The sequence below is a fragment of the Copadichromis virginalis genome, linkage group LG4, assembly GCF_057382275.1.
Source record: "Copadichromis virginalis isolate Kocher_CV1m ecotype Utaka linkage group LG4, C_Virginalis_male_GT1.1, whole genome shotgun sequence".
In the NCBI taxonomy this organism is placed as follows: Eukaryota; Metazoa; Chordata; class Actinopteri; order Cichliformes; family Cichlidae; genus Copadichromis; species Copadichromis virginalis.
The window spans coordinates 36,774,713-36,918,891 of NC_140621.1; the positions used below are offsets into that span (position 1 = coordinate 36,774,713).

Consider the following 144,179-nt stretch of genomic DNA (forward strand, 5'->3'; position numbering starts at 1 on the left):
TGAAAATAGTTGTGTATGATTACTATACCTTTCTAATGTGACATTGTTGTCCCAGCTCTCTCTCTCCCTCCTGGTCTGTTCCTGTGCTACCCCCCCTCTGCCCAGCATAAAGCACAAGGCTCGTGTGCGGAGTGAAGTGTGAAAAAAGTGCGAGAGAGAGCGAGAAAGAAAAAAAAAACCCCCACGGCTCGCGATAAGGAGCCGGCTCGCGTCATTCACGCCAAAGAGCCGGCTCTAAGAGCCATTTCGTTCGTGAACCACACATCACTAGTTTCAACGTATTCACATGACAAACCCTGTTTTTTTTGCCGCCGATCTGGGCCCTATTTCAGGAAGCCGGTTTAGAAAACTCAGAGTGAAAAACGATACTCAGGGTTGAGTAACCCCGAACTGTCCAACTCGGAATATTCGGTTTCCTGATGATTTTCTGTGTGAACGTTACCGTTTCTCAGCACAATCTCTAAGTTATTTGGATAACATCCTCAGGCCATATATTACGCATGTGACACATCGCGGACATCCTCTCAGTTCATTGCATATTATTTGTATTGCACTTCGGTTTTTTGCAAACGGGAGCTTTCTGTACAATATTGGTGATGCTGAGCACGTTTCCAAGGCTACCGTCTGTCGGGCAGTCAGGAATGTTACAGTTGCACTGAAACGTCTCCTGTACTGGTTTGTGGTGTTCCCCGGTCATAGACCCACAAGATTTATCAAAGAGGGATGCCACAAAATTGCAGGTATCAGGATGACCAAAACTTAATTCATGATGTGGTGATACTTGGACTACTACTTAAATTTTACATTTATTCTCACGGTTCCCAGGCGTGATTGGCTGTACAGATGGCACTCACATTCCAATCATTGCTCCTTCAGTAAATGAAGGAGACTATGTGAACAGGAAGTCTTTCCACAGCATTAATGTACAGGTACATAGTTCCCTGTAGCATTTCAAACTAACAAATTATTTCATTATAGTAATGGATGCTAATTTGTGTTCTCTGCACTGTGAAGATCATATGTGATGCTGCCAACATTATCACAAATGTGGAAGCCAAGTGGCCAGGCTCTGTCCATGACTCACAAATATTCCGTGAATGTACACTGAGCACAAAATTTGGACATGGTGAGTTGAGAATACTTTAAAATATATAAAGACCAATTGCTTCAGGGACATTTGAACTGAAGTGTATCCTTCTGTCTTAGGAGAGTTCACTGGCTACTTGCTTGGTGATAGGGGGTATCCATGTTTACCCTATTTGCTTACCCCTTACCCTGACCCTGAACCGGGCCCACAGCAGCGATATAATCTGGTAATTGCAGGACAAGAGCCAGAATTGAAATGACTATCGGAATGCTTAAGGCCCGGTTCCAGTGCCTGCAAAGACTCAGGGTCACCCCAGAAAGGGCATGTGACATTATTGTGGCATGTGTGATTCTTCACAACATTGCCACAATTAGAGGAGAACACTGTCCTTCTGAACCAAACATCAGCAGTGATCCAAACCATGAACATCCTGACCCTCCCACGGACATACAAGATGGAAGCGCAGTCAGAGACACCATATGTCACAATCATTTCTTTTGACCCATCACCTCAACATGTTGAAAGAAGAATAAACAGATTTTTTGTTCAACTGGCTTTATTGGTCGCCTGTGTTTCCTGTACACAAAGTATTAAAAGATGTAAACCTCATAAAGTGTCTCTGTTGCTTCCTCCTCTGTAACAGCTGTCAATGTTTCTTCATTATTTTCCTGTAGTAAAGAAATTAACAACATTGCTGTTCTACTGTAAACTCATATAATCTGTGGAGTATTACTCACAACTGCATGTTGGTCTGGCTCAACAGGAGGCTGCACCAGATGCAGTACACCATCACCATCAACTGATAGAATATGAGGTTTATACAGGTCACTTATAACTTACAAGGGACCAAATGGCAATTAACAAACATACCAATCACCTTACACTTCATTGTCATTATGCTCTCAAAGACAACCAAGACTGAGGGAAGGCAAAATCAGTCGGAAAATAACTTCACTACAAAATAATTCATTATGGTAAAGAGTTTATCAAATGAATGAGTAGCACTGCAAAGGTGACTGTGAAGAAAGGATGTATGCACATCATGTATTATTTTGAATTTACCCCTTATGTAGGCACTTGTGTCTTGCGGGGTTATTGCCACAGAGGATGTCCCCGCAGAGATGCCTTCGGCCACAGGGCGCCCACTGTTTTGGCTGAGGGCCAACTGCTCAGCCTCTGTGAGTGGTGGTGGTGGAGGACCCCCACCTGTTTTTCGGGCCTCCGCTTTTTTTCTGTTGGCTATAACGGGCCACATTTGAGCATACAGAGTAAGCAAATATGTACTTGTAATGTGCTCAGATAATTTCAATAAGTGCTTACAGAAAGAAAATTAATGTAGCCTCTAACTGCAATTGATTTACATGGGACAAACAGACCAAGCACTATGGCTCATAATACAATTACACCTTACCTGTTTGGACTATATTTTTATATTTCATTTTTACTTGCTGCCAGGAACGTTTGGGGCCTGTTGGGTTGCACCTGCGCTCACATCACAGCACAAAATAAAATGTATAAAATAACAAATAAAATAAAATATAATAAAATAACGTGTTAAATGGGTGGAAATCCCTAGATCAATGTTTAAATTAACACTCACGCATTGACTCTGTCGGCTATGTTTTGCCATGCATGCTCCCTTTCTTTTGCAGCTGAGCCTGTGTTACTTTTTTCCGCGGAATTTGCATGTTATCGGCATATGCTGCCATCAGAATTTCGGCCTCAAGCGCTGTGAAATACATTGACCGCGCCTTCTTTCCCTCCGTCTCCATGGTGACTCGCTTAATCTGTGCTCCGCTTATCAGGGCTTTATGTATCCTCGTGCGCGCGCTTAACTTGGGGTTAAAGCAACTCCGCGTTGACTGAACTAATTGTTATCAGCCTTTCTGAAACCGAATATTCCGAGTTGGACAGTTCGGGGTTACTCAACCCTGCGTATCGTTTTTCACTCTGAGTTTTCTAAACCGGCTTCCTGAAATAGGGCCCGGGTCGTTGTGTCCTTGGGCAAGACACTTTACCCTACTTGCCTACTGGTGTTGGCCAGAGGGGCCGATGGCGCGATATGGCAGCCTCGCTTCTGTCGGTCTGCCCCAGGGCAGCTGTGGCTACAACTGTAGCTTGCCTCCACCAGTGTGTGAATGTGAGAGTGAATGAATAGTGGAATTGTAAAGCGCTTTGAGGTTCTCGAAAAGCGCTATATAAATGCAATCCATTATTATTATTATTATTATTATTATTATTAACCCCAAGTTAAGCGCGCGCACGAGGATACATAAAGCCCTGATTAGTGGAGCACAGATTAAGCGAGTCACCATGGAGACGGAGGGAAAGAAGGCGCGGTCAATGTATTTCACAGCGCTTGAGGCCGAAATTCTGATGGCAGCATATGCCGATAACATGCAAATTCCGCGGAAAAAAGTAACACAGGCTCAGCTGCAAAAGAAAGTGAGCATGCATGGCAAAACATAGCCGACAGAGTCAATGCGTGAGTGTTAATTTAAACATTGATCTAGGGATTTCCACCCATTTAACACGTTATTTTATCATATGTTATTTTTTATTTCATACATTTTATTTTGTGATGTGATGTGAGCTCAGGTGCAACCCAACAGGCCCCAAACGTTCCTGGCAGCAAGTAAAAATGAAATATAAAAATATAGTCCAAACAGGTAAGGTGTAATTGTATTATGAGCCATAGTGCTTGGTCTGTTTGTCCCATGTAAATCAATTGCAGTTAGAGGCTACATTAATTTTCTTTCTGTAAGCACTTATTGAAATTATCTGAGCACATTACAAGTACATATTTGCTTACTCTGTATGCTCAAATGTGACCCGTTATAGCCAACAGAAAAAAAGCGGAGGCCCGAAAAACAGGTGGGGGTCCTCCACCACCACCACTCACAGAGGCTGAGCAGTTGGCTTCCACATTTGTGATAATGTTGGCAGCATCACATATGATCTTCACAGTGCAGAGAACACAAATTAGCATCCATTACTATAATGAAATAATTTGTTAGTTTGAAATGCTACAGGGAACTATGTACCTGTACATTAATGCTGTGGAAAGACTTCCTGTTCACATAGTCTCCTTCATTTACTGAAGGAGCAATGATTGGAATGTGAGTGCCATCTATACAGCCAATCACGCCTGGGAACCGTGAGAATAAATGTAAAATTTAAGTAGTAGTTCAAATATCACCACATCATGAATTAAGTTTCGTTCATCCTGATACCTGCAATTTTGTGGCATCCCTCTTTGATAAATCTTGTGGGTCTGTGACCGGGGAACACCACAGACGAGTACAGGAGACGTTTCAGTGCAACTGTAACATTCCTGACTGCCCGACAGACGGTAGCCTTGGAAACGTGCTCAGCGTCATCAATATTATACAGAAAGCTCCCGTTTGCAAAAAACCGAAGTGCGATACAAATAATATGCACAGAACTGAGAGCATGTCCGCGATGTGTCACATGAGCAATATTAGGCCTGAGGATGTTATTCAAATAAATTATAGATTGTGCTGAAAAACGGTAACGTTCACACAGGAAATCATCAGGAAATGATAAAATGTCCAAACGCGCTCTGATCACTCTCTCCCGGCGGAGAGCTCTGCGGAGAATTTGGGCTTCAACATCTACTGGCTCTTCAAGGAAGGAGCACGCCATGTCTGACACTTCCTACAGTCAGGTTTCTGACAAAGAGGCGGAGAAGGTCAGGGTTAGTTGAAGTAAACCTGCTAGGGGGCAGGTTAGCTTCACGGAGTGTGTCGTCATAGTGACTCACTCAGAATTAATCGCTGTGTGAAACCGAAAACCCAGAGTTTTCGTTAACTCAGGGTGTACTTACTCAGAGTTTGCACTGAAGCGGCTTCCTGAAATAGGGCCCTGTGGACCTGCCGGGCAGGGCAGGGACTCCACAGCCAGAGAAACCCCGATCAAAGAACAGACATAGCCATCGCCAGAAAAACAAAGAGCGGGGGAGCTTTCTTGGTTTCACCTGGACACCACCGGCCCTCGCTCACCTTTTCCGTCTCTTGGGGGTGGGAATCCCGAAGGTTGTGCACTCAGATAAGGAGGAAGAAGTTTTTTTGCAGCTGTCCCAGCCGCTCCCGACTGAAATGTTTAACAGTGAATCCCGATCATAACCACCAAACAAATCAGCTGACTGCGAGCGGTCCCAGGTCTCAGGCTTCCATCTCCTCTGGGGTCCGTTCTTCGTACCTCGCTTACTACATCCAAGATCAAATCATCGCGCTAACTTTGAGCTCGCTATTCCGGTTCTTCGAACATACCTGTTGTTGACGATTAGTACAGCTGGATGAAGTAATGTGAGATCACTGGGTGGCTTAACAGGGGCTACGCATCGATAGTAGAAACATTGATCGGCAACCCTCTGATTGGTCGGCGAAAATGTCGAAGGAGCGCGCTCGGTATTTTTCGGCAGCAGAGCAAGAACTCTTGATTGAGGGATTTCAGGAGTTTCAGAGTTTAATTAAAACGCAAGGGAACACTGCAAAGGCTGCAAAAGCAAGGAGAGAGGGCTGGCAGGAAGTTGCTGACAAATTAAACTCGTAAGTGATTTAATAATAACAATAATAATGGAGTGGATTTATATAGCGCTTTTCAAGGCACCCAAAGCGCTTTACAATGCCACTATTCATTCACTCTCACATTCACACACTGGTGGAGGCAGCTACGGTTGTAGCCACAGCTGCCCTGGGGCAGACTGACAGAAGCCAGGCTGCCATATCGCGCCATCGGCCCCTCTGACCATCACCAGTAGGCGGTAGGGTAAATCTATTATATTATATTACATTATATCATATTATATTATATTACATTATATCCCCTTTCACATTAGAGCCACAACAGGACCCACTAGAACATGGGAACAAGTAAAAGTGAAATATAAGAATATGCTACAGAATGGTAATATTTATCACTTATATTGCTTTTAGTCTCTTGGAAAGAGACCCTGAAATAATCTGTTTGTTTGTTCATAACAGCAACCAAGAAAAGGGCAGAGCAAAAAAAGACAGGTGGTGGTCCTGCACCCCCTCGTCAACAAGTTGGTTAAGTGAATAATACCCTCACGGGAATATCGATATCTCTCTATGAGCACACTGTCGCGCTGAGCTAAAGGATCCTGTCTATCCCGCAATATACGCTGAATTCTGAGGACTCTCCTTATCAATCTTGCACCTTCTGCAATGGGCTGCTCGCGTAAACGGACAGGACATGGCTGCGACAGGCTTCCCAAATCCACCTTCGCTTTTATAGCCGTGGTCTCTCATCTTGATTACACGAAGTAATTTACAATTACTACTCTGAAATATGAATTACATCTGAAATAATCACATACATGTAATAGAATGATTAATAGTACATTTCCCTTTTTTTAGGAAATGACCTGTATGTATCTGTGTGAAATCAATAAAAGAATCAAATACTGCATTATCTTCAGTTACATTGATAATATGTATTTATGGTAAAACAGTGGTAAAATATCGCTGTTGCTTTCGTATACATGAAGCGGACATACCTGCGTGGCCGCGATCTAATCCTGTTTACATAAAGTAAGCCTGCTCCCGACCAGGTTTACGCTTACGGATCTGTTGCTATGACAGCAAGTCCCGGATGAGCTTCGGAGAACCGAACGATCCAAGATCACGCGAAAACGTCAACAATCAAATCCAGCCGACTTACTTAGCGAGGTACGAAGAACAGGCCCCTGCTGATGGAGACACACTGATGGTTACCTGCTGTAGCTCAGTATCCGTCCAACAGAGGGCAGCAGAGGCACTTCGCCAGCCTTCAGTTGGTGTTGAAGCAGCAGGAGAGAAACCATCTGCTCTTCTGATCAATAATCAATCACACACTGTGTGTGTGTGTGTGTGTGTGTGTGTGTGTGTGTGTGTGTGTGTGTGTGTGTGTGTACTCATGAAGGCCCTTCCTGCCACAGATGCCGTCTGACTGGTTGTCACAATGATTTTGTTTATTTGCGCATTAAATAGAAAAAACACAAATTAACAGTAAACATAAGGATGAAAGCCTCTAATAATAATAATAATAGCAATAATAATAAGAACAAGACCTGGAAAAGGAGTCCAGAACGACAGAGAGGAGATCTGTTTACAGAAGGATAAAAACGGGATCTTTGTTAGTTCCATATCTTAGATGATGAGTCTTAACATCGATTTTGGCTTTAGCCATGAGCTAAACTGTTGCAGTGAGACGACCTTCGATTGCTAAACAGAGGAAGTGTGACACGATGGGAGCTGGGAGATTCATAATTCAGTATTACTCAATAATATTCCTTTTTTGAAACACGCTCTGAGGCAATGTTTAACCATGAATGTGTCAGAAACCATCAAAGAAAGAAGCCTGAAGCTTTCACTGGTCGTTCTCACCCTCAGAATGAATCATTTGGGACACACACATCCAAATATGTCCTAAATCTGAGCAGTGACAATATCTAAGTGGTAACAGTGACGGACCAAAGCACTCTGGAACTTTTAACTCTCACACTTGTTCGAGTAAACGCGGCAAAAACACAAATGTAACCCAACAGAAATGTGGAGCTGTAATTATTCCTGACAAAATCATTTTGTTAATATGAGCACATCTTTGTATTTCCATCACCTGAGTCAGTCTGCCTTAAGCTGTCAAACTTTTATGGACCATAAAACATTTCAGCCAATAAGAAGGAATGAGCCAATAACGTCCATGAACACTGACACAATCATCTATATTTTTGAGTTTGTCTCCTGTTAACGTCGCCGTGCTGTGAGAGACTTTTGGACCTTCGTCATCGCAGCTTCAGTCACGGGGCTGTTAGCTGCTGACGAGCTGCAGCCCAGCTGAATCCAGCTCGTACGTCTTAGCAGGTGGAAGTCTGAGGTCAACATATCTTTGCTGTCATGCTGCTCTGCATTCTGCTACCTGGGACGCATGCACAGGTGACACGCATGCAATCTGCATGGATGTGTCCATGAAATAGGCGTGGCCTCCACATGGAGCCGAAGAGCTCACGCCTGTGGTCCATCGCCTCATCCCTCGCCTCCTCCTGCGTCCTTCATCAGATCCATCAGTGATGACGTCACACACGTGTGAACGTCCTGCTGGCCGAGCCCGCTGTAAGCAGTGCCGACAGCGAGAAGACGAGGAGGAAGAGGCACGTCAGAGTAATGGGACGGATTCATGAAGCTAACATTAATCTGACAGAGAGACTGTGTGTTCCCTGCAGCTGAAATGCAGACTTATCACTGCAGAACCAGCACAACCCGACTGTGTGTGTGTGTATTGTATCCTTATTAAAGCTTATTAAATCAGCCCACATCCTCTCAAAGCACACACACACACACAGATACACACACTCACACAGGAGGGTGGGTGATGCCTCAGTGTGCTTTGGATCAGTTTACCCAGAATGCACTGGAACATGAGTGTGGTTTTAAGGGGGGGGCAGTACGGGGAAGGAAACCCCAACAATCCACTGAGCAGCGCTTGGTGGCAGCAGGAAAAGGCCTCCAGCAGATCCAGGATCAGGGAGGAGCAGCCCTCTGCACAGGTCAGCTGGAGGTCAACCTTACCTGAGCTCAGGTGTGGTGGCTCAGCAGGTGTTTCATGTGTCCCTGGTCGGCCAAATGAACAATGAAGTTTTGTTTCCCGAGACGATCCAAACACATTGCCTGCTGTCCCAGCAGCGCTCCGTTTACTCACCAGCAGTGACTCACCGGCTCAGTCTATTTACTGTGCGCCGGCTGGGTTTATTTCCTAACTCTGACAGGTATTTCTTTAGTGACTCAGCTCTGTCCGAGCCTCCGGCTGTGTTTTCTTGCTGCACAGAGAGCCACAGCAGACTCACGGAGATGACAGGTGAGCCTCTGCCTCACAGTTACAGCAGGCCCTGCTGACAGGATGTTCAGCTGAAAGTGCGGCAGCGACCTCTTTCAGCTGTAATGACTTCTGACAACCGATCTGCTTGTTAGCTCGAGGCTAATCTCTGAGCTGACTGAGCTGCTCGTTAAGATTAATAAACAGTGAGGGTGGGTGTTATTTTCTGCAGGTGAGCATAATCAGAGGTGACACTTGAGTAGAAAAAGAGCAGAACTCACCAGCAGCAGGAAGAAGAGTCAGAGGACCTACAAAATAAAACCCTAACATCACAGCAGCTCTGCAGCCCATGCAGATTTAGAAGCAACATGAGCTGCTGATTGGTCAGTTCTCCAGCTTCCTTCTGTAGACATTGGAGCAGGGCGATATGACCAAAAATATTTATCACGATATGCATTTGAAAATTTGAAATAACGATATAACTGACGATATAACTGACACGAGACAAAATACTTTACAACTCCACAACTTTATTAGTGCAAAAACATCATTGTATTTTCACTTAAACAAGCAGCTGTTTTTTTATGTGCATTAAAGTTATATAGAAATGTAACAGTGCAAATGCAAATTCTTTGCTGACAGTTTAACCAAAAGCCATTTCCAGTAGAAACTGGCTGACATATCCTCAGCATAACCATGTATAATATCCACAAAACTTAAAAAGAGGTTATACACACACAATACAGTAATATTATGTTGAAGCACAGTACGTCTGTGAAGGTTCTCAGTCATCCAAGTCATCGTAGTCAAAGGAGCTTGCAAAGAAATCCACTGTCAGGGGATACAGAGCAGACTTCATTCTGCAGAGAGCACAAAATCACCTTTAAAGTGAAAGGATAAGACAGGTCCATTTCACTATAGATGTCCTCCAGATCAAGCTCAGCCAGACTCTGCAGGAACTGGAAACCCGTCTACCCTCTCCAATCTTAGAAGAGGTTTACAAGTTTGTGGACAAGGCTCAGCAGGCCCAACACTCTAAAGGAAAAGAAAGACAACGCAGGAAATTTCACATCTTGCTTTCAAAGACACACACTCCTCATTCTGAACCTACACAACCCAGAGAAGAAAACACACCTGAAGACAGTCAGCAGAAATGGGTTAAGAACTTTTCAGACCAGAACCTCACTGAACCTGAAAAGAGAGAGTTAGCCAAAGGACTCAATTTTGCCATTTCTCCACAACAGTTGCCCATAGTGGACCTCATCACAGCCACAGAATCTGCCATACGGATTAATAAATTATCACAGACAGAAGCAGAGCAAATCAGGATGGAAGTCTCAGCCTCCAGTGCCAAAGTCCCTCCATCCAACCTCACAATACAGGAAAAGAAGGCCGTCGCTTCCCTGAGCAAAGACCACAACATCACTGTTTTACCAGCTGATAAGGGAAGATGCACCGTGGTCCTAAACACTACAGATTACCATACAAAGATCACTACTCTCCTCAGTGACAACAATACCTACGAAGCCTTAAAGCGAGACCCCACAAGCAGCTACAAAAAGAAAGTTATAGCTTGTCTTCAAGACTTAGAAAAGGACAAAATCATTGACCGCCTTATATATCACAGCTTTACCCAGGGGATGCCATACCCTGCATTTACGGACTTCCTAAAATCCACAAGGAAGCTGTCCCACTCAGACCCATAGTCAGTAGCATAAACTCAGCCACTTATAACATTGCTAAACACCTTGCTACCATCCTTGCTCCTCTCGTGGGGAACACCCCACACCACATCAAGAACTCCACCGACTTCACCGACAAGGTCCAGAAACTTCCCCTGGATCCAGATGAAACCATGGTGTCCTTTGATGTAGTCTCTCTCTTCACTTGCATACCCACCACGGAGGCCGTGGAGACTGTCAGAAAACGACTACAAGAAGACAGCTCCTTGGAGGACAGGACCAACTTCAACCCCGATCAGATCTGCACACTGTTAGACCTCTGCCTCACCACACATATTTAAATACAACGAAGGCTTTTACTGACAAAAACATGGCTGTGCCATGGGCTCCCCGTGTCACCTATTGTAGCCAACCTTTACATGGAGGAAGTGGAAAGGAAGGCGCTTGGCTCTTTCAAAGGAAGAGTACCCAGCCACTGGTACAGATATGTGGACGACACCTGGGTCAAAATCAAGACACAAGAAGTGGAATCCTTCACTGCGCACATTAACGCTGTGGATAAAAACATCAAGTTCACCAGGGAAGACACAAAGGATGACTGTTTGCCTTTCCTGGACTGCGCCGTGCACATTGAAGAGAACGGCAACCTCAACATCGAAGTTTACCGGAAGCCCACACACACGGACCAGTACCTCCTGTTTGACTCCCATCACCCTCTGGAACACAAACTTGGAGTAATCAGGACCCTACACCACCGGGCAGAACATGTTCCCTCTAAGCCTGAAGGGAAAAAGAAGGAACACACACATGTAAAGGAAGCACTCAAAACGTGCGGCTATCCTAAATGGGCGTTCTTAAAGTCAGCAAAGAGGCACAGAAAAGAAGACCAGACACCAGCGAGGGAGGATAAGAAGGACAGACGCAACAACATTGTCATCCCCTATGTAGCCGGTGTATCAGAGAAACTCAGGAGAGTTTTCTCCAAGCACAACATCCCAGTGTATTTCAGACCCAGCAACACGCTCAGACAGAAACTGGTTCACCCGAAAGACAAAACGCCAAAACACAAACTTAACAATGTGGTGTATGCTGTACAGTGCAGCGAGGAATGCTCAGACCTCTACATTGGAGAGACCAAACAGCCACTTCACAAGCGCATGGCACAACACAGAAGAGCCACCTCCACAGGACAAGACTCAGCAGTCCATCTGCATCTTAAGGTCAAAGGTCACTCTTTCGAGGATGCCAATGTTCACATTTTGGACAGAGAGGACAGATGGTTTGAAAGAGGAGTGAAAGAAGCATCTATGTCCACTGTGAGCGACCATCTTTGAACAGAGGCGGGGCTTACCACACCAACTCCCTGCCATCTATAATCCAGTTTTGAGATCCCTCCCCAGACGCCTTAACGCCCACTCACATCCTGGGCCATCTGACCTCAGGAAATCACATGATAGGGTGGGGCCAGGTTTCACAATGAGCTCATTTAAAATGTCTCACTTTTAATAAATAATTATCTGAATCTTACAACAAACGTATTCATCTGATGTAAAATGTATAGAAATCCATTATTGTACATAGTAATTTTTTTTAGGGTCCCATCATAATTTCGTCAGAAGTAGCTAATTACTGTATATGATGCCAGTATTTCCCACATTTTCTAGATTCTGCACCAGTGCTGTGTGTAAAATGCCATCAAAAAGTCAAGTGAGTTTTATTCTTTCTCACCTGTCTTTCTGTCTCCTTTCACTTTTTAAAGGTTGCCATGTGAGAAAAAATATTTTGCCCTGCCGTGCTGTTTATTGATGTGGCAAATGAATGGTTTATGAAAATATATCTAAATCTGTCATCAGTAATCAGTAATGATCATGTCTCACCTCTTCTCTGTCTTAATTTCAGGTTTTCACCATGTGTTGTAGATAGTTCAGGAGGTTAACTCGACCAAGCAGTCTGCTTCCAGGTACTGTTTAGAATACCAGAATAGGGAGGATGGTGTAGGTTTAAGTTTATTAGACTGATACATATATACCAACAACACAGTGTACATCACTGTGACAACAGCGTTTGTTTTCATTCAAAGGCTTTATGGTTTTTCCTATAATACCTGGTGGGCCGGTCTCTGTCAAAATGCCCGGGCCGATTTTTTTGTCCCAGTCCAGCCGTGATCGGCACTCGGCCGCCAGCTCACCACGATCAGCTCAGAGAGAAGCGATCGATCAATAATCCATCACAATGAAAAGGTTTCATCCGGTTTCAGTTGTTTTCTATCTCACACACACCTGACAAAACACACACACACAGACCCACTGGTGGTTGTTCTCTTTGATTAATCGATTTTTGATCTCTATGTTTGATGGTTTCTTAACCGCCCCCCCCCCCCCCCCCCCATCTCTCCCTCTCGCACTATCCTCTGATTGGCTGGAGCTCTACAGCAGCCTCCTTACTGCCAGCACGCGCTCCTCAGTCGGTCAGTGTGGATGAGAGCACCTTGGAGCGGACCGGGACAGAGCCGTGCTAACCCGGACTCCTGGCCCGGCTCGGCTCGGACTGACATGTTCTGGGATCTAAACCGGACCGGAGCGCGCGGGGCACCAATGTGAGCTGCAGGAAGGCGCATGCCAGAGCGCGCGCGTCCGAGTGGATGAATGAGTGACGGAGATGGACCGGAAACTACTGAGTCAGGTAGGGGGCCGTGTGCGTGTGCACAGTTCCGTGCTGCGCGTGCACCCTCTCAACTTTAAAGTGTGTGCCGTATTGTGAACGAACGGCCATAATTCAGAGGGGTTTCAAAATAAAGGTTTCCCCCATTAACGATGTTTTTTTTTAAATTAATTGTGGCTTTCATTTTGAAATTCTGACTATAATTTAGTAGCAGGATATCTTTGGAGCATGCTCAGTGTTAATTCACTGCCTGCAGGAGGTGAGCTGATCCTCCTCACAGCTGTCCAGCTGGAAACATCTGGAAAGTTGGGTGACATCAGATTTACTGATGTCTTTTTGTTTTCATCAAGTTTGAAGTTTTTTTTCCTAAACTCAGAACAAAGTTTATTGAAAGGAGGAATAATCTTTGTCGTGTCTCACACTTGTGTGATGCAAAGGTCAGAAGTAGGTTAAGTCTATGCACCTCCCAAACCCAGCAGCACACATGCGTTTCTGTCTGAGAAACACTGTGACGCTGCTGCAGGAAGTGATGTCAATGATCTGACATCAAGAGCGCAAAGCACTCTGATAGATGAACGCTCCATGTTGTGACTGAAGCTTCTGTGAAACACTGGAATGTGCAGCTCTACTCAAACTTTGGATGAAAACCAAACAGCAATTCAGGTTCCTGATGGGCGGGAACCAGCTGCGTCTGAAAGCGGATCAAACCGCGGCCCAGAGATGAGCCTCAGCGTCACGTCCTCACAGACCGAGTCAGATATTAGGAGTACTCTCACTGGTTGTTGCTTTAGTCAGTCTCATCTTTAATTATGTTGTTTTTGCTCCGCCCACTTCCTCGCTGATTTTCCTTCATATTTAAGAATCGACTTAAACATTTCCAACGATCAGGAGCTTTATTTATGTTTTCAATTTAATAAAACTACAATAATTCAGATAGAGCCAGAACAGTATGCATTTAAATAAAGAACACACAACCACACACACACAACTGAGAGTTGTAAGGACTCTGTGTATAGATGGAGGTGTGGCTTCTCTTCAGTGTACAGCCAGCTGTTTTTGTGTGTGTGACACAGTGTGTGTGTGAGTGTGTGTGTGTGTGTGTGTGAGAGAGAGAGTGTGTATATGAGTGTGTGTGTGACACACACTGTGACACACACACTCACACTGTGTGTCACAGTGTGTGTGTGTTTGTGTCACAGTGTGAGTGTGTGTGTGTATGTGTGTGTGTGTTTGTGTCACAGTGTGTGTGTGTTTGTGTCACAGTGTGAGTGTGTGTGTGTGTGTGTGTGTGTGTGTGTGTGTGTGTGTGTGTGTGAGAGAGAGAGAGTGTGTATATGAGTGTGTGTGTGACACACACTGTGACACACACACTCACACTGTGTGTCACAGTGTGTGTGTGTTTGTGTCACAGTGTGAGTGTGTGTGTGTATGTGTGTGTGTGTTTGTGTCACAGTGTGTGTGTGTGTTCAAAGCAGCAGTAATGACAGTGAAGAGAGAGAGGATGTAGTGAGGGGGCGAGCGTCATGCATCACCTCCTGTCTCCATCTGTGTGCTCCGTCCATCATGCTCCACGCTGAAGGCGGAGGTCAAAGGTCAGATATCAGGTGACAACATGAAAAGTATAGGAAGTAGTTCCAGGCCACAAAGCTGATTTTCTGTCAACCACTGGCGAATGAAGGGTTAAACTTCCCACAGCTGCACTGTGATTGGTCGGCAGCCTGCTCCTTCACAATAAAAGCCTCCTGCTGTGTGTCCACAGTGAAATTTGAAGCTGTGACAGGAGGTGGTGGGCTGGAGGTGATAATCATCACTCCTCCACAGGGACATGAAGGAGGAGAGCGCCGATTAAAGGAGCAGTCTGCTGCTTAATGATGATGAAGGACGCTGAAGCTCTAAGTGGTTAAAGCTCCGTGTGTGTGAACCGTTATCATCACAAAGTCATCATCGGGCCCTCAGCTCAGCTCAGACGGCCGATCCTCAGGCATAGCAGGGAGGAAAACCAGCAGTGACACACAGCAGGACGTTCCAGGGAAAATGTTGTGAGCCCAGATGTGAGGCCGTCCTGTGTAAGAGCTCGGCTCTGTGTGACATTCAGATTCGAAGATGCTGAACTCTGAAATAAACAGATTAACTCACAGCTGGCTACAATGGCGGTCAGACGAGGGGGTCAGGTCTTTGAGCCTAGTGGCTGGCGCCATGCTGTGGGTGCATGTCAGCCTGACATGATTGCTGGGTTTTTCACATTTGTCAGCATTTCCATGTTCTCCATGGAGGAGGTTCAAGTACTGGCAGAGCAAACTGAGACGGCAAGGTGCATGCTGGGAGTCGTGTGACGCAGAGCGAGAGACCAGTGTCATTGTGCATTATTGTGCATTACTGTGGTCTGTTAGTGTGTGCTGGTGTGGTCCAGGTTGCTTTATTTACACCTGCAGTTAAATTTGTTTTACAGAGAAATGATGGCGTTTGTCGTCACAAAACACACCTATGTGAACCTGACACACACATGTTTGGTCATCAGACACGATGAGTCTAATACAACAGTTCTTATTAAGTTGAGTGAGAGGAACAAAGCTGTTTCTATAACGCCTCATCCTGCATCCTGTGTGTTGGTGTGGTGAGTTAGTGTGTTGTGTTGGTGTGTTAGTGTGTTTGGTGTGTTGGTGTGGTGAGTTAGTGTGTCTGTGTGTTAGTGTGTTAGTGTCCAGCCCTCTTCTGGCGTCGGGATTCCAAACCAGTTCAGACCATTTAAACTGATTCTAGGAGCGTGGCTCAGTTTTTTCAAAATAAAAGTCTTTCAGGTCAATAGCACAGTGCTGTGTGCGTGGCAGCCTCGGATTGTTCAGCCTCTGCTTTGTTGAGGCTCAGACCTGCAGCAGGAAGTGCTTCCACTGGCTTTTGTGTAAAGGTTGTGCTGTTGTGTGAGTGGGTGGCAGCTTTCCTTTGTGTTTGCCGAGCTCATTACGATCCTCTGATTCTTTTTATGCTGCTCAGTCACGAGGCTCCGTGTCCTCCACACATAATTCATGTCAGAGTGCAGAGAGCGGGATCAAGACTCCAATCAAAGGAGTTTGATCAGACTCACACTCGGCAGAGGAAGCTCGTTACAGACTCATTATTGTCCTGAATGAGTCTCATTTACAGCGGCTTCATTTCTTCTGAAAACTCTGACATGCTCTGACATCTGTTTGATTTTAATCTGTTTTTGTGGCTCATCATTGATCAGTGAGGAGCTGCTATGTTGCCTTCACTGCCTTCTGTTCCTCTGAGCCTCCACAGTTTCAAGTCTCTCAGCTGTTGGCCAGTCTGCTGCTGTCTGTTGTGGACTGACGGAGCTTTGATGTATTTCAGGTTTCAGGTTTTGCAGTAAATTCTGTAAAATTAGAAATATCCTCAGAGTGACGCTGAAAAACTAGTTCATGCATTCTTCCAGGCTGGACGACTGTAATTCATTATTATCAGGAAGTCCTAAAAACTCCCTGAAAATCCTTCAGTGAATCCAAAATGCTGCAGCAAGAGTCCTGACAGGGACTAGAAAGAGAGAGCAGATTTCTCCTGTATTGGCTTCCCTTCACTGGCTTCCTGTTAAATCCAGAATGGAACTTAAAATTTCCTGAAACTCTGAAGTTGTGCCAGTCATAGGGAAGAGCACCGATCCTGCTCCACATCCAGAGGAGCTAGCTAAGGTGGTTCAGGATCCTGAGGAGCTGCAGGTCTGATCAAGTTTCTGGTGAATGATGAATTCAAGTGTGCAGGTTAGACAAGACACAGAGGCTCCATACCAGGAGACATATGGACCAGCAGCACCTCTCAACCAATCAGATCGCACACACACAGTGCACCCCTGTGTGTGTGTGTTCCAACTGATCCGATTTGCGGTGTCGCTTGGGCTGGACGAGCCTCCGGAGGCAGAGCGGGCTCAGATAATGAGGATGGTTTCTGCAGCAGCTGCAGGACGCTGACGTAACTCCTCCCACTGAGCTGCTGAACGCGCTGCCAAGATCCAAACATTCATGGCAAGAAGACGGAGAGTGTGCTGCACTCAGCTAGCGATCTAATTTTAGCTCAGAGACACAACAGTAGATCTCTGCGGCCGACACATTTACTGTGTGTGTACGTGTGTGTGCATGTGTTTGTGGGTATACCTGTTTAGGTTGCTCTGTTGGGACCTAAACTTGAATGTTACCATTCTTGTGGGGACCAACTGCCTGTCCTCAGAGTTTGCAGACATGTTTGAATCTCAAATGTGGTTTTCGTGTCAGGGTTACAGTTAGGCTGAGGGTTAGGGTAAGCATAGATGTCCTTACTAAGATATCAAAACGAGAATGTGTGTGTGTGAGACACACTGCCAGCTGAATATCAAACTGTGAAGTCATGCTGTGTGAATCATGGCGACATTAGTGAGGAATTAACAGAAGACTCCACCTTTTCGCAGACTGAGCAGCTGATTGATGATCAATCACTGAGCTGATTGATCAGTGATCACTGGAGCTGTAGAGGCAGAGATGAACGACAGGCAGGTGAGAGCTGAATATTTGCTCAGACTGAACGCCCTCTGAGGAAACACCATCTGATCTCACACTCAGATATGAAGGAGTCGGCACATGCACTATTACTGCTGTCCAAACAAACAGAGCACCTCAGAGAAGGTCCTGAGACAGAACATGACCCAGCACATAGCTCCGATGAGAGCGCCACCTTGGTACCAATGTAGCAGGTCCACTGATTTAAACAGGCCTCGCCAATCGCAGTGCATTCTGGGTAGTTGCTGTCATGTTATTGTTCATCCAGAACCAAAACAAAGATGGACACCAACAGGAAATAAGAGGAAAACTCATGTGAATGATCAGCAGTTGATCAGATTCAGAGAGAAACAGCGAGGCGGTCCGATGTTCAGCCCGTCTGTGGTGTTTGTGGGCGTGGGCGAGTCACAGCTCTGTGATACACGTTTCTGCATCTCTGACTCTGCAGACAAACACTTTAGTTTCACTAAACTGTGAATCTGAAAAATGAAAGTCATTCATTGAAGCAGGCTTATGTCTCTTATTTTGGTGCAGTCTTCATTACTTCACTTCCTGTTCTGGTGCTGAAGGTGATCTGCCTCCTTCTTCCAGCTGATACCCAGCCACTTGTCATTGGATGGCTGACCTCAGCTGGTTGTTGCTGTGACCAATCACAGCTCAGCGACCTGACTCGCTGCTGTAATGGACGTCCGCTCCAGGCGTGCATTGCAGCAGCGTTGCATTCCTCCTCTGTGTTCCATTATCGCCGTAGAGGCGATGCAGTGCATTCTGGGACTGCAGCTGCATCATTAACAGGAGGATCCTGAGCTCCGTATCATATAAATGAGACATTATTAGTCAGTTAGAACAAAAACACAGAAAACACGCTGACGAACACTGCGCCGCTCAGCTGGATCATCGCCGACCGCTGGTCATGTGATCGATTTGAACCGAAACTCTGCTTTCAGGTGGTCTTCGTGTGCGTGGCGCTGAGCGGGCCAGTCTCCCCGGCTGAGTTAACCTGCGAAACTTTGATCCTGCTGTCGACCAACTTCACAGGTAACTTCCTGTTTGGGATTTCCTTTGACGTGCTCAGTGAAACCGGAGCGCCAACACCTTCTCTGTGTTCTGCCTCTCAGCAAGGACCTTAGTCCTGCTCAACCAGACATTTACCGTCAGCAACTCCTCAGGTCTGTATCACACACTCACCTTTGACTTTTGACAAGCATCAGCACCAGGATCACCATGAGGTACTCTGCTTTTCGCCATGGCTGTACTCTCAAGGTGTACCTGTGCAGTACTGTTTAAGACTCCAACAGGAAAATTAAGAGGTGCTTCCTGTTTGAGTCATTCTCTAACTTTCATTGTAGACTTCAATAATATTTACCAAAGGTGAGTCTCATGAAGTAAAGTTCCCTACAGGTCCTCCTGCCTCTCACCTATCGCTCTCTCTTTGCAGGTGTGTACTGTGACCTGTCGGTGGATGGGATAGGAACCTGTTGGCCTCGGAGTGCAGCAGGTGAGCTGGTCTCCAGACCGTGTCCTGAGCAGTTCAACGGGATCCACTACAACACCACCAGTAAGTGACACCTGCTCAGATGTAGAGACTATCATGCTAACACGTTCACAGACAGTTTCTGATGTGTGAATGTGACGACAGCTACACACTTTCTCTCAGACACAGGCAGAGTTTTTTCTCTCATAAATTTAGATTTTTGTTTATTTTTTTACCTTTAGGGGCAACGACGAGCTGTTGACCGTTCTCTCCTAGAGGGGGCATGTTTTTCACAGTATATACTCTGTCTCCATTGTCTTCAACTGATCTTTATCCACAGCCAATCAGAGGCTGCCAATTAAGTGTCAGCCAATCACAGTTTCACACTCTGTGTTCTCAGTGACGTCCAACACCCACTCCGTACCAGGAGGAGCTGACTTCTTCTGTGCCAACTGTCTTCATTATATCCACTGTGTGTGTGGGTGGCATAAATGTCCTGTTTAATTAAAGGTTTAGGTTGCCAATCGAACTTAATAGCATGAGTCATCTGTGTGTGTGTGTGTGTGTGTGTGTGTGTGTGTGTGTGTGTGTGTGTGTGTGTGTGTGTGTGTGTGTGAGTGAGTGAGAGAGAGACCAGCTGGAGCTCATGTTTCACTGGACCTTCATAATTTCTTCACACACAGAAAAAATCTTGCCTCTGATGTAATTTGGCATCTGATCGGGTAACATGTTAATAAAGCGTCTGTCTGTGGGCACTGATGTATTGATCTGATCAGACTGATGTAAATCAAACACAGCGTGCACTGATGAGGTGGGTGATCAGGGGCGTAAGGCCCTGATGACAGCTCAGTAGTTGCCATGGTTACACTGGAGTTGAGTTGGGTTGTGTTGTCTTCAGATTCTGATCAGTTCTCTCTAATAATGATTGATTGAGATATCGATGGATGATGAGGTCCAGTTCTGTTTGTGAGCTGTGAGTCTGAGGACCCAGAACCAGATCCAGAACCTGAGCTGGTTTATCGATGTCAGGGAGCAGACATGTCAGAGGGAATAACTGTGGATGAAATGCTGTTCCTAATTTAAATAAATTCAGATCAAACTGAGGTTATTGTACTTGGCCCTGAAAATCTTAGAAATATGGTATCTAAGCAGATTCTTACTCTGGATGGCATTACCTTGGCCTCCAGTGACGCTGTGAGGAACCTTGGAGTCATTTTTGACCAGGACATGTCCTTCAACGCACATATTAAACAAATATGTAAGACTGCGTTCTTCCATTTGTGCAACATCTCTAAAGTTAGAAATATCCTGTCTCAGAGTGACGCTGAAAAACTAGTTCATGCATTTATTACTTCCAGGCTGGACGACTGTAATTCATTATTATCAGGAAGTCCTAAAAACTCCCTGAAAAGTCTTCAGTTAATCCAAAATGCTGCAGCAAGAGTCCTGACAGGGACTAGAAAAAGAGAGCAGATTTCTCCTGTATTGGCTTCCTGTTAAATCCAGAATTCAAAATCCTGCTCCTCACATACAAGGTCTTAAATAATCAGGCCCCATCTTATCTTAATGACCTTGTAGGACCATATCGCCTCTGTCAGTGCGCCCCAGGGTGGCTGTGGCTACAGTGTAGCTTGACATCACCAGTGTGTGAATGTGTGTGTGAATGGGTGAATGCGTAAAGCGCTTTGGAGTCCTTAGGGACTAGTAAAGCGCTATACAAATACAGGCCATTTACCATTTTATATCACCGTATTAGAGCACTGCTGGTTTACTTGTCTAACTAGGGTATTTCACTAGCTGAGACCACATCCTCATTTAGATCTGACAACAGATGCTGAAGAATTGTGAACTGATGCTGCAGTTTGGGGAAGGCCTCATAGTGGACTGACAGCAGCTACTCGGCGGATCCCCAAAGAAGGAAACCCCCTAAAAGTAGTAATGAAGTGCCTTGAGGCAATAGAATTGAACTGAATTGAACTTTACAAAGGTCTTGGAGATTCTTGCAAATATACAATTGGTAGGTTTGTAATGACCGGCCAATTACAAGCCTACCCATGGTCAGAGATTCCTTTGCTAGAAGCGGGTGTTGCTGCACTGATGCAGAAGGAATGGCCAGAGAAAAGATTAGGAGAAACTCCAGACAATGAGAGAACTTGATGAAAGTGTGAAAGAAACCAGGATCTGGTAGAAACGTGGATAAACACAATGATAAACAGTTTTTGAAGGTGAGGTGTGCTGGAATTTTCTAAGGTTGAGGTAATTGGTCAGCGGACCATGGGGGCTTAGACATGAGCTGATTTTGAAGAGAACCACCTTCTGCCATAATAACCACCAATGCAGATAGATGAAGGAGCAACATCTGTTTAGAGCTGAATGTGGTCAGGGTGGGACAACTGATCATCAAAACGAAAGTGATGCCATTCCTGTGAGCGAGACGTTGCCAGAGCGATTATGGCAAGGACTGATGGTTTAGATGCCGCAAGTGGTAGCAATTATGCACAGAGCAAAGTTTAGGTGTCCAACAGGAAGAGCAGCAGTCCTTTAGCACAAGAGGGAACAAGGAGAAAGTTTTGAAGGACGAGATTGATACAATTAATGTGACATTAATACTTCTCTGAACAAAGAAGCCTGGAACTAAATGTTGTCAAGGGTTACGCCAAAAAAAACCTCCTGTTTCTCTTCTGACAATGGAACGCCAAGTTCAGTGAAAATTGACTTCAGGGTGGATACCTCAAGAGCTGGAGAGGTGATATGACCAGGAAATCGTTGAGAAGATGGACCAGATATGGAACTTTATGGTTGTTAGAGACATTCCAAAGTAAGTCTCCAAATGTTGATTCTGTTCATCTGGACGTAGCGTTTTGTGGGAGAAACGTTTCATCACTCATCCAGGTGACTTCTTCAGTCTCAGCTGACTGCAGGTTTCAATCTTATAAACAGTACGTTTGCATAATGACTGAAACCAGCCCACTCAAGGAACAATGGGCTGGGAGGTCAGTTCCAGGATCTAAATCAAGGATTTATACATCGCGGAAAACTAAACAACCAAACAGAAGAGCCACCTCGTCAGGCCAGGGCCCTGCAGTCTACGCTGGTTTGAGGGCAGAGTCAAGGAGGCCATTTACATGAAATGGGAAAGACCATCTCTGAATCGAGGAGGGGGCCCAAGGGTACATCTGTCACGATCGTACAATGCTGTGATTGCAGCCATTCTCCACCTCTCTGTGAATGGGTTAGCAGCAGCTTTCCTCTGGTTCACCTGATGCTCCACCTCACGAGGCACGTGATCAATAGTGGGACAGGACAAGGACAAGTCCCAATAGGGGTTAATATCTGGGTCTCTCCACTGGCTGGTACTAGAACTGAAGAAGTTTCTCGGATGAAATGTCTCCAAGAAACTTAAAGAGGTCCAGACGCTTTTCTTTCCGAGCTCCTTACACCGTCTCACTGCATTCAATCATTACTTATTATTAACCTTTTCATGCATGAATTATAACAACCTCAATCAGGTTTTTTGTTCATCTTTAGGCATGAAAAAAAGATGAAAAAAAGATTTTTCAACTTCATTTTTTATTAAACACAATATTTACATTACTGCAAAGCAGAATACCAGGAACCTAAGGCTGGAGGGTTGTCTGCTCACTCATCCAGGTAAGGAATCCCAAAAGTTAATTCTGTTCGTCTGGGAGAAACTTTTCATCATCATCAGGTGGCTTCTCCAGTCTCAGGTGAACAGAAGCAACCTTTTGGGACTAAGTAGGGTTAATTCAAAAATTACTATTACTTCTATTACTAATTGGTTTTGTCTCGTGGGAGTGTCTTTATTTCCACAGTATTAACTCCAGTTTTCGGGCCCTGTTACATACATTTCAGGGTAATATTACTCAACTGTTAACATATTTGCTACTTCTATAGCACATTTGATTACAACAGCAACGATGACCAAAGTGCTGTACAAAAATGCAAAAATGCAAAACAACTAGTACCAAATAACTTTGGTACTAGTACTAATTTGATAGTAAATTACAAAATACCACAGTATTACGTTCTTGTTTAGCCCTCGTTAGCCTGCTATTACCACTTTATTACGAGCTGTAATGGAAAAAAGAAAACTTTGTTTATGACTTTACAGCTGAATAAAGTCATCATTTGTTTGACATCAGGACGTGTTGTTTTAGTTAAGCGCTTCATAAGAGAGCAGCTGGATTCTGTGGTTCACATCTGTCAGAAAACTGTTTAACTCGACTGAAGGCTTCACGGCTCAGGTCATTACTTGGACAGGCTGACAGAAAAAACAGACTTTGTGAGCACGGGTGGGATCAGCTTTTTTAACCTGTAGCTCTGTGACTCACGTGTCATGTGACTCGTATTTTACCTGTACTGACAGTAACGCGTTGATGTTTGTGTTCAGATCGGGTCTACAGAGAGTGTCAGGTGAACGGCAGCTGGGCGGCTCGAGGAAACTACAGCCAGTGCACCGAGATCATCGTCCTGGTGAGAAGCACCAACGCCAATCACTGATCAATATGCTCTGACCGTGTTTCTATTACTGATGAGCTCGTAAACCCGAACAGAGCCTTAACTAACACGATGTTTGGTAGTAATGCACAAGTCCTTTTAAAGGAGGAAATCATGATCAGTGTGTGGCAGTTTAAAAGGAGTTAGTGCAGGTTTCACTCGTATGTTTGTTATTGGGCCCAAAATGAGGGTAACGATGTGACATCACTAAAGCTCCGCCCACCCTCTGTCATTACTCTGACAGACCAAGGACGACTACGTCCCCAGATGATACATGGGACAGGAAAACACTTTCAGTGTGTGTGTGTCTTTGTGTGTGTTCACACGTCTGCTGGGTGATAATGGTCTTCTCTGATATTCTCATCAATATTGGATTTAGATTCACTCTGAGTGTTGTCTGATGACATCAGAATGCTCATACCACCCGCCCGTCTGTCTGTCTGCCTCAGGCTTATATACTGGTGTCATCAGAGCATGACACACATACCTACACACACACACACACACACACACACACACACACACACACACACATATATATGTTGGGTCTGTGTTTCCACATGCCCCGCTAGTTTAGAGACTTATTCCTCATGAAGAACGGAAAACAAGACAGAACATCTTCAACCGGCTTTTTACCTGCTAACAAGGGAAGTTTGGTCAGAACCAGCTCCTCACCTGTCTCTAGCCCAAATCCTTCAAAGAGTAGCTTCCCTCGCAGCTATTTATTCCCATGATAGTTACAGTACACAATACAACACAACACAAGTACCTCCCACCGTAAAACCCCCCAATGGTTACAAAGACAAGGCACTGTGTGTGTGTGTGTGTGCACGTGTATGCATGTGCAAGAATGTGTGTGTGTGTGTGTGTGTGTGTGTGTGTGTCTGTGTGCGTGACTTCCTGATCACAACATCCTTGGTCATAAAGGGGGTAATCTCCCCCACACCCAATATATGGTTCAATTCCTGTATTGGTTCTAGGGCTGCCACGATTAGCTTAACTAGTCACGATTACGTCGACTATCAAAATCGTCGACGACTAATTTAATAGTCGACGCGTCGTTTAAAGCTTTGTAAGAACACAAAAGACGCAGGAATAATAGCAGGATTTAAGAGTGTAATAACGGACTGAAACAGAAGATGGCAGCACTGCATGTACAAGGATGCCAGCTGCCGTTAAACCCCGAAGAAGAAGAAGAAGCTGTGTCCCAGAATTCATAGCGCGGCCCAGCTCAGTTTCCAAAAATGGCGGGAGCTAGTTAGTTTTAATGTTACTCTTATTATTCTTTCTGGGTCACAAAATAAACGTTTAACATATTTTCAGGCTGGAATGTAGCTGTGTAAACCTCAAATATCTGCTCAGTTTATCAAGACACCGCATATTTTCAAAAGCGCTCCGACGTTTTCGGAGACGTCTGTTACCCACTAGCTTGATAGCTAGCCGGGGGCTAGGCTCACTAGCGCCGTGAGAACAGCGGACTCCCGGCAAATCGTTTTCAAACCCACCGCCGTCTTTCGCTACTCAGGTTAAACATGATATATTTTTTTAGTATTTTATTTGTTCTTGAGTAAATCAGTTTGGCTGAGATTAAAGTTATAGTTTTTACACAGCTGAATAAACATCAAGCAGACAGCTGATTATCAGAAGTGTGAGATGCTCCAGAATTTACTCCAGTGTCCTGTTATATTTTAGATAGCAAGGAGTTTATTAAACTTCACCGAAACAATCTGCAAATTTCATTCAAATTTACTAAACTATCATCTTGTCTTTATTGTTAGTTAGCACCTTAAACACTTAAAGATGTAAGCTAATGATAGTTATATAAGAGCAGATGCTGCTGGTGCAATAAGCTGTACGTTTTACGTCCAACGGATGCATGATCTGATTAGTCGACTAACCGCAAAAATAATTGGTGAGTAGTTGACTATCAAAATAATTGTTTGTGGCAGCCCTAATTGGTTCACCATATGCACAACACAGTGAAACCATAAAAAGGGCAGGAAGGTTAGCAAACATCAAACAGAATCTTCACATGGGATGAGCTTGTGATAAAACACTGCAGCCTCCCCCCAGAACCTCGAGAGGCTGGGGGGGAGGGCCTTTGAACACAGAGTTTGAAACAATGTAGAGGTGGTAAGCATAAAACATTTAACAATTCACTTTAACAATATATATATAGGTACATATTTAAGAGAAACAGGAAAAAGTTTGGAAACACCTTCTCATTTAGTGGTTTAAACTGGATCTGCTGGGATCAGTATAACCGGTTTCTGCATCACCCCGCTGCAACAGTTCGGCCCAAACCAACTCCTCGACTCTGCTTTGTGTTTTTAAGAAGACAAGGAGTCTCTGATCGATCGTTGCCACTTTATTTCCTGAATGGAAACAACGGTGTTTTATCAGTGCAAAAGCTCGCCACACACCACTCCGCACAGCACACTCTCGTATGGCTACGGCAGACTGGCAGCGATTACTGCAGCCAGCCTCACCTAACCAGCCACACTGAGGGGGGGGGGGGGCTGTTTCCCCATTACACTGACATTTGTGGCAAGTGGAATAATACCACATAAACACTGTTACATCAGCACCTCACTGTGAAACTGGCTGCTGGATTTCCTGACAGGAAGACAGCAGACAGTACGGGTCAGCAGCATCACCTCCAGCACAATAACACTGAGTACATGGGCTCCCCAATGATGTGTGCTGAGCCCCCTGCTCTTTACTCTGCTGACCCATGCCTGCACACCATCACACAGCTCCAACCGTTTCATCAAGTTTGCAGACGACACAACTGTGGTAGGTCACATCAGCAACAACGATAGGGCCTGCTACAGGAGTGAAGTTAAACATCTGGCTGAGTGGTGCAGCAACAACAACCTGTCCCTGAATGTGGAGAAGACCAAGGAGATCATCACAGAAATCAGGAGAGCTCACACCCTGCACACCCCACTAACCATCAATGGTGCTCCTGTGAGGGTAAGCAGCACCAAGTTCCTGGCTGTGCACATCTCAGAAGATCTCTCCTGGTCAAGAACACAGCATCACTGGTCAGCGAAGCCCAACAGCTACTCTACTTCCTCTGCAAACTGAGGACAACGAGAGATTCAACCCCCATTATGAGCACCTTCTACAGAGGCGCCGTGGAGAGCATCCTCACCGCTGCATCACTGTGTGGTATGACTCCTGCACTGGGCCCTGCTGGAAAAGTTACAACAGGTAGTGAAAGCAACAGAGAGGATTGTGGGTACCTCTCTTCCCTCCCTCCAGGACATCTGCTGCACCCGCCTCATCTGGAAAAGCCTCTGCATCACAGTGACTCCACCCATCTGTCCAACAGCTTCTTCAGTTTGCTGCCACCAGGAAGGCGACTGAAGAGCCTCGGGGCCAGAACCAGCAGACTGAGAGACAGCTTCATCCAATTTTTATTTTTATAAAATTGGATCGTTGCACCCCTAGTATTTATGTATATGTATTAGAGGTGCAACGATACACAAAATTCACGGTTCGGTTTGGTTCGATACTTTGGTGTCACGGTTCGATATTTTTTCGATACAAAAAAATGTTCATGCCTTTTTAATTTGTCATTTATTAAAATTATAAATATATATTTTAACTCAAGTACAGTTTTTAAATTTAATGTTGCTGAAACAACAAAATAATAATAATAATAAAAAAATCTATCTGATGGAGAAATCCCTCATCTTTGGAAAAGAAAGTTTATTACAGAGAAATGGCTCTTTCAAAATAAAAGCTATACTATACGCTTCTTCTGGGCTATATTCTCAGCAGCATATTAAACATATCAGGTCCCCATAAGGAGAATCACGTGCTAACGGCTGTCTAAATGACTCGGGTAAAGCATGCGTGCTTGTTGTTTTTGTCTGCTTCCACTTGTCTTTGCACGAGGATGATGTCGGCGTAAATGTGCAGTCATATTCGTTGTGTTCCCACTAGTGCTGTCAGCGTTAATCTCATTAATATGACATTAACGCCATAACCAGTGATGGGAATAACGCCGTTACAAGTAACGTTTTTTTGGCCTGTCCCATTTGGTTCTTTAGCCGTCAGAATTGTTGTCTGAAGACCAACAAGGATACCCAATGGATTTACTTTGCCAAGTGGATCATCACGGCCTTGCCGTATTGGTATTTGATCGACCTCTGTTGTTATTGTTTATAATATTTTATTTTCAGTTGTTACAGATGGGACAGACATGACTAGAGGATAGGAAAGGGAGAAAGAAAGATGAAGGAAAAGAAAAACAGAAAGGAAGAGGGACAGTGAGAAAGGGCACTAAAAAGAGAAAGAAGAGAAAAAAATCTCCTGGATCACCTGTTGAGAGAAAAAGAAGAGAAAACAAGCAAAAAAAACCAGAGCAACATACTAAACACAACACCATCACGTTACTCTAGCTACGTGTAAACTGCAGTAAATACTAAATATTGAATGTTGTTGTGCAGCAAGCAGGACCGACAGCGCACAATGTGCTTTGAGGTAGCAGCCAAGAAAGGTGTAGTTTATGTCTATGAACAGTGAACACCTGTGTGCACACCTGTGTGGATCAGCGCGCTTGTATTCAAAAGGTTTCCCCATGTAATCGTCTGCAAGAGGGTGTAGAGAGCCATAGCCCCGCCCCCAGGGCATGAAGCTGGCATGGAGGAGATCCAGACATGTAGAGGCCCCAGAGTGCGAGAGCCCAAGGAGGAGCACCAGGGGGGCATCCGTGCCACCCTCCTGGGAAGAGCTGAGGAGAGCCCCAGACAAGGGGTCACCCAGTAGCCACGGAGCAGAAACCAGAGGGGGCTGCACTGGCGTGCCCGCCAGCTGTGCCAGAGTGAGCCGAGCCGCAGGCCCAGAGGCCGGAGGCCCGAGGGCCCCCTTTGCCCCGGAAGAGGCACCAGGACCCGCCAAGTAGCCACCGGGAGTGTGCTGGTACATACCAACGCACCGACCCCTGAGGGCATCAGTTACCGGCAGGGAGTAAGGTGTTACTAACGGCGTTACTTTTTTCAGTAACGAGTAATCTAACTAATTACTATTCCTGTCGTTACAACGCCGTTACAGTTACTAACAAGTAAATGCGGTCCATTACTATTTTTCAACAAACAGACGGTTGAAGCTCTGTTCAGCTTACCACATCTTATATCAGTTGAACGGATTAGCTGACTACGTAAGTAATCTGGACGCTACAGCTGTTAAGAGATATACTCTAAAGCACTTCTTCAGTAGAGACTCAGAGAAGAGAAACACACAGAACTTCTTGCTAGCAAGGGCAGTCTCCAGAACTGGGACTCGCACTGAGAAACTGCCCCGGTCTTTATTTATACTTCAGTGGGTGCTTGTGTGTGTGTGTGTGTGTGTGTGTGTGTGTGTGTGTGTGTGTGTGTGTGTGAGACCCCATAAACGACTTCATCTAAACAAAAAGCACTTAGACTAGAACAGATATAGCTACGTTAATCCTACCGTAAAACAATAAGACAAGGTACGACCTCTCCCATACTCCTAGGATGTGGGGGTGAAGCCAGAACACCCTGGAATGTCACAGACCTCCTAGGATGAGACATTCTTTCAATATGCCACCAACTATATACTTCTAAACACAAATGATTACATGCAGTATTCTACCATATGCAAACTTACACCATTAAAAGATTATACTGACTACTAAGTACAATTTTCCTATTGACAACAGCCCACTCACATCCTGGGTCATTTCACCTGAGGAAATCACATGATAGGGTGGGGCAAGGTCTCACAACCTCGGCTGGTAGTGACCCACACCTGTTTTCACACCTTGGCTCATGTGATTAGATAGATTCATTCATTTATTTGTTCATTTCAGGCACAACAGAAATACATATATTGAACATAAAGTGCACAAAACAAAAACAAAAATTACCTGAAAAGGAGTGGGACGAAGAAAACTTATTAAATCCCACCCCTATACTCACTGATCAATAGTGGGTCAGTGACCCCCTTAGTGACTCTGCATCATTTGCTCTTAGAACTGAAGAAGCTTCTTGGATGAAACACCTTCAAGAAACTTAAAGTCCAGACCTTTTTTTACCAAGCTCCTCATATCACCATGAACCTTCAGCAGACCTACTGATCTCTAATCTAGCACATGACCTATACCAGCTTTAGTTACCATGGAGATGAGAACCGATGAGTTAAGCTGGAATGTACTCTGCTTAATACAGAGGTCAGGTGTTTGCAGGTGGCAGGAAGTCACTGAAGCATGATTTCTGCCCTCTCAGCCACACAGCATCGATTTGTAACCTTTGTTTGATTTTAACAAGTTTTCTGCATTCTCCTGATCCACACACCCTCTCACACACACAGAATAAACTGAAACAGTCAGTGACAAGTGTGAGAACATGAGTGATCAAACGTCAGTGTGAATGAGTCCTCAGAGAGCGAGAACCATCTGGAGCCTCTGTGTGTGTGAGCACTAAGGGGGCAGATCCCTTTGAGGTCCAGGTGGGAAGCTGGTCCATTTGCTGTGGGCAGCGTTTCCCTGGGGTCCTCACAAAGGCACAAAGAACAACGTGTGTGTGTCTATAAGTCCATATGTAATGTCATGTGGTCTGCTTTGTGTGTGTGTGTGTGTGTGTGTGTGTGTGATAGAGAAAGAGAGAGAGAGAGAGGAGAGAGCATCTCCCACTGAGACAATCTGTCACCCATTTCCTGCTCTCCTGTGATTGGCCAGAAGAGCTGGCTGCTGGTCAATCACAGACCGTAATTAACAAGCAAGGTGTGCGTGTGTGTTTACAGTGCAACGAGGCTGAGCATGAAAGGAAAGTTGCATAACTGTTCATTATTATTACGGCACAAACACATAGTTGTTTTGATTACACGTTTGGCATAATTTTTAATCATCTAAATGAAAACAACATGTTGCTATGGAAACATGCACACAGAGAAAGGATGTGATTGTAAACTGATTATTGGATAGATTTTGTAAAGGGCATGACCCCCGTTACACCTCAGCATCTCATGTGAAAGCTGCGACTCTGAACAGAAACATAACCTAAACTAACCTCGTATTGTGGCGATACGGTCTCTCAATCACACCACCACACAGTACTGACCCACACATACAGTTCTTACACACACACTGGACTTTCTGGACTTTGGTTTTGCACAACACTGGTCACTATATTCTTCATTTCCGGTTAATACTTGTACAGCTGCTGTTATTGTGTATATATTTATTTATATTTAGATTTCTTCATACATTCTTATATAGTTCTATATTGTGTATTTTGTTGTACAGTTATTTTATTTTCAACTTTAATTTATATATTTTATCTTATTCTTCCCAGTTAAATTTACCCTTCATTCTAATTTGTGTTGTACAGTTATTTCATTTTTAACCTTAATTTCTATTTTATTCCTTCCTAGTTAAATTTACCCTTTTTAATTTTTCATATTTATTTCCTATCTTATTCATAGCCTTTTCCTTTTTTGTTTTCTTTAGGTCACGAGCAGTTGTCCAAGCATTTCACTACATATCGTACTGTGTATGACTGTGTACGTGACAAATAAAAATTTGAATTTGAATTGGGTTATCTCAATTGTTCAGTTGTTCTCCTGACTGAAGTTTGGTCCGTGTACAGCGTCCTGCCATGCAATTGCATTTGTTCCTAACCCATCCAAACTTCAGTAACCCTACAAACGTCACTGCTGTTTAGTTTTCTGTCTTCATTTCATCTTAAATCCCTCACTCAGAACATGGTATTGTATATTATTTAATCTTAAAAAAATTTTTGGAGACCTCCCACATACCACTAGAGGGAGCCCACATACCACCAGTGGTATGCATACCACAGTTTGAGAACTACTGCTACAGAGGTCTTAGAGAACATGAGCTCCTTCACCAGCTCCAGATAAAAACCTTCACCAACCAGGTGGGAATTATTTTTTTATAGGTCAAGACTATAGGATCCAAGGAGAGATCAAAGGTCAAAGACATGACCTCAGATATGCTGTGGTCGAGTCTCAGGGAGCTGTTTATGAAGAATGTTTACTAGTTGATGGATTGGCTGATTGATTTCATTCCAGCACATATTGAAGAAATATCCCATTTACACATATTAGAACATGATACTTGTGCTGGTGGATTATGGGAGGGTGGGGCCTTTGCTGGGTCACCTGACTGTGGGTGGGACTTCTTTGAAGCTCTTTCCTCCTTTGTTTCACTGATTAAGATAAACCTTCAGCTTTGTACCTTCATCTAGAGGAGCAGGAAAAATGTGAGCTCAGTGGGCGGGGCCTTTTCTCCATGACCTTTGAACCTGTTCTAGTTTTACTCTTTCAGACATTTTCATGATGGGGGGAGACTGAGCTCAGAATTTTATAATAAAGATGAAAACATGAAACTGTTGAACTGCTTGGTTGTTTCTGGAGTCATGGGTCAGATCTGACAGGTTGTCCTTTCTCGCTCTACTTCCTGTTTCAGAGGAAGAGTAAAGTTCACTATCAGGTGGCTGTCATCATCAACTATTTGGGCCACTGCATCTCTCTGGGAGCGCTGCTGCTTGCCTTCACGCTTTTCATGAGGCTCAGGTAATGCACCTGTTTGTCTGTGTGTACACCTGTCTGAAGACATGTCGCACGCTTGCTGTGAGGACAGCTGAAGGGTTAAGCTTCAGTTCCTGGTTCAGGTTAAAGGATCAGTTATGCGCATCCTCACAAAGAAAGGAGCACAGGTCCAGCCCCCTTGTGGACGGTGAGGGTAATGCAGGTGACTGTACCATGAAGAAGATTAAACAAACCCATGATATCCTTCCATCATCTGGACTCACCTTTACAATGGCGCTCACACAAAGCTAGTTATCAACTCACTAATCCTGCACATTCACATGGAGGGCATCTGACCAATCACAAAGGGGCATTTCGTGGGTCACATGACTCTTCTTCCACAGAAAATAATCTCTGTGAGCGCAACCTGATGTTACAACATGGTGATAAAAAAAATCTCTAAAGAACAGCGAAGTATGCAAATAAAATGCAACATTGTAGTAAAAAGGGTGAGATACGTGCCACAGAAAATTCTTAATCAATTTAGTGCACGCAAACATTTGAATTCCAGGTGATAGTTTATTACTGAGCACGCTCAGTGCTGCTGTTTGTTTCCAAGGTGATGGCTGGAACCACTGAAACATTGTAGCTTCCTGTCCCACAGCCCGATGAAGGAGGCGTGGAAATCAGATCAGAGTGAATGAATATGATTGGCCGATCAGGTGTTCAGGTGTGTGTTCCATGTTTCCAGCAGAGTGGCGAGACTCAGCATCATGTCTGAATGAAGCAGAACACCACATGCACATCCTGTGACAACACCATTATCGACCATAAATCGACAGTGCGTCTTAAGTATGAATTCTGGTTGTGCTTACTGACCTCAAACCAATTTTATGTGGTACACGGCGCTCAAAAATCTGTCAAGAAATGTTTTAATATGACTTTGGTAAGCTACAAAGCCGCACCGCTTGATGGATTGTCGGAGCATCACGGCTACCATAGTCAGGAGCCTCGTGGAGTGATACGTACTGTGCTTCAACGTAATATTATGGTGTGTGTATAAGGACCTGGCACACCTGGAACACCTAGCTGTTAGGATGCTACATGCTTATGAAGTAGATTTCAGACTTAAGGCTATCAGTCACTTTTTGTTTCGCTTAATGCACCTTATGTATGAAAATAGATCCGTTCATTGATACTGCACCTTATAGTCTGAAAAATATGGAAACTGAGAACATTACCTGCTCTGGACACTTTGAGTTTTTATTGCTGCTGTTCAAGGTTTGAAGCTAGATGTGATGACTGAATTCAGACCTCAGGTCAGCAGGTACAGTGCACTGGTCCTGTTTAAGGATAGGATATTAGAGAGAAAAAAACTGTTGTAAATTTGTTTGCTGACAACAGACAAAAACCTATAGAATAAAAATCAATATGTTTATTATTTACTGATCATCAGGGAAGCACAAAGACAGTGCACTGTAATGAGGGGTTTTCCAGGAATGATGATGCTATTTTCTGGCGATCTGATTGGTCTATAGGTGGCGATGTCATACCAATTGATCTGTAATCTGGAACCTAAGCAGGTCTAGAGAAGGTTGGAGTCACAGCACATGTTACCATGGCAGTTTTTCCCAGTAAGTAATAAACTACCTACAGAAAGCCCAGGTTAACCCTGAAGTTATCTGGATAAGCCAAAACCCAGCTTATCTGTATCTATATATCTATATCTGTAATACAGACCTCTGAAGCTGTGATCCAGTAATTAATTACTAAGTAAAACAAGATCAGAATTAATCTGTGCGAACGAAGATGTATAAATCCTGGCAATCCCTCCTGCACTTAACAGCGTACACTATGTTACTCTGTGTCGGGGGACCCGATCCTTTGGGTGGTCTAATGTTTTGGCGCAGCGTGTTTTGGGGTTTAAAAGCCACAGAGACCCAGTGTTTAGAGAAAATGTGTCTCAGCTGCTCCGATACTCCTGACACGTACGGGATCACTACAGGTTTTCGATTAGGCAGCGGTTGTCCTTCTCTCCTGGAGCTTTCTTTAGGAGCCTTCCCAGCTTTGACAAAAATCCAGCTGGGATAACCACATTTACTCAGGGCCTTCTTGATGTGCTGTCCTTCTGCTTCCCTGGCCGCTGTGTCTGTGGGGATGGTGTTCGCTCTGCGTTAGGCGATATGTAAACCGGCAATCGTCAGTCCAATAATTGTCGATGTAATGTAATAATAATGTGTATGTTTTAGTCCCCATAGGGAAATAGTTCCTCTGCATTTAACCCATTCACCCAGTGAAGCAGTGGGCAGCCACTAATGCAGCGCCCGGGGAGCAGTGTGTAGGGACGGTACCTTGCTCAGGGGTACCTCAGGGTAGCCGTTCAGTGGAGTCGAACCCCCGACCTTCCGATCATGGGGCCACCACTCTACCTACTGAGCTATCCCTGCCCCATCCCTGTGGTGACTTTTTGATGGGCGGAGCAATGTAATCATACATGTTTACAACACAGAAGTTCAAACATGGACGAACTAATTTCCCCCAAGAAATTAGGGCTGTCAGCGTTAATGCGGTCATCACGATTAACGCGATTAAAATTTGTAACGCTCTCAACCCATCTGAAGCGCAGAATGAACAAACTTTGGACAAACTGCCTGGAATACGTTGGCAGAGACATTTCAGGGATTGTAGCTCAGTCCGGTCCTGATAGGTTAGTTGTTAATCGTCTTTGTCATAATGACGGCGCGTTAACGCTGACAGCACTAAAAGAATATTCACATTCACTAACCACTCCCTTGGTAACGATGAGCAATGAGGGATGAGGAAGTGTGATTAGTGCTGCGGTTTGGGGAAGGCCTTGAAGGGGGACTGGCGATGGCTCTCGGGCCGGGCTGAACCCCCTGTACTAACGAGAAATAAAGGGAGGCAAGGAAGAGAGGAGAGGACAGGAGAAGAGAGAAAAAAAGGGGGGGCAGGGTGGGGCATGAAAATGAGATCAGCGTTTCTTCTCTTCACATTGGAGAAGGGAGGCTTTTATAGGCTGAGGCCAGAGGGGGCGTGAAGGAGGAGTGGTCCCGCTCATGAAATTCAGATGATATCTCCACTAAAGTCGCTTATTTTGGATGAAAGAGGTAAACCTAAGGATGTAACCAAAGCAGTGTGCCACTTGTGCAGACGTATAGTGCGAGCAAAGTTCTCAAAGGCGGCTAACTGGCATGAGCATGTACGTGTTCACCATCCGGCTGAGTATCAGCAGCTTCTGCAGCTCTGTCAACAAGCGTTTGGGCGCTCTCTGAGGAGGGGGCTGTTACAACAGCGCTATCATTGTTTTTTCTGTTGACTGGATCTATTATCGCCATCATTCTTAGCAAACGTACTCATGGGCAAATAAACAAATGAATCGCTGATGGGCTCAGCCTTTTGACGATAGTTGATATAGTCATCCTATCGCCCAACCCTACTCTGCATTGTAGCGTCCTGGTGACACCCAGTTTGTGCTCCAGTAGATGATTATTAATAACAAAGTGATTCTGTTCCCATTCAGACCGCGCAATATCACCCAACAGTTTTTCATCACGTTCGTTTCATCTCCCCGTCATATGCTACTACTCTCTTTTATTCATTGGCACAATACTATGCCACTTTTAGAATCACCTGCACTGATAGCTAAGCTGTTTATTTTTCAGGATATAGTTATATTGTTACTTCATTAGAGTTATTTAATATTATATTTGCACTACCCTACAGTATATTACTGTATACTAGTATTGTATATATTGTATATCTTATTCCTCCGTTCCTCTGTCTCTCTTGCTGCATTGAGCATGTGTATGACATAAAAATTTCCCTCGGGATAAAGAAAGTTCTTCTTATATTATGATGAGAGTCAAACCTTAAATACTGATCTGTATGTGCAGGTTTACGGTACACATCAGCTTTTAGATGTCCCCCATTACTGATGGAGATCTCACAGTCTAAGAAGGCTAACCTGCCACTTTGATGTGTCGGTCCACTGAGTGAATGTGATCCGTGAAATGCGAAACGTCCTGAGATTTGATTTTCACCCAGGTGTCATCCATATACCTGAACCAATGACTTGTTCCAGAGTAGGATAGCAAAGCCCTCTTTTCCACTTCTTCCATGTACTAGTTGGCCACTTTTGATAGTCCAGGGTCTATCGAGCAGTTTCAGTAGAATGAGCTTGTGAAATGAATGGACCCCACGCAGCCTCAGGTGACAGTTTTGTCATGTTTTGTTTGCACAACACGTCCTTTCTTTTTCCTTAGGTTGGGAAGTTGGCTTTTCAGCTGCTTCTCCACTCCACACTCAGCTCCTCTCTCGAGCCCCAGCATCACTGAAATAGTCTGATTACTGAGTGGCAGCAGCTGTCCTGCCAGCCACCCTGGCACTGCCCCTCCACTGCATCGGAGCCAGATACCACAGCCCTGCCACAGAGCTCTGCAAAAGCCAGGCTGGAAGATAGAGGCACATTATAAGACAGTTGTAAATAACTAGTTTCCTCCACCTGTGTTTGGTGTGCAGCACACCTGCACCGTCGTGTATGCTCCCAGCGTCATGTAGCTTTGACATGATTCAGGTCCTCGCAGACGGGAGAGTTTTTCAACGTTAGAAATGACACCCTCAGGATGTGATTGATGTTCAGACCCTGATCTTCAGCCTGACCTATTAAACTGAACCATTTCAGCCGTTTTCCTTCTCAGCCTCTGATTGGCAAGCTCAGTTTACCTGATGGTCTTTCAGACTTCAGTTTGAACCCCCTGTGGCGAACCTGAACAATGAGCCGAAGCTTGCTGTTCTCGGCCATCGCCCTTCCTCCACTATGTCTACACTTCACGTTGGTGCTTCAGACCCTTCTTCGTCTTCTCTTCTGCATCACACAGGTTGGTTTTGTTTTCATGGGTCCACCGTTCCAGAGCTTGCTGCCTGGTCTACTTTGTCAAGTTTGATTTTTCTGTTCCTGAGCCTGATTGATGCTTTGAAGCTTCTGGATTTTCTCTGTGATTCTTAACTTGGTGAACAGCTGGGAAACACGGCATCTTCCTCCAGGAGAGTCTTCCTCACTTGACTGAATGTTGTCCTTGACAAACTGCTCAGCATTCTCGCTGATATGCTCGTTTCTTCAGCCCAATGATGACCTCCTTCACACAGCTCCTCTCCTCTTTGAAGCCGGTCACGATTTCTGATGAACGAAATGCTAATTTAACACTTGACTCTAAATTAGTCCTGAGAGTAATGAGAAAGCAGGCTGACTTGGACTCGCAAGTGCTTATTGGCTGATAGTCCTTTATTTATCAAAATGATGTGAATGAAAACAAGCTTTAAAACAAACTGAAAGCTCTCCAATTAAAACATGAGAGGGTGATGCAGGGATGGTGATTGCTGTTAAATATTCCGTCATAATGTTTAAATAAAACAAATTGAAGCCTGTTAAAATGTAATGTACTAAAACCACCAGAAGGTGGCAGCAATGATCTGAAAGGTGTTTCCTGATGCTGCTCTGAAAAAGTCTGATGTTGTGAGATTAGCTGCTCACAAACAGGACAAATGCACAAACACAAAGGTGACCAAAAAGGCGAACATGATGAAATCCAGTTTAAACGACTGAGCGCAGCAGGAACAAGCTGCGGAAAGTTCAGTCCTGAAAAGCTCACCTGACTGTATAGTGTGGAGGTGTTTAAGGAGGAGGCAATCAGTTCAAGTCTGTGTGTTTCAGGAGCATTCGCTGTTTGAGAAACATCATCCACTGGAACCTGATCTCCGCCTTCATCCTGAGGAACGCCACCTGGTTCATCGTCCAGCTAACAATGAATCCCGCTGTTACCGAGAAAAACCAGGTGCTCACGCACTCACACGCACAGACACATACTGACAAACACACTGATGCTGACCGTGACGCTGACTCTGGCCTCTGCAGGTGTGGTGCAGGCTGGTGACGGCAGGTTATAACTACTTCCATGTGACCAACTTCTTCTGGATGTTTGGTGAAGGCTGTTACCTCCACACTGCCGTCGTTCTCACCTACTCAACCGATAAACTCAGGAAGTGGATGTTCATCTGCATCGGGTGGGGTCAGTCCATCTGTCCCCCTTTCTGTCTGTCTACCTGTCCTTCTGTCCCTCTCTCTGCTCACCCGTCTCTCTCTCTGTCTGTCTGCAGGTATTCCATTCCCCATCATCGTGGCGTGGGCTTTTGGGAAGCTGTACTACGACAATGAGAAGTAGGTCATGTGACCAGATAAGACTTCTGCTAAATATAATGTGTTGCAATATTGAACGTGAGGAGTCATGTGACTGTGTTTTGATTGACAGGTGCTGGTTTGGAAAGAGGGCGGGAGTTTATACAGACTACATTTACCAAGGCCCCATGATCCTGGTCCTGCTGGTAGGAGCACAGCCAGTCCACCTTAAAAACACTACAGTCCTCCTTAAACACAGCCAGTCCATCTTAAATTCTGTCAGAGACTGATGCTGATGTTTTGGAGATTCCTTTGACCAGCAAGTGGTGCCGAAGCCTCCATCAGACAGTAGAAACCAGTAAAATCCCATAAAGTCTATAAATATCAGATTTGTTACAGACAGCTGAGAGGATGATTTATCGAGAGAGGAAGAGGAGTGAGATGGTCTGGTTTAACGTGAGAAGACACGTCAGCTGACAAGCTGTCATGTGATGTGGTCTCTGAAACCTGCTAACCTGATCAGACTCAGAGATGTACACACACTGTGAAGTCACATGTGTGTGAGAAACACCTGCACAGGTAACTTGGCTCATAGTCCAGCTGTGTATAAACCTGGAAGTCTTCTTCTCCTCAGATTAACTTCGTCTTCCTGTTCAACATCGTCCGGATCCTGATGACCAAACTCAGGGCATCAACAACCTCAGAAACCATTCAATACAGGTAGAAACACACCTGTAAATAGGAAGAGCATGACAGCTGAGCTGGGTTTGTGATTGATTGATCAGAAATAAGTCATTGGTTTGGTCTTACAGACAGATGAGAGCAGGTGTGATGTACAGGTGATAGTTAGCTGTCGCCTCACCTTTGCATGTCTCTTTGGAGGTCATCAAACACTCACACTGGCCGTGTCTTTACGGTCTGTCTTCACTGATGTTTATGCAGCTCCTCACATAAACCAGCTTATTTTCCCCTCTTGCTGCATGAGCCTGTTTGCTGAAGGTAAAGAATGCCTGTGTGGGTTAATGTGCTTCTCTGGTGCTGCAGGAAGGCGGTGAAGGCGACGCTGGTGCTGCTGCCTCTGTTAGGAATCACCTACATGCTTTTCTTTGTGAACCCCGGAGGAGAGGACGAGGTCGCTCGGATCGTCTTCATCTACTTCAACTCCATCCTTGAGTCCTTCCAGGTTCAGACTGCCACCCACACCAGAGGGAGCCTAACACAGTTTAATCGATTATCAGAGAGCCTCGGTGTGGTCACTGAGCACTAATACATGAGCTGTTGCTGTCAGACCAGGTTCAGCTTACTAAATCCAGTTTACTATGCTGGTCTCAGTCCAAGACTAAATTGGCCGAGCTTTCTTAGCTCAGTTTACACAGACTGATCTAAAAAGAATCATAAACCTTTAGCTTAGCTATTAGCCAGAACGTTGATGGACACATCCTTTGATGATGTCACTTCTAGGCTGGACTCTTGTAGCTCCTCCGCCCATCAGTCGCTGTTGGCTAACTTGTCGACTCTCTGTGTCCCTGCAGGGCTTTTTCGTCTCTGTGTTTTACTGCTTCCTGAATAGCGAGGTTTGTCATGTTAATCAGGATTCCTCTTGGTTTCACATCATGTATGAATCGTATTTACATGACCGTTCTGATGTCTCTGTTTACCCGTTTACATATCTAGGTGCGCTCCGCGGTCAGGAAGCGTTGGATTCGTTGGCAGGACCGTCACTCCATCCGGAGCCGTGTCATACGTGCCACGTCACTGCCCACCTCACCGAGCAGAGTGTCCTTCCACAGCATCAAACAGTCCTCAAACCTCTGACAGACCTGAACTCACCCAATGGCGGTCTGAGATGTGATTCTCGTTGGCCAATCTGAGCTCTTATGATTCATGAGGACCAGACAGTTAGGGGGGGGGGGCCCTCTGTGTGGCCCCGCCTCTCTTCACCCTCACTAGACTCTCTGTCTCTGGACTCAACCAATCAGCTGCTTCATATGTTGCACTGAGCAGTAGGGATGGGTATTGATAAGATTTTCACGATTCCGATTCCATTTTCGATTCTGTTTAACGATTCGATTCTTTATCGATTCTTTTTAAAAAAGGAGAACACTAAGGTCAACTAGCTTAGAACTTTGTTTTATATCTTCTCTTTGAACAAGATAGAAATTTAGGAGTAACATGGCCTTACAAACCCAACAGTGAGATCTTAGATCCAGCCTACGGCTCTTCAATGGGGTGTCACAGGGTCCCCAGGAAAAAAATTGTAAATGTAAAATAATAAAATAAATATTCTTCTGTAGCAATAACAAAGTGTAACATAAATTATTCTGTAGCAATTACACAAGAATATCCAGTAATGTCCCTGCCTACAATTAAACACATTCACTTACCGAAAATCATCTGCTGTGGCAAACGGCTGCAAGCCTTTGACCACAAACTGAGTCACTGCTCGGTGACATTCGTCTATCCTGGCCTGAAAGGAGACGCTGCCGCTAGACTGCAGCGAGAGCTGCCAGCATCTGAGCCAGACTCTGTCTCTCTCATCATGGTCACTAAATGCACAGTAATGGCAGGTTTTGTAATAAGGCAGATCGCGCTAACATAATATGCACTGTTAGTTGATTATTTACCTGCCGCATTAACGGGAGAGGACGTGCAAACGTTACCGCTGCTGCTGGGTTGAGATTCACGAGTCCGGAGCGGAATTAAAAACACGACATTCATTTAAGGTCATCGTGTGTTTTGTGAGCAAATGCTTTTGCATGTTCGTAGTGTTTCATCCCTTAAATGAAATATCTACTTTGCAAATATTGCAAGTTGCCCTGTTGTCATCCGTTCTCGTAAAGTATAATCAAACTTTTGAGCGTTTAAGCTGCCGTGTTTCCTGCCAGGTAAATGACGCTCCGCAACGTGGTGACGTCATTCGGGGCAACTGGAATCAATAAGGGAATCGTTTGCAAAAATGGCAAACAATTCCAAGGAACTGAAACAGGGGGAACCGGTTCTCAACAAGAACCGGGTTTCGATACCCATCCCTACTGAGCAGCCAGACTGCATTTTATAATCGGTTTAGTGGTTTATTGATCAGTGTTTTATTTATCAGCTATTACTGTATGTATTACTGATCACCAGCTTTCTGCTCTTCACACACACGCACACTGATCATCACAGATTCAGAGGTGTGTGGTGAGAAACCTAACCCTAACTTAGACTGTCTGATAACCCTGACCCAGTACTCACTCTTTACTGCCTGGACGTCAGCTTCCTGCTCTACTTCCTCTGGTGAACATTTATTCAGATTAAATCTTCGGGCAAGTGGATTAAGGATTTGTACCATTTCCACCAGTGGCAGGAAAGTAAAGCTGGATTATCAGCAGGTTTTATTTTGCATCAGATGGAGTCTTTATAGCCACAAGAACGTCTGCTTGATGTTTGGTGTGAGTGCTCCGCCACAGAGACACTGCTGAAGACACACAGCAGCAGATCCAGGAGTGTGTGTGTGTGTGCACGTGTGTGTACGTGTGTTTGTGCATGCAGTTTAATAAATTAACCCAAGCTTAACTTGCTGTGAAAGGGGCGGAGTTTACATCATGTGACCAATCAGAAACATGGACAGATCAGCAAACTGATCTCTGTTTATTTCCTTCATGAACAAATGGAAAATAGGCCGTTTATACAATGATTTCCACCTGCAATCCCTGGCCAGGTAAAAATACGTGACACACACAAGTTGACACACAAGCCACCACGGCGAGTGGACTATGGAACGCCAGGACTGCCATAATGAATTAATTAAATACACCATTAAATAATTAATTAAATGTGTCAATAATTAATTAAAATTGGAATTAATTAATTAAATAAATAGTTATGACACATGTAATTAATTAATTATTGACAAGGAGTAACAAGGAGTAACACTAGGCCCAGGCTCTTCCAGCAGCCACTAGGCCCAGGATCCTCCTGCTCCACCAGGCCCAGGATCCTCCAGCAGCCACTGGGCCCAGGCTCCTCTAGCAAGGCACCAAGAAGTAAATCAACAGTGATTTCAACGGGCCATCACAAGGAAATACCAATCTCATCATTTTCAAAATGCCGCCTAAAAAAGCAAACCCAGCAGTTGAAGAGGAGTTGGAGGAGATTAGGAAATCGCTTAATTTCATGTCTGATGAACTGAGCAAAGTGGCTAAACAACAAGGTATGCTACATGACCTAATGGATGAAATAAAACAACTAAAAAACCTCATAAAGGACAAGGACAAGAAAATAGACGACTTGGAATGGCGAATCGAGGACCTTGAACAATACACAAGAATGGATGATTTAGTCATAAGTGGACTGGAGACGCAACACCAAACCTACGCCAGAGTAACAGCTGGTGGAGGTAAAGACGGTGAAGATGCCCCGGTAGAGGAGCTGCAAACGCTTGAACAGCAAGTGATAAAATTCCTTCAAACGAAGAATGTAAGCAGAGACATCATATTGCAGCATGCCACACGCTCCCCAGAAAAGACAGTAAAACAAATCCATTAATCATTCTTCGGTTTGTGAGTCGCAAAACAAAGATTGAGTTACTGAAACAGGGTAAGAAGCTAAAAGGGACTGGTGTGTATTTAAATGAACATTTAACGAAAAAGACTGCTGAAATTGCAAGACAGGCACGCAGCCTGAGAAAACAAAATAAGATACAAGCGACATGGACGATGAACTGCAACGTAATGATAAGACTAAATGGCAATCCCAAAGAAGCGAAAGTTGTGATGATAAGAGAACTCAAAGACTTAGAGCAATATAAATAATCAGGAATCTGCTATGGAATCTATTGGAAAAGTGACGATTGGATAATGAACAATGGGTATGGAAAGTGTTTCTGGCCTTACGGCTCAAAAACAATGGAAACAACAACAACAAAAACAAAAACACATAAATGACAAGTTTGGACACAGATTATAGGTTTCCATTCAGAGATATTGAAGAGAAAGAATTTGATTATGAAAAGGACTGTCAAGGTGGTTAATTTGCCACACTCTGAGAAAACGAACTTCAAAACGTTTAACTATGCAGAGCACAACATGCATGACCCTGAAAGTAACATTGACCCAGATACCCACTTCTACAATAACACCAATAATACTTGTGAGTACTATACGGGCGTTAAGAAGGTGGTCGTCCAGGTGAGATCCTCGGAGATGTGGACTCCCAGGAACTTGAAGCTGCTCACACGCTCCACAGCCGTCCCCTTAATGTGGGCTAAGCTAAAGCTAACACCACACCGGCTGCCTTTACCCAGTATTTTTCTCGCCAATGTCCGTTCTCTGGCAAACAAAATGGATGAGATACGGCTCTCCATCACTAACAACAGACGGATTATGGACTCAAATGTCATGTTTTTCACCGAAACATGGCTGAACAACAGCTGCCCGGACAATGCTATCGAGTTAGCAGGACGCCACACACACCGAGCCGACAGGCTAGCAGATGACTCCGGCAAGACCAGAGGTGGAGGTTTGTGCATTTATATTAACAATGCTTGGTGCATGAACTCCACTACTACTGAGAGTCACTGCTCACCTAATGCGGAGTTTTTAATGGTCAAATGCAGACCTTATTATCTCCCCAGAGAATTCACTTCGATCATACTCACTGCCGTGTATATACCCCCCGACGCTAATGCTAGGTTGGCCATGAAAGAACTTTCTGCAGCCATTAACAAACACCAGAATAAACACCCCGAGGCTGCTTTTATTGTTGCTGGCGACTTCAACCACACCAACTTAAAGACAGTCCTCCCCAGATTCCACCAACATGTCTCCTGCCACACCAGAGGAGACAAGACTTTAGACCATGTGTATTCCAACCTGGCTGGAGCCTACAAAGCCACACCCCTCCCCCACATTGGACAATCGGACCATCTCTCCCTGTTCCTCACACCTCGGTATTCACCACTCATCCAACGTGTGAAACCTGCTGTGAGGACAATTAAAGTGTGGCCAGAGGGGACAGACGCAGTGCTCCAGGACAGATTTAAAAACACAGACTGGAATATGTTCACCCACACAGACCTGGACCAGTACGCCTCATCTGTACTGGATTACATCTCCAAAACCACAGACAGTGTCACCACCCAGAAACGGATCACCATGTACCCCAACCAGAAGCCTTGGATGAACCGGGATGTTCGTCTCCTCCTGAAGGCCCGCAACACTGCCTTTAGGTCAGGAGATGCACACGCCTACAGTACAGCCAGGGCTAATCTAAAGAAGGGCATCAAAAAAGCCAAACACCATTACAAAAAGAAGGTAGAAGAACACTTCTCCAACTCCAACCCCCGACGCATGTGGCAAGGACTCCAGACCATCACAGACTACAGGACCACCAAACCCTCCCCCGCATCCTCTGATGTCTCCTTCCTCAACGAGCTCAACAACTTTTATGCTCGTTTTGAGCGAGGGAACCCCACAACCACAACCAAAGCAGACATGACGCCAGACCACCAACCTATGACTCTCTCCCCCACCGATGTAGGAGCGGTGCTGAGCAGGATCAATGTCCACAAGGCTGCAGGCCCTGATGGCATCCCCGGGCGTGTTCTCAGAGCGTGTTCTGGGGAGCTTGCAGGAGTGCTCACAGACATATTCAATCTGTCCTTGGCCCACGCTGTGGTACCGGCCTGCTTCAAATCCACCTCCATCGTCCCGATACCCAAAAACTCCAACCCATCTTGCCTCAATGATTACCGCCCAGTAGCACTCACCCCCATCATCACTAAGTGCTGGTCAAGAAGCTGGTCAAGAAGGCTCACCAGCGCCTCTTCTTCTTGAGGACTCTGAGGAAGAACCACCTGTCCTCAGACATCCTGGTGAACTTCTATCGCTGCACCATCGAGAGCATCCTGACCAACTGTATAACAGTCTGGTACGGGAACTGCTCTGCCTCGGACCGGAAGGCGTTGCAGAGGGTCGTGAAAACTGCCCAGCGCATCGCCGGAGCACCACTTCCTGCCATAAAAGACATCTACAGGAAGCGGTGTCTGAAAAGGGCTGGGAAAATCATCAAAGACCCCAGTCACCCATCACATGGACTCTTCACCCTCCTGCCCTCTGGGAGGCGCTACAGGAGCCTCCGGACTAAGACCACCAGGTACCGGAACAGCTTCTTCCCCACAGCTGTCAGACTCCTGAACTCTGCCTCCTGACATCTGACCCACGTTAAACTCATGGACTGAACATACACACACCCACAATGGACAACTGTACCCTCAAACACAATAATAACATGGAGTGAACCACCACTCACAACCACTAGCACTTTATATAGCCTCTGTAGAAACTATCTACACCCTCACTTATCTTAACTGCACTACTGTATAGCTCCGTGTAAATAATCATTCTGTACATTCAATAATCTTTAATCCTACAACTGTTTACAACTTGCATAGTTCCCATTTCTGTATAGCTGTATATCCCAGATTCTGTAAAGTTATTTATTTCATATTCTGTATAGTTTTTCATATTTATATCCTGTTCATATCCTGTACATAGCTTGTACTCACTACAGCCTGTACATACTTATAGTTATAGAATATTCACAACATACTTCATACCGTGTACATTATAACATACCATAATAGACCCATTTCTGTAATATACTCACATATCTATATTATTGCTAATATATATTGTAATATATCTATATCACTAAAGCACTTCTGGATGGATGCAAACTGCATTTCGTTGCCCTGTACCTGTGCATGTGCAATGACAATAAAGTTGAATTCTATTCTATTCTATTCTATTCTATTCTATACAGATGACCAATTCAATGTGAATATTAAAATGGCAAATGCATTGTCGGTCATACATTTCAATAGTAGAAGCCTGTATAAAAATTTTCTAAAATTACAGAATGTTTAAGTAAGTTAAAAAAGTTTAATATAATTGCAATATCAGAAACATGGCTCGATAATGAGAAAGTTAGTGAAATGGGACTGGAAGGATATGAATTATTTACAATGAACAGGGTGAATAAAAAAGGAGGTGGTGTTGCTTTATATGTAGATAAAGTTTTGAAATGTAGTCTGATTGAATGTATGTCAAGCACCATAGATAACATATTGGAATGTGTCACTATTGAAATCCATGTTGAAAAAGCTAACAATATAATTATAAGTTGCATCTATAGGACACCAGGTTCATGCCTTGAGATATTCAATGAAAAACTTGCTGCTATGTTTAGCAACCTAAATGATAAAAAAGTGCAAATAATTTGTGGTGATTTTAATATAGATTTGCTAAACCCAAATGGACATCAGAAAACAACAGATTTCATCAATACAATGTATAGTAACTCCCTTTCCCCTGTAATTATAAAACCAAGTAGAATAACAATTGATACAGCTACATTGATAGATAATATATTCACAAATAAAATTGACCATGAAATAGTAGGTGGACTTCTTATAACTGATATAAGCGATCATCTTCCTGTTTTTGCAATTTTTCAAAATTATTTTGGGATTAAAACTAAACAAAAGAATCAAATATTTGATATGATACGACATAGAACAACAAGAGCCATTGCTGCCCTCCAGGTGGACTTAAAGGAACACAATTGGAATGAGGATTTTGCAAATGAAGATTCAAATAGTGCATATGATGCATTCTTATCAACAGTAATTTCACTATATGAAAAACATTGTCCTTTAATGAAAATCACTAGAAAGCATCACAGATCCAATAAGCCATGGATCACAAAGGGGATAGAAGATGCATGTAAAAAGAAAAATAATCTATATAAGAGATTCATAAAACAGAGGACAAAAGATGCTGAAATAAAGTACAAGTTATATAAAAATAGATTAGTAAATATTATAAGAACAAGTAAGAAAGAATATTACCACAAATTATTGGAGCAAAGTAGAAGTAACACACAAGAAACATGGAGGATATTAAACAGTCTAATCAAAAAGGGCTCAAAAAATAAGAATTATCCAGATTATTTTAAAAAAGATAAAGATATTGTGCTTGATAAAACTAAAGACATTGCAAATGAATTTAATGATTTCTTTGTAAATGTTGGCTTTAATTTAGCAAAAGAAATTCCAGAGTCAAGAAATAATAACAACCTAAATAAACATATTACTCAGAATGTGTCCTCCATGTTTATTGGTGCTGCAACTCATAGAGAAATAATTAACATTGTGAAGACATTTAAAAATAAAAAGTCCACTGACTGTTTTGGTATTGACATGATATTAGTTAAAAGTATTATAGAATATATAGTGCAACCTTTCGCATACATTTGTAATCTGTCCTTTCAAACTGGTGTGTTTCCCTCACAAATGAAAATAGCAAAAGTTATTCCAATCCATAAAAACGGAGAGAGATGTCAGTTTACCAATTATAGGCCAATATCACTGCTCCCACAGTTCTCAAAAATTTTAGAGAAGTTATTTGTTAATAGACTTGATAAATATATTGAGAAGCATAATCTCCTAAGTGATAACCAATATGGCTTTAGAGTGAAAAGGTCCACTTCGATGGCAGTGATGGAACTTGTTGAAGGGATATCTAATGCTATAGATAATAAGGAATATACTGTTGGTATTTTTATAGACTTAAAAAAGGCATTTGATACAATTGATCATTCTATATTAATGAATAAACTAGAGAGATATGGCATAAGAGGGATAGCATACAAGTGGATGAAAAGTTACCTGGATGAAAGATATCAATATGTCGAATTCAATAATATATATATATATATATATATATACACATACATATACATATATATATATATATATACACATACATATATATATATATATATACACATACATATATATATATATATATATACACATACATATATATATATATATATACACATATATATATATATATATATATATATATATATATATATATATATATATATATTTAACTTTGCATTGCTCACAGCTCATAGCTCACAGCTCTAAACTGAGGCATTTTTCAATCATATGCCTAATCACTATGTGTCACTGTGATTCTCAAGTATTGTCACAAGTTCGTTTAAATTCGTTTCCAAAACCAACAAAATAATCAAACAAAAACAAAAAACATAAACGTGTCAGGACACAAAAGAAAAAAGAAAAATGCTGCCACCCGAACAAGGCAGAAGTCTGCATATGTTGGCTTGTAATAGCATGCAGCTTGTAACATGGTAGACTAATGTGCCTGTGTTAATTCAGCTCCATATTATTGTGTGAAGTTGCACTGGGTTGGGAGTGGTTTTGTGTGTGTCACATTTTTGGTAAGCCAATGGCTGGAATGAGGTTGGACTAATTAGAGGCAGGTGTACTTGATTGCACTGATACACTGGTCTACTTATAGCCCACACTACAACCACTGCTGTTTTGTTTTGTCTCTCTGTGCAGGTATGTAATGTGATGAAATCAGATATGATTGGGATGGATTGGTTTTGCGCTATGAATTTTATATTAAGTGTGTCGTTTTGTCTCTCTGTGCAGTCCAGGGCCTATTATATGCCACAGCCTAAAGGCAGCTGGGTTGCAGAGGCTTGAGTGACCACTGACTATATGCTTGCAGGGTGGTGGGTCTCCAAGGACAACTTCTAACCCTGTTAAAGGCAACATGTGGGGTGCAACTTGGCCGTGTGGCATAGCTGGCTCTGGCCTTGGGACTGTGTGTTTTTATACAATTCTTAAGTGGGACACTGGACTGTTTTATCTTTTATCTCTTGATATATTTTTCGTCAATAAATTATCTTTTAGAATTTTATTGACTGTCATCTTTTTGCCCACGACTGAGACGGTTGGTCAGACCTAGAGTCTTTCTTTGGGTGTGTTACAGCAGCTTCTGCTCTAAAAGAAACAAAAAAGAAAAAGAAAAGAGAATGTGTAACATGCTCATCAGCTTAGCAGTGTCTACATATTTAATTCAGCTTCTCAATCCTGTAGTTTTAGCTGTTGTCTACAGGGTTTTGCTTATTGGTTGTTATTATAGGTGTGCTCTATATCTCAGCAATGTGTCATTCTAGGATGATAGGTTTCAAGCTGGTCAAGTGCCTCTATGCACTTCATTAGTTTAGTTATTCTCTGTATTGTCTTCATCTCACATGTCATTACACTGAGTTTCAGCAAACCTTAAGCTTGATGCAGACTACTGCTTAACAATTATTCACCTCACATCATAACCGATTAAGGTGCCTCTTCATATTAATATTATGTCATTGTTAATATTATCCTCTTTGTCTTATATGACAGCAATAGCATATTATAATATTTTATCAGTGTGTACCACTATACTACTACTGAGCCAATTTGATAGTTAGGATCATCTTATTCAGCAAACAGATAATTTAGAATTCATCCAATCTGCGGTCACATTTGTTCTCTCTGTTGCATGGCGGACCAGGCAGTTCTATTATAATATATTATTTATATTTTATTTTGTATCCATCAAGGGCTTCAGATGACCTGCAGAATCATCCTTTTCCCAGGGTGGAGACAGTTACCTTTTCACACACTGTCCTTGGCTGAACAGTGACACAGCCTTAATATACTTTATTTATGTTATTAAAATATTTTCGTGTGAATTATTTGCTTTATATTCATTTTATACATTGTGGGCATGGTCATCATGCCAACTGTGTTTCATTGATAATATCACTTTACAGGTTGTTATCCTTGCTATTATTAATTTCAAATACTCTAAAGATAATTTCTACTGTAATTTTCCCTTTGTTTATCTTTATTTCGTACTTTTTATATTTATATCAACTCAGTGGGGTCTGTTTTCAACCCTTTTAAACTGCCTCAAACTACTTTGATCTCTAGTTTTCACTTAATAAGGGATTATTATGTTCTTCCTGATATGGGTGTTGCTGCACATGCGGCTGCAGGAATGAGTGATGGTTTACTAAAAGGATTGTGGACACTGCACAGTGTCTCGTCTTCTGGTTTTACTAAACTGGCAGTTGAGTTCTGTTCTTCTGACTGTTTATATTTTGTTTTCTTAAATCTCTCTCTGTTTTTGTCCGGCGTCTGGACTTTTCTTTTCTCACCACTGCTCGTCAGCAGGAATGAGTTTTAATTTCACTTGCTTGATTACCCATCTTATTTATGTATTTACTTATTTTTGTTTATTAAGTAATATATACACGATACAGCTGCTATCACCTTCGCTGGTATTAGAGACGAGAGTGGTTGCTCACACGCCCTTCTACTTTCGGACTATTTCCAAAAGCGGTGTGAACTTTACGAGACGGAACTCGACCGTTCTCTCAACTCACCAGCACGTCAGTGAATAGCAGTAAAAGAAAAACACATTAGGAGCAGCTCAGTCTCTTATTGGACCGTGAAAAGTCAGCTTGCTCCGTTAATTAAAACAATACACACACACATTCACATTCACAGCTTCGACGCGCGTGCGACCGGAACCCTTATAATAAGGGGAGCTCCCAGAGCTACTTACTCCCTAGACCCAGTCTAGACCCAGCTGGGGGAGCTACCCAGAGCTCCAAAGCTACCAGTCGACGAGCTCCCAGAGCTACCAGTCGACGAGCTACGCTACCAGTCGACGAGCTCCCAGAGCTACCAGTCGACGAGCTACTTCCGCTATTTTAAATTCCCTGAATTCAAAATGCGCTTTTACGCAAGATTGTGTCAGTGTGTCTGTATCTACCTGGTCAGTGTCGCCGGGTCTGGTCCACCTCGATCGGGCCCCACCACCGTGGGTCGCTTTCTAAGACGTTGGCCAAGACCCGAATTTAAACGCTCTTGGACTTTTATCACACACCTGGTGTGTGAGCTGTTGACAGACGAACAACGTGGACTGGTCACGGAGATGGGACACGATGGAGGCGCTCCGGCTCCGAAGGACCAAGAAATGTTGGGGGAAAACTCTGTAAAAGACCCAGGAGAAATAAAGACACAATGAGACAAAGTTACTTTCTTTATTTAACGTGTACACGGGTGAGCTGCTAAGAACAACTCACCCCATGCACAGTGGCTTGGTAATTTTTATAGGCACAGAGCACAGAGACAGTGAGAACAGGATAACAAATAATAAACAGATAAAATAAAACAACTCCATATATGGTGCTAGTCTCGTCAGCAGAGAGCTAGGGAAGATAAAACAATCTAAAACAATATGTCCCAGAAAGTCTGCTGGGAAAGTCTAAAAAGATAATTCTAAACTAATCTAACCATAGGCAAAGGGCAGACAAAAGGCATCTTTGTACATTTAAAAGAAGGTAAAGAAACATAGAATCATTTTTCCTGTAACACAAGATGAGGACAAATATAAAGCAGAGATGTGTTTCTGTTAGAGGATTTAACCTGTGGAATAGTTATGACAGTGATTTAAAAAGATGTGGTTCATTTTCCTTGTTTAAAAATATGTTTAAAAATAGAGTATTAGAAAAATATATAAATCAAGAATGAAAAGAGCAAAAAACAAAACAAAAAACCTCTTGATTCTTTTGCTTTGATGTAGTTACTTATCTAAGGTGGAAAGTTTTTTTTTCTTGTTTGTTTGTTTTGCTTTGTTTTATTATTTGCTTCGAGCCCTGTGTACAGGAGCTGCATGCAAAAATATCTTTTATTAAAGGGTTGGCGTAATAAGCAAATGCTTCAGCCAATACCTTTTGATTAGCCTTGTCTCATGCTTTCTTGCTTTGTGGTAGATCTTTGTTCTGTTTTCACTGAGATATTTTAATGCTAATCAATAAAAATCAAATCAAATCAAAAACATCATCTATAATTGACTGAGACAGGACTCTCTTCCAGACACTAAACCAAGGCACAATGTACATTTCAATTCCTTTCATTTTAACCCTTGTATGGTGTTCGGGTCTGTGAGACCCGTGTTCAGTTTTTTTCAAAAGAAAAATTAAACAATTAATTATTTTTTCACGTGTAAATGTGTTGTGTCTTTCCACTCACTCCACTTGATTATAACTGATTTATTTATAACATGTTATATAAAAGAAAAACGAGAAGCACATTAATTCATAAATGTGATCTAACAAAGGTAAAGGGAAAAAATTAACCATGTTTGCTGTTCATATGTCTTGTAATTGGGATGAAGTAAACATCTGTTGAGTAATTTAACATAAAATTGTTTGATAGTGTTAATTTGGAAAGCCAAAACTCTAGCGGGTCCACCAGACCCATGAACACTGGCTGAGTAACAAAAATACGAACACCACACAAGGGTTAAATATGTTTATATTGTCCATCCTGTAAAATAGTCAGATGTCTGTTCATATTAATGTACAGAATTCACCTGCTTGCTGCTACTACTGCACATTCACCCAGTGTGTGTGTGTGTGTGTGTGTGTGTGTGTGTGTGTGTGTGTGTGTGTGTGTGTGTGTGTGTGTGAGAGACGCGCGGCGGACACTAAAGCGGTGGCGCCAGAATGTCACGCTAAAAAGAAAGATTCTTTAAAATACAAGGGGGAGCAAGCGAGTCAGATACCACGGGCACAGAGAGGGAGCAGGTCTGATCAGAAACAGTTTATTACTGGGCCAGGGAGCACAAATAAAAACACCCTTAAAATGTACGTAATAAAATGTTTGCTCTCTACTAAAAACAATTCTAAAACCCGTAAAACTACCATTTTCTACATTCACTAAACCCCCCCCCCCCCTGCTATAATTAGGCCACATGTTCATTATGGGTCCATCAGCAGGCCAGGAATTCCTTCTTTAGAGCAGAGTCCACGCCAGCCCCGTCTTCGGCAGACAAGAAAGAGCCACCCATCTTCTTGTCCTTCCGCTGGCCCATCACTTCCCAGTCCGGCTTGCGTTCTGCACCCGAATCCATGATGCGACCACCGCCACAGCTCCCCTTGTGTCGGTGTCCTGTAACATAACAAATAGGGGCCAGAACAATGGTCCCAGAAGCGGCCCTGGCTCATGGCCATGGTGACCCTCTCCCAATCCAGCTGCACCCAGTAAACAACAGTAGAGACCCTACTCACAAATGCAGGCAGAGGTAAACCTCTGCCCTGCTGCCAATCACACGCGTTGTCTCTTACTGTTGCCGTTCCATGAGGTCAGGACTTGGTCGCCGCATCACACTGGCCATCTTGCATTAACCTTCCAGTCTGGGGCCTCTCTCTTCAGTGCTCAGCTAGCCTGTTTTTAAAAGGTCTTTACACAGCTGATAGGCCACCTCTGGACACACCCCTGCCTCAGCAGGTGGTCCCTATCAGCTAATTTGTCCCATGTGCAGCCAGTCCACAGTGGATAAAAACCATGTCACATAAAACACTAAAAACCATGCAATAGAAACAGAATAAAACCATGCAAATAAAACAACACTCATAAATAAACACTAAAAATCTGAATAAAAACAATATACAAGATAAATACAAATTTCCACTGTGTGACATGTGTATGTATGTATGTATGTATGTATGTATGTACGTACGTATGTACACACATATATACATATACATACACACACATATATACACACATATACACACACACACACACACACACACACACACACATACATATACATATATACACACACACACATACATATATACACACACACATACATATACATATACATATATACACACACACATACATATACATATATACACACACACACATCCAATAAAAAAGGTTTATCATTGATTGAAATTCATTCAGAAATGTTTAACGAATGAGCTGTCACAACTTTCAAGTACAAAGTTGTTATGAAGTCTGTCACATTCCCCCCTTTTTCTTTTTTATCCTTTATTTATTTATCCTTCTTATTTCATTGTACTGTATATTGTTACTCTTATTTGCCTTGTATGTCTACTGTACAAACTGAACTGGAATGACTGACTGTTCGCTTTATCATTTCAATAAAGTTTGGGAAAAAAAACCTCTTCGGCCGCTCGCTTTTGCCGTATTTTGCGGCAAAATTATCCACATCCACCGCCGCGCTATGAATTGCGGGATATATGGGACCACGAAGCGTGCACCGGACCACGCTTGATATTTGGGGAAATCGACGGCGCATTTGGAGTATGCATTTGAATCACACTTAGAATTGGGACAGCCGTCGTCGCGTGGCGGTGACGTAACCGCACTTAAAATGCGTACTTCAAGCGTGCAGACTCTTAATTGGGACACAGCCTGTGTGTCTCTGTGTCCCAGGCAATCACATATCAGGTGATGTTGTTTTATTCTCACCTGTGTGTAGCTGCAGTTCCGGTTCAGATTACTGTGACCCCTCTCACACCTGTGAGAATTTCACTCTGTGGAGCAGAATCGCGTTATTTAAGCTGGTTTAATGTCTATAAAGAGAGCCGGAACTTCATCGCCGTCATCGCGTGCGACCTGAGACGAGAACGCGACACTTTCTCTCCTCCGTCTGGATGCAACGGATTGCCATGGTAACGGCAGCTTCCTCCCGGCATGCAGCAGCCTGCGCCCCCCTCCCTCCCTGTTAGAGCGGCGCAGGGTGGAGCAGCAGACGGACCGACAGCAGCAGCAGCAGCAGCAGGAGGTAAGAGCCGGACAACGCCCGTCCTCCTTCTCTTCACCCTCTTCATCCTCCTCCTCGGAGATTCTCGGAGCAGCTGCGGCGGGTTTGCGGTGACCGGATCAGTCCGCAGGCTGCTGTTAGGCCCGGAGCTAACACGGAGGAGGAGGAAGAGCGGGCTCGGGTGTAGCTGCGCTGACACATTCAGACTTTTATGATTGTATTTCTGCATTATCATCATCATCATGGTGATTCACCGTGCCTGAGCATGCTCACTGACTCCTCTTCATCACCTCTCCTCTCTGTGTCCTCCCCTCCTCAGTAGGAGTGAAGATGGATGGAGACTCCGCCCCCCTCACAGATGGCCCCGCCTATGAAACGCAGAAGATGGAAGGTTGGTAACAATAATTACTGACATTTGATCGATAACTAAAGGTGTTACGAGAAACTGATCACTTGACTGAGCTTTAATCCTAACCCTACTCCCAACTTATTTTGCTCCACCCCTCCACTCTGATTGGATGGCTGTTAACTGGAGCCGGAGAAGAAAGCGACTCTTGCTCCACATAAGATGAACATGAAAAAAACCTGACAAGCAGCAACTTTTACCAAAGTCAGAGAGTCAGCGATCGACGAACTCTGGCTGTTCTTTGATTATTAGTCCACATTAAGATATTTTTTTAATCCTCCCACAGAAAAAGCCGCTGTGAAGGCAACTTCTGAAGAATCAATGAAGGTAAATCTGTACACTTACTGATCGGAATCAATAATCAGCTGTTCCCAGAGGCTGGCGCCATGCACGAGGCCAACACGATGATGGGAAATGTTCACGAACTGGAAGATTTTTCCCAAATTCACAGCTTTCAGACCTCGCTCCTTTTCACCATGGTAACCGACATTGTGTTTCAGGCCTCCAGGACAGCAGGAGGCGCCAGAGCAGCCAAGATGATCTCAGCCAAGAGCACAGGTACACTGACCCAGTATAACCAGTCACACCAGTTTAACCCATCAGAGCCACTAACCCGTGTCTGTCTGTCTGTCAGAGTCCGTGGACGGCGTCAGCAGTCCAGGAAGTCGTTCTCCCGCCAGCCGATCGTCCACGCCTAACAGAGAGGTGAAGAAGGTGAGAACACCTGCAGGGCTCGCAAAATCGCTAGCCCGACGTCCCGGGGCTAGCGATTTTTCCAGTCAGGCTACCAAAATCTATCTCAGCCCTGCCCGTCGGGCTATCATAGGAAGGAAAAAATATATGTCAATGCTTTTGCATTCTTTCGGAAATGTAGCTGGGTAATTATGTCATTGGCATCGGTGAGCCACTGTCAATATGTGACATATTGAAATCGCGTTTGAATTTGCGCTTGTTTTTTGCTTTCACTTTGCAAATGTCCAGGTGCCTTCTTTTGGCGCACCAAGTCACTCGGGTCAGAACATGGGGTGCCACCATCATCCCACTTCTGACACCAATGTGGCGAGCTCAGACAACGAGGAGACGGAGGTGTCGTTTGGTCTTGCTTCCCGTGAGCTAGCCAGGGAGCACAGCCGTTTATTGACATCTGCAGAAGAACACTGCCGCTAGCTAACTGCTCAGCGCGGCAACCGCACAGCAACAGCAACAACAACAACAACAACAACACACAGGGCGCCCTCTGACCCCGGAAGGACACACCGTCGCAGCGAGAGGGCGTCACCCGTCACTATGGCAACATAAACAAAACATAACTGTACAAACAGAACCCCGAACAGCCCTGACCCGCTACAATATGCTGCTGAGAATATAGCCCAGAAGAAGCGTATAGTATAGCTTTTATTTTGGAAAGAGCCATTTCTCTGTAATAAACTCTCTTTTCCAAAGATGAGTGATTCCTCAATCAGATACGCAAACGCGCGTTGCAACTTCTTATCTGGTGCGAGTCTTTTATTTTGACAGCGAATGCGCACATGCGGACCACTTATGTGCACCCGTGTAAATAACATAATGTTCTGCCGGGTGTATGGTTGGTTTTCTCTCGATTTCTGAGTCGACAAGCGCCTTTGTTACTGGGACCAGTCATTTTAAGAAAGGCCCCCATTAGAACCATGAGAAATGCAAGAAATGCATTATTGCTCAGTCTGCAATATCTTTCCCAGAACAAACACCAATTGCAAATAACATACTAAAAATAAACCTGAAAATCTGTTTAGAACAGCGTACTATGTTGCAAAGAGTGAACTACCACTGGCAAAATTTAGCAGTCTTTGCAAACTTCAAAAAGCAAATGGCCTCGATCTTGGTTCCACTGTCTCTTACCCGTGACTTCAGCGGAAATTTCAAATTCAGGATCTGACACAGACTGATTCATGTCCTACACAGTTCTTACAAGTTCATAGAAATTTCTGTTCAATTAGAACCAAGTATTTGAGTTGATGATTGTAATTTTTATACAATGTTGTAATTTGTTTTTCAACAATTTTTTGATTAATGTTTTGTTTCCTTTACAATATTATACTTTAATGTATAATATTGTAAAGGAAACAAAACAGGAAACAAAACATCAATCAAAAAATTGCTCTCTTTTTTATTCGGGCTACTTACATTTATTTTTGGCTACCAAAAACTGAAGAGTCCCTGCCCGAAGGGCTACCAGGGATTTTGAAATTTTGAGAGCCCTGACCTGAGATAGGTGCTGAAGTATTCATACGCTTTACTGCAGTCAAACCAGCAGTACAGCAGTGTATAGATACTCTGACAGAGGGTTACTGGTTCAGCAGGGTCGTTCTGTCTGCAGTCACTATGTTGTTCCAGAGCACGCATGTTACTGAAATGATCCGTACACAGTGTTGGGGTGTACATGTACCGCCGTTACGTATTTAAAATACAAAATATGAGTAACTGTATTCCGTTACAGTTACCGTTTAAAAAGGTGGTATTTAGAGTACAGTTACTTTGTTGAAATAAATTGATTACACGGCGGTACTTTCCTGTTTCATATTGTGGCGGGTCGGGACTGTTTCGGTTTTGTTGGACAGCTACGTTCTGTTGTTCCAGGCGGCAGCGTTACGGTTGCCATGGTTACAGGGTGACGCGCTCTCTTTGTGACTGTGTTTCCTGGGTGAGAGAGCGCCTTTTTTTGTTGTTGTTGTTGTGCTAAGCTAAAAGGTAGAGTGTTACAGACATAGCCCTAAAGAATGTAGCCTCATGGGCAGTGTAGTCCGTGCTGCAGGGAGAATGGACTGCCATACACGTTATGTGTCTGTGAGCGCGAGGAGGGAGAAAAAGGAGAGTCGAAAAGCAGGAGTTATCGTCAAGCAGAAACGGGAGCTGGAAGCATGTAAATATAATAATAACCACTGCAGCCAAGAAGAGTGCCTGACAAGCCCAGTTGTAAGTAAGCTATTAAGACTCGACTGTACGCTGTGTTCGTGTTTTCATCCGAAACAATAAGTTCTGTTGGAGCAGCCTTTCAACGCCTCTCTCTGTCTCTCTGTCTCTCGCAAGCAAAGTTGACCCAGACAACAAAGTAAAGCTAGTTTTCAGCTACGAGCCCAACAGGGAACCTGACGTATTAGCCAGAGGTCCCTTTACTACGGTTCAGACCCGCGGAACTTCAGTAATAGTAATAAATCACATTCATGTAGTTGTAAAAGCATGATAATATATTAAGTAATCCGAAGTATTCAGAATACGTTACTCTCATTGAGTAACGTAACGGAATACGTTACAAAATACATTTTGGGGCATGTATTCTGTAATCTGTAGTGGAATACATTTTAAAAGTAACCTTCCCAACACTGTCCGTACATAATGTGTGTAGTTCTGTGTGATTTACACAGCATTAAGTAAAACTGCAGGTCTTCATTTTCACTGATGAGCGCATCACCTCACAATTAATGTAACGACTGTTTGGACTGCCTGTGCGCGATGCATCCTATCACTGCAGTGTCATCTGCAAACTTTAGAATAGAATAGAATTCAATACAATAATACATACAGAGAAAAACCCAACAATCATATGACCCCCTATGAGCAGCACTTTGGCGACAGTGGGAAGGAAAAACTCCCTTTGAACAGGAAGAAACCTCCGGCAGAACCAGGCTCAGGGAGGGGCGGGGCCAGGATGATATGGTACCACAAGGTCATTAAGATAAGATGGGGCCTGATTATTTAAGACCTTGTATGTGAGGAGCAGGATTTTAAGAGCCAATAACAGAAGGACTGGTTCTGACAGTGTCTGTAACTGGTACCGGTGGTTAAAATGGTTCTGCCATTCTGCAGGTGGCGGTGGTCCGAACCCCCCCCAGGTCTCCTGGCTGTGCTCGTGGACGGACGCCCCCCCTCCCCTCTCATCCAATGCCCGACCTCAGCAATGTGAAGTCAAAGGTTGGGTCCACGGAGAACCTGAAACACTCACCTGGAGGGGGCAAGGTAACGTACATCCGTCCACCTGCTGTGCAGAGCTGACTCTCAGGTAGAACCTGACACTCACCTGTCTGTCTGTAGGTTCAGATCATCAACAAGAAGCTGGATCTCAGTAATGTGACGTCAAAGTGCGGCTCCAAAGACAACATCCACCACAAACCAGGTAACGTTCCACACCACAATCACATATCTCGAGATTAAGTGGAGAGCTGATCAATAAAAAGTAGCACAGACGAGTAGTACCGGCTGATCTCTTCGCTCTACTCCTCAGGTGGAGGGAAGGTGGAGATCAAGTCAGAGAAGGTGGAGTTTAAGACCGTTCAGTCCAAAGTCGGCTCTCTGGAGAACGTCACTCATGTGCCGGGAGGAGGGAAGAAGAAGGTACGCACTAACATCCACCTCCTCATGGGGGTCGGAGGAGCAGAGTCAGCACTCCCGACTCCTCTGTTACACCTCTGTCATAGAAACTTCAAACAACGTCCTGCACGCAGAAGACCTGCTGTCTCCTCCGTAAATGGAGACGTCTTCGGCCCTGCTCACGCAGGTCACCGGTGTCACGTGACCTAATTTGTCCTTTGCTGTAAACTCTGTCCGCTTACAGTGGAAGCATAATTTCTTTTGTCCTTTTATTTGGCGCTTTACACACCCAGCTCAGGAGCAGCACATTTTTGTCATGTGACCTGATTCCCAGTCATGTGACACCTGCGTGTGTGTTTGCAGATCGAGACTCAGAAGCTGAGCTTCAGAGAGAGCGCCAAAGCTCGAACCGACCACGGTGCTGAAATCATCATCCAGGCTGACTCCTCCCCTTGTCATCTTAGCAACACTTCCTCCCATGGAAGTCTTAATGCAACTGAAACTCCACCCCTCGACACCCTGGCCGATGAGGTAAGAAGTCCGGGGAAGAAAAAAAAAAAAAAAAAAAAAAAAAAATCACAAAGTAAAAACATAACATATGCTAACACACCACTTCCTCTTTCCGTAAGGTGTCCGCCTCTCTCGCCAAACAAGGCCTGTGATTGGACAAACCCTGTGCCTACAGACCCTGCCCCCCTGCTGTCACCAAGGAAACGGCCTAATGGAAGAAAAAAAAAAATCATCATACATGTTACACAAAGCTACCGAGGATTGGAGAGATTTTATGAATCAGAAATCACCCAGAGTTCACCCAGGGTCACATGATCAGCCTCACATGATCAGCCTCACTTATATTTGTTATCTCCACTGCGAATCAACTTTAAGCTGAGCAGTGACAAATGAATGAATAAATATGACTTTCAGCAGATAAATGTTTAACCTTAAGAGTTCCTGTGGTAAGCTGATCAGCTCAGCGTTTAAAAACCTGATCAAAGACCCAACGGCGTTAAATGCGATTAAACACACACACACTCCACAAACCTGTGATGCGTAAATGCCCACAGCGCCCCCCCCATACCCGGAGCCCGCTCTTTAATCTGACCTTTGAAGAAAATTTGAGCTCGTTTTGAATTTGGCGACAGACGCACGGCCGTGAACGTGTCCCAGTTAGTCCGCCGCACGATATCCTCGTGTCGGTGTTGTTCCCACATCATCATAATAAATGTTGTTCCAGGTTCAACATTGCAAGTGACCAATCACATTGTTGTGACGTCATACTTTTGCGACTTCGGAAAAAAACACCTTAAAAATATAATCTACTTGTGAGAAACCGCCTTTGTCCGACAATACAGCAATTTGAATTCTTTGCATTTCAGGATACTGTTTTTAATGAACTGTAAGCATTATACAGATTGTCCTTGCAACATTGTAATTTCATAAATTAATAAATCGCTTGGCTTGCAAAAGTATGACGTCACAACAATGTGATTGGTCACTTGCAATGTTGAACCTGGAACAACATTTATTATGATGATGTGGGAACAACACCGACACGAGGATATCAGATCATCCTTAGTCCGCCTGCGCTGTGCAGAAGTTTCGTTTTGAGCACTGAGTCGATGAAAAAGCATCTGAAGCTTGAACTCGCCATTATTTTAACATCTGTCTTGAGCACTTCCTGGAGGAAACAGGAAGTGTGAGAACGGTGGGAAAAAGTGAAACATTAAGTCATGTGACTCTGGAAACAGGAAGAGTGTTATTAGCGTTGTTCATAAAATGTGTCCAATCATCGAGCCTCTCTCTCTCTGATGTCATCTTTCTACCAATCATATCTCTTCTGTGTTTTTGCTGACGTGCTGTACCAACCCCTCACCACCACCATCATTAAAAAAAAAATACCCAGAATGCCGTTTGATACCAGGTGCCAAAACATTTGTGTCTCTCTGCCTGTTGGCTGTTCAAGTGCTTTGTACCAATAAAGTTTCTCTTGAATCTGACGAGTTTTTCATCACTGCAGAGAAACGCCATGACACCAGCCTCATAACCGCTGTCAACAACATAAAAAGGAAGCAGTTTTATCAGATTTATGTGCTTCTTCCACTTATCCGGGGACGGGTCGCCTAAACAGAGAAGTCCAGACCTCCCTCTCCCCAGTCACCTTGTCGTTCCCAGGGTTAGAAAGATATCGTCTCTCCAGCGTGTCCTGGGTCTTCCCCGGGGACTTCTCCCAGTGGGACATGCCTGGAACACCTCACCCAGGAGGCATCCTTGTCAGATGCCCAAACCACCCCAACTGGCTCCTTTCGAGCAGGCTAAGCTCCTCACCTGATCTCTAAGGGAGGCCAGCCCCCTTTCAGAGGAAGCGCATTGTATCCGCTCACTCTACACCATGAAGGACAGGTACAGCATCCAGATCACTAATCCGTCTGCCGATCTCCCCTAAGCAAGACCCAGTGATGAAACCAAACCAGAAAAACGCCATTCTGAATACTACATCAGGCGCAATGGTTAGCACTGTTGTGAGGTTCCTAGTTTGTATCCCAGCTTGAGCATGTTCTCTGGGTTCCTCTCACAGTCCAAACACCTGCTTGTCTGTTAGACCTGTGACAGACAGGAGTACAGCTGGGATAGGCTCCACCCCCCCATGCCCTTTGTCTGGATGGACAGATGATGTAAACAGTTCATGGTAGGCCAGAGTGAGGTTTTTAGGTTGACTATTATGAGATATGCACAATCGCGGCAAAATCAGTTTAAAATTTTAGCTTGGAGCCGCAGTTAGCAGCTACATGCAGCCTTTTATTGCCTCGCCCCCTATCACAGCTGGAATAGGCTCCAGCACCCCCGCAACCCTGAAAAGGATAAGCAGAAGCGAATGGATGGATGTTATGGGATGTCTTTCAATATGAAACTGGCTGCAATTAGTCCACATCAGCTCAAAACCACAAGAATCATCACCTGTACAAACCAGTGTCACGGCAAAACATGTAATAGCCTTGCCAGTCCACTGTGTGCAGTTCACACTTTGGTTCTCCAAAACTTGAAACGGACACGCCTGCAGAAGTAGCATTACCAGATAGAAAATATAGTTAAATCCATGAAGACAGTGGCAAAACAATAACCAAAAACGCACATACCGGTAAGTCCACGGTCCTTAAATGCTGGAAACGATCTAGCTGTATTTTCATGTAAATGCGTTAATGTCTATTTAAACACACACTCGTGATTAGCTTCATTTTGGCCTGAAATTAAAATCTCCCTCTGCTGCACGCATGTCCTCAGGCAAAGCATGAAACGTGATATCATGTTCCCATCGAACACCTGTTCATGTTACCTGTGGTGACTCACCTGAGCCCTAATCCAGGAAGCAGATTCATTAAAACAGAGTTTAAAAACAAACTCTGCTGGTCTCAGTTCAGCAACCAGAGTCGTAGGTTCACCCTGAGTGACAGACCGCCATCATCAGTGGAGCTCAGATACCAGGATACTGTTGTGATCGCAGAATGAATAAGTTTGATTCAAATCCGTCTATGGTCACCTTCAAGATCAGATGAAGCTGAATCCTGACCTTTGACCTTAAATCTAACAATCTGATCAGGTCATTGACGGCAACAGACTCAACATCTGTTCAAGACAGCTGAACAGCCTCGTGGCAAATGCTACGCTAATGTTTCTACTGTCATCTAATGCCAGCTTCACTCACAGAGCAGTTAAAGGTCAGAGGTCAGCCACAGTTTCACATCGATAAACCTATAGTGTGAAGAGAAATGTTTTTGGTTACAAACGTGAAGAAGAGTTCACCGATCTGAGTCATTACCTGTTACCATGGTAATATTAGCAAACTCAGTTTTAGCTGAACTTGCTTCCTATAAAAGGACTCTGGGCTCTGACTGGCTACAGAGGAAGCAGACAACAGTGGGCGGGGTTTAAATGTTTATTGATTATTACCATCAGGATGGAAAACAAAACAAAAGAAAAATATTAAAAACAAAACAAAAAAAACCCAGCTGTGATGACATGACAGGAAGGAAGTGTCAGGGGGCGGGGTTTCAGGGCACCAGCAGTCCGTTTCAGCCAACAGGAGGATGGGGAGAGAGGCGGAGCTAAACTGAAGGTCTGTCATTGCCTAGGAACAGTACGCCTCTGGCCAATCAAAACAGGGGAGGGACTGGCTCAAGCCAGGGTTGGGGCGGAGCCAAAGGGCGTGGTTAAAGAACGTCATCACTCTCGGCCGTGTGGAGCTGCGTGTCGTCGGCGTCCGTCATGATGCTGCTGTCCTGACTGTCGTCCACCTCGGCTGCTGGAGGGAGACAGGTTAGACCTTTTTTTTTTTTTTTTTACAAATAAACTCGGAATAAGCTGACAACAGAATTCAATAAGTAACGTTTCCAGAAGAACGTGAAAGATCAAAATGAATCTGGATAATGTGTGTGTGCTAAAATAATGAACGGTTAGAAAGACATCAGCACATTTCAAACTAGTGACTGCAGAAGCAGAAGGCTTCCGCTCCTGCTGCTCTGCTCTCACTTGGCTGCGTTCAGCCACGCTTCCCTCGTTGCTCATCAGTTCCCGGCTCACTCACACGCTCTGCTCAACATCCCATCTTGAGCCGTGCAGTAGTTACTCATCTCTTATATTTATTTATCAATCACAGCTAGCTTGGTGTGGCTTGTGTTACAGTTCATTGTCAAATGCTTCATGTCAAAATGTGTGTAAACAATCGTGTTGCTAGGCACCCGTCGGGCCGCAGCAGCAGTTTTTCATTTCTGTGGGGTGGAAATGACGTCCTCGATGTTTTCTTTCGCGTTTGATCCACACACTCCAAAATTCAGTATTTGTCAGAAAGCCCTGAAATATTTTATTTTAACAGAGATACAGAATCTTTAACCCTTGACGGACACACCGGTGTGTCCGCGTCACATGGCAACGCAGCCTCACCAAGTCTCCGTTTCCACTTGTGTTGAAAATTCAAACTGTAAACCTGACTTGGTGTTGATTGGCCGAGTAAAACCAGAGTTACGGGGAAAAACAAGATTTTCTAAGGACAATACTCGGACATGGGCCCAGGTGGACAACAGGAGGAGGGATACACCTGCAGGTGTCAGGGCTGTGACCTGCCCTGCTGCCCTGTAATGGACAGGAACGACTTTTTGGCACAAATCAGTTGTGTGGCGTCCTATTGTGACAGCTTCTGTAACGGGTTTAAATACATGCGTGGCCAAGGCCCTTGCTGCGTTTTTACATCAAGTTTATTGTTTGCAAGATTTCTACACACATTTTAAATTTACGTTTGTAATTCTGGAAATGATGTTAAACACGTTTACAGTTTTCTGCTGTGAAAACATGTTTGTTCTGTGAAGTGGTGCCGAACACAGTGATTCTACAGAAGAATCAAACCCAGGACCACAGACGGTAAAACGCCATCAACTAAACATGAGTGTGGACTACTTCCTCTCTGCATATGACATCACCAAACAGTGGCAACAGTGCGTACCTTCGTCCTCAGGCAGGTATCTCTTGTCGATGGCTTCCTTGATCTGGTTGTTGGCTCCTTTAGGGTCCAGGTCCATCGCCCAGCTGAAGTTCATCAGAGCCAGGTGAGTCTGCCCCAGCTTCTTATACACCTGAGGCACAGGTGTAACAGTCATCAGAACATTTATTCATCACTCAGGAAATTACGGGCTTACAGTTGCTCCAAGGATTGCTCTGACTAGCTGCTTAATTTCTCTGCACACCTGAACAGCTTTCAGTGATGACAGCGTTTCTGATGACAAAAAGAGGTCAAAGGTCACACTTACCTTTCCAATGAGGAAGTAAACCAGCGACTCTTTAGGAACAATCTGCTTCAGCTCCTCCAATTCCTGCAGAGCCGCCTGCACGCATGCACGCACCCACACACACACACACACACACACACACACACAGATCAGAGAGGCAGACAGCACAACAGTACAAGCGTCTAACAGCAGGGGGCGCTGTCTAAGTGGCGTGTGGCCTCCTGCTGTTGTCTGAGGTTTTCATGCTCCTTTTTTCCCTGCTCGTTTACATTGCAGTGAATGCTGCTGTCGCTCCCTTTCTGATGCCGTCAACCAATGAGAACTCAGCGTGCAGTCCACGCATCATGCATAGAAGAAGCCACATGTGACCACGATGGAGAAACATCAAAGCTCCTTTAAAATTAATCTGAGGTCAGACGCATGCGAACGTGGATGCTGCCTGCGAACGTGGATGCTGCCTGCGAACGTGGATGCTGCCTGCGAACGTGGATGCTAAACCGCAGACTGCATCTGTCTCAGCCGCACGGTCGCTGAACCGGCCCGCCTGCAGTCCAGACCTCTGGCCAGCTGACAACATCTGGAGCATCATGTAAGCAACAACAGGACGAAGCAGAGCCAGGACTGCTGAACAGCTGGAATCCTCCATCACAGGATGGAGGATTCCTCTCCAACATCACAGACTGATGTTAGAGAGGAAACACGGAGCTGTCCTACCTGCCCAGAGCATCCTTGTCAGATGCCCGAACCACCTCAGCTGGCTCCTTTTGATGTGGAGGAGCAGCGGTTCCCTCCCGGATGGCTGAACTTCTCATCCCATCTCTAAATGAGAGTCCAGCCACCCTTCAGAGGAAGCTCATTTCCACCGCTTGTATCCACGATCTCGTTCTTTCCATCATGACCTACAGCTTTTGACCATAGGTGAGGATAAGGACGTAGATACACTCAGCTCTCTGTTCACCACGACAGACCGGTATAGCGTCCGCGTCACTGCAGTACTAATCCATCTGTGGTTCTCCCGCTCCCTTCTATCAAACCCCAAGAGCCTGAGATACTTAAACTCCCCCACCTGGAGCAGGAGCTGTCCCTGAGTGGGCGCTGCACCCTTTCCTGGCTGAGGACCGTGCTGATTCTCATTCACGAGCTCATCAATTTATTAAAAGGATTCATTTTCTCAGTTTTAAGATTTGAAATGTTTTTATGTTTCTGTATGAATAACATGACTTCACACAGACAAAGGTCAAAGGTCATGCTTTATGTAATCTGATTACAGAACAGGGTTAGAACAGAAGAGTATTGATCAGGGAGTCACTGGCTCTGGGTTTTAATCCACAGAGCACTTTATGATGTCACACAGTTTCCTTCCGGTCAGCTTTCAGACCCTCAGTGTGTTTTCACACCAGCCGATTACATTCATCACAGTCAGTTCTGACAAGTATTGATTACCTTGTACTTGTCGTTGGCGAACAGGATGGAGGCTCTGTGGAACTTGCAGAGTGGGTTTTTGGGGTCGATACCGATCGCTCGGTTCAATGTTTCTAAGGCTGCATCAGACTTCTTCAGAGCATGCTGCACCTGCGTACACACACACACACACACACACACACACACACACACACACCAGAGGGTCAGTGCTACGAGCTAACAGCTCATCTGTTGCAGTCATTGCACTTCATTAGTCTCACTGGTCAGAAACCGGTTGATGTTTATTTGTTTGTCTCCTATGCGGAGAAGCAGCAGGTGGAAGTAAGGCTCTCACGAGATGACTGCTCGCTTCATGCCCCAAACCAAAATGGAGGATGCTGTAAAGCGGCTCATGGTGTCGTGACATCCCTTTCACACAGAAATCTTGTAAACATCTAAAAAATTGGAACTGTAACGGTTCATTCTGCACGTGCTCAGGTGCGCCTCCAGTGGGCGTGTGAAAACTTACCACTCCAATGTGGCAGAGCAGCACGGAGCTCTGAGGGTTGATGCTCAGGGCTTTCTTAAAGTGGATCTCAGCCAAGTTAAACTTCTCCTGTTTGTAGTAAATCATTCCCAGACCATACCTGCGCGCGCACACACACACACAATGAAGAAGATTAAAAACGATCATTACGGGTTAAAAAAAAAAAAAAAAAAAATTGGTGTCAGTGTCTATGAGTGTGGAGCAGGAGTGCGGCCCACAGACAGCTCACTATGGTGTTCAAGAAATATCTGCGTTTTTTTTAAATGATGAAGAAAAAGCTGCTGTGACAATAAAAACACGTTGTGTTACCTCACTGAGTAAGACTGTCGTTTAACTGTAGTCGTAAGAAAAAGAAAAATATCTGCGTGTGTTTGTGGTGAGCAGCAGGTCAAAGTTCATGTTCAGGCCTGTGGACCTGTGCGCACACAAAAACTTTGTATACAGTTGATTTTATGTAACAGTCAACACTGAACTGTAACTTTACTCTTTTACTCTGTGTTTTCATAACTTCTAACACGAGGTTTAAGTTTGAGACCTTTTGTGCTCCACTCTGGAAAACGACGACGGTGTAGGTTCTGCTCTCAGCAGTAAAGCTGCTCACATTCTCACTGGTTTATTCCCACATCTCTCTCTGCGTACCTTGTCTGTACCACTACACTTGCTGTCTCAGCATCTGCTTGTTTCTAAAGAGGCTACACCTATCAGGGAGAGCAGGGCCCCGTGGTGGAACCTTTATACATGTACTGTCAGTGGGCGTGGTCAATGTGGAGGCGGTATCAGTGTACCAGGCATTGTAGTGTCTGTTGTTGACTCTTATGGCGTTCCTGAAGCAGGCGAGCGCTCGGTCCAGCTCCTCTGTCAGAACGAACTCGTGACCCAGCAGAGTGTACGCATACGCGAAGCCCGGGTCCACCTGAGACGGGTACAGAGAGGGAGGGGCATCAGCTGACTCAGAACACAAAACCATTTCTGTACAGGTGAGGTGGCCCCAGCTGACCAGAGACCTTCTTCCCAGAATCAGTGCTTGTAACCGTGGCATACCTGGATGGCTCTCTGGAAGAACTTGATGGCGATGTCGTGCTCTCTCTGCAGGCTGAAACAGTTTCCTGCTACACACCAGGCCTGTAGACACACAGTACATGTGTCTCAGTGTCACACAATCAGTGGGTTTCTGACCTGGACAGGTGAGCTCCTTACCTCGGGACAGTTCTTGTCCATGTCGGTCAGATCTTTGGACAGCGCCGACAGGGCGACGTCTTTCTGCAGGTGCCACAGCGTGGTCGAGTAAATCTCCATCCCCTCCACTCTGTACGACTCGATCCTGCGCACCTCGCTGAACATACGCTCCGCCTACAAACACACATTGTCATGACAACGGACAAGCACCAGCAGTATCCAAATGAGGCTTCACCTGGACTGGAGGCAGTCTGCAGGTGCGCCATGAGATGACCACAAAGACACCGCCCCCTTCCTTATTTTTTCCCTCCCCATGTCTGTGACACAGATACGTTTCAGATAAAACTGAGTCCAGTGCCAGCGGTGCTAGTACAACCAATCTGAACACACCTGCGCTGTGTGCAAAGGTAACCGCCCCTGCTGTTAAATCACGATGAGACCACGTCAGCACGTCACACCACCATCTAAAGACAAAGTGAGGTGGTCTGAAAAATTGACGGAGACATTTCTACAGTCAGACGTGGTGGTGTGACGGTCTGGGGCTGCTGCAGCACCTGGACCACTCTCTGCCAGAATGTCCAGCCATCAGTTCACACCCTGAAGCTCAAGAGCACTTGGGCAGCAGGATGGTGATCTGAAACACACCAGCAACTCCACCTCTGATTGGCTCTCCAAAGAATCTGAACTCAAACAATCGGTCACTGACAGTCATCAGGTCAGGGAAGTTACTTTTGCACAGCACTGTGTATAGGTGAGTCGCAACCAATGTTCCCTCTGATGTTTCATGTGTCTGAACACACAAACTCCCTGAGCGGACACTTGGACCACAGTGAGCAACAGCAGACGTGTTACATGGTTTATTAAAATAATCAAATTACAGCATTTACATTTATATTAGACTACTTTTAATTAACTGCTTTAGCCCACTTACAATGAAAATTAAAAAAAAACAAATCTTGTTCATGACCTGTAGCATGTTAACACTATTGGAAGTAAAAAATAACTCCAATTTTGAAAACACAACTTTCCTTTTCTTTTTTTTTTTTTTATAAAGCTCTGACTTGTATTGTGAGTCTGTGGTCTGGGAGAGAGTCTGTAACTCTGTCTGCAAAATACAGTAAATAATGACCAATGTTGGGCAATTAATTATGTAGTTACTTCTTCAAAAAAGTAACTGAGTTATACAAACAACGAAGTTTTTTGCAGCTGTTTACCTGAAAATACAGCCAAGGCGTTTTTTCAACAAACATTTCAAACTATTTACAGAACAATCAGCTGTTCTGCATCAAATCTGATGCCACACAAATTATTTGTGCCGCTCCAAAAATAATTTCTGTCCACTATGAGATGAAGGAGAACAACAGCCTGATACCTGCAGGCCTGTGTGCGTTACCTGTGTGTACTCGGCCAGCTCGAAGTAGCCCTTGCCGATGTGCGTGAGGACCCAGCCGGTGTTGTAGTGCTGGGGGGGCAGCGAGGTCAGGATGTTTATGGCTTCTCTACAATTGTACGAGCACAGCGCCAGGTAGCCCCGTCCCAGTTCCCGTAGCAACGCCATTATGCTGTCTGAAAACATAACAGGTGCGTCACATAAACTGTACTTACTGCATTGATTACAGCAGCCCTGGAGGAGGCGGAGCCTGGAGGCCGAGCCTGGAGGCGTACCTGCGGCGGCCCTCTGGTACTGTGGGATCTTTGTCTCAGGTAGACTCAGGCTGGGATCCAGTCTCAGGATGTCCAGGCTCTCGTTCAGGTTGGTGCTGTTGGACGTCTTCGCCGATTTACACTTCGTCTTCCTGTTCGGGATCTTTGTCGGGAACTTCATCTTCAGCTTCTTACTGTTCTCCTGCAGAGAGGAGAAGGACAGTCAGGAGGAAGGCTGGAGGCACCAAACAGGTGCTACTACAGCATGTAGTGGTTAGATTTAACTTACTACTACAGTGAGTACTACAGTGAGTACCTTGGCAGTAGAGCTGGCGCTTGTAAACAATCTGGAGCTTCTTCTGGGCTGAACATTTGGCGGCCCCGACATGCTGGGACTGAGGACCTGAGGAGAGCCACTGAGACACAGACAGGTGATCAGAGGTGGACACACTGGTACCTGCAAGTCCATCAGAGGTGGTAAAGTGAAATTACGAGTCATCATATACAATTTTCAGCTTCTCATCTTCCTCCTGAAGATCACCTAAAGAAGATCAAAGCAGCTGAAGGGCCGACACGTTTGGATCATCGGGCAGTCGGAACTGATCCCTGCTGTGCAGCAGGTCCTGTGATTGGCTGCCATAGTTACCTGCTGTGAGGTGCAGAGGTCTGCGATTGGTTGAAGGGGATGGGGAGAACGTCTCTGCTGTTACCGCTCTGACTGAAGACAGACTTGGACTGACTGATCCTGGAAACAGCCTGAGATGGAGAGACAGGTACAGGTGAGCAGAGGAAGAGGGGTGGATATCATCCTACGGCTAGGGACGGTTTGTGTTTCTCAAAGGGAATGATGTAACTTCCTGTGAGGTGAACAGGAAGTGTTTAACCTGTACTAGCCTTGTTGTGAACATTACTGGGGTCAAGAAGAAAAACTGAAACATGTCATTGTTGTCATTTATTTCAGAACCACTGAGTTAGGATTAAGGTCAAAGGTGTTGACAGGAAGTCCCTTATTTTGAAATGCAGTGTTAAGTGCGAGCCATTTGATGATGTTATGAAGGTTACGTGTGAAGTATGACAGTAATGTGCTTCTTGTTTGTCACATCTCTGTTATTATTCAAAGCTTCGACATAGCTGACTGGTGACCAGCAGGGGGCGACTCCTGTCTGTTACATGAGCAAACATCTTCCTGATTGGCTCTTTTCAGCTCCAGAACTCAAAGGTGAAATCACAGACACTCCTGTCTGTTTGTGTGTGTCTGTGCTGTTACCTTCTTGCTGGGGGCTGTAGTTTGTGTTTCCATAGTGGATGAATAGTTCTGTAGATATGTGGGGTCTCCTGGGCTGGGATCCAAGGGCAGGATGCCAAAGCTACACATACACACACACACACAGTTTGTAAACACACTTCCAGCTGCAAAGGTAAGACTCCAACTCACCTGTGCAGGTGTTGTACTCACCTTGGCGTTAGTGGGCTGAGGGCTGCAGGACCTCCAAGTAAACTCCGCCCACTCTTGGGCTTGTTCTGTTTAGCTAAAAGTGAGCCAGCTGACGCCATAGAAACCGTGTTCCCCAATAAGGAGCCGGTGTCTGGAGAGATGAGGGAGGAGTCGATGTAGGAGACGGACAAATCAGACGCCAGCTTTCCGTTTGACGATTCCAGATTCAGACGATTCAACTCCTAAAAAACAAAAACGCTGTCAGCTGCTCATGGGTCAAAGCTCAAACAGCCGCACTGCAGGTGCATTTGTGTTGCTCACCAGCGTGTCCTGTGGCGTCTCCATGAGGGCGGTGTCTAATCTATGGGAGGAGTTCTGGGCAGGGCTTACAGATGGTGGAGGTGGGGCAATGGAGCAGTTCTGTAGCGAGGACAACCTGAACACCTGATCTGGGTCTGGTTTCTCTCCTAAAACACAAAGCATCAAGTGTAATTGAAGTCACGTGGAGCCTGACAGTGCTCATGACTCCACAGGAGGATGTGTGCGTTACCTAGGTGACAGAGGTTCTGGAAAGGCGACCAGAGGAACGGGTTGAGAGTTAGACTCCTCTGAAAACACTCGGCACCTTTGGCAACACGATCTGTCTTACTGCTCACAGAGAGAGAGAGAGAGAGAGAGAGAGACAGGTGAGTCAGCAGAGCATCCTCACCTGTGGAGCGCAGGTGAGTTTGGTTCTTACCAGTAAATGTGCCCCAGTAAAGATAGCGTGAAAGAGGCGGAGTCTCCAAACTCTGTGATGATGTCATCCTGACTCTTCTGTTTGTTCAGCACACCACCAATCAGAACCTGCTCTCCTTCCGCCAGCCTGAGAGACAAAGAGGCGGGGTCAGAGAGGCGGGGTCCGAATGGACTCTATTTCCTGAAGTTTATCATTTCTGACTACTTTTACATTTACCTCTGTGTGTGTGTGTGTGTGTGTGTGTGTGTGTGTGTGGCCATGTGTTCTTACTTGCTGAGCTCCACGCAGCACTTTGCCAGCAGGAATCGAACCTGTGGCGTGGAGCAACTGTGAGCCTTCAGCAGCCGGTAGGCTTTGTAGGGCTTCCCCGAGCGATAATAACATGTGGCCAACAGATAAAGCGCCTCCTCTGACCTCACTGACACACACAGGTGAGACACACGGGTGAAAAACAGGTACTGACAGGAGTGTATGTGGACACACAGACAGGTGTTACCTTCAGCGTAGAGCCTCTCTGCGAGGAAAACAGCGTCCAGGTAGGCGTAGTGGTTCAGAGCCTGCCACACTGCAGCCTGACAGAGACAGATAAGTGAGGCGCAGCTGGGAGGGGCAAGTCATCTTACAACAGGTCACATGATAAACTGTCGGGGTCCACAGCAATGCGCTGGCCTCAGGTGTGCCCGACATTCATTTGACTCTTTATGAGCTCATTGGTACCAGAGGCACTGAATCGAAGAGTCACGTCATCACTGCCACGGTGGATCACGGAGCTCGCTGAAGTTAGCTTCCTGAAGTTAGCCACGTATGCTAGATGAGCATACCACATAACATTAACTTGTCGGCCACGCTGGACATGTAATAATCCTGAAACAGTGAAAAACCTGCTAAACATGTAGATGTAGCTAGGGCTGGGTGATATGGCTTAAAATCCATATCGCGGTATAATTTGAAGCATATGCGGTAACAATACATGTTGCATATATTCTTTTCTTCTGTATAACGTATTTTACACACTATAAGGCACAATTAAAATCCTTTCTCAAAAATTGACAGTGCGCCTTTTCTATGAATTCTGGCTGTGCTTACTGACCTTGAACCGAATTTATGTGGTACACGCTTTAAAATCTGTCAAAAATGTTTCAGTCCAACTTTGGTAAGCTACGAAGCCGCACGGCTTGAGGGATTGTCGGAGCATTACGGCTGCCGTAGTCAGGTCCCAAAGTCACACAAATACTGCGGCATCACTGAGAGTTAAAAACTGTCTAAATTCTTCCATCTTTAATAAAATGATCAGCGTTGCTGCTTTACCAGGTGTAACAATTAAGTTCAACATCCAGGCATCCATGAAAACAGAATTTATTACATTTAACGGAGTTAGAAGTTAGCTCGCTAGTTTCCACCTAAGCATGATATAGCATGTTCTGACTGAGAGATTAATAAAAAAAATTCAAACGTACAGCTCTGCTGTCACTTCCAACATAAAGTAAGACAGAAAATTAAACAGCAGTGATGTTTGTAGGTTTACTGAAGTTGGGCTAGCTGGTATATAATGATGTGCTACGTGATCGCTAGCAAAACAGTTAGGTTAGCATAACATAAACAGAGTGAAGCTGGAGGATGACCGCTAACTTTTTTCCATTCGATAAAATTTAGCGTGAGGGTTCCTGCTGGTCAGGAACAAATGCAATCGCATGGCAGGATGCTGTAAACGGACCAGAACAACTGAGATAATCCATCCACAATACGAGGTTAGTCATTAATATACTGCAACAACATGGGAACAGAGCAGCTGCAGAGAATTCGGCATTAATGAATCAATGGTATGGAAGTGGAGGAAGCGCAGTATAATTTGCAGATGATGTTGTTTGCAGACGCTGCAATGCTTTCGACCAAAACAGGCGCAGCTCGATGACACCATCAACATACGCTATCGCGTATATAGTCAAACTCTCTACCGTTGGCCAAATTTATATGGTTTCTACCGTATACGTTTATACCGCCCACGCCTAGATGTAGCTAAAGTAAATAAACAAGTGTAAATAGGCTGTCGCAACAAGCATCTTGCTCACTATGTGGAGCAAGACTTTGTTCAGTGATGCTGTGGAGTGTATCCCTGCCCGACTTCATGTCACACAATTTTCACCACGTTACCGACAAACCCTCAAATGACAGTGGACGAGATATGAATTTTCATGCTTATCAGTCTTTTGTGTCACGATAACAAACCTCAGTTACCGGGTCAAGTGTCCACGCTCATTGCTCAGGTACTTATTTACCTGATTGTATGTTTTTATTTCAAGAAGTTAACTAGGGTTGGAAAAAAAAAAAGATTTCCTGATTCAAATCGATTTTAACTTGAATAACGCACTATCGAAGAATTAAATCCTGACATCGATTTTTAAATATAAATGTGTTTGAAACTCCAGAATCAGCTTAAAGCTCACAAAAGAAAGACCAGGTCAACGATTCCACTAAAACGTGGAAACACGTTCACCTGACGGCACGGACACGGCGCTGAAAGCCGACGCCTCACAGGTTTCGTCTACGACCAAGATAGCCTCCCGTGTCCCCCAGCTCTGTGGAGTGTTTTATACAGGCCTGTATCAGGGTCAAATTCAAGCACCTTTTAAGGTTCATTTTCAAGGACATTACCAAAAAAAAAAATAGATGTTTCACGTCACATCACCTCAGTAAGACCATGTGAAATTTAAAGCAAAACACCCTCGGCTTAAACACCTTTGTTAAAAAGCAACTCAAAACACACATTTAGCTTAAAATTAAGATGTGGAAATACGAACAAATTAACTTGTTAGAGATATTCATCTCCTGTTGGAAACAACAACCCAACAAAACAAGAGACCTGTACCAAACACCACAAAATAACACACAGTCAGGCCAGATGAAAAAGTCTTCTTTACTGTGTGACACTCAACATAAAAATGTAAGATGTTTAACTACACTGCTGTGTGTATTATTGTTGAAGTCCTAAATGATCACCTTGAAAGTGTTTGTGCTAATAACATCATGTATAGTAAACAGGCAGGGAGAAAAGCTCAGGCAGGGAGAAAAGCTCTGACTGGGAGGGGCTGTGGACACATGACTCACTCAGTTCATTCGACATAGGAGACTTTAAGAATGCACGAGCATCGAAAACCTGTTCATTTAATCTATCATCTGTAATATTAATATGTACAGCCATCATGTATCATCTCCCTTAAATAAGCAGGCAGCCTTAAAGTATGAAACATATGTGTCTCCTGATAGTGCCCAAAGGCCTCAGTGTGAGCTTGTTTCATGTGTAGGTGCTCACAATAAACACGTTTTGAATGAAGGCCGGGGAACTTCGGGAGCACAAAAACGTGTCAACTCTGTGCACGTATGAATCGTATTACCATTGTTTCCCCCTGAGGTGTTGCCAAAGACACAGAGTTACATAAATCACCATAACTAACTGTGTAGCGCTGCTGTATTGCATCACACTCAGTGAACTTCAATCATTTGTCCAGTGAGTTTAATAGTTAGCAAAAAAATAATAATAACTTTAAAAATTAGCATGCGTAATGTAATACTCAAACACTCATTAAAACGGCAACCTGGAGTAATGTTAGTGCACCCACCCATGTTGGGGGGGGGGGGGGGGGGGGGGGGGGCAAACTGACATGCAGAGGTGCAAGCAGCCCCAGGCGGACAAACTTGCGACTGATTTTATGTCTCTATGTGATAAGAAAAGTATTCAGACAGTTATTTGTGCTGAATGAAAAACAGTTTGCAGCTGTTTTAAGCACCACAACCGAAATCTTTAAACCTTGAAAAGACATTAAAGTCCACGAATTTTCAAGGGTTTCAAGCACCTGCATGAACTCTGTTCGTAAACTGTTGATGATGAGTCTGCACATTCAGTGAGAAACTGAGATTACCCATAATGCATCACTGAACGACACAGGAAATCTTTTCTGCCTGTGGATATAACTGAACTCCCTCCACCTAACACACAGCTCACAGTGCAGCAGCAACAGCCTTTTGCAGTAAAATAACAAAGTTTCCAGGTTAGAGTAAAATCTTGATCGTGTATATTTCACCTCTGTAATATTTATAACTGAGCTATTTCTTATATTTTGTAAACTTTATAAAATATTGTCATTTGTCTGTTACTGTTATTGTCCTGAAGCGACTGTAAACTAGGGTTGGGCGATTGGAAGAATCTATCGATTATCAGCCTATTGCCCATCGTTTTGATTTATTTGCCCATGAGTAAGTTTGCCAATAATGATGGCGCTAATAGATCCTATCAACAGAAAAAACAGCCCCCTCCTCAGAGAGCGCCAAATCCTTGTTGACAGAGCTGCAGAAGCTGCTGATAGCCTAGCATTCTCAGCCAGATGGTGAACACGCACATGCTCATGCCAGTTAGTCTTTGTCTTTTATCCTGTCTTCCTTCTCTCACCCCAACCAGTCTCTGTATCTATGAAGCGCCTTGAGGCGACTTTTGTTGTGATTTGGCGCTATATAAATAAAATTGAATTGAATTGAAAGTAGAGCTGGGCGATATAAGATTTTTTCATATCACGATATGTTTTTTTCATTTCAGGCGATAACGATATCTATCACGATATATTCAAATTCAAATTCAAATTTTATTTGTCACACACACACAACCATACACAGTATGACATGGGGGTGAAATGCTTGTAGCTGTACAATGCCCGACCATTAAATGACAGAAGAAAAGTTCTACAATATTTACAATTTACTACAAAAATTTACAAATTAACTTAGGAATTTACAGTAAAGAATGTGCAAATAGCAGAAGACATTATAAAGATAAGGATTATAAATTATAGGAATTATAGGATTATAGGAAATGTGTGGTGGTGCGTGTGGTGACGTGTGTGAGAGTCCAGTCTTATAGTGACGTGTTTGGGAGAGTCCAGTCCTACACCTGGTTCAGGGCCCGAATAGCCTGGGGGAAGAAGCTCCTCTTCATTCTCTCTGTTTTGGCCTTAAGGGAGCGGAAGCGCTTCCCAGACCTCAACAGTGAGAAGAGTCCATTGTTGGGATGGGAGAGGTCCATCATAATCTTCCTAGCTTTGGACTTGCACCGCTTGGTGTAGATGGACAGCAGGTCAGGGAGCTCTGATTGAATGATGCGTTCTGCCGAGCGCACCACCCTTTGCAGATCTCGTCTGTCCTGCTTGGTGCTGTTCCCAAACCAGGTGCAGATGTTTGACGTCAGGACGCTCTCGATGGTGCAGGAGTAGAAGTTCTTGAGCACCTTCAGTGGCAGATGGAAGTCTCTAAGTCTTCTGAGGAAGAAGAGACGCTGACGGGCTTTCTTAACCAGGGTGTTGATGTGGCAGGACCATGACAGGTCCTGAGTGATGTGGACACCCAGGTATCGGAAACTGTCCACTCTCTCCACTGGCGTGCCACTGATGATGAGGGGTTTGTAATTCCTCGCCTGCTTTGTAGTGAAGTCCACGATCAGCTCCTTAGTCTTGCTGATGTTTAGGAGGAGGTTATTCTCCTGGCACCAGGTCTCCAGGTTCCTAATCTCCTCCAGGTAGGCCGTCTCGATGTTGTCGGAGATCAGGCCCACAACAGCAGTGTCGTCAGCAAACTTGACAATGGAGGTGGTGTCGGATGTGGCTACACAGTCATAAGTGTACAGTGAGTACAGCAGGGGGCTTAAAACACAGCCCTGAGGCACTCCAGTGCTGAGTGAGATGGAGGGGGAGACTTGTTTCCCACCCTCACTGTTGGGGTCTGTCTGTGAGGAAGTTGAGGATCCACTGACACAGTGATGAGCTGAGTCCTAGATCCGTCAACTTGGTGAAAAGCTTAGAGGGAATTATTGTGTTGAATGCTGAACTGTAGTCCACGAACAGCATCCTAACATAATTCCCTCTGCCAGTGTCCAGGTGACTCAGGGATGTGTGGAGCAGGTGAGATATGGCATCGTCTGTGGAACGATTAGTCCGGTAAGCAAACTGAAGTGAGTCGATGGTGGGAGGAAGTGAAGAAGTGATGTGATCTCTCATCAGTCTTTCAAAACACTTCATCACAATTGAAGTCAGTGCTACTGGACGGTAGTCATTGTGGCAAGCGGGCTGTTGTTTCTTTGGAACAGGGACAATAATGGACCGTTTGAAGCACGTGGGAACCACAGCTTGGGCCAGGGAGAGGTTGAAGATCTCCGTGAACACCGGTGCTAGTTGATCAGCGCAGGCTCTAAGGACCCGGCCAGGGATTGCATCTGGTCCTGCTGCCTTCCTGGTGTTCACCCTCCTGAAGGTGTTCCTCACGGCATGCTCTGTGATGACGAATGCATTTTCTTCACTGGTGCACTCCGAGCGCGCGCAGCCGTTTGTTGTTTTAATTGCTGCGGCGTCGAAGCGAGCATAAAACGTGTTCAGCTCATCAGCCAGTGAAGCATCGGCATTCATCATTGAAGAAGCTGGTCGTTTATAGTCCGTTATAGTCCGCAGTCCTTTCCACAGGCTCCTAGAGTCGCACTGTCGTAGCTGTGACTCTAGTTTTTCCCCGTAGCTCCGCTTTGCCTTTCGGACCACGCTGCGCACGTTGTAGGACGCAGCCTTGTATAGGTCCATATTACCGGAGACAAGCCCTTCATTGTAGGCAGCGGTGCGTGATCTCAGAGCGTCGCGGATGTTTTTATCCACCCACGGCTTCTGGTTGGGAAACGTTCGGATGATAGTTCTTTCTGCTGTGTCGTCCGCTAGTTTCCCGATAAATCCCACAACCGCTTCCGTAAACATGTTGATGTCATCAGAGCTGCGCCGAAACATGTCCCAGTCTGCGTCATCCAGTGCGTCCTGCAGCGCGGCCACCGATTGGTCCGTCCAGCGAGCGACCTCCCTCCTGATTGGTGGTTGCTGCTTTAGCCTTTGTTTGTAAGCAGGTATGAGGAAGATGGCGGAATGGTCCGATTTTCCAAATGCCGGCAGGGGTTGAGCCTTGTAACAGTTCTTGAACGGGGTGTAGCAGTGGTCTAATGTCCTCGTGCCCCGGGTGGGGCAGTTGATGTGCTGGTGAAGGTTGTGAAATGTCCGTTTGAGATTCACTCTGTTAAAATCTCCCATAACAATGAGTGCGGCATCTCGGTGAAGTGTTTGTTGATGTGTGAGAGCCTCATGTAGCTCACATAAGGCAGTGTCCGAGTCCGCGTGAGGCGGAATGTAAACAGTTCAGGCAATGACCGCAGTGAATTCCCGAGGGAGATAGAAAGGGCGACACTTAACGATCAAAAGCTCCAGATTGGGCGAGCAAGAGCGTGTGAGTGGGGAGATGTTTGTGCTGTCGCACCATCTGTTGTTCACCATCAAACACACTCCACCACCTCTTTTCTTCCCCGACTCCATTGTCCTGTCCATGCGGTAAACCGAAAAGAACCCCGTCGGCTGCACGGCATGGTCTGGTATCGCTGGGTTCAGCCAAATAACTATATTTGTAAGATTTAAATGTGTCGTTGCTCACAAGTAATTTCCCATAATAAGTTCAACAGGGTAGATGTACTTAAGGAACATGAGACTTTTTCAGATAAATAAAGGCAAATATTGCAAACTACACAAAAGGCAGCCGCTAAAGCGTTTAAGTTTCAAAATAGAACAAATGAAACAGACTAAATTGTCAATTCCACTTAGAACCAAAATATTAATTCTAAAAATAAATCTTAGTTTGTTTTACAGAAGAACAGACAAAACTGACTAACTTTTGTCAATATCAAATAAACTGAGAACTAAAAGGAAATTCTCAATCTCTCCTTGTTGTATAGCTGAGCTTTTCAAACAGTTTTAACAGTTACTTTAGTCTGACAAAAGCCGAATGACGAATTAGCGCTTCCAGTCAGAGACTGAGGCTACGTCCACACGTACACGGGTATTTTTGAAAACGGAGATTTTCCGTTTTCATTTTAAAAAATAATCCCGTCCACACATAAAGGCAGAAATGAAGGAAAACGCTGCTATGAACATGCCAAAGCAGCAGGTGGAGCTAGATTCCTAACCGTGCAGAAATGTTGGCCAATCAGAAGTCTAGAAGCCTCGGTGGGAAAAAGTAAACAAAGCTGGGGCATAGAAGCAGAACCGAGCCGTATGTGTGGAGGGACAGTAACTGTGTGTATATGTAAGCATTTAAACACTGCAGAGAGTAGAATTAACAGTAACAGTATTGTAGAAATTCATTTCACCGAAACAATAACGTGGCGCACAGTGTGACGTCAAAAAATGCGCACACCTTTGACGTTGCGTTTTCTCCGTTTTTCTAGTCCACACGTAAATGCAAAAACGGAGTTTTAGAAAATATCCACCCTGGCCGGAGTTTTTAAAAATCTTCGTTTTCAGTGACCAAAAACGCCGTTTACGTGTGGACTAAAGGTGCAAACGCATAGAAAAATCTGCGTTTTCAAGAATGCCCGGGTACGTGTGGACGTAGCGCATGCACCAGTTTATTGTATTTCCAGACTTGCTTTCGGCACATTTACAGTGCACGCTACTCTGTTTTTTGTCAGACTTGAAATAGCCGAAATACCTTCACACTACGGAACTTCTATGGCTCTTCCGTTCGACAATCTCTCCGGCGTTGGAACCATCATCTGTTTTCTCTTCGGTAACGCTCGGTTGATTTTTCTAGTCTGCACACTCATTTCCTCCATTACCCGGGCGGTACGGTGGCTGGCTGCTTCCCAAACAAATACACATGTGGCTTGGCACTTGTGCTGTACGTAACAAGTCACGTGACATGACGCTGCGGCTGTGATTGGTTCGGCTCTGCGCTACTTAATTTGGATTGGCTGTTCTTTTTTTTTTTTTCAAAGAGGAGAAGAGCGGCGAGGTCTATTGCGATAGTTTAATTTTTCTATCGAGAAAAAGTTATATCGCGATACATATCGTTATCGTTCTATCGCCCAGCTCTAATTGAAAGTTAGCCGCGTTTGAGAGCTTTGCTTGCACTAGGGCTGGGCCATATTATACCGTTCACGGTAATACCGGTATAATGTTAGGCAACGATAGGAAAATGAAATATCGCGATAGAATGGGAGTAAAACACGCATGCGCAGTGCCTTTGTTTTCATACGCACATGGCCGATTGTTGAGTGAAACAGATGAACCAGAATTCGTTTGTAAAAATGGTGCAACTTCAGTGATGTGGAACTGGTTTGGTGTTTGTCCGTCAGATACACGACAAAGCACATTTTTTTGCAGAACATGCAAGCAGCCGTCGTTATTGTCGTATTTGTCGGACTAAGATGCTCTTAAATCTGGGAGTAATCTGGGTCCTAAACTCCATATATTTCAGGTCAAACGAACACTGCAGCATCACTGAGAGTTAAAAACTGTCTAAATTCTTTCATCTTTAATACGATCAGCATTGCTGCTTAACCAGGTGTAACTATGAAGTTTAACTTCCAGGCATCCATGAAAACAAAATTTATTACATTTAACGGAGTTAGGAGCTAGCAGGAAGCTAGCGGAAGTTAGCTCGCTAGTTTCGCTAGTTACCTAAGCATGATATAGCATGTTCTGACTGAGAGATTTCTGAAAAAATTCAAACGTACAGCTCTGCTATCACGTCCAACATAAATGAAGACAGGAAACTAAACAGCAGTGACGTTTGTAGGGTTACTGAAGTTGGGCTAGCTGGTATATAATGATGTGCTACGTGATCGCTAGTGACACAGCTATGTTAGCATAACATAAACAGTGAATCTGGAGGACGAACACTAACACTTTTCCACTTATAAAAGTTAACGTTAAGGTTCCTGATAATTAGAGACAAATGCAATCGCATGGCAGGATACTGTAAACGGACCAAACTTCAGTCAGGAGAACTGAGATAATCCATCCACAATACAAGGTTAGTCATTAATATACTGCAACAACATGGGAATAGAGCAGCTGCCAGAGAATTCAACATTAATGAATCAATGGTACAGAAGTGGAGGAAGCAAGAAGAATGAGTTTAATAAAGTTTGATTTATCTGACTGCTTTGTTTCGCTTAATGTGCCTTATAATCCCGTGCACCTTATGGTCCGAAAAATACGTACTGCACACTGCAGTTTAATGTTGCAAAGCACCTCTTTTTAACTTCAGTGGATATTATACATGGTTATGCTCAGGATATGTCAGACCATTTCTACTGGAAATGCCTTTTGGTTAAACTTTAAGCAAGGAATTTGCCGTCCTCGGCTACATCTGCTTCGCTGCTTCTTACCCTCTCTACGCTCTTTATGGACCTTGGCATTGTATTTTTTTATCCTTTTAGTTGTATGCGCATCTAATGGCTGTGCACTGATTACATACGACAGGCAAACACTTTTAAATCTAAGACTCTCTCATTCCTCTCGGCCTGATCCTTGCTGGAACCTGAGTGACGCCACCGCGCCCCAACCGGACCCTCCGACCGGCTTCCTCCACCTACCTATTCCGAATCTACACAAGAAACGCTATAGGAAACGCGGTAGAAGGAGCGGCCGTCGCGTTCGCTTCAGGCTCTACTTTAAAGCCAGAGCCACAGGCTACCCACATGCCAGCCTGGATATTTTATCTTCTTTCCCTCCTTCCCAGGAGCGCTCTGATGCTAAGTTGCTCACCCACCGTTGGATCTGCTTGGCCGACCACGAAGTCTACCCTGCGATTCCTGTGGCATGTTCTCCTGCTCGGGTTTGGATAACATCGCTCCGACGCGGCGTTTGCCGAAGCAACCTAAGTGTCCTACGACGCACCACCCGTGGCGACTTAGCCCCTAGGATACGGATGGCATTGCTTAATGTCAGGTCGCTGGTCAATAAGACCTTTCTTTTAAATGACTTCATCTCCACTAATGGGATTGATGCCTTATTCCTGACTGAAACCTGGATTCGTCCTGGTGAGTTCATCCCTTTTACTGAACTTCTTCCGTCGGACTGTGTTGCTTTTAGCTCACCAAGGCTTACTGGTAGGGGTGGCGGCGTAGCCTCGGTTTTTAAGAATTCGTATGCAGTTCGGCAGCTACCCTCACCTACCTACTCTAGCTTCGAAGTCCAATTATTGGAGATGACTGCATCCACGACCACACTCTGCGTGGTGGTTTATCGACCGCCTAAATATAGCAAATATTTTATCACGGACTTTGCTGATCTCCTAGGCTCCGTTCTTTTTAAGTATGGTTGTGTTCTCATTGTCGGTGATTTTAACATACACACTTGCTGTAAGGATGACTCATTTGCTAAAGACTTCCTTGCCTTAACGGACTCTTTTAACCTGGCTCAGTGGGTTAATGACCCAACGCATGTTAAAGGACATACTTTGGACTTGGTTTTCTCATATGGTCTGGACATTTGTATCAAGGATATAAGTGACGCTGGGATCTCGGATCATTTCCCAGTTATATTTGATACTGGCTTATGCACTAATGAACTACATCCTGCGGCTCCCCTTCGCCCGCTACGTGTAATTAATGCTGAAGCGATGTCAAACTTCTCTATGTCTTTCTTGGATTCTGCATCTGTCACTCTCGACTGTTGTTCTTTTCACTCGGTTGATGACTGTGCTAATTCCTTCCTATCGCTGATTTCTTCAATCCTTGATACTGTTGCCCCCATTAAGATGAAGCGCCCTAGAACCTACTCTCAGTGTTGGCTTAGTGACACTACGCGCGCCTTACGTCGCGTGTGTCGGCGCGCTGAGAGAAGGTGGAAAAAAGATAAACTTCAGGTTTCCCATGACATGCTACGGACTAGCCGCTTAAAATTCCAAAGTGCTGCTAAAACGGCCAAAGCGTCCTTCTTGTCCAAAATCATCCTGGCCAATGACCATAACCCCCGTACCTTATTTAAAATTTTTAACTCTGTGGTTAACCCTTCCCCGGACATGCCTTTAATTCATTCTCAGGGTCTTTGTGAGCGATTTCAAACTCACTTTTTAAAAAAGGTCTCATCTCTTAAGTCCTCCCTTCCCCCTGCTTTATATCCTCTCCCCATTCCTGAGTGCATTTCAACTTTCCACCAGTTTGAGCCTGTGTCACTTTTGACTCTTAAGCGGCTAGTTGCTCAAATGAATAACACCAATACTGTGCTTGACATTCTTCCATCTTGTTTAGCTAAGGACTGTTTTGATGTAATCGGACCTAGTATCCTATTTCTTATGAACTTTTCCTTGCTCTCAGGCTGTGTTCCTTTGTCCTTTAAGCATGCTGTAGTCCACCCGATTCTTAAAAAAAGAAATTCTGACTGTTATGACCTTTCAAACTATAGACCGATCTCTAAGCTTTCGTTCTTGTCCAAGATCCTGGAGAGACTAGTTCTCTCCCAACTCCAGGCGTACTTGGACACGAACAATATTGCTGAGAAATTTCAATCTGCCTTTAAGCCATTGCATAGCACTGAAACAGCGTTGGTTAGAGTTCTTAATGATATTCTTGTAATCACTGATACTGGACGCTCTATGGTCCTAGTTTTACTGGACCTCTCTTCGGCCTTTGATATGGTAGACCATAACATTTTATTACTAAGACTTGAGCACACTGTGGGTATTAGAGGCACTGCCCTCGACTGGTTTAAATCATACCTCGCTGATAGATCCTTATCAGTTCACTTAGGCACCTTCTCCTCTTCCTCCGCTCCGGTCTGTTGTGGTGTGCCTCAAGGATCAGTTTTAGGCCCTATTCTCTTCTCATTGTATTTGCTCCCTCTAGGCACAATCTTTGAAAAATACAATATCGCCTTCCACTGTTATGCCGATGACATACAGATCTATTTTGAACTTACTGACGACCTTGCTGTGTCCCTGCACTACTTTCAAGAATGCATGCGGGAGGTCAAAGAATGGTTCCTGAGTAATTCCCTCGTTTTAAATGATAAGAAGACTGAGATTGTGGTGTTCAACAGTAAAATCCCTCGTGCCCAACTCTGTGCTGCCCTGGGTTCCTTTACTAGTTTTTCTTGTGACTATGTCAGTAACTTGGGTGTACTGCTGGATAGCTCGCTCAAACTCGATAAGCAAGTGTCTGCTGTAGTGAGATCTAGCTTCCACCAACTGCGCCTTATCTCTAAGGCTAGGCATTATATTCCGCATGAGGACCTGGAGAAGCTTATTCATGCTTTTGTGACCTCCAGGTTGGATTATTGTAACTCCTTGTACTATGGTCTTCCCTCTTCTCTTCTTCTTAAACTGCAAACAGTCCAAAATGCAGCAGCCCGCCTTTTGACTGGTACCAGGAAATTTTGCCATATTACCCCTGTCCTAGCTAGCCTGCATTGGCTGCCCATAAAGTACCGTATTCAATTTAAAATATTACTCCTTACTTTCAAAACTATTAATAAATTAGCGCCAAGTTATCTTAGTGAACTTCTCAAACCACATACTCCTGCTAGAACACTCAGATCTGCCACTCAACTACTTCTGACCCAACCCAGATCTCGACTGAAGTCCCGGGGTGACCGTGCGTTTGCTCTGGCTGCCCCGGTACTGTGGAATACCCTTCCTCTCGACCTCCGCGCATCTGACTCCATTGCACTGTTCAAATCACGATTAAAAACCCACTTATTCAATCTTGCCTTTCCCTCTAGTTAATATTTCTTTTATGATTTTATATCATGCACTTCTATGCTCATTTAAATTCTTGTTTGCTCTGTACCTGTTGCTTTCCTATGTATTAGTGACAGTTATCTGTTTGCATATTTAGTACTTGCTTTGGTCCTATTTCTATTATCCTCCTCCTATACTCTATTTTACTTGTTAAGCACCTTGGCATACCCTTGGTTTTTAAGTGTGCTTTATAAATAAAGTTTATTATTATTATTATTATTTGCACTGTTACATTTTTATAAAGCTTCAATGTACATAAAAACCAGCTTCTTGTTTAAGTGAAAATAAATGGAAGGTTGTCTTTTTGCGCTAGTAATGTTGTGGAGTTGTATTTTGTCTCGCATCAATTATATCGTTATCGCAAATTTTCAAATATATATCGTGATAAATATTTTTGGCCATATCGCCCTGCTCTAGCTTGCACTATACGTCTGCACAAGCAGCACACCGCTTTGGTTACATCCTTAGGTTTACGTCTTTCATCCCAAATAAGCGACATTATGACAAAGACGATTAACAACTAACCTATCAGGACCGGACTGAGCTACAATCCCTGAAATGTCTCTGTCAACGTATTCCAGGCAGTTTGTCCAAAGTTTGTTCATTCTGCGCTTCAGATGGGTTGAGAGCGTTACAAATTTTAGTCGCGTCAACACCGGATTAACGTGTTAACGCTGACAGACCAAATTTTTTGGGAAATTAGTTTGTCCATGTTTGGTCTTCACATCAGTCCGTGCATGATTACGTTGCTCCGCCCATCTTAATGACTGCGCATCCAAGAAATATGATCATCATCATCATCATGACATTTGTGACTGAGTCCCAAACCGAATCTGAGTCGGGACCTTTGAATCAGTTGTCGAAATCAGTGATGATCCCAGACCTGAGTCGACGTAGCTCAGTTGTGATTGATGACAGCGACTCTGAGGTGAACTGCCGAGTACAGCGCTGCTGTAAGTTTCTCTTCTCCTCACGGCCATATATGAGACTTCTTTTAAAGTGGATCTATCTCAGTGGCACTTAGGAAAATAAACTCTCGTGATGTGAGAACGTAATCAAACTGTTGATCAGAGGGAAATTAGTTTAAAGACACTACAGTCTAATGTTATCTGGCATGAGCTCGAGTCTGTCTTGCTTTGTTCACAGAAATAGGTTTCTAAACCAGCGGGGCCTGCGAAGCGCAGACCCAACAGACATCATGCTGTTGTTCAGCCATGTCTCAAACGCTCGCATGTCTGATCTGCCGACCGTAACTCAATGCGACAATGTTGAGATTAAATACATTCCTGTAGGATTTCTTATGTTAGAGCCCCAACTACAGTCCAGGAGTGAGGCTTAAGGTGAGGAGGAAGATCAGAGTTCAGAATCCAGAGCTCAAGGGCTCCAATAGGCATGACCCTCCAACTGCCCACCCTACCAAAGCCAGGTCAGGATAGGCTGAGCCACAGAGCGTGGAAGGACCACACCTGTCCTAACAGTAGGAGCCTGAGTGAGAAAAAGGAAATGATGTCAGAAAACATCAATGAAAAGTCAAGACAAGCCGAGGCTCTGAAGATGAGGACGCCGCTGAAAAGGAGGTGGGAGGAGTTAGAGTGTGGAGATTTGGGCCGTTTGAAGTTGGAAAAAGAAGCAAAGCCGCTCATTTCCATAGAGACAGCAGCGTTCTCACCACTTACGACACAACGGCACGCAGTGACATCATAAATGTATTTGCCCACTTCACTGTAACAACGCAACGACAGCAAGCAGAACAGAAAACATCCAACTTCAGTCACCGGCCCTCGTTACCAGACACACAGCTGCATAGATGTGTCTCACATCACCTCCACATGTGGAGACACGGACGAGCTTCTGTAAGCCTACTGTTTCCACACACACGTTGGTGTATCTGTGCAGCTTCTCAGATTGATTTTGCATTAAATCTGCATTATTTAGCCAGAACTCCTGGCTCAGTTTGCTGTGAGAAACAGATCTCCTCCCACACTCAGCTATAATCAGTGTATTTCAACAGTAAACACAAAGTTATTGATCAAACGCTGGTATTGTTCATTAGAAAGCTGAACGACTACCAGCAGTACAGGTTTACCTGACTGTAAACAGTTTTTGACTCCAGGTTAAAATAAAGGCTGTGTCACCTGTACCTGCTCACAGCGAGCCATACATAATCAATAGCCAATACCGTAGTTAGATCAACACTCTGTGTGCTGCCATTGGTCAGCACTCCAAACACACACCTGAGAGCATCATGTGAGACAGGACGTGTTTATGCCAGACTGTTATCGATGGGTCAAACTCAGGAAAGTTATTGATCAATACGCTGATCGATCACTGCAGCAGTTCCGTTACTGACGTCACTTCACTTTAACTCTGCAGTCACAGTTTACCCGAGTGAGATCACAAACACACCTGTGAGGAGACATTACCCATCAGTCCGCGGCTGACATGGCAGCTAACAGCTAACGGCGGTTCATGTTACCGGGCAGTTAGCTGCCATTAGCCTGTGTTAGCTGTGAGAGTCTAACGGCCGCGGGATACCTTCATCTGTTCTCTGATCTGCGATCAGACTCTGACATTAACAGACCCCGAAGGAACGGATTTGATCGTTTTATGAACTTTAAAGCAGAGTTCCTCCTCACTGAAGCTCCATTGAGTGCTAGCAACTGCGTTAGCTGCTAACCGAGTCATGCTAACACAGAACTCCATATGAAATCCAACAGTTTCTCTCGGCACTCTCACCTGCACACATCTTAAACTCCGTGATATACTTAAGAACATCGGGTCCTGTTCTATGACAAATACTGCTCACAGTCAGTGATCCACCCACAGTTGGTTCCGGTGAAATACTGACTTTAAAGAGTGTCTGTTCGCTCTCCGCGGGTCATTTCCCCTCAGCCGGACTCAGGCCTCTTCAGATGGACCTGCTCGGATTCCGGATTTATTTTAAAATTAGACAGTGTTCGTTTTTTGGATCTGAGCCCAAAAGATGTGCGGAACAAAACGAATCATGAAATATCAAATAAACTGACCAATTTCCCCTTTAATTAGATCGGAAATACCTGGAATCTTAATCTGACAAATCTTTAAAAGGTGTCTGGCATGACATATCTCAGCTGTACCGGGTGTAAATTAACAGCTCTGCGTGACCCGAACGGGCCGTGACAGAAGGTACTAACGACCACCAATAATCGCAGAAAACTCTCTCTGTGCCGTCAGCGGGCCTCTGTAGGGCCTGCGGCCGAGGAACAGCGCTCTCACCACGGATTGCACCCGCCGCTAAGGCCGGGCGCAGAGACAGGCACAAACTTCATACATGCTCCGCTCCCCACGCGTGACAACGAGCCAAAGATGTGTTTTCATACCTGGACAGGTTCCTGCAGCACCGTCATCCCGCTCTGAGACTCCTTCTGTCCGGTCCGGGGGTCTCTTTTCTCTCCGCTCTTTCTTCACTTGAGACTCAGGAGGAGCTGCAGCCGAACATTTGAACATACCGACCGTTAGCAACCGAGTACCGCCGAAGATACCCGAGGAGGGAAAATGCCGCGACGGACATGAGCGACTGTCAAACGGAGAAAGCCGATGTATCTCCTGCGCCCTCTGGTGGTAAAACGTATTACAGCGGTGTTCAGTGTTCTGTCGCTTCCTGGTGCTCAGACTTGTTAGTAGCAACAGCAGACTGGCTGACATGAAGTCGTGAGCCATTTACAATGGCGGTTTTAAATAACTGGCGGTTGTGGTCTTGGGCAGATTGACTATCTTTGGGGAAGATCCTGAACCCAGAGTTTCTCCTAATACATCCATCAATGTCTCCAAAAGTTGATTCTGTTCATCTGGACGTAGCGTTTTGTGGGAGAAACGTTTCGTCACTCATCCACAAAACTTTTTCAGTCTCAGCTGACTGCAGGTTTCAATCTTATAAACAGTACATTTGCATAATGACTGAAACCAGCACCAGTGAATGAAATTCACAGAGATTTGGGGAATGGCTGCAATCACAGCATTGTAAGATGGTGACAGATGTACCCTTAGGCCCCCTCCTCAATTCAGAGATTCTCTTTCCCTTTTTACGTAAATGGCCTCCTTGACTCCTGACTTGCAGTCAGCTGAGACTGAAGAAGTCACTTGGATAAGTGACGAAACGTTTCTCCCACAAAACGCTACGTTCAGATGAACAGAACACACACACTCTCCACCCTGCTGCCAACAAGAAAGAGGTATCGGAGCATCCAGGCCTCGCTGCAAAACTGCAGAACAGTTCCTCCCCCAAGCTGTCAGACTCCTGAACACACACACACACACACACACACACACACACACACACACACACACACACTTTCAACTTTCAGACACCAGGTTACTATTTGCACATTTTGCACATTTCCATTGCACTGCCTTGTGTTATATGTCATGTGTAGCACCAGAGTGAGAGGAACGATGTTTCCTTTCACTCTGTGCTGTACCACTGTACATGGCTGAAATGACAATAAAAGCCACTTGATTTGACTTTGAATTAGACTCGCAGTAGAAAGGTGTTGTATTATTACTGCTCCCCTCTCATCTGATAGCAGAATACCTCACTGCCAAGGCTGAATAGATGTTCCTGCATCTAGTGATGGGCAGATGAAGCCCCATGAAGCACTGAAGCTTTTCATCCAATTGGTTCACCCCAACGCGAAGCTTCCTGAAGCTTCATTTGCTCTAGCAGGACACCTACTGGACGTAAAAATAATAGCTGGCATGAATTTGAAGAGTGTGGCATTTTGCACACAGCCTGTAAATGTCAACAACAAAAGGAGTGTGTAAAACATGTATATTGTAGTGATGGCAGTATACTGTGTATATTTATAGTGGCAGTATGGGAAATGATTATTTGGAAATGCTTGAAATGTAAATGATCATTTACTGTGAGGTGAGGTGTGGTTGGGGTGTGGACAGTAGTTGTGCTTTTGTAACGTTGAGGTATGGACAGCTACACACTGAGGCTTTGAGCCTCAGTCCTGCCTGTTCACATTTTATTCTGTAAAAACTAAATTTTCACTGCATTTATGACCTTTTTAGTGGGGAGAACATAGCTAGGATTTAATGATTTAACAAATCTTTTGAATCCTTTGTCCTCCACAATGCTAAATAGCTGGGAGTCCTCAATCACCATGCTGACCAGGTCTTCATCTATTTGAGATTGTTCTCCTGAGGAAAGACAATAAAGATAAAGCACAAATATAAATATCACACACGTAACTTATAACAGTTGTATAATATTGTTATATCATTTAGTAACATTACTGCATCCTATATTATCATTGCATTTGATGGCTCACCTGGTCTTGCTCCACAATCGGTGTCCCCCTTATTCTCATGCAAAGCTCTGTAGTGCCTAAGCATGGATGAGGTGTTGTTGTTGTCATATCCCAGCTCCCTGGCACATAGCAAACACTTCACCTTGTACAAAAGTCAAGACAGCTCAACATAAATTGTATTGCACCATCAGTATCATGAAAATACATCTTCTGTAGAAATTTACATACCTTGTTGGGAGGAATAAGATCAAAATGTTCCCACACAGGGGAGGACATCCTCCTCTTCTTAGCTGGCTCCATTCTCTCCTGACTTTCCTCACTCTCATAAACCTCCAAACGGTCTCCAAACTCTCACTAACCGCAACTCTCCATCAAACACCCACATTTTTGAATGAAGTCTGAGGGGTTTATATCGCTGTCATATCTCGCGGCAAAGTTCGAACCACTTCATGAACCAGTCACGTGGTACAGCCGGGCAGCGAGGCTTCGGACGTCATCATTTTCAGCTCCTCCCATAAATGAAGCAAGCCTCGATACGCGCTTCGCGGAAACGCCCCCTCCATTACTCGACACACGCTCCGAAGCCTCGATACAGAACGTCCCATCACTACCTGCATCAGCCACAGAATGGTGAGGATGGCCCACCTGTTTCCAACTCAGATCTCCACAGAGAGGGTGAAGGGAGACATGATTTATATTGGTCACTTCGTGGGTGGGTGTTACATGTGTTTTTGGTTTGATGTCTGAAATCAGGTCTGTGTTTAACACCAGTTTAGAGTTATTATTTTAAATCCTTCCTGGCAGCTTCAGAATTTCTACTCCTGCACCATCGAGGGCGTCCTGACGGCAAACATCTGCACCTGGTTTGGGAACAGCACCAAGCAGGACAGACGAGATCTGCAAAGAGTGGTGCGCTCGGCAGAACGCATCATTCAATCAGAGCTCCCTGACCTGCTGTCCATCTACACCAAGCGGTGCAAGTCCAAAGCTAGGAAGATTATGATGGACTTCTCCCATCCCAACAATGGACTCTTCTCACTGTTGAGGTCTGGGAAGCGTTTCCGCTCCCTTAAGGCCAAAACAGAGAGAATGAGGAGGAGCTTCTTCCCCCAGGCTATTCGGGCCCTGAACCCAAACACGTCACTATAAGACTGGACTCTCCCACACGCACCACCACACATTTCCTATAATTCCTATAATTTATAATCTTTATAATCTTTATAATCTCTTCTGCTATTTGCACATTTTTTTACTGTAAATTCCTAAATTAATTTGTAAATTTTGTTGTAACCTGTAAATTGTAAATACTGTAAAACTTTTTTTCTGTCATTTAATGGTCGGGCATTGTACAGCTACAAGCATTTCACCCCCATGTCATACTGTGTATGGTTGTGTGTGTGTGACAAATAAAATTTGAATTTGAAAGAATTATGATCTGAATGCACCATGGTGCCAAACACATTTTGCTTTTCCAAGATCAGCTCTAAAAACTCTCTATAGGCTCTTCCTGTTCAGATGTTTCTTTAATCTGATTATTTCTTCATTTCTATTCTTGTTTTTACAGTTCTTCCATTATGTGTAGTATACAGTATGACAACGCCTGAGGACAACAAGGGAAGATGGAACAAAAGGATAGAGTACAAATAGAAATGCAATGTAATGTAACTGCTGCACCTGTAAGAAAAACAAACATACGACACCTGGAACACAAAAATTGACCATGTCCTGCAGGGGCCGAGGTGTCCAACATAAAACACGTCAGTAAAAAAACACTGTGAATGCCGAAGCTTCGCAACCAAAAGGCCCGGCAAGAAGGTTGTGGGCTCGAATCCAGGATGTGCCCGAGGCCTGTGTGCAGTTTGCATATTCTCCTCGTGTCTGCGTGGGTTTCTCTGGGTCCAAACACAGGCAGTTATTGTGTGAATGTGAGTACGAACCATTGTCCATCTTGTGACAGGCTGGCGACCTTTCCACAGTGTACCCCGTCTCCTGCCCTATGAAACCCCCTTGTGATCAGTAAGAGTACAGACATCACACCTAAAGCCAGATGGTGCTGAAGTCATGTGACTGTCATGTCCAAGCTGGTGCACAAGCGGTGGAGTTTATTAGAAGAACTGTTGGCATTAATTAGACCTGTTCATGTATCGGTTGGTTAAACTGTCAGCTAATGTGCTAACGTAAACATCAGAAAAATAAAAGAAAGTTTCCATCACAAATTATTTTTTGTGGATTCATATCTAATATTTTATAATCCATAAATGTATAAATGAGACAAACTGATTACAAAGTTTTGTTCATCTTTTCCTATTGATAAGACTCCCCTAAATAATTAAATGATGTTTTTTTCCACCGTCTGCCACAGCGATACCTTGTTGTGGGTGTTTGGTTTTTTACACTGATTTCACCTTAAAAATTGACATGCTGGAGAACTTTTTCTGCAATGTCACTTTTTTATCAGGTAGTTCCACTGGTCCATCTCACCTAAGCATGTTCTTTTTCTCTGTATGTATTATTGTGTGAATGTGTGTGTGAATGGGTGAATGACTGAATGTAGTGTGAAGCGCTTTAGGGTCCTTAGGGACTAGAAAAGCGCTATACAAATGCAGGCAATTTTTACCATTGTAGGGTCTACCTTACAATGTAAAGCGCCTTGAGCCGACTGTTGTTGCGATTTGGCGCTGTGTAAATAAAATTGAATTGAACTGAACTAAGACCAAAGTGAGGGTCACCCATCAGTCTGGGGTGATGGGATGAAGACAGGACAAAGAGCCAGTGATAATAATAACTAATGATTCAGTGCAGAGAGGCGTAAAAACACATAGTGAGTGAAGAAGAAACACCCAGTGCATCATGGGAATCCCCCAGCAGCCTAGGTGTGTGGCCATGAGCCTGACACAGACACTATACCTCAAGTCAATATTCAATTCAATTGTATATATGCAGCACCAAATCACAACAACAGTCGCCTCAAGGTGCTTCATATTGTAAGGCAGAGGCTAGAATAACAGAGTCTTATATGGTTACTATGTGCACAGACAACACGGCAGAAAGGTAAAATTCTGGCTTCATTTTTGTACAGTGGGATGAAGTGCAGCCAGGTCGGCCATCTTTTCTACAGTCACTGCTCTGTAGTTACTCTTGTCTGTCGTTTCTCAGTTACACTGTTTTCAAGAAACAGCAGACATAAACTGAAACAAGCTTCTTTTGCTCAGCAATGCGCACACAGAAAGCAACCTCTCTGCTGAATCTGCAAAAAATAAAACTGTTAACGTGTTAGATTAATGCCTAAAAGTAAAAATGCATGTGGCACAGTAACATAGTAACTGGGACGGCTTGTGATCTGATGGTAAATAATAATAATGGATTGCATTTATATAGCGCTTTTCGAGACCCTCAAAGCGCTTTACAATTCCACTATTCATTCACTCTCACATTCACACACTGGTGGAGGCAGCTACAGGTGTAGCCACAGCTGCCCTGGGGCAGACTGACAGAAGCGAGGCTGCCATATCACACCATCGGCCCCTCTGGCCATCACCAGTAGGCGGTAGGTGAAGTGTCTTGCCCAAGGACACAACGACTGAGACTGTCCGAGCCGGCGCTCAAACCGGAAACCTTCTGATTACAAGACGAACTGCCAGGTCTTGAGCCATGATCGCCCCAATGTTTAGTGTTCTTCTGGACATTGTACAAATCAGCTGTCCACACAGATGTTAGGTTTGTAGTTATGCAGCTTTCCTCTGGAGAAATCCTGAGCTCTAATCAGAACTCTTTGCACGGTGCTCAGTGATTTCTATCAGAAGAGTTATTTCTTAAATCAAAAGCATATTGATTCTCCATCAACCTGCTCTGATTGATCTGACTTGCCGTGCTGTTTTCAGAGATAAACGTGAAACCTGTGCTCACACTGGACTTCAGAGCTGTCAGGGTCCTGGGCCAGTGACCCAGTGTTTTGAGTTTTGCATTGATTATGAACAATGCTGGGCATCCTCTGCACACGGCCATTAACAACCAGAAGAGTCTGTTCAGTGACAGGTTGCTTCTCCCCAAGACAAGAACTAACAGACTTAAAAACTCCTTTGTCCCACACGCCATCAAACTGTTTAACTCCTCTCTGGAGGGGAGAGGGAGGGGAAACAGGAGGACAAAGGAGGGGGGAACAACTAAGCTGTAGTGCCTCTTCACCTCACTGCACAATACCTTGTGCAATACTTTTTGTAAACAGTCAATGGTGCAATAGACCTCAATACTTGAAATGTGCAATTCACTTGTATTTTTATTCCTATTTATTCTATTTATCCCCTTCGTATATTTTATTTATATTTGTCTCTGTATTTATATATGTGTGTGTGTATATATATATACAGTGGGGCAAAAAAGTATTTAGTCAGCCACCGATTGTGCAAGTTCCCCCACCTAAAATGATGACAGAGGTCAGTAATTTGCACCAGAGGTACACTTCAACTGTGAGAGACAGAATGTGAAAAAAAAAAAAATCCATGAATCCACATGGTAGGATTTGTAAAGAATTTATTCGTAAATCAGGGTGGAAAATAAGTATTTGGTCAATAACAAAAGTACAACTCAATACTTTGTAACATAACCTTTGTTGGCAATAACAGAGGTCAAACGTTTACTATAGGTCTTTACCAGGTTTGCACACACAGTAGCTGGTATTTTGGCCCATTCCTCCATGCAGATCTTCTCGAGAGCAGTGATATTTTGGGGCTGTCGCCGAGCAACACGGACTTTCAACTCCCGCCACAGATTTTCTATGGGGTTGAGGTCTGGAGACTGGCTAGGCCACTCCAGGACTTTCAAATGCTTCTTACGGAGCCACTCCTTTGTTGCCCGGGCAGTGTGTTTTGGATCATTGTCATGTTGGAAGACCCAGCCTCGTTTCATCTTCAAAGTTCTCACTGATGGAAGGAGGTTTTGGCTCAAAATCTCACGATACATGGCCCCATTCATTCTGTCCTTAACACGGATCAGTCGTCCTGTCCCCTTGGCGAAAAACAGCCCCATAGCATGATGTTTCCACCCCCATGCTTCACAGTAGGTATGGTGTTCTTGGGATGCAACTCTGTATTCTTCTTCCTCCAAACACAACGAGTTGAGTTTATACCAAAAAGTTCTACTTTGGTTTCATCTGACCACATGACATTCTCCCAATCCTCTGCTGTATCATCCATGTGCTCTCTGGCAAACTTCAGACGGGCCTGGACATGCACTGGCTTCAGCAGCGGAACACGTCTGGCACTGCGGGATTTGATTCCCTGCCGTTGTAGTGTGTTACTGATGGTGACCTTTGTTACTTTGGTCCCAGCTCTCTGCAGGTCATTCACCAGGTCCCCCCCGTGTGGTTCTGTAGTTTTCTCTGGTCCCCTCCCCAATCAGACCAGGAGTGACATGTTTAGCTGCATGTTCTCCTTAAATTGCTGGCTGTCTGAGTGGTGTCCCAGAAACGATGTGGGCTTCATAGATAATTGGCAAACCTTCTGGAGGAAACCTGGTCTTGTTAGGAGAGACGGCATCCATCCCACTTTGGATGGAGCAGCTCTCATTTCTAGAAATATGGACAAATTTATTAAACCCCCAAAATATGACTATCCAGAGTTGGGACCAGGAAGCAGAGTTGCAGTCTTACACGCCTCTCTGCAGCTTCTCTCCTCCTGCTACCCCCCCAAAAACCCATCTCCATAGAGACTGTGTCAGCTCCCAAACAGACAAAAAACAAACTAAAAACCAGCAACAAACAACTTAAACATAAACAATTACAAAGAAAGAACGAACAATAAAGTATCCACATCTGAACCAAAGAGTAAAACAGTGAAATGTGGATTATTAAATATTAGGTCTCTCTCCTCCAAGTCTCTGTTAGTACATGACTTAATAATTGATCAACAAATTGATTTACTCTGCCTTACAGAAACCTGGTTGCAGCAGGATGATTATGTTAGTTTAAATGAATCAACACCCCCGAGTCATTCTAACTACCAGAAACCTCGAAGCACAGGCCGAGGGGGCGGTGTGGCAGCAATTTTTCACACCAGCCTGTTAATCAACCAAAGACCCAGACAGACTTTTAATTCATTTGAAAGCCTGATGCTTAACATTCTCCACCCCAGCTGTAAACTCAGAAACCAGTCTTACTTGTTATCATCTATCGTCCACCTGGGCCTTACACAGAGTTTCTGTCTGATTTCTCAGACTTTATATCTAATTTAGTTCTGAGCTCAGATAAAATAATTATTGTGGGTGATTTTAACATCCATGTAGATGCTAAAAATGACAGCCTCAACATGGCATTTAGTCTGTTATTAGACTCAATTGGCTTCTCTCAAAATGTAAAAGAACCCACCCACCACTTTAATCACACTCTAGATCTTGTTTTAACATATGGCATAGAAACTGAACATTTAACAGTGTTTCCTAAAAACCCTCTCCTGTCTGATCATTTCCTGATAACATTTACATTTACAATAATTGATTACACAGCGGTGGAGAGTAGACTTTATCACAGTAGATGTCTTTCTGAAAGCGCTGTAACTAAGTTTAAGAATATAATCCACCCACTGTTATCATCTTCAATGCCCTGTACCAACATAGAGCAGAGCAGCTATCTGAACGCTGCTCCAACAGAGGTCGATTATCTTGTTAATAATTTCACCTCCTCACTACGTACGACTCTGGATGCTGTAGCTCCTGTGAAAACTAAGGTCTCTAATCAGAAGTACCTGACTCCGTGGTATAATTCTCAAACACGTAGCCTAAAGCAGATGACTCGTAATCTGGAGAGGAAATGGCGTGTCACAAATTTAGAGGATCATCATTTAGCCTGGAGAAATAGTTTGCTGCTTTATAAGAAAGCCCTCCGCAAAGCCAGAACATCTTACTATTCATCACTGATTGAAGAAAATAAGAACAACCCCAGGTTTCTCTTCAGCTCTGTAGCCAGGCTGACAAAAAGTCAGAGCTCTTTTGAGCCAACCATCCCTTTAACGTTAACTAGTAATGACTTCATGAACTTCTTCACAAATAAAATTTTTATCATTAGAGAAAAAATTACCAGTAATCATCCCACAGATGTAATATTATCTACAGCTACTCTTAGTACCATTGATGTTAAGTTAGACTCTTTTTCTCCAATTGATCTTTCTGAGTTAACTTCAATAATTACTTCCTCCAAACCTTCAACGTGTCTTTTAGACCCCATTCCTACAAAACTGCTCAAAGAAGTCCTGCCATTAATTAATTCTTCGATCTTAAATATGATCAACCTATCTCTAATAATCGGCTATGTACCACAGGCCTTCAAGCTGGCTGTAGTTAAACCTTTACTCAAAAAGCCATCTCTAGACCCAGCAGTCTTAGCTAATTATAGGCCAATCTCCAACCTTCCTTTCATATCAAAAATCCTTGAAAGAGTAGTTGTCAAACAGCTAACAGATCATCTGCAGAGGAATGGTTTATTTGAAGAGTTTCAGTCAGGTTTCAGAGCTCATCACAGCACAGAAACAGCTTTAGTGAAGGTTACAAATGATCTTCTTATGGCCTCTGACAGTGGACTCATCTCTGTGCTTGTCCTGCTAGACCTCAGTGCAGCGTTCGATACTGTTGACCATAATATCCTAATAGAGCGATTAGAACATGCTGTAGGTATTACAGGTACTGCACTGCAGTGGTTTGTATCATATCTATCTAATAGACTCCAGTTTGTGCATGTAAATGGAGAGTCCTCTTCACACACTGAGGTTAATTATGGAGTTCCACAGGGTTCAGTGCTAGGACCAATTCTGTTTACATTATACATGCTTCCCTTAGGCAGCATCATTAGAAGACATAGCATACATTTACACTGCTATGCAGATGACACCCAGCTCTATCTGTCCATGAAGCCAGATAGCACACACCAATTAGTTAGACTGCAGGAATGTCTTAAAGACATAAAGACCTGGATGGCCGCTAACTTTCTGCTTCTTAATTCAGATCAAACTGAGGTTATTGTACTCGGCCCTGAAAATCTTAGAAATATGGTATCTAAGCAGATTCTTACTCTGGATGGCATTACCTTGGCCTCCAGTAACACTGTGAGGAACCTTGGAGTCATTTTTGACCAGGACATGTCCTTCAATGCACATATTAAACAAATATGTAAGACTGCTTTCTTCCATTTGCGCAACATCTCTAAAATTAGAAATATCCTGTCTCAGAGTGACGCTGAAAAACTAGTTCATGCATTTAATACTTCCAGGCTGGACTACTGTAACTCATTATTATCAGGATGTCCAAAAAACTCGCTGAAAAGCCTTCAGTTAATCCAAAATGCTGCAGCAAGAGTGCTGACAGGGACTAGAAAGAGAGAGCATATTTCTCCTGTTTTGGCTTCCCTTCATTGGCTTCCTGTTAAATCCAGAATTGAATTCAAAATCCTGCTCTTCACATACAAGGTCTTAAATAATCAGGCCCCATCTTATCTTAATGACCTTGTAGTACCATATCACCCTATTAGAGCACTTCGCTCTCGCTCTGCAGGCCTACTTGTTGTTCCTAGAGTATTTAAAAGTAGAATGGGAGGGAGAGCCTTCAGTTTTCAGGCCCCTCTTCTGTGGAACCAGCTTCCAGTTTGGATTCAGGAGACAGACAATATCTCTACTTTCTTTTTTTTTTTTTTTTTTTTAAGATAAGATAAGATAGAACTTTATTAATCCCTCGGGTGGGTTCCTCTGGGAAATTCGACTTCCAAAAAGCAAAGCAACGACCAAAGTTACAGTTACAGAATTGTTATATATATATATATATATATATATATATATATATATATATATATATATATATATATATATATATATATATATATATATATATATATATATATATATATATATATATATCCATAGAGGCTGGGGTCTATCACACCAGGCAAGACCCCAGGTGCAGGCTGTGCACATACCCCTGCACGGTATGTACCACCGGCAGATAGAGGAGGTGGCTGATATCCAGAAATCCTACCAGTGGCTGGACAAAGCTGGACTGAAAGACAGCACAGAGGCACTAATCATGGCAGCACAAGAACAAGCTCTGAGTACAAGATCCATAGAGGCTGGGGTCTATCACACCAGGCAAGACCCCAGGTGCAGGCTGTGTAAAGATGCCCCAGAGACAATCCAGCACATAACAGCAGGGTGCAAGATGCTAGCAGGCAAGGCATACATGGAACGCCATAACCAAGTGGCCGGCATAGTGTACAGGAACATCTGTGCCGAGTATAACCTAGAAGTCCCGAGGTCAAAATGGGAGATGCCCCCAAGGGTGGTGGAGAATGACCGAGCTAAGATCCTGTGGGACTTCCAGATACAGACGGACAAAATGGTGGTGGCTAACCAACCGGACATAGTGGTGGTAGACAAACAGAAGAAGACGGCCGTAGTGATCGATGTAGCGGTTCCGAATGACAGCAATATCAGGAAGAAGGAACACGAGAAGCTGGAGAAATACCAAGGGCTCAGAGAAGAGCTCGAGAGGATGTGGAGGGTGAAGGTAACGGTGGTCCCCGTGGTAATCGGAGCACTAGGTGCGGTGACTCCCAAGCTAGGCGAGTGGCTCCAGCAGATCCCGGGAAAAACATCGGAGATCTCTGTCCAGAAGAGCGCAGTCCTGGGAACAGCTAAGATACTGCGCAGGACCCTCAAGCTCCCAGGCCTCTGGTAGAGGACCCGAGCTTGAAGGATAAACCGCCCGCAGGGGCGTGCTGGGTGTTTTTATATATATATATATATATATATATATATATATATATATATATATATATATATATATATATATATACACATACATACACACACACACACACACACACACACACACACACACATATATATATAAATACAGAGACAAATATAAATAAAATATACAAAGGGGATAAATAGAATAAATAGGAATAAAAAATAAAAATACAAGTGAATTGCACATTTCAAGTATTGAGTCTATTGCACTGTTGACTATTTACAAAAAGTATTGCATCATCCAGAAGGGCTCCCGCGCTGTCATCGCTGTGGACCGGCTGTACGTGGATGGACAGCTCCACCGCGACCCCAACATCACTCCGTGGCTGTATTAACCTCACACCAGATAAGAATCAGCTACACCATTTCCCTATCCACTCACACTAACTTGCATTAACATCTGTTTAACTTACCAGTATCAAATCGCATCTTAAAGTGTGATTTCATAGCAGAATTAACACCGTCACTCTCCGTCAGTGATTTAATTGGAATGTTTACGTTTTGTTTCTGTTTTTTTTTCTTCTCGTTTTTTTTTTATTTTTTTATTTTTTCCCCTCCTCTCTTTTCCCCCTCTTGGTTTTATGCTGCTCACCCCTGTCCTTGGTTTCTTTCTTTATTCCTTTCACTGCCTCGATCACCTGCTTCGACACTCATCCACAAACATCCTTTATTTCGACACATACGCACCATGCGCTCAACGGCAGCACATTTACATCAGTCAGACAGCGCACACAGTCGTATAAGATACACACACACACTTAAGCCAAGCCTACTCATATTAGTAACTATGCATACACAAAGTCAGACTCAGGGAGCATCTCGCCACACATTTTTTCTCTCTCTCCTTCTCTTTATTTATGAACAAGTGACGTATTCTCTCCACCTGTCTAAGCGACGCACACAGCATACATCCCTAGTTATACACAAACATCTATGGGTACACTGAGGTTCATTACATGGAATATAAATGGAGCTGGCTCCAGAGAAAAGAGGTTAAAAATATTTAACCAACTCAATATCTCTACTTTCAAGATTAGGCTTAAAACTTTCCTTTTTGCTAAAGTATATAGTTAGGGCTGGACCAGGTGATCCTGAATCCTCCCTTAGTTATGCTGCAATAGACTTAGGCTGCCGGGGGATTCCCATGATGCATTGAGTTTTTCCTTTCCAGTCACCTTTCTCACTCACTATGTGTTAACAGACCTCTCTGCATTGAATCATATCTGTTATTAACCTCTGTCTCTCTTCCACAGCATGTCTTTTATCCTGTCTTCTTTCTCTCACCCCAACCGGTCGCAGCAGATGGCCGCCCCTCCCTGAGCCTGGTTCTGCCGGAGGTTTCTTCCTGTTAAAAGGGAGTTTTTCCTTCCCACTGTCGCCAAAGTGCTTGCTCATAGGGGTCATATGATTGTTGGGTTTTTCTCTGTATCTATGAAGCGCCTTGAGGCGACTTTTGTTGTGATTTGGCGCTATATAAATAAAATTGAATTGAATTGAATTGAATTCTGGGATCTTTGCTCACCGTTCTCATGATCATTTTGACCCCACGGGATGAGATCTTGCGTGGAGCCCCAGATCGAGGGAGATTATCAGTGGTCTTGTATGTCTTCCATTTTCTGATGATTGCTCCCACAGTTGATTTTTTCACACCAAGCTGCTCGCCTATTGTAGATTCACTCTTCCCAGTCTGGTGCAGGTCTACAATACTTTTCCTGGTGTCCTTCGAAAGCTCTTTGGTCTTGCCATGGCGGCGTTTGGAGTCTGACTGTTTGAGGCTGTGGACAGGTGTCTTTTATACAGATAATGAGTTCAAACAGGTGCCATTCATACAGGTAACGAGTGGGGGACAGAAAAGCTTCTTACAGAGGACGTTACAGGTCTGTGAGAGCCAGAGATTTTCCTTGTTTGAGGTGACCAAATACTTATTTTCCACCCTAATTTACGAATAAATTCTTTACAAATCCTACCATGTGAATTCATGGATTTTTTTTTCACATTCTGTCTCTCACAGTTGAAGTGTACCTCTGGTGCAAATTACTGACCTCTGTCATCATTTTAAGTGGGGGAACTTGCACAATCGGTGGCTGACTAAATACTTTTTTGCCCCACTGTATATATATATAATATTCTGTAACTGTAACTTCTGTCGGTGCTGTGCTTTTTGGAAATCGAATTTCCCAGAGGAACCCACCCGAGGGATTAATAAAGTTCTATCTTATCTTATCTTATCTATCTTATCTTATTGTGGTGGTCCCATGATCAAAAGGTCGGGGATTCGAATCCACTGAACGGCTACCCTGAGGTACCCCTCAGCAACATACCATCCCTAGACACTGCTCCCTGGGCACCCGATGGCTGCCCGCTGCTTCACAGAGTGAATGGGTTAAACACAGAGAGGAATTTCCCCACGGGGATCAATAAATGATCCAAGATGGTGGCGCGTGAACAACGCGAGGCTCAGTGTCTCTCCAGAATCTGCTATTTAGCGGTTTTTTATCTACTTTTAACCGGATTATTCGTCCAGAATTGCTGTGCGTTGCTGACCTACAGCAGACAAGAGCTTCTGGACATCTGGACTCACAACTCCAACAGTTTTATCGCCGATCTCCAACTCATCCCAGAGATCTCCAGAACACCGGAGGCTGCCCACTCTCCCCGGCTGGGCGGAAGTGCACGCAGACGGCGCCGAGATCGTAAACAAAGGCGAGGTAGGCGCGGAGGGCTACGGGCTAAGCTAAAGCTAACACCACACCGGCTGCCTTTACCCAGTATTTTTCTCGCCAATGTCCATTCTCTGGCAAACAAAATGGATGAGATACGGCTCTCCATCACTAACAACAGACGGATTATGGACTCAAATGTCATGTTTTTCACCGAAACATGGCTGAACAACAGCTGCCCGGACAATGCTATCGAGTTAGCAGGACGCCACACACACCGAGCCGACAGGCTAGCAGATGACTCCGGCAAGACCAGAGGTGGAGGTTTGTGCATTTATATTAACAATGCTTGGTGCATGAACTCCACTACTACTGAGAGTCACTGCTCACCTAATGCGGAGTTTTTAATGGTCAAATGCAGACCTTATTATCTCCCCAGAGAATTCACTTCGATCATACTCACTGCCGTGTATATACCCCCCGACGCTAATGCTAGGTTGGCCATGAAAGAACTTTCTGCAGCCATTAACAAACACCAGAATAAACACCCCGAGGCTGCTTTTATTGTTGCTGGCGACTTCAACCACACCAACTTAAAGACAGTCCTCCCCAGATTCCACCAACATGTCTCCTGCCACACCAGAGGAGACAAAACTTTAGACCATGTGTATTCCAACCTGGCTGGAGCCTACAAAGCCACACCCCTCCCCCACATTGGACAATCGGACCATCTCTCCCTGTTCCTCACACCTCGGTATTCACCACTCATCCAACGTGTGAAACCTGCTGTGAGGACAATTAAAGTGTGGCCAGAGGGGACAGACGCAGTGCTCCAGGACAGATTTAAAAACACAGACTGGAATATGTTCACCCACACAGACCTGGACCAGTACGCCTCATCTGTACTGGATTACATCTCCAAAACCACAGACAGTGTCACCACCCAGAAACGGATCACCATGTACCCCAACCAGAAGCCTTGGATGAACCGGGATGTTCGTCTCCTCCTGAAGGCCCGCAACACTGCCTTTAGGTCAGGAGATGCACACGCCTACAGTACAGCCAGGGCTAATCTAAAGAAGGGCATCAAAAAAGCCAAACACCATTACAAAAAGAAGGTAGAAGAACACTTCTCCAACTCCAACCCCCGACGCATGTGGCAAGGACTCCAGACCATCACAGACTACAGGACCACCAAACCCTCCCCCGCATCCTCTGATGTCTCCTTCCTCAACGAGCTCAACAACTTTTATGCTCGTTTTGAGCGAGGGAACCCCACAACCACAACCAAAGCAGACATGACGCCAGACCACCAACCTATGACTCTCTCCCCCACCGATGTAGGAGCGGTGCTGAGCAGGATCAATGTCCACAAGGCTGCAGGCCCTGATGGCATCCCCGGGCGTGTTCTCAGAGCGTGTTCTGGGGAGCTTGCAGGAGTGCTCACAGACATATTCAATCTGTCCTTGGCCCACGCTGTGGTACCGGCCTGCTTCAAATCCACCTCCATCGTCCCGATACCCAAAAACTCCAACCCATCTTGCCTCAATGATTACCGCCCAGTAGCACTCACCCCCATCATCACTAAGTGCTTAGAGCGACTGGTCCTAGCACACTTCAAATCCTGTCTCCCCCCCACCCTGGACCCCCACCAATTCGCATACCGCCGGAACAGGAGCACAGAGGATGCAGTCTCCATCGCACTGCACTCTGTCCTCTCACACCTGGACAACAACAACAACACCTACGCCAGAATGCTGTTTATAGACTTCAGTTCAGCATTCAATACAATCCACCCCTCACAACTCATCAGGAAACTGACAGACCTGGGTATCAGTTCCCTCATCTGCAAATGGTTACTGGACTTCCTGACCAACCGCCCCCAACATGTCTGGCTGGATAACCGCTGCTCATCTAACATCACAATGAACACCACAAGGCTGTGTGATGAGCCCTTTCCTCTACTCCCTCTTCACCCACGACTGCAGACCTGCTGATGGTTCCAACACCATCATTAAGTTTGCAGATGACACCACGGTGATTGGCCTCATCAGTGACAACGATGAGGCCGCCTACAGGGAGGAGGTGGATCGTCTGGCTGAGTGGTGCGACAGAAACAACCTGCTGCTTAACATCCACCCATCCACATTAAGGGGACGGCTGTGGAGCGTGTGAGCAGCTTCAAGTTCCTGGGAGTCCACATCTCCGAGGATCTCACCTGGACGACCAACTGCTCCAAGCTGGTCAAGAAGGCTCACCAGCGCCTCTTCTTCTTGAGGACTCTGAGGAAGAACCACCTGTCCTCAGACATCCTGGTGAACTTCTATCGCTGCACCATCGAGAGCATCCTGACCAACTGTATAACAGTCTGGTACGGGAACTGCTCTGCCTCGGACCGGAAGGCGTTGCAGAGGGTCGTGAAAACTGCCCAGCGCATCGCCGGAGCACCACTTCCTGCCATAAAAGACATCTACAGGAAGCGGTGTCTGAAAAGGGCTGGGAAAATCATCAAAGACCCCAGTCACCCATCACATGGACTCTTCACCCTCCTGCCCTCTGGGAGGCGCCACAGGAGCCTCCGGACTAAGACCACCAGGTACCGGAACAGCTTCTTCTCCACAGCTGTCAGACTCCTGAACTCTGCCTCCTGACATCTGACCCACGTTAAACTCATGGACTGAACATACACACACCCACAATGGACAACTGTACCCTCAAACACACAATAATAACATGGACTGAACCACCACTCACAACCACTAGCACTTTATATAGCCTCTGTAGAAACTATCTACACCCTCACTTATCTTAACTGCACTACTGTATAGCTCCGTGTAAATAATCATTCTGTACATTCGATAATCTTTAATCCTACAACTGTTTACAACTTGCATAGTTCCCATTTCTGTATAGCTGTATATCCCAGATTCTGTAAAGTTATTTATTTCATATTCTGTATAGTTTTTCATATTTATATCCTGTTCATATCCTGTACATAGCTTGTACTCACTACAGCCTGTACATACTTATAGTTATAGAATATTCACAACATACTTCATACCGTGTACATTATAACATACCATAATAGACCCATTTCTGTAATATACTCACATATCTATATTATTGCTAATATATATTGTAATATATCTATATCACTAAAGCACTTCTGGATGGATGCAAACTGCATTTCGTTGCCCTGTACCTGTGCATGTGCAATGACAATAAAGTTGAATTCTATTCTATTCTATTCTAAAGTATACATTATTATTATTACTATATAACTTTGATTTTGTCAGTATTTATCATTTCTAGTCTTTTGGTTTTATTGCTGGTGTTCTTAATATTCTGGTTTTTGTCTGTTCCATGGTTGCTTGGTCTCCCCTGTCAGTTGTGTAAATGTATGCTATGTCTTCTAATGATGCTGCCTAAGGGAAGCATGTATAATGTAAACAGAATTGGTCCTAGCACTGAACCCTGTGGAACTCCATAATTAGCCTCAGGGTGTGAAGAGGACTCTCCATTTACATGCACAAACTGGAGTCTATTAGATAGATATGATACAAACCACTGCAGCACAGTACCTGTAATACCTACAGCATGTTCTAATCGCTCTAATAGGATATTATGGAGTATCGAACGCTGCACTGAGGTCTAGCAGGACAAGCACAGAGATGAGTCCACTGTCAGAGGCCACGAGAAGATAATTTCTAAGCTGAAGTGTTCGAGTCAGTTTTTCTGCCATCGATATGGACCTCAGCTTACGTCAGCGTGTGTTTCTGTGTAAGAAGTCACAGCATAAAGAATAAATCCCCCAAATAAACCAGAAAGAACAGACTACATATAAATGCAACACATTTATTTCACAGAATGACATCATTTCCTGTTCACACCTTGCATCACAGTTATGTCAGAAAAACTTACGATGTCATGATTACCACTGCTATTATTATGCTATTGCTAATGCTAACACATGTAAGCAGAGTTTGCTAACATGAGGGCGGGGCTACAGAGCAAGTATCAGTATCAATATCAGGTGGAGTTACAGAGTGCAGTTTGCTTCCGGAGAGAGTCGACATTTAGCCACCGTCAGGTAGGTCTCCACCTGTAACACAAATGTCATCTTCACCATCATTACATCATTGTCATCATCACAGTGACATCACCATTATCCACTGCCTCACCTTGTGCATGTCCTTCTTGAAGCAAGCTAGCAATTCATAAGTTTGTCTCAGTGATTCGTTGCCTCCCAGACTTTGATAATAGTTTCCGTAAGGAGCGTGCTGGAGGGCGTCGCTGTCAGGATAATTCTCTGCTTCATCCTGATTGGCCTGTAGGGTCAGGTGGTTAGTTGCATTGGTACCATACATGGAGCAATATGTTTGTGGAATTTATCTTCTCACCCTGATCAGCAGCAAGATTCCCGTTTTAAGCTCAGACAGCCTTGGTGAAATCTGGTTCCTCAGAGAGGAACCTCCAGAGAGAGAGCGACTGGGAAACTCCCAGGACTCGACCAGTCGATAGGAGATCGACAGCAGCTTCAGGACCTGTGACCCATCAATAAGCAGACAACAGCTTCAGAAGATTTGCGCATGTGTAGTACTGTGTACTGCTGTGCAGTGTTGCGTAGTACTGTGTAGTTTAATGACCGAGCTGCGCTGCGTCTCGTGTTTGTCAATCGGGCTGATGATGTAATCAGAGTTGCAGAAATCCTGCAGGAAGATCTTGTTGAGCTGACGCTGCTCCTCTGTCTGCAGAGAGCTCTCCTATGACACACAAAAATACACAGGTACATACAAAAATACAAAAAATACACAGGAATACCCGTGTTTTATTCCAATGTTAGTTCTGACAGCAAATTTTAATATCGTTTCATAATTCTTAACTGAATATCCTGAGATTATAGCTGACTGTGACTAAAATGTAAAGTGTAAACGTCTGCTGTGTTTTTACCAGTGACAGTTCACAAAGTGTCTCAGTTCCCTTGACATCAAATCTGAAGTGTGTCCATATGTCTGTGTGCATCTAAACTCACTGCACACGTTGAATATGCAGAACATTTTGTTGAACACATTTTGAACATAGTTTCTGTCCTGTGCATTACATTTAGTCTTTTTCAGAAAGAAGAAAGATTGTTGATGAAGGTATTGGTGAACTCTTGTCTGTCTGAGCTACTGCAGGCTTACAAAGTCCGAGAAGAGTCTCTGGGCGAGCAGGTGCAGGTGCGTGACTCTGTTGACTGCAATGGAGAACAAACGCTGGCTGTCTGTGATCTGCTGAGAGGAGACGCCCAAACACACGACCGACAGCAGGAGGACGACTGACAGACAGACAGTTTCAGACTTTGTTAAACATCGGTTTACTTTGCATAAAGCAGCGGCCCCTTCTCGTGGTGGAAGCCCAGATGTCTTACCCGAGTCCATGGCTGGCATCAGTTCAGGCTCTGTTTGCGGCTCAGACGATTATGATGTGAGTCGGTGGTTCTGATGTTTTCAGCTCAGAGTTTTTGCTTTTATAGTTGAAAACTAGATGTTTAAATTCATCAGGAGAAATGTGATGCAAGCAAACATGTGTGCCTAAGTCTAATTAACATTAACACCTCAATCATCATATTGATGCTACATGAAAAACACACCGCTGGTGACTAAAGTGCTTTGACATCCAACATGTTTGTTCAGAATCAGAATACTTTATTGATCCCTGGGGGAAATTATTTTTTGTTACAGTGCTCCATTATAAACCAACATTAAGACAAGACAGACAATACACTAAGAATAGTACAATATATACATATATATACATACATACATAAGTCACTCATAAATAAATAGCTGAAAAAGAAAGAAAAAGAAATTAATTAATTAATTAAGTTAATACTTAAAAGGAGATCTAATGTAAAGTTTTTTAAGAACTCCAAAATATTTATATCAAATCAAATTTTTCAGGTGAAAAGATTTTATTCGAGCTTTAATCCACACAGAAGTCACTTCGAACTCCACGTGTTGAGTCTGGCCAGAAATGTTCACACCGACAGTTTGACATTTGTTCAGGTTTTCATGATGACAGACAGTAGTGCTCGCTTTGATGACTCACAATCACCTGTTGTTGACTGAACATTCAGTCATTAAACTAAATTCTGAAATAAAGGTTGACACAATTTAACATTCATGCTTTATCAGTTGGACCTGCAAACACTTTAATGAAACTTACATTAAAGTGTAGCTATTTCATAATTCAAAGTTCCTTCTCCCCATTCTGTTCCTCAGGTGTCATATCACACTGGGCCGAGCCATGGACACATTTACAGGTGAAATCAGTCACATGATGGAGAATCAAGTACACTAGATATAATTAAAACCACAAAGTAAAACTTATGTGTGCTACGTTCAATCCATAGTTCCTGCTGATGCTGATAAGCTTTTGATGTGTACTGGACTAAAGTCTAAAGTCAGCAGTGTTACCATTACAGCAACATGATTGTGTTTAATAATGAGGATAATTCATTGGGAGACCCCCCTCAGATGCCATTGTGATCATGAACGACTCTGTGATGAAGAATTGATCAAATCTGAAAGTTCGAAAGATGTATTTGTCACGGCTGCCGATGGCGAGCCGTGTGGAGTTGGAAGAAGGACCCAAGATGCAGGCAGTGGATGAGATACCAGTGGTTTTATTTACAGAGGTGTAGTGGCAAACAAACAGTGGGGCATAACAAATAACTAAAGACACCTAAACTGGGAGGACTAAAAATAACAGACCTGGGAGCATACGACAACGGGATGAGAAGCAGAGAGGACCAGGTGGAACACAGGGCGACAGACTGACACGGAGTTACACAGACGAACCGGCAACAGGCAGGAGAACACACAGGGCTTAAATACACACACCAGTAATCAGGGGATGAGAGACAGGAGGGCAACACAGCTGGGAGGAATCTGGGCTGACGGGACAGGGGAAACGTAAACTGATCACACTCACATACGACACGGACCTTCACAATAAAACAGGAAACTCAGACACATGGAACCAGACAAGACATTGAACTAAACAGACAGATTCACAAACAGATGGGGTAACACCATAGACAGACAGATACAGACGCAGACTCAGAGGCAGACCGAATATAACACAGAACTTAAACAATCATCATCTAAAAAATGATAACAAACTAAAAGCGCTGGGTCACCGACCCAGGACCATGACAGTATTTAAAACTTGCACAGCGACATCAGCAAACATCAGCCTGCATCGAGGGTGAAGCACTGAAAACTTTCTATAGCACGATTCTGTCTCCATACGGCCTGTGCCTGCTCCCATCATCTCAAAAAAAAGAGTAAAGAATAAAAAATCTGCACCAGATAGTAAAACAGTTAAATGTAGACGAGCAATTCGCTCTCTCAGGTGTGGGTTTCTGTCTTACCTGTGGCTTTCCTGCTCTCGTTTTCTCCTCACTTGGCATGCCATCTATAGTCCGGTTTGAGACCCTTCCTAGACGCCTTAACGCCCACTCACATTCTGTGCTATTTGACCTCAGTAAGTCACATAACAGGGTGGGTCTAGGTCTCACAAACTTGGCTGATAGTGACCCACTCCTGTTTTCAAACCTTGGCTCATGTGATTAGATAGGTGATCAATAGTGGGTCAGCGACCCCTTAAGGATTCTCCCAATGGGACTAAAAATTTTGTGAGTCTACACCAGTTGGTCTTTGAACTGAAGAAGCTTCTCGGATGAAACATATTCAAGAACCTTAAAGAAGTCCAGATGCTTTTCTTTCCAAACTCCTTTGATAACCATGACCTGGATGACTGAGAACCTTCACAGAAAGCTTCCTAGGATATTTAAAAGAAGATTCGGAGCCAGATATGCTGTAATAGGTTTAGTTGTCTGTAGGTTTCCCATGCACTGGGTGCATCTTCTGCACCCAGCTTTTTCACTCCTGATGTGTTTAATCATGAGTTATTAATACTCTGGCTCTCTTCCACAGCGTATCTTTGTTCTTTCTTCCTCCTGTGCTTTTGTTCAGCAGCTGCATTGATGGTGGAAGATGATTTGGATCCCAGTGAATGGATATAAAAAGACGTAGAAAGGAGAAAATCTTGTGCAGTCTCCATATGAAATGTGCTTGAAGTTGTAGAAAGTCTTTCTTTAAACTAAGAACCATGTGTGTATTGTAAATGTTTCCTCTAAGCTGCGCACGTGCGCAATTGCGCACTGCTGTCACGGTCTCTGCACACAGAAAATCTGCGATGCCACCTTATCCCATAGTCCAGCCAATGATGGGATTCACATTCGTATATACGCAGCTAATCAACGTGGTTGACAGGCTATGACAGCGTCCTTATGTGCCGACACCGGTGTTTTAGCGAGCAAAGCGGCTGATGTGGAGTGAAGCCACGTTAATGACAACGTGTACAACCATTGGAGATGTGAGCAGGACAGACGGATCAACTGACGGACAAAGTGTGGACTTTATACCAGTTTTTAAATTGTGTTGATCGGCCACGTAAAACCAGAGTTATGATAAAATATCTGCAATGTTTGTTTTTCTTCCTGAATACTGTCGTTGTTTATATTTACTGCGGGAAGAAACGGTAAAAACGGCGTTTTATAAGGAAAACGCTCGAAAGCCTGTGAGCAAAAACAAAACCAAAAAACCCCGCCCTTTCCTATTGGTGGAAAAATGTACCATGTGGACCAATCAAAAACTGATATGGCAACATGACATTTAGTTGTTTAGGAAGGGGGAAGTTTTAGGAGTGACGGCGGTGTTTTGAGATGTGAGAGATTTGCGACGTTTAACGCAAATCTTGCATCAGCAACTCAGCATCACTCTGAGACAGGATGTTTCTAACTTTAGAGATATTATGCAAATTGTCATGGTCCTGGGCCGGGTTGGCCCAGTATTCTAAGTTCTCTTGTATTTTTGTATTCAGTTCCCTGTTTAGGTTCTGTTTCCGGAGTTGCCCTGTTATGTTGTTCCCTGTGTGCTTTCCCTTTGTGACTCTCACCCCCTGTGTGCCCCTCTATGTATTCATGAGCCCTTGTCCCCTTTCGTGTTTTATTCCATGTTTTCCCCAGCCTGTTATGTCTATGTTCTCCCCGTGCTCTCTCCTCCTGTCTGAACCTCTGTGTACTTCCTGTTTGACTCTGCCCGTCTCCCGTCAGTATTATGTTCACCCCGCCCTGTCTCGTTATGGTTATCTGTGTCAGCTGTGTTCCCCGTGTGTTCCCACTTTCCTCGTTAACCCTCTGTGTATTTCTGTCTGCGTCTCCCTCTGTTCGGCGTCGCGTTCTCCCTCATTGCTGTGTGGATTCCCTGTGTCTCCCTACGAGTGTTAGTTTATTGATTCCCAGTTTAGTTGAGTTCTGTATTTCCTATGTTCTGCCTGTCAGCAATAAAGCTGCTTTTGAGTTCATCCCCGTGTTTGTGAATCTTGCGATTGGGTCCTCCTCCCGCCTGCCACACAGCCGATCCATGACAGAAGAACGCGACCATGACATGGACCCAGCGATTCACAACCCCTCCGCTGACCTCCGGGAGGATCTGATTTATACAGTGGAGTATCACTGTCAGGAGTGGGTGGCGCTGCCCGAGGGTGAGTACCGGGAGACCGTAGCCGTCCGTCTACAGCGGATGGTGTCCGGACTCCCGTGGCTATTCGGCGCGCTCCACCCCCACATCCAGGACTTCCTCGTCTCCACTGTAGGCGTCCTCCCGGAGCAGTCGCTCCTGTACGAAGAGCCGGAGGATGTTCAGCCCGGCCTGCTGACGGATTCGCGGCCCGGCTCGTCTCCTCCCCCTTCCCGGAGAAAACGGCATCCCCGCCGTCGCCGTTCCCGAGCAGCGGAGCAGTTTTCACCCCTGGGAGAGAGTGACCGTGTGTCACACTCTCAGCCCGAGCCTTCGGATCCCGGACTCCATAACTCATGCACAATCGTGAGTGGCGCTGTTTTTTTGACACCGGACTTGGATAATTCTGTTCCCTTTTTTTTGGACTCCAGGGACACTATACAGCGAGGCACCTCCGTGCCCGATCATTCACCTGGTGCTCTCGCTGGTAACCCCTGTGTTTTTGAGCCCTCTGATTCAGGAAACGCTCGCAGCGTTTCCTTTGGTTTAGCAGATATGACGGTGTCACCCGTGGAGGTAACTGAACCTAAGACTGTTATTTCTCACCAGACTCATCTACACACTGCTACTAGCATTGTAGCCCCGCAGAACTGTGTTACTCCGCCCTTGGACTCTAGGGTTTCCCGGTCAGAGTTCAGCCATACACCGGTAGCATCATTAGCTCTAGATATAACAGTGCATGCTGAGGAGCACAAACCATCAGAGACTATGTGTTCTATAGCTAATGCTCCTCCTAGTGACTGTTTCATGTTCCAGCCTATTTTGTCTTTAGACATTCCTGATATTTCTCAGCCTACTCCTCAACCAGCCACTGCCTTCGCGGCTCCTCAGAGAGTTACTAAGAACAAGACCTGTGTTGCTGAGCCAGCCAACTTAACATCTACGCTTAGCGTTCTGCCTGAGCCAGGTGACACAGAGACTAGTAGCCATTCCTCTGCCATGAACAGTGTAATCTTTAAACCAGCTCTTGTATCTGTGACTCCCAGTGTTGCTCCTTCAGTTTCTCAGGCTGTGGTTTTTTCTGTGCCACAACTTGAAAGTGCTAACTCGGACGCTACCTGTGTAAACCCACCTCCTCTCGTGCCTGCTAGGCAGGAAACTGCTTCTGTTTTTCCTTGTGGACTCCTTGAGACTGTGTATTCAATGCCTGCTAAGGTTAAGAGCCGCAAGGTTTCATCTGCCATACAGAGACTGGCAAAAGATCTTAGTTTGAGCACTGCAGAGCTGTTTGCACAGGTTAACTTTTCTGTTCCCCGGTCATGTCAGTCTAACTCTGTGCGCCGTGCTTTTCAGCCAGGTTTTATGGACTCTATGTGCACTTCGTCTCGGGCTACATCCTGTACGACTGTGTGTAGTGTTGTCTCACATTCAGGTTGTCCAGACGCTGCTTGTGTGAGGTCTCCAGTACCTGTGGCTGCTCCTAGACTCACTCCTTCTAAAACTGCTAATTATGACATGGACAACTTAAGTACAGCAGAGATACTAGAACCAGCCCACCATGAGTCTCTGTTTACTGACACTGTATTTGACTCCAACAACTTAGTTCACCCAGTCACTGTTTCTGTTCCTATGTGTCGCTCTCCACCTCCAGTTCCTACAACCAGGGCAGCGCGGGCCCAGCTTTCCCTTGCACCCGTATCAGCTCCTCGGGTGAGGGTGGCTGAGGTCCAGCTGGTCCCTGCTCCTATCCCCAGCCTGGCAGAGGCTCCGTTCGTCCCGGCACCCGTACCTACCCCTCGGGTGGGGTTGATGGACATTCAGCCGTCACCTCAACCACAAGCGCACCTACCACTACACCTGGCATCCCTGTCCACAACGCAGTCTGTAGCTCAGTCATTAGCACAGTTTCTTGTTTTGTCACCAGTCCAGACTTTGGCACAGTTAGCAGCTCATTTACCCGCTCAGTCATCCGCTCCGTTGTCACCTCAGTTTCTTCCATTGCTTGTTCAGTTCTTAGCTCAGTTAGTAACTTTGTTTCCTGATCAGTCAGTAGTTCAGCAACTCGTCCAGTCACCGCCATCCTCTGCTAGAAGCTCTTGTGAGCTCACTCAGCCAGTTGAGGACAGCGTCGTGCTGACAAAGCTTGGACAGACTGTTAGCCCTGCACAGCCCCAGCCGTTGCCTTCTAAGCCGACTGCGCGCCCTGTGCAGCCACAGTTAGCGTCCCCTCAGCCAGAAGTCTCTGCACCAGCTGGCTCTGCACCTGTCTCCGCTGGGGGTTCAGGAGGACCCCTCCAGCCGCTCCTCGTCTCCGCTGGGGGTTCAAGAGAACCTCTCCCGCACCTCGTCTCCGCTGGTGGCTCTGCTCAGCCCGGCCAGCACCTCCTCGTCTCCGCTGGAGGGTCCGAGGGGCCCGTTCAGCCTCCTGTCTCCGCTGGAGGGTCCGAGGGGCCCGTTCAGCCTCCATCAGCCTCTGCAGCATCGCCTGGCCCAGCCTCAGCCTCTGCAGCATCGCCTGGCCCAGCCCCAGAGTCTTCGTCCTCGCCTGGCCCAGCCTCAGAGTCTTCGGCTTCTGCTCCTCCTGGTCCAGCTTCAGCCTATGCTTCGTCTGGTCCTGCCTCGTCTGGTCCTGTGCCCACCGGGCCTCGGCCAGTACGCCTGACACTGGAGAGCCGCCGCTGCCTTCCGCGCGGCCGGCCCCCTGAACTGCTCCGCCTCCTTCGCCGCCGCCGCTGCCTTCCACGCGGCCGGCCCCCTGAACTGCTCCGCCTCCTTCGCCGCCGCCGCCGCTGCCTTCCGCGCGGTCGGCCCCCTGAACTGCTCAGTCTCCTTCGTCGCCGCTGCTGCCTTCCGCGCGGTCGGCCCCCTGAACTGCTCAGTCTGCTCCTTCGTCGCCGCCGTTGCCTTGCGCACGGCCGGCCTCCGGACCAGCTCTGTTACCTGTGCCACCCGCCTGGTCGGCCCCCCGACCGTGTGACCCATGAACTTTTGTGCCGGTGGGCTCTGGGTCGGCCCCCTGAACTTTATTTGGACTGTGGTCTTGTGCTCCTGTGTTTTCTGTTGTTCGTTTTTGTTTCCTGTTTTGGGCTGTCTGGGGCCAGCCCTTGTGGGGGCGGTGATGTCATGGTCCTGGGCCGGGTTGGCCCAGTATTCTAAGTTCTCTTGTATTTTTGTATTCAGTTCCCTGTTTAGGTTCTGTTTCTGAAGTGCCCTGTTATGTTGTTCCCTGTGTGCTTTCCCTTTGTGACTCTCACCCCCTGTGTGCCCCTCTATGTATTCATGAGCCCTTGTCCCCTTTCGTGTTTTATTCCATGTTTTCCCCAGCCTGTTATGTCTATGTTCTCCCCGTGCTCTCTCCTCCTGTCTGAACCTCTGTGTACTTCCTGTTTGACTCTGCCCGTCTCCCGTCAGTATTATGTTCACCCCGCCCTGTCTCGTTATGGTTATCTGTGTCAGCTGTGTTCCCCGTGTGTTCCCACTTTCCTCGTTAACCCTCTGTGTATTTCTGTCTGCGTCTCCCTCTGTTCGGCGTCGCGTTCTCCCTCATTGCTGTGTGGATTCCCTGTGTCTCCCTACGAGTGTTAGTTTATTGATTCCCAGTTTAGTTGAGTTCTGTATTTCCTATGTTCTGCCTGTCAGCAATAAAGCTGCTTTTGAGTTCATCCCCGTGTTTGTGAATATTGCGATTGGGTCCTCCTCCCGCCTGCCACACAGCCGATCCATGACACAAATGCAAACAGCAGCCCTACATATTTGATATTCACATTGGAGGATATCCTGTTAAAAACGACTGTGGGATTCATTTGGAAAAATAAGGCAGGCTTTATTTATCTGTTGGACTTTTGGTGCCAGGGGATACAAAATGTCCAAACTTCTTGTTTTAATGTTGAGCTGGTCCTTTTTGTTTGATTATCTAACAGACGATTTTCCTGGACACACAGAGAGTCTGATGGTCCAAAACAGAAAAATTATCAGAGAAAATAGTTAAAGATCCCAGCCCTCTGTCTCTATGAGGAAGCTAGTGTTTCAGATCTCCTTCTTCCGTTGGTGTAGTCTTTAGGTTTCAGCGCAGGGATAGGTTTTTTTAGCTTGTCAAATGCTGCATGTAAACTTCCTCTAAAGAAAAAAAACTGAAGATCTTTATTTTCCCTGAAGAACTGAGGCAGAACTTTAACCTGAACAGAAAACACTTTTAAAGTTTCTCAGGTCAGCCATTTATCAAATTAACATTTTTCTGATGATGATTTTTTTTGTAATTAAAGTTTTTTTTATTATTTTGGACATTTAAAAAAACATAACCCAAAAACAACAAAAAACACTGTCACGGTCGGACGGCCCTTTCCGGACGACCCTGCTTGTGTTTATGTTTTCTGTATATGTGTTTGCTTCTCCCTCCCTGGCCCTCGGGGTTGTTTACGGAAGTGCGCGCCGTGGGAGAGGCGTGTCCTGGCGACTGTCGTCATTGGGAGTCCCTCTTCGCTGTTGCCGGCCCACCTGCAGCTGATTACCTGACCAGTGGTTGGTAATCATTCCTCCAGGCTAGAAAGGGGTATTTAACCTGGACTCACGGCGACAGTCGACGTGGGATTATTACTCCGAACTGGTATAGTCTGTGCGAGCAGTGTGAGTGTGTTATTCGGCTAGCGTGTGGCTAACGCTGGATTTTCCTTCTTCCTCCAGGAGGGGCGAGCGGAGAAGCGAGTTGGGGAGCACACACACTAAGGGAGTTACTACACGGAACGCACTGGGAGCAAGGGACGAGCACGATTGGAAAATTGCACTTTTGAATGGATTGTTGGACTTGTCTGTTTCACTGTAAATAAACGCACTGTGTTTCTGTGAGCAAGAACCGCGCCTGGGTCCCTCTTTTCCGTGACAAACACATTCAGTGAAGAAATAAAAAATAACAATAAATAAATAAGAAGATAAGATAAAACTTTATTAATCCCTCGGGTGGGTTCCTCTGGGAAATTCGGTTTCCAAAAGCACAGCACCGACAGAAGTTACAGAGCGTGAGCAGAATATTATATATATATATACACACATATATAAATATAGAGACATATATAAATAAAATATACGAAGGGGATAAATAGAATAAATAGGAATGAAAATAAATATACAAGTGAATTGCACATTTCAAGTATTGAGGTCTATTGCACCTGTGACGGCCAGTGGGCTGGCCTTGTGTTTTGCTTTTTCTTTTACCTGTTTCTTGCAGGTAGGTGGAGCTGACCCAATTAGTGATGCAGCACACCTGAGAGGCCAGTCCCAGTGGTGGCTGGCTTTGACGCTCTCTCTGGCACTTGTCATGCTCATTTGGAAGTTTCAGTTATGGCTGTTATGTCCTTTAAATTGTGTTTAAGTTGCTTTACCTTATTTTCATTAAATATGTCTTACAGCCTTTAAAAGCCTGTGTGTGGTCTCCCATTTGTTTGTCACTTCCTATGAGCCGGGTTGTGACAAATGGGGGCTCGTTTGGGATCGTCTGTCTGTCTTGGCTAGGACTTGCCTGGTAGGCAATTATTGAGTTGATTGCTGATCAGTTTGGTTATTTGTGGTGCTTTGATAATCTGGGTCTGCTGTGTATTGTGTTTGGGAGGCCATTTGGTTAGGCAGATTGAGTGGAGGCAGTCATGTTAATACTGTTGTTTGCTGTAGACTTAAGTTTACTGGAGCTAGTGTTGATGTGCTGTCTTGTGTCAACTTTGGAGCGTATGAGCTGTGTTGATTATTGAATATGCAAAGTTGAAATCAGTGCTTTCCCTGTTAGGTTGAAGGAGTGTTTCTCTCGAGAATCATTCACTGAAATTTCTGTTGCGGTGAACACGGTTAGAGCCGTTGTCTCGGGAGCACGTCCCCAGGATTGAGGGGGTCGCTGTTTCTGCAGTTGCCTTTCTCTTTCTGGCGGTTTTTAGTGCATAAGTACCCACCGTAAGTAACTGCATGAAGACTAGGCTTTAGTTAAGTAGATTTGGTTAGGCAGTTAGTGGGAAAGTGCTGTTTTAAATTGCATGTCGAGAATCAATACTTTGCTGTTATGGCTACTGTTGATGCTTTTGTTCAGTCTCCATCGGAGGAACTTTTGAATAGTTGTACTAAAGAACAACTCTTGAAGCTTGCTGAACATTACGATGTCGACGTTGGAGATAAACAGTTGAAAGATGCGATTAAAGGAGTGTTAAAGGCTGGATTAGTAAAGAAAGTCGTGTTGCCAGGTAAAATGAAAACTTTAGTGGCTGAGGTTGATCAGTCTGTGGTCTCAACTGCCGTTGCTTTGACTTTTGAGCAGCAAAAGGAGTTGTTACTCTTACAAATGGAAAGAGACAAGCTGAGCATTGAGAAAGAACGTGTAAGGCATTCTTTAGAAAAGGAAAAGTTGGAGTTAGAGCAGTATCGGTTAGACCTAATCAAAGTGGGCAAGTTATCAGGTGGTGTAGAGGCTAAAGAGTCTTCTCCACAAGGAGTTGAAACTTTTGATGTGCATAATTTGCGCTTGGTGCCGAAATTTGATGAAAGAGAGCCAGATGCTTTTTTTCCCTTTTTGAACGCATTGCCGAATTGAGGGGATGGCCAGAAGCTGACTGTGTGATTATGTTACAGTCTGTTTTGACTGGAAAGGCTCAGGAAGCTTATTCAGCACTCAGTGCAGTTGATTGTCGGAGTTTTGCTACTGTGAAAGATGCAGTTCTGAGGGCGTATGAGTTGGTACCAGAAGCTTACCGCCAACGTTTCAGATCATGGAGGAAGTCTGATACGCAATCGCATATAGAATTTGCGAGGGATTTAACTAAACACTTCAACAGATGGTGTTTGGCACTGGGAGTGACAACTTTTCAGGATTTATGTGAGTTGATGGTATTGGAGCAGTTTAAAGAGTGTGTTCCTCCTGTGGTTGCCACTTATATTGCCGAACGGGAAGTGACAACAGTTTCTGACGCTGCTAAATTGGCTGATGAATATATCTTGGCACATAAGGGGCAGGTTGGTAGAAACTGTTTTTCAGTTGGTGCTCCCGCTAGAGCTTTTGGTCAAACTAAGTTTATGTCATCGGACCCTGCGAAGGCCATTGGTGGTGTGAAGCCCAGTAAGTTTGGTCAAGCATGCAACTACTGCCATGGCGATGGACACTGGAAAGCAGAATGTCCCTTGTTGAAAAGCAAGTTGGCGCGTACAGGCAAACAGGTTAAGCCTGCGGCTCTTACAATTCCTGCACGGGAAAATTCAGTAGTCTCTCGGGAGACGCCAGTTTCGACTAAGTCTGACTCAGAGAGCTATTCGGGGTTTGAGGATTTTGTGTCAGATGGGGTTTGTATCACTCCCGGGTGATGTTCATAAAGTTCCTGTAAAGATTTTGCGTGACACAGGAGCGAAGGATTCTTTTATCTTGGCCTCCGTGTTGCCATTTTCACAGGTTACTAATACTGGTGAGTGCGTGCTTGTTCAAGGCATGGGTTTAACCACTATCTGTGCTCCATTGCATAAAGTCAGGCTGTCATGCAGTTTTGTGGATGATATCATCTGCCTTGGTGTTCGTCCTGCTTTGCCACTTGAGGGCGTACATGTGATTTTGGGGAATGATTTGGCTGGAAATCGAGTCTGGGCTGACAGTTCTTTACCTGTTAAATCTAGAGTTCTGAATGAGTCCCATGAGTGTGAACAGGGTTTTTCTGACTTTGCAGCTTGTGCTGTTACGAGGGCTGCAGCTAAAAGGGATGCAGAGCCTGTAACTCAAGCAGAAGAGTGTCAGGTTGAACCAGATTTGATTGTTCCTGAACATTTGTCAGTTTCCCAGCAAGAGTTAATTCAGGCACAGCGTGCTGATGCTTCACTGACTGAGCTGTTTCACAAAGTGCAACCTAGTGATGACGCTAGAAGTGCGGCCTCTGGTTATTTTCTGCAGAAGGAGGTGCTAGTCCGTAGGTGGATTCCGCAAGGGTTGGACTGTGTTGGAAGTCCAGTTGTCCAGATTGTGGTTCCAACTAAATACCGTGACGAGGTGTTGAAGTGTTCTCATGACAAATCTGGGCATTTGGGAGTGACGAAGACTTATAATTACATCTTGCGCTACTTCTTTTGGCCACGTCTTAAGCGTGATGTTTCAGCTTACATTAAGACCTGTCATACTTGCCAAATTGTAGGTAAGCCAAATCAGTCTATTAAACCTGCTCCACTTTGTCCCATCCCTGCTGTGAGTAACCCATTTGAACATTTGATCATTGACTGTGTGGGCCCTCTTCCTAGATCAAAATCTGGTTCGGAGTGTCTGTTAACTGTAATGTGCCAGGTTACGCTTTATCCTGCTGCATATCCGTTGCGTACCATCACAGCTAAGTCTGTGGTGAAGGCTTTGACACAGTTTATTTCTATATTTGGCATACCGCAGATTATTCAGAGTGACCAGGGATCAAACTTTTCGTCACATCTATTTGCACAAGTTCTTAAGCTGTTGAATATTGTACATAATAAAGCCTCTCCTTATCATCCACAGAGCCAAGGTGCTTTAGAGCGCTTCCATCAAACACTGAAGTCCTTGTTACGTGCCTATTGCACCGAAATGAGGAGTGACTGGGAGGAAGGTTTACCGTGGCTTCTGTTGGCAGCGCGTGAAGTGTGCCAGGAGAGTACTGGGTTTAGCCCAAATGACTTGGTCTTTGGCCACAAAGTTCGGGGACCGTTGACAGTGCTGTGCGATAAGTGGTTGTCAGGTGAACCACCAGTGAACTTGATAGATTATGTTAATGGTTTTCGGCACAGACTGTATGTGGCAGGTCAGTTGGCCAATCAGAACCTTGAAAAGGCTCAGGTCAAGATGAAATATTTTTATGACCGGCGTTCTGATGAGCAGCAGTTTAGTACAGGTGACCAGGTTTTGGCTTTACTGCCGATTGCAGGGTCACCGTTCCAGGCACGGTTTGCTGGGCCTTACACCGTGGTACAGAAACTGTCTGAACAGAATTATTTGATTGCTACTCCGGATCGCCGGAAAAGAAATCAACTTTGCCATATTAATTTGTTGAAACCCTATCATGTTCATCCCTTATCCGTCGGTCTGTCGGGCTCTTTCGTTTCTCCTTCCACATCGAGTCCAGGGTTGTCGGCTTGTACAGTGGCGAAGTCAGTTTGTGGGGGGGAGGATGTGGCAGCACCTGATGATCCTTTATTGCTGGGTCGTCTGAAGAATTCAGAGACTCTTCGGAACTTAGAGCTGCTGTTGGGCCATTTGCCTGCTGACAAATGTGCGGAACTGTCTACATTAATTAAAAGGTATCCAACATTGTTTAGAGACACACCTTCTAAAACAACTTTGATAGAGCATGATATTGATGTGGGTGATGCAGAACCAATCCGGCAGAGGTTCTACAGGGTCTCTGAGGACAAGAGGAAAATAATCAATAAGGAAGTTCATTACATGTTGGAAAACAACATTGCAGTGCCGTCGTCATCAAGCTGGGCTTCCCCATGCTTGTTGGTTGAAAAAGCTGATAAATCACCACGTTGTTGCACAGACTTTCGTAAAGTAAATGCAGTGACCAAACCCGATTCCTACCCCTTGCCTCATATTGATGACTGTATTGACCAAGTTGGTGCAGCGGAATATGTGAGCAAGTTTGATCTGTTGAAGGGATATTGGCAGGTGCCGCTGACTCCCAGAGCTCAGGAAATATCTGCTTTCATCATGCCATCTGGTTTTTATTCATATACAGTCATGGGTTTTGGTTTACGCAATGCTCCAGCTACATTTCAGCGACTCATAAATATGGTTGTTAATGGGCTGAAAGGCAGTGCTGTTTACCTAGATGACGTGGTGGTATATAGTAACACCGGGGAGGATCATCTGGATCGCATTCGCACTCTGTTTGAACGATTAGTTTGGGGAAATCTGACTATCAACCTGGCAAAATGTGAATTTGCAAAAGCAACTGTGACCTATCTTGGTAAGGTTGTGGGCCAAGGTTATGTGAGGCCAGTTGATGCAAAGGTGTTGGCCATCAAAGAGTTCCCTGTTCCAGTAACCAAAAAAGAACTCATGAGATTTTTGGGTCTGGTCGGTTATTATCGCTGTTTTTGTCGAAACTTCTCAACAGTGGTTGCTCCTCTGACTGATTTGTTGAAGGCCAAAATGAAGTTTATTTGGTCTGCAGCATGCCAGCAAGCTTTTTGGGATGTAAAAGCTTTACTGTGCTCTGAACCTGTGCTTTTAGCCCCTCGTCTGGATCAGCCCTTCAAGCTGTATGTGGACGCAAGCCACATTGGTGCAGGTGCTGTTCTAGTCCAAGCTGACAAGCAAGGTACTAAACATCCAGTTAGTTTCTATTCCAAGAAGTTCCACTCTTATCAGCTGAATTATTCGGTCATTGAGAAGGAAGCTTTGGCATTAGTCTTGGCCTTGCAGCATTTTAGGGTATATTTAGATTCTGCTCGGCCAATTGAGGTATTTTCTAACCATAACCCTCTCACTTTCTTGAACACATTGCAGAACCCAAATCAGAGGCTCATGCGGTGGGCTCTCTTTTTGCATCCTTACAATTTGGATATCCAGCACATTAAGGGCAAAGATAATGTCTTGGCAGATGCTTTGTCCCGTGCCCCTTTGTAACCAGCAGCTTCACTCCTCATATGCTTGAAGTATGTCCTCTCCAGTATCGTTTTCCTTCCTCTTAAATTGCTCCTAGGTACCAAGGTTGCTGAGGTTGGAGTTGAGCTGTAGATGATTTTTGAGCATACAAAAGGTGTTGAAAGTGAGGGTGCTTATGTGTGTATATATGTTATGTATTTAATATATGTTAGTTCTTCTAGTTGCAAATTCATAATGTAAATGTGTTTGCCAATTCAGGGTGACACCCTGTTCTATGGGGGGAAGTGTGACAGCCAGTGGGCTGGCCTTGTGTTTTGCTTTTTCTTTTACCTGTTTCTTGCAGGTAGGTGGAGCTGACCCAATTAGTGATGCAGCACACCTGAGAGGCCAGTCCCAGTGTTTAAAGACACCTTGACTGAACCAGTGGTGGCTGGCTTTGACGCTCTCTCTGGCACTTGTCATGCTCATTTGGAAGTTTCAGTTATGGCTGTTATGTCCTTTAAATTGTGTTTAAGTTGCTTTACCTTATTTTCATATGTCTTACAGCCTTTAAAAGCCTGTGTGTGGTCTCCCATTTGTTTGTCACTTCCTATGAGCTGGGTTGTGACACACCGTTGACTATTAACAAAAGTATTGCACTAAAGGTATTGCACAGTGAAGTGAAGAGGCACTACAGCTTAGTTGTTCCCCCCTCCTTTGTCCTCCTGTTTCCCCTCCCTCTCCCCTCCAGAGAGGAGTTAAACAGTCTGATTGCGTGTGGGACAAAGGAGTTTTTAAGTCTGTTGGTTCTTGTCTTTGGGAGAAGCAACCTATCACTGAACAGATTCCTCTGGTTGTTAATGGCCGTGTGCAGAGGATGCCCAGCATTGTTCATAATGTCCAGTAGTTTTTTAGTGTCCTTTTCTCTGCCACTGTCACCAGAGTGTCCAGCTTCATGCCGACCACAGAGCCAGCCTTCCTGATCAGTTTCTCCAGCCTGGATGAGTCCTCCTTTGCTGTGCTGCTCCCCCACCACACCACAGCATAGAAAAGTACTCCAGCAACCACTGTCACTACCCGATCCGTACCGGAAACCCGATCGGTACCCCGCATGCGCAAATCTTACGTCACTTCCTCTCTTTGCCAACATTGCGACATTCAATATATTTGAATGATACGGTTAGCGCCCAGTTAGCTCCTAGCATTTCTCAACAGCTCTGCCTCCTTTTCGACTGCCCGGGACATTTAAACAATGGATAATCCGTATACAAAGAAATTCATGCTTTTTCTCCTCAACAGAGAGCATCCCCCGATTGAGCAACAGCGCCGTAAAATAAGAAGAATGGCGCCTAATTACAGAGTTAATAATGCAGACTTTGTAATATCTCACGTGTAGATTCATCAGCCAGATTAAGTGTTTACTGACAATTGACAGTGATGGCGCACATCATCATCACTATTCCAACAATCCTCTCCTCACAGACAAGCATAAACACACTCGACTATCACTAAATCAGATTTAACACACGTTTGTAATGACGATAATTCAGTTTATAATAGGGTTTATTCGCTCGGTCAGCAGGTGGCGGTATCCTCGTACACTGGGGAGTAAACTGCCATTAAACGAACAGAAGAAGAAGAAAACATCTGCACATGCGCAGTACGGATCGGGTAGACCCGATTTGTACGGTCAGACTTTACACATGCGCAGTAAGGATCGGAGAGTCCTGATCCGTAACTTTCTTTTTATTTTTACTGAAATGCTTCATTATTGCAAACATTTTAAGATATACTTGTTATTCTTAACATCTTAACAGATACTCTGACCCATAACTATCGTAAAACGCTACGACCGGAAGTAGAAACCTTTCGCGCATGCGGGGTACCGATCGGGTTTCCGGTACGGATCGGGTAGTGACAACCACCGACTGGCAAAACATCCTCCGGAGCTTCCTGCAGATGTTAAAAGACCTCAGCCTCCTGAGGAAGTACAGTCGGCTTTGGGCTTTTTTAAACAGGTGCTCTGTGTTGCATGATCAGTCCAGTTTGTTGTCCACCCACAGCCCGAGGTACTTGTACTTGTGTGTGCAACAATAAATAAATTGTTGCACACACAAGACCCTTAATTGATGGGCGATCGTGGCTCAAGAGTTGGCAGTTCGCCTTGTAATCGTAAGGTTGCTGGTTTGAGCCCCGGCTCGGACAGTCTCTGTCGTTGTGTCCTTGGGCAAGACACTTCACCTACCGCCTGCTGGTGTTGGCCAGAAGGGCCGATGGCGCGCTATGGCAGCCTCGCCTCTGTCAGTTCTATTAGAGTCTTCCCAGCATTTTCTCGCATGCGGCATTTTCAGTCATTTTCCCTTCCTTTTAGGGTTGGAGTCCGAGGGTCTTTCCAAAGTGTTAAATTAAGACGAACACACGTCACAATCCCAGTGTTTAGCACTCTGAAGCCTGCTTTGTGTAACTGTGGCACCTCACCTCTGTCCCCCAATAGGCACAATCTTGGTGATCTAGGTAATTTAAGTGTCACCCAACCCTCCATATGATTTTAAAACATTTTCCCATATTGGGGAGACCAGTGGACATTCCCATAAAGCATGTACTAACGTACATTTTGCTTCTTGGCACTTCCAACACAGGTCATCTTTACTTATAATTCCCATTTTATAAAGTCTCATTGGTGTGTAATAGTACCTGCTGAGAATTTTAGATTGGATACAGTTACCTCCAGCTTCCCTAATGTCTTTTTTGTGCCACTGTGGCCAATAAATTGTTTGTTTACCTATTTTTATTTTTGGGTTATGTCACAGGGGTGCATATTTTTGAAAGTATGGGGAGAGATTACAGCTCTTGCCGCACCATTTTTGAAAACTTTAAAATAGGGTTATCTACTCTATTCCCTTTATTGTCTGGTTTTTGAGCCAACACCTCAATGGGAGTGAATGGAAAGACCAGTTCACGTTCTTTTTTTCTTACTTGGCTCTCGGTGAAGGCGGTCGCACTTTTCTCCTCTCCTCCTTCCCCTTATCTTCCCTGCTTAGCCTCTTGTGTCCTGTCTTGTCTCGCGTGCACTACTTTTCCCTTGAACAGTCTCTCACTGTCATTCTCTAAAACCTAACAGAGAATTATGGATTTGATCAACTGGTCTCTGAACGCTATTGACACCCTCTTCTCAACGAGAAGTCTGGGCTCGGGAGAGCCCGAGTGCCCTGGAGGGACTTTCCCTGCCGGATACACGATGGATGGGTGGCAAACCTGGAGGATCTTGTGCCTGGCGGGACTGTCTATCGAGGACGCTGAGGATATTTACCTATTCGGAACCATGATAACAGGGTTCTTGCTGATCGGAGCTGGCTTGGCCCTGACTTATCGGAGAAATAAGAGAGCGGAACCAGCTGTTCAAACCCCCCCTAAGCTGACCGCTGGAATTGAAGCGATGGGACGAGGCGCGGCCTCCCACACCGAACGCAGCATGGTCAACACCTTGGAGACGCTTACAGCTGCCGTGAAGACTCAAACTAACACCATTGAGCGTATGATGGGATACATCAGAGAGGGGCCTGCTCACAATAACACCCTTGAGCGAAAGTTGGATAACATCGCAGAACGGCTCACTGCAGCTGTGGGGTCTCAGAACCAAAAGAATGACAACACCACGGAACAGAAGCTTGATACCATCATGGGGAGGCTCGCAGCGCTCCAACGGGAAATCGAGGCCCCAGTGTCAGAGTGCTAAATTCGCTGCTCGCATAAAGGAGAAATCAACAATATTCTACATTTGGACACCACGGCGCCAGCTGCTAGGCCCAAGGCTGGAGCCCACCAAAACAACTCCCTGATAACGACTGTGTGATGACTATTCTTCCCATCCCATGAAGGACACCTGGATCGGCTGGAGGACTGTTTACTTAGCCTGATACAGCGAAGGACACTGTCTCAGCTGAACTATGGACACGCACACACATACACTTACACTGATAAGCACGCACTCATCCCCCTCCCTTCCAAACGCCTTCGATGCTTGTTCCTGCGGGGGAAGGCAGCGGGTCTGCGTGCCGCGCTGAAATGATAGCATGGTGCAGGACGACTGCTGTGTTCCTTCGAATCACCCCCCACCCCCCTATCCATCCCCTGTGGCTTGTCATGTGCTCTGATGTTGTGATGTGGACATTAATGTGCTCTCTGTGCAGAGGAGTTTTTTTTGTTTCCTGTTCTCATGCTGTCCTCCCATAGGTTGCCCAGCGTGTGAAGAGGTCTCTTTTTTTCCTCTTGTACTTTTCCCAATGTTGTGTAATTTTTTCAGTGTTATTCTCTCAACGCTGCCGGTCTCCGACTGTATTCCCATGTGATGTCTTGTTGTTGTGTGTGTAAGTCGGGGGGGGGGGTCCTATTCCTCTGTGGGGCAACCTGCATATGGCCAATAAAGCATTCATTCATTCATTCATTCATTCATTAGAACCCAGTCTAGGTCTGAATTTATTGCTGCCCAGTGTTTACACAGCTTGCACATTTCAAATGAGATGCTGTACTGTTTTGTGTTGGGTAGGGATAAACCCCCTTCTTTTCTCGGTTGGTACAGTCGACCAGGATTGTTCTGCGGTCTACCACCATCCCAAAGAAAGGGTTTTATCATATTATTACATCTTACGAAAATTTGATTGATTGATTGATTGATATACCTTTATTAGTCCCACAAGGTGAAATTTCATAAGGCTGCTGACCAATTGCACGATATTGCGGCGCCATCTTAACCTCCGACCATACATACATTACACAAAACATCACATGGGGAAGACAGGTCAGAGAGGTATAACAATGGAAAATGCACCACATGAGGAAAGATAAGGAGAAATTGAGGTGAAATACAAACTGGTATCATTCCAATGAAATAATTGATCAGAGGAGCTGCTGCCATCTTTAGCGTATTTACTTTGCCCCATAGTGTCAAGTGCAGCTTACCCCATTTCTCCAAATTAGTTTTAATCCTAGTAAGTAGTTTTCCTACATTATCATTCATAATTTCATCAACATTCAGATTAAGTATTATTCCTAAGTATTTCATCCCTTTTTGCAACACATTGAAATTGAAAGCTGATAATGAATTAGCAATACATGTTTGATATATTGGCATTGCCTCCGACTTATGCCAGTTAATTTTGTAGCCTGATAACTTAGAGAATTCACCAATAACATTTAGCAATTTTGTTATAGAATTGGTAGGGTCCTGAAACACCACCAAACTATTGTCTGCATATAGAAATAATTTATGTTCTCTCCCCCCTCCATTCACACCCACAATACTTGAATCTTCCCTAATTTTAATAGCCAGGGGTTCCAAAAAGATAGTGAACAGGGCTAAGACTACAACCCTGACGGGTAGACCTGGAGATATTAAAAAATGGGGACATCAGCCCATTGGTGAGAACAGAGGCTTTCAGCCCTGTGTCTTAACTCATCTACAAAAATGATCACCAATTCCAAATCTTGACAATGCGGTGAATAAAAAACTCCATTCAACCCTGTCAAAAGGGTTTTTCTATTAAAAAAATAATGAATGAAAATGCAACCCCCGTTTTGACTTTAAGATTTTCAATATCTTTTTCAATATGTTTATTTTCAATAAACTGACATTTGTTCAGCTGCTGAAAAGAGTAAAACATCACAGAAACTAATAAATAGCTGACCTGAATATTTATGTTATTACATGTACTGAAAACAAGATGTAACCGAGTGAAAAACACGGTCAGATGTTTGTAAATGTATTCACAGTGGTCAGCAATCACACAGGAAACTGAATTTATTCAACACTGCATGAAAGTGAGAAATCATAGAGAGACTGGTCTGAGGCTGTGCAGGGACGTGTTTTCTCATTAATGACGTTTTTTTAATCATCTTTTATTTAAAAAAACCCATAAAGTTTCAATAACGTTTCTTCAAAAAACACCAAACTCTTTGATGTAAGTCTCTGTCTGAAGAGGAAGAGTTCATCCGAAGAGTGGACAGCAGCTCAGATTAGAGCTAACAACAGCAAAACCAGCCGAACATCAGCTGCAGGAGGAGACCAAGGAGAAAGACTTGCGCCTCTGTCTTCGATCGCCTTTCCCGCTTGTCAAATGTGACGAAGGAAAGAGAAGTTTGGTGATCCCAATCTAGCTGCTTCTTACTGTGATGTTGACGTAGCTGCCAAATGTCTGAAAGATGGACTACAAACAGATTATCTTACATACTTTACCCAATCTGTTGTCTGCTAGATAAATAAAACCTGTCAGTTCATTAGATAATAACTGCAAATAAACGGGAGAAAACAGCTTGTAAAGGAAATCCTTTTCAAATGAGATTCTCTCCCTGTTGCAGAGATGATCCAGAGTAACTCCTCATTCATTTGGGATTTCTGTGACTGCCATCAGATTCATCCATGATCGTCCTAAAGGCTGAAACACACCTGACAAAGCTCCTGCAAACCGAGCTGAGCGCAACACTTTATTAAAACTCTTCCTTTTTATTTCTTTTACAGGCCCGTCTTCAGATTTCAGTCAGTAGTTTATTAATGAACATTAACACGACCCAAGTGGAATGGTGTTGGTTTATCGGGCTGGGACAGAAAGCTGTTCATGATTATTAACGATTTGTGTGTGTGTTATAAAACTGTCACTGTGTGACCTTCCTGCAGCTTCAATATTTAAACTGTCAGGAAATAAACTCATTCATCTTAATTAGCATCTTGTCTCCATGGAGATAGAGACGCAGTGAATATGTGAGTGGCCTTGAGCAGAGACCAGGTGTGCACTGGATTTATTCTGTAATCAGTCAGAAGATTATAAATAAATGATGGTAAATGGCCTGTATTTATATAGCGCTTTACTAGTCCCTAAGGACCCCAAAGCGCTTTACATATCCAGTCATCCACCCATTCACGCACACATTCACACATTATAATGTCACCCGATGCATTTTATTAACCACTGAACTGGTTGCTTGTGCCTCGTGCTTTTATTTAGAAGGGGCTGTAGCATAGTAAGTCCAGCAGGGGGCGACAGAGTAGAAACTTATTCTGTCAACAGTTTACTGCTCACATGATTAAAATAGATTTGAAGTCATTATCGGTAAGTGCAAACAGACTAACCTTAAATTAGTTTAATTAACAGTAAGTTGAAGACCCCGCCCCCAGGCAATGCTTTAAAGGTTCAGACTGGGTTCAAGTTCAGGGTCAAGGTCCTGGGAAGTCCTCACAAACACCAGAACACGTGTGTGTGTGTGTGTGTGTGTGTGTGTGTGTGTGTGTGTGTGTGTGTGTGTGTGTGATCCTTGGTCAGCTGTTGCTCTTCTTGTCTTTCTCTTTGAACTTTGGCCATTTAGACTCGACAGCAGCTGTCGCCTCTGAGCCAGACAGGAAGAGAAATCTGAAGGTGTGAATACTTAGCGTCCAGGTGGAAGTGCAGTTGCGAATCGGAAAACTTTATTGATATGTACAGACATAAATGTCATGACAACACTTACAGAAGCTTTGTTTTACTGCAGGTCACAACTATCCTCCATCCAACTGACCACTCAGATGGCTGAGACTCATCCACCACATGAAGCAAAAGTTTCTTAACAACAAGAAGACAGTTTGACAAAGTTCACCTGCAAGTGAAGTCTGTAAAAAAACAACATAAATGTATTTTGAGAAGAGACAAAGGTTTTAGGATCACTGAAACTCAGCAGAGTCCATAAAAAGAGAAAAAAGAAATTACTTCTCTTCTTCTTCAGTGAATAAACACTGTTTACATCACAAAAACAGCCTGTTCCTATTGGCTGTCCATTTTCAGTGTAACAGTTTTATTTCTTTTCATTTCCAGGTACATGGACATGTTTTATTAAAAAGGTGTGCAGCAGTCTTTGAGGGGTGTTTGCTTTTATGTCATTAGTGTGTCAGAAATGTTCACCAATCAGGAACAGTGTCAGCATACAGCAAACAAGCTGCCTCAGCCAGTAAAACAACACTTCCCGTTTTATCAACTCTGCAGAAGCTTTGATTTTGCGTAAAGAAAGCACCTGCAGCTGCATTCAACAAACTGGAAGTATTAAGAACTGGGAATACAAACAACTTGTAGGTTGAGTCTTTTGTTGATGAAATGTTAATTAAATAGGTAAACATGTGGTTATATTTGAACTACTTTAACCAGAACTTCTTCACCTGCTAACATGCTGTACTCTCATTGACTGTCAGCTCTTAGGTTCAGGTTAGTAGCACATGCCTGTTATGAATTAATGAGTACTGTCTCAGGCAGTTTCAGATACAATATCAAACACATCCATCATAACATTTGAGTCGATCGAGGTGACTCAGAAACAATCAATAATCAGGGTCACCTGCAAAGTTTGACGTCACACAGGGCATTAACAAAGGTGTTAACCTCTGAACACACCGGAAAAACAGAGTCTCTGCTGAGTTTGTAGAAAGAACGCCAGCTGCAGCTTCCACAGGTGAGAGGAGAAACTGGAGGAACAGGTGTGCTGTCACACGACAGATTCCCTCAGGTTCTCATCTTGAACAAACTCATGAGTGCTGCACGGCGGGGCGGCGCGGAGAACAAACTCGCTCTGAAGCTCTACCCGGGTGGGATGCACCTGACCTGAAGCCGTCTGCTCGTGGCTGCCGCTGTACGGCTGACTCAGTCCTTTAGAAAGAGTTGCTTCTGTCTCTGGTGGCTTGTCCTGTCGTCCGTCCAGCTTCTCTCCGTATTTGTAGGATACCCGTTTGACCTTGCCCCGCTGAAGGAGGTGCTTCCTGTACGCTCTCTGGATCACTGTCGCTGCTACCTCTTCCTGTTTCCTCCGCAGAGTACTGCTGATTGGTTCATATGACTCCTGTATGTCATAATGATCACAGCATCAGAGACAAATAATATTTCTGACAAGCTGTCAAAAATGTTTTTGACAGCTTGTCAGAAACTGAATATGAACAGATAAAAATGCTGCTCTGTTACAAAAACACTGAGCTTGATCTGCTGCATGTTCACCGACACATGAAGAGCCCACGAATCGCCTTCTAAAAATGTCTCTTCATTTCCCATCAGGACAGAAATGTGTTGTGGCCATTTTTGTTGAATTCTTGTGAATCATAATTTTTATCCATTATAACATACTTAAGCTATTTCGCTATTAAAGTCTGTAATTAAAAGTTTAATTTTGGAAAAGTTGTTTGGACCCTCGCATTAACTCAGAGCATGCTTGGTGGAAATGTTTTCCTTGTTGTCAGCTGGTAAGACGGGAGCGTTTTTAAAATGATTTTTTGACCACTCTGTGAACTTGTGGAATTAGATTAACTTTTGTTTATAAGATAACCTTTATTAGTCCCACACTTGGGAAATTTGTTTTGTTTTATAAGTTGTAAGAAATGATTTGGTTCATAATTTTGCAAGAAATAAACAGCATATATTTTTCAAAGAGTCACGTTGGAAGTGCGTTCTGAAACAAACCACCTGCTGCCACCTCAGGCCTTTTCTTGGATTATTCTGTTTGGAAGCTTAAAGGCCGTGACACAGAGGTTAACCATCTTAACCTCATTAGACACCAATCCTAACTCTAACTCTGGTTGCCAGAACATGTAAGTTTTGATTTTATGAGATTGTTTATCTGGGTCTTTGGTCTGACCAAAGAACATACTCATTCTGACTGACACATCAAACATACTTACGTTTTTTGCATTTTTTTTCTTTTCTCCAAAGATTTCTCCACAGATTCATTTGTCACTTGTCATTTACATATATATGAGAGCTTTGTGTGACCGTTAGACATCTCAACATGAAATAAAAATTTAGACAAGCTAAGCATGAAGCTAAGCTATAAACAGGTCTCAGATGTAATAACAGCTTCTACACAAATTCAAAGCAGTACTGAAAGGAAACCAATTACTGGTACTTAAATATGCCCATGTGCAAACTCTCCCAAGAACTGTACATGACACTGGTAAAGACTTTATGATAGAATAGAATAGAACCTTGGATGGGTTGTTGGCTGTGAACTTGTCTTCCATGTTGCCTTTTAGAGCATCCATGGCCCCGGAATCACCTAAAACCTATAAATGTAATATAATATAGTATAATATAATAAAGATCCAATAGAATAAGCTGTAAATGTGAGCAGGTGAGGTTACCTGTGCAGTGAGAGCAAGCAGTATGTCCAGACAGTGCAGCTTTTCTCCGGGTACCAAAGGCAGGTCCATTTGGATCAGGGTGGCAGCGTTGGGTTTGGGAATCCTCAGAGGATCCTGCAGAGCATCGCAGAAGTCTGACAGCTCACTGAGGAACACATTAGAATCCACAGAACTTAACTCTTACAGGTCTTTAGAGAACACCACATCTCAGATTAGAGCCAGACTAAAACACAGGTGGACTCACCTGTAATGTATGAACTGTGAGGCATCGGGGTCAAACTTTTCCCAGGTTTCATAAAACATCTCAAAGTCATCTTCACACAGTGGGTCGCTGCTCTCCTCTGTAGCTACATTGAAGTTCTCCAGGATGATGGCAATGTACATGTTAACCACCACCAAAAAGCACATGATGATGTACGTGGTGAAGAAAACGATGCCTAATGCTGGGCTGCCGCAGTTCCCTCTGACAGTCGTTCCTGGGTTTTCAAAGTCTGGGTCGCAGTCTGGGGGCGTGTTCATGATGGGATTTAGCAGTCCATCCCATCCTGCTGATGTGGTGATCATGAAGAGGCAGATCATGCTGTTTCCAAAGTTCTCAAAGTTAAATATGTCGTCAATCATCGCTTCCTTCTTCACGTAGGCAAAGTTAGACATACCAAAGATGGAGAAAATAAACATGATGAGGAAGAGAAGGAGACCAATGTTGAAGAGAGCAGGAAGGGACATCATCAAGGCAAAGAGCAGCGTCCGGATCCCTTTGGCTCCACGAATAAGACGAAGGATTCGGCCAATACGAGCCAATCGGATCACACGAAAGAGCGTAGGTGATACAAAGTACTTTTCTATGATGTCAGCAAGGAGAAGGCCTAAAGGAAGGAAGGAAGGAAAAAAGAAAGAAGGTGGAAAGGGAAAAGAAAGTATGAGATTCTTCTATTAACGTGTGAATTAAAAAACAAAAATATTAAATATTGTCAGTTTCCTCAAACATGGATTCACCTGCAATGGAAAGTATAACCACCACAAAATCAAAGATATTCCAGCCGACGGCAAAGTAGTGCTGCCGCAGAGCGATGATCTTTAGACCGCACTCTGTGGAGAAGATGATGATGAAAACAAGGTTGACCCAGTAAAGGATGATTTCTTTGTCCTTGCTCTGCTCATCTGTTTCCACCATCATAGTCACCATGTTGAGACAGATCAACACCATGATGAGAACGTCAAAAAAACGTTGGGTCACCAAGTCAAAGACCAGACCCTGAAACTTATTCTGGACACAAAAAATAAAGGAACCATTTAAATCTTGCTCCATCCCAAATGTTTAAATCCTGTTTTCTGCTCACAGGGAGTAATCAAACGGACCTCAGGCCGTGGGATAGGTTTCTGAGGTGTCTTAGAGCCCAGTTTCTTCATGGCGTTGTAATACTTCTTCTGCTCCTCTGTCATGAAAATATCACCTCCTCCCATGTAAAGAAAAAACAACACACAGTCAGCTGGCAAATAGAAATCCAGTAATAAATGATTGATGTCAGTGAGTAAAAACCTATCTTAGCTTTCTGCTGGTTGAAGTTGTCTATAATGACTCCGATGAAAAGGTTGAGGGTGAAGAATGAGCCAAAGATGATAAAGCAGACGAAGTACAGGTACATGTACAGGTTGTCCTCATACATTGGCTGGGATTCCACCTACACTCCCAAGAATGTAACCATGGTAACCAAGATAAAGGTTAGGGTGAGAATGAAAACTGTTGAGTGATGTCATTCTCTGGGGACACTATTTCAGGGGTTAGGGTGTTGCCATCAGTGTTGGGAAGGTTACTTTTTAAATGTATTCCACTATAGAATACATGCCCCAAGATGTATTTTGTAACGTATTCTGCTACTTTACTCAATGAGAGTAACGTATTCTGAATACTTTGGATTACTTAATATATTATCATGCTTTTTACAACTACATGAATGTCCTATTGCTGTGTGATTTATTACTATTACTGAAGGTTACTCGTCACACCAACTAGATGTTTAAATCTTAATATAAATGAGTAACAGTAGGTGGACATTAGGTAAGGCTGCACTTTTTGCAGCGATCTCGTATAGAAAACTATTCCACGCATATATAAAACAGGTCCGCGGCTCCGAACCGTAGTAAAGGGACCTCTGGCTAATACGTCGGGTTCGTGTCGGGCTCGTAGCTGAAAACTAGCTTTACTTTGTTGTCTAGGTCGACTTTGCTAGCGAGAGACAGAGAGAGGCGTTGAAAGGCTGCTCCAACAGAGCTTATTGTTTCAGAGGAAAACACGAACACGGTGTACAGTCGAGTCTTAATAGCTTACTTACAGCTGGGCTCGTCAGGCTCTCTGTTTGGCTGCAGTGGTTATTATTATATTTACATGCTTCCAGCTCCCGTTTCTGCTCGATGACAGCTCGTACCTTTCCTTTTTCTCCCTCCTCGCGCTCACAGACACATAACGGGTATGGCAGTCCATTCTCCCTGCAGCACAGACTACACTGCCCATCAGGCTACATTCTTTAGGGCTATGACTGTAACACTCTGCTATTGCATTCATATTAAATCATTTTTTGAATAAAACATTTTAAAATAATATTTCTTCACGTTATTATGCGGACCACAAGTAGAGGTGACATGGGCCGCGAGATAGAGACATAGACATTTGAGCCTCATAATGCGTGTTTTGTTTGGGTTTCCACCGGCGTGGAATTACCAAAAATAGAGAGAGCATAGCCAAACATATGAAACAGGAAAAGACCGCCATGTAATCCATTTATTTCAACAAAGTAACTGTATTCTGAATATCATCTTTTAAATGGTAACTGTAACAGAATACAGTTACTCATATTTTGTATTTTAAATACGTAACACCAGTACATGTAGTATTCCATTACTCCCCAACACTGGTTGCCATTAGATATCTGATTTCCTTTCCCGCCTAAAGGGCATTGTTTAGGAATCCAACAAAATGAAATAAGCTAAATTGTTGTGATGGCTTAAATGTTTTTCTTAGGTTTACCCGACTAACCACAATAACTCAGAAGCAACGAAACGTTCTGACATGAAAAATTCTCGTCCCTTTCCGTCAGACTTCATTTTTAAATACACAAATCTGCTCACAAGTAGGAGATCTGTGCATCGGTATCAGCACAGTCTCAGTAACCGTTTCAGTACAACTGACCTCTCTTGAGTCTACTGCTGCATACATGATATCCATCCAGCCTTTAAATGTGGCCTGAAAGACAAAAGTCCTGAACATCAGTTTCAGCTGTTCATCTACTGCAAGAATCAGCAGGTAAAGACCCACAAAACATCATGACAGCAATATCTGATCAGTGAGGTCAGTAGAATTATTCTGTATTGATCTATTGGGTTATTTCTCTGTGAAGTCACAGGTGTTCAGACTAACCACTTGCAGCAGAGACAGGTAGCCCATTCCAACATTGTCGTAGTTGATCTTCAGGTTCTTCCAGTGGACCTCAGTGAAGTTTTCCTGAATCAGAGCCAAACACTGGGTCTTGTTGTCAACCCTCTCAGGGAGAAACAACTCCTCCGATGTCTCATTGAAGCAGTAATAAAACTTTCCTGCAAACAGGTTCACGCCCATGATGCCGAAAATCAGCCAGAAGATCAGACACACAAGGAGGACGTTGAAGATTGATGGGACTGCTCCAACCAGAGCATTAACCACCACCTGCAGTGAGAAAGCAACCAGTCAAACACAAATTTACTAGCACCCTGAGACCCTCTTGACAGGGTTGTAGACATGTGCTAGCCCCACCTTCATCCCCTCAAAGCGGGAGAGGGCTCTCAGGGGCCTCAGAGCTCTTAGGGTCCGCAAGGACTTGATGGCTCCCAGCTCAGAGTATCCTAGGATATTTGCTGTTAGCGACACCAGAGACACCTGAAAGACAAATGACACTGGTGGTGAAGTCAGAGTACTAATGTCCTCCTAAAGTAGACTGTTACGCCACAGGGTGTGAGGACCCCAGAATAAACACTTTGTTCTGATTTAAAACAAGCTGTGCATGAACAGAAGTCTATATGAAATATTCAGATTTATTAGCAGTTTAGACATGAACCTGGAGGAATGGAAACCTGTCCTTATTACTGTGGTGGAGTCTCCCTAATGAAGCTTATGCACAAGTTCAATAAGGAATATCTGTAGTCACATATCTGTCTGTTTTCCCGGCATTGCGGCTAATCTAGGCTTTCATTTACTCTCCCACACTGTGCAGCTGATTTTGACATCACTGCTCTAGTCCAGTCATCTTTTGTCCAACCTTCTTCAGGCCAATCAGCCTTTGCTGTGGGTACTATAAATCTCACTGTGTACCCACTCCATTGCAGACCCCTTGGTACAACCCTCCTCCTCCCCATCGACACCTCTCATGACTCAGCCTCCATTCAAGTCTCCATCTTCATTTCCACCACCAGCGTCAAGATTCCTAGGGGTCCAGCCCTAATCCCTATCACCAGTGGGATTCCGTTCTGCTGTGATGGGCCATTGTAGTCGAACCACCAAATACCTCAAACTGAATTCTGAACATCAATAAATTATGTTCAAATCCTTCTAATGATCTCTCCTTATTAAACTATATGCAAGTGTCTGGGGAGACACCAGGGAGCCATGGACATCCATGTTTGTGTCTGTAGAAACCCTCGTTTTGTTTAAAATATGTGGAGGTAAGGCAGAGGTCTTTAGCTCCACTCCAGTGGAGGGGTGGTGCCGCGGGCTCAAGGGGCAGTGCCAGGAAAGTTCCAGGTGGCGGAAATGAGCTTGATGAACTCTTTTCCTTTTTTTAGAGACATCGGGGACTGGCAGACAAGTGTGAAGTACATGAAGCATTGTGTGTTTAACTTAAGCTGCAAAAACACTAGGAACAGTGACTGAATGCTGTGTGGGTCAAACAGGCAGACTGTTGTTGATTCAGTGAAATTGAAGTAGAATTTTTAACCTCCCGTGTTCACATTCCTGTTTATAGAAATCTGGGATGTTTCATAATGTCTGTCAGTTGTATCATAGAAAAACAAAAGATAAACATCAACAGCATCTTTGGTAATCATCCATTCTGTTCTTACATCTACAATGAGGAAGTCAAGCCAGCACCAGGCGTTGGTGAAGTAGGTCTTGAATCCATAGGCGACCCACTTGAGAACCATCTCCACCACGAACACGTAGGTGAACACCTGATCCGCATACTCCAGGATCGTCTTTATGACCCGACGCTGCTCCATGTAGATATCTTCAAAAGCCTGTTTTCAAATCAGCTTTAGTCACCACATGGAAAGGAGTTCACTGTGTAGTGCATCTGCTTGTAGAGTGATATTTATTAAAATAAACCAACACAGACATTTTCAACAAGATTAAAGTGCTTTCTACTAGAGATGGACCGATCCGATATTACGTATCGGTATCGGTCCGATACGGACCTAAATTACTGGATCGGATATCGGAGAAAAATAAAAAATGTAATCCGATCCATTAAATATCACGGAAGCACCTCACAAAACTTGCAACACGCCGTAACTCACCTCAGAACGTTAGCACGTCGGAGCAGTATGCATCACGTGATAGAGCGGCTGTGGCATGCGGGACCTGTCGGTGGTCTGGATAGCATGTGGAGCTTCGCTAGCAACTCGGCATTTCATCTCCGACAAAGTTATCCCCGAGAGAAGTAAAGCAAGTGTGTAAGTCCATCTCTGAATGTTTGTAAAGCATTCCCACGTTAAGCTTAACAAGCGACTGCCTCTCGCTCTCCGGCTGCTACTTCAATCATGAAACTGCTTAACGATCAGCTGATCGGCTTTTCTGTCGCGAGTCCGTGTCTCTTGTTTGCTTTTGGCCCACTTTGCACCAGAAAGAGGAAACCAGCGGCTGAACAACAGCAGCATGTTTAAGCTTGATCAGCTGTTGTTAGAATTTATTTATTATTACTTTCTACACCAGGATCTTTTTCTACAGCTGACGGCTGTAACTGTGCAGGGGCGGATCTAGCAAAGTTTAGCCAGGGGGGCCGATAGGGCATGAACAGGGAAAAGGGGGCACAAAGACATACTTTTCTTTCTTATTCTCATTTAAAATGTCTAGCTTTTAATAAATAATTATCTGACACACAAAGTTTTAATTTGATGTAAAATGAATAGAAGTCAATTACTGTATATAGTAACTATTAAGTCTAATATATATACCCTAGTAAGCTATAGTACTTTTTCCTTTGGGAAGGTACCATCTGTGCAGTCTGCAATTTTGTTGAAGAAAGATGTTGAATCTATTTAATATTTCTTGAAAAATAATTGATTTCTGTGCATTTTTTTTCGCACTGCATCAAATTAAGGTTGATTACATCGATTAAGCATCATGAGGTGGAGCGTGAGGGGTGGTTCCCTATTTTTTATTTATTTATTTTTGTTGTTGCTGGGAGTTGGAACCCTATTAGTTAGGTTGCTTAATATTTATGCTAAGTACTTTTTAAAATACCAGAATAGGGAGGATGGTGTAGGTTTAAGTTTATTAGATTGATCAGTATTGCTGAACTATGAAATTTTTTTTTTTGCATACAGGTATAACAGAATAGCTTTAGTGTAGTTGTTGTTTTAAACTTGAGTATGAACTTATACAAAATGCAGCAAGATATTTAAAAAACAGTTTTGTTGATTAAAAAACACTATATCGGATTCATATCGGTATCGGCAGATATCCAAATTTATGATATCGGTATCGGTATCGGACATAAAAAAGTGGTATCGTGACATCTCTACTTTCTACACTTGATAGACACAAACAGTTTTATACTGCTTTAGTTTATTCCTCTGATAATTTTACCAAACTCATTTGCTAAAATACAAAAAAATGGCTCAACAGTAAAGGACTTGGTTCTTTTTGTCTTAAACGGCGAGTTATTTTTTAAAAAAGGCCTCCATTCTGATCACACCAAAGAGCTCACAGGTCACTTTGGATTGTATCTTGCAGGTATTTTAAGGTAGTTCCAGGTATTCCAGGCAAAGGTATTTTCAAGATTAAGATGGTATTTCTCTTCAGTTTCAGACATCAGCAAACTGATGGTGATGGCACCATCAGAACACTTGTTACAAACACTAAGAGTTTATCATGTCACTCACTCAGGCATTCAAACCTGACCTCTCGGTTAACCTGTCATTTAAATTCTGAGTTTATTTAAAGCCTAATCATCTCAAATGAAAAGGAGAATGGAAGTGCAGAATAATCCGTTTCTGAACAAGAAGTTCCAGTTGCACATTTTACATAGTGAAAAAGTAAAGTTTGAACCTTACCCATTTTTGTACACTGCTCATAAAAGTTAGAGGACCACTGTGAAAACACATTAGTCCTCAGTTGGAAAAAAACCACACTGGATATCTGTACCGATAAGAGCTGGGTAATGTGTTAGAAGTGAAAGGATGCCACAATGTTTGATAGAAATTAAAATTATCAACCTACATCAAGCGTGTCGAACTCCAGGCCTCGAGGGCCGGTGTCCTGCAGGTTTTAGATCTCACCTTGGGTCAACACACCTGAATCACATGATTAGTTCATTACCAGGCCTCTGGAGAACTTCACGACATGCTGAGGAGGTCATTTAGCCATTTAAATCAGCAGTGTTCGATCAAGGACGCATCTACAACCTGCCATCCCAGACCTACCTACAGACAACATCCTGAAAATCTAACTAAAAAAAAGGATGCAGCAGGCTGGTCTATTTTGCTGAAATTTTATTGCAGCAACCAACAAATGGCACTCTGTAGTTTGTGTTGTATGCATGGGTGACAATGTCAGAGCCTCTTTCTGATAAGATGATGCTAATGGACAGTCTGAGGTGCCACCTGGTGGCGTTGGATGGATTGAAACATAACGTCCCGGTTGTGTTCTATCACATTTGGGTTAGGCAAGCGTGTGGGCCAGTCAATTGTTGATCCTCTAGTGTTCCAGGAACAGTAATTTCAATAATACGAAAGCAGCTTGAAACTGAGCTTCATAAAAGTTTAATTGACTTGATGCTGAATGCTGATTAAAAGGTGTTTCTTTGAGTTGCCGTGTGTTCATGTAGGGGTATTTGTTATATCTCACCTGTAAAACCTGAAGCAGACATATTAGTAGCCAACATGTGCTTGCCCACACTGTCTCCACAGGTTAGTAATCACTGTACAAATACGAACCAGTCATTTCTGACCTGCTCAGTCACATGATCAAAACAAACCAATCAGCACTGAGAAAACTGAGCAGCAATCAGAATTATGAGGATTAAAAAAACAAAAATATTACAAGCAGAACAAAACATAAAAAACTCAGAAGAAGAAATGAAGGTTTTACCAGAGCACCGCTGCTCAGCAGGATCATGAATATGATGAATGTCTCAAAGTAGTTGTTCTCTACAATAGTGAAACAAGTTCTCCTGAAATTAAACCAGACTTTCCCACGGCCCTGGGAAGTGTCTATGTCCAGGAGTGGACAGCCACTGTAAAACTCTGAAATATCAATTAACAAACAAATGCAGTGTTTGAATTGGCCAATGAAATCACAGCACACATTTAACTTTGCAGTCGGTCCACAAGGAACGCTTCACCTTATAATCACAAACGCTAATGTGTGTCTATGAACGCATGCATGTGCCTACTGTCGCTGCAGCAGTCCACAGGCGTGTTTGTTTCTTCATCTTCCTCCTTTGGGACTTCAGGACGAAAATCTGCAGTACTGCAGACTGATGACATATTGCCCTGAACAAAAAGAGAGCAGTTAAACTTTGATAAAGACAACACTAATACATAATTACTAAAACTAATCCAACACTAATGACATTAATACAGGAGCAGAGCCTAAATTACCTGTGTTTACCTATACTAGCTACTGCATCATGCTGCTGTGAAAAAAGGTCCATAGAATAGAAAGGAACAATAACAGGGATTACTTGTGAGTACTTCTCTTCTCCATCCAGGTCATCTTCCTCTTCCTCTTCATTTTCACGTATGTCAAAGTAGGACTCAGCCTCGGCTATTGGGACCCGCAGGGATGCAATGGTATGGTAGTTACTGGTCAGGATGCCATGGTTAAAGCTAGAGGCTTTGTCATGGGGCTCTGGTTCATCTGAGGTCACAAAGGTCAAAGGTAATACCTCCTTCATCATTGTGTCGTCTTCCTCACAACTGACTGCTAAAGTAAATGGACATTAAATCCAATTTAAAGCTTTTTTTCTTTACACATAACACTAATAAACAATAAACATCTGAAACATGGCTTGTACCACTGGACTGGTCTTGGTTGACTTGTTTCTTATTTCTCACTAAAGCCCAGATGTGTTCCAGGATCCAGAACTTGGTCCAGGCCACAGCCTGGTTAATCCGGTTTATGGCGATTTGTAAATTGTTTTCTCCTTCATCTTCTGGAGCTGCTAGATTATCACCACTGAAAGAACTCAGCAACAAGGCCAGGAACAGATTCAGGACCTGCAACAAAAGGGAAAAGCTTTAGAAACAGATTCATGGCCTAAAATAAGAAGAAACTAATTTAGGAACACATTCAGAATGAAAAAATAACAGTTTTATCAGTGAATGCAAGACAGGCACTGCTTGCTCAGTAAAACCTATAAATCAATATCAATTAAACCAAAACATGAAAGCTGTCTCTCGCCTCACATCTCAGTGTTCTGTCACAAAGCTTCTCTCATTGCCTGTTTACGTCATCCTTTGATTTACTGGCATCTTGTGGGTGCATTTAGCTATCATCTCTGGAAGCAGATTTAAATCTACTTGGCCTGGGCTTGGCAAGCCTGTGGAGCTCCAAAGTCAGCTCAAATGAAGTTGGACTCTGGCAGTGTCTGATGCAAAAAACTTGAGTGTGGTGAGAGCATGGAACAGCACTTTTGGACAGCCTCAAAGCAATTGTGGCAAGCTAATGTACAACTCATAATTCCTATTTATGTGTTTTTGTGGATTTGGAGAAGGCATTTGACCACATCCCTTGAGTATCCTGTGATGGTGACCAGGAGAAAAATGGCATTGTTCCTCCTGAACCCAAAATTCAACAAATGAACAGACTCACTCTCCAGTATCCCGACATAGATACTGGAGAGTGAGTCCCAGGGGGTTGAGGAGTGTGATCCCCCTGTAGTTGGAG

General features: G+C 44.3%; 5 protein-coding genes and 1 long non-coding RNA gene across 10 annotated transcripts in view; 2 read left to right on the forward strand and 4 right to left on the reverse strand.

Moving 5' to 3' along the window:
* Window positions 1-13,057: 13,057 nt before the first annotated feature.
* Window positions 13,058-44,384, forward strand: crhr1 (corticotropin releasing hormone receptor 1). The gene is made up of 14 exons (XM_085455291.1): window positions 13,058-13,287; window positions 18,734-18,824; window positions 18,905-18,955; window positions 19,225-19,344; window positions 23,672-23,754; window positions 32,240-32,346; window positions 38,033-38,153; window positions 38,234-38,387; window positions 38,476-38,536; window positions 38,628-38,700; window positions 39,129-39,214; window positions 39,539-39,677; window positions 40,027-40,068; window positions 40,169-44,384. The coding sequence occupies exons 1-14, from the start codon at window positions 13,264-13,266 to the stop codon at window positions 40,307-40,309; spliced, it is 1,293 nt and encodes a 430-aa protein (XP_085311417.1). The 5' UTR covers window positions 13,058-13,263; the 3' UTR covers window positions 40,310-44,384.
* Window positions 44,385-48,431: 4,047 nt separating this feature from the next.
* Window positions 48,432-61,737, forward strand: maptb (microtubule-associated protein tau b). Of its 2 annotated transcripts, none has more exons than XM_085455293.1 (10): window positions 48,432-55,011; window positions 55,310-55,381; window positions 55,683-55,723; window positions 55,897-55,954; window positions 56,031-56,110; window positions 59,240-59,389; window positions 59,465-59,546; window positions 59,655-59,764; window positions 60,104-60,271; window positions 60,370-61,737. In XM_085455293.1, exons 1-10 carry the CDS (start codon window positions 54,921-54,923, stop codon window positions 60,400-60,402), a joined length of 885 nt encoding a protein of 294 aa, XP_085311419.1. In that variant the 5' UTR covers window positions 48,432-54,920; the 3' UTR covers window positions 60,403-61,737. The 2 variants fall into 2 exon arrangements, with proteins under 2 accessions (XP_085311419.1, XP_085311420.1); XM_085455294.1 differs by having other exon boundaries at window positions 55,313-55,381.
* Window positions 61,738-63,657: 1,920 nt separating this feature from the next.
* On the reverse strand, window positions 63,658-89,596 carry cdc27 (cell division cycle 27). Of its 3 annotated transcripts, none has more exons than XM_085455297.1 (20): window positions 89,400-89,596; window positions 72,953-73,028; window positions 72,727-72,874; window positions 72,457-72,582; window positions 72,268-72,365; window positions 72,039-72,184; window positions 71,739-71,959; window positions 71,550-71,649; window positions 70,929-71,038; window positions 70,599-70,698; window positions 70,304-70,484; window positions 70,032-70,204; window positions 68,660-68,812; window positions 68,504-68,584; window positions 68,248-68,375; window positions 67,445-67,562; window positions 66,958-67,086; window positions 65,536-65,610; window positions 65,232-65,361; window positions 63,658-64,037 (listed from the first exon to the last, which is right to left on the reverse strand). In XM_085455297.1, exons 1-20 carry the CDS (start codon window positions 89,424-89,426, stop codon window positions 63,946-63,948), a joined length of 2,412 nt encoding a protein of 803 aa, XP_085311423.1. In that variant the 5' UTR covers window positions 89,427-89,596; the 3' UTR covers window positions 63,658-63,945. The 3 variants fall into 3 exon arrangements, with proteins under 3 accessions (XP_085311423.1, XP_085311422.1, XP_085311421.1); XM_085455296.1 differs by lacking the exon at window positions 89,400-89,596 and adding an exon at window positions 88,777-88,852 and having other exon boundaries at window positions 63,658-64,034; XM_085455295.1 differs by lacking the exon at window positions 89,400-89,596 and adding an exon at window positions 88,777-88,851.
* A 1,130-nt stretch (window positions 89,597-90,726) lies between these two features.
* LOC146712134 (uncharacterized) lies at window positions 90,727-91,947 on the reverse strand. The gene is made up of 3 exons (XR_014920306.1): window positions 91,563-91,947; window positions 91,356-91,411; window positions 90,727-91,224 (listed from the first exon to the last, which is right to left on the reverse strand). It is a non-coding gene; the product is annotated as an uncharacterized LOC146712134 (long non-coding RNA).
* A 15,673-nt stretch (window positions 91,948-107,620) lies between these two features.
* Window positions 107,621-109,251, reverse strand: gh1 (growth hormone 1). The gene is made up of 6 exons (XM_085455298.1): window positions 109,190-109,251; window positions 108,963-109,096; window positions 108,426-108,542; window positions 108,180-108,323; window positions 107,961-108,107; window positions 107,621-107,881 (listed from the first exon to the last, which is right to left on the reverse strand). Exons 1-6 carry the CDS (start codon window positions 109,206-109,208, stop codon window positions 107,819-107,821), a joined length of 624 nt encoding a protein of 207 aa, XP_085311424.1. The 5' UTR covers window positions 109,209-109,251; the 3' UTR covers window positions 107,621-107,818.
* A 22,089-nt stretch (window positions 109,252-131,340) lies between these two features.
* Window positions 131,341-144,179, reverse strand: part of scn4ab (sodium channel, voltage-gated, type IV, alpha, b) — a 42,283-nt gene continuing 29,444 nt past the window's right edge. For both annotated transcript variants that reach the window (XM_085455300.1, XM_085455299.1), the window contains 15 exons: window positions 143,308-143,509; window positions 142,975-143,216; window positions 142,684-142,783; window positions 142,380-142,534; window positions 139,133-139,306; window positions 137,832-137,954; window positions 137,460-137,744; window positions 137,232-137,285; window positions 135,587-135,726; window positions 135,404-135,506; window positions 135,041-135,311; window positions 134,289-134,910; window positions 134,045-134,189; window positions 133,889-133,966; window positions 131,341-132,756 (listed from right to left, as the gene is read on the reverse strand). In XM_085455300.1, coding sequence (XP_085311426.1) covers window positions 132,406-132,756; window positions 133,889-133,966; window positions 134,045-134,189; window positions 134,289-134,910; window positions 135,041-135,311; window positions 135,404-135,506; window positions 135,587-135,726; window positions 137,232-137,285; window positions 137,460-137,744; window positions 137,832-137,954; window positions 139,133-139,306; window positions 142,380-142,534; window positions 142,684-142,783; window positions 142,975-143,216; window positions 143,308-143,509 — 3,045 coding nt within the window. In that variant the 3' untranslated portion in view covers window positions 131,341-132,405. The remainder of the gene's footprint in view (window positions 132,757-133,888; window positions 133,967-134,044; window positions 134,190-134,288; window positions 134,911-135,040; window positions 135,312-135,403; window positions 135,507-135,586; window positions 135,727-137,231; window positions 137,286-137,459; window positions 137,745-137,831; window positions 137,955-139,132; window positions 139,307-142,379; window positions 142,535-142,683; window positions 142,784-142,974; window positions 143,217-143,307; window positions 143,510-144,179) is intronic.

What these genes read in the sequence shown, in the direction of transcription:
- crhr1 (XM_085455291.1), top strand. Translation starts at nt 13,264, where the DNA reads ATGGACCGGAAACTACTGAGTCAG. An exon ending in GATCCACTACAACACCACCA is followed by an intron (nt 19,345 to 23,671) that starts GTAAGTGACACC and finishes GTTTGTGTTCAG; the next exon opens with ATCGGGTCTACAGAGAGTGT. An exon ending in CTGTTACCGAGAAAAACCAG is followed by an intron (nt 38,154 to 38,233) that starts GTGCTCACGCAC and finishes TGGCCTCTGCAG; the next exon opens with GTGTGGTGCAGGCTGGTGAC.
- maptb (XM_085455293.1), top strand. Translation starts at nt 54,921, where the DNA reads ATGCAGCAGCCTGCGCCCCCCTCCCTCCCTGTTAGAGCGGCGCAGGGT. An exon ending in AGCAGCAGCAGCAGCAGGAG is followed by an intron (nt 55,012 to 55,309) that starts GTAAGAGCCGGA and finishes TCCCCTCCTCAG; the next exon opens with TAGGAGTGAAGATGGATGGA. An exon ending in CGGGAGGAGGGAAGAAGAAG is followed by an intron (nt 59,765 to 60,103) that starts GTACGCACTAAC and finishes GTGTGTTTGCAG; the next exon opens with ATCGAGACTCAGAAGCTGAG.
- cdc27 (XM_085455295.1), bottom strand. Translation starts at nt 88,815, where the DNA reads ATGTTCTTAAGTATATCACGGAGTTTAAGATGTGTGCAG. An exon ending in CCAGAACCTCTGTCACCTAG is followed by an intron (nt 72,185 to 72,267) that starts GTAACGCACACA and finishes TTTGTGTTTTAG; the next exon opens with GAGAGAAACCAGACCCAGAT. An exon ending in CTACAGCCCCCAGCAAGAAG is followed by an intron (nt 71,039 to 71,549) that starts GTAACAGCACAG and finishes TCTCCATCTCAG; the next exon opens with GCTGTTTCCAGGATCAGTCA.
- gh1 (XM_085455298.1), bottom strand. An exon ending in GAATCTTGCTGCTGATCAGG is followed by an intron (nt 108,108 to 108,179) that starts GTGAGAAGATAA and finishes CTGACCCTACAG; the next exon opens with GCCAATCAGGATGAAGCAGA. An exon ending in TCAAGAAGGACATGCACAAG is followed by an intron (nt 107,882 to 107,960) that starts GTGAGGCAGTGG and finishes TTTGTGTTACAG; the next exon opens with GTGGAGACCTACCTGACGGT.